The 133753-nt window shown below is 40.1% G+C and overlaps 2 protein-coding genes across 2 annotated transcripts; one reads left to right on the plus strand and one right to left on the minus strand.

Annotated features, from left to right (window-relative positions):
- Positions 1–712: 712 nt before the first annotated feature.
- Positions 713–62889, plus strand: LOC132828147 (guanine nucleotide-binding protein G(t) subunit alpha-2). Its single transcript, XM_060845071.1, has 8 exons — positions 713–830; positions 29467–29509; positions 32510–32651; positions 34950–35107; positions 42904–43032; positions 44393–44522; positions 57137–57290; positions 62699–62889. The coding sequence occupies exons 1-8, from the start codon at positions 713–715 to the stop codon at positions 62887–62889; spliced, it is 1065 nt and encodes a 354-aa protein (XP_060701054.1).
- Positions 62890–65876: 2987 nt separating this feature from the next.
- LOC132828337 (guanine nucleotide-binding protein G(i) subunit alpha-3) lies at positions 65877–98900 on the minus strand. Its single transcript, XM_060845356.1, has 9 exons — positions 98424–98900; positions 85626–85668; positions 84025–84166; positions 83075–83232; positions 81404–81532; positions 73574–73703; positions 69137–69290; positions 68457–68672; positions 65877–68185 (listed from the first exon to the last, which is right to left on the minus strand). Exons 1-8 carry the CDS (start codon positions 98539–98541, stop codon positions 68482–68484), a joined length of 1065 nt encoding a protein of 354 aa, XP_060701339.1. The 5' UTR covers positions 98542–98900; the 3' UTR covers positions 65877–68185; positions 68457–68481.
- Between the last annotated feature and the right edge of the window lie 34853 nt (positions 98901–133753).

The raw sequence follows: 133753 nt of genomic DNA on the forward strand, positions 1-133753 counted from the left end.
GTTGCGCTTCGGCGGGTCGGTGTGGGCTTGTTGGGCCAAAGGGCCTGTTTCCACACTGTAAGTCTAATCTAATCTAATCTACACTGGGGAAAGTGTTGGATAAAGTTGGGTTAAGTGGCTTTCCTTACACAAGATTTGGAGATGCGGGTGTTGGACTGGGATGTACAAAGTTAAAAATCACACAACACCAGGTTAAAGTCCAACATGTTTAATTGGAACACACTAGCTTTCGGAGGGTCGCTCTTTCATCAGGTGGTAGTGGAGACCTCAATCCTAATTGAGCCCTCCACAATCACCTGATGAAGGAGCGACACTCTGAAAGCTAGTGTGTTCCAATTAAACCTGTTGGACTATGACCTGGTGTTGTGTGATTTTTAACTTCCTTATGCATGTTTATCTTGCAAATACTTATTGTTCACAGTGAATTTAAAAATTTGACCACATCACATATATAACCTTTCTGTGTCCTTTGTTGTAATTGGATTTTTTTTCATTTATGCGGCTGATCAAATTCTATAATCTCAATGAAGAGATTAGGTTAGAGGAAGGATGATTAGGACAGAAGAGTGAACAGGAAAGCTCCAACTGTGCCTGGGGATTCGGTGACTCATTGTCTCTTTGCCCTGAAGGCCAATTCCAGCACAATCATTCACAGCAAATTAACTTTCTTTATTCACCTACAACAGCAGCAACAATAGCAGCAGGTTCACGGATGGGGAGTGGAGCGAGTGCAGAAGACAAGGAATTAGCGAAAAGGTCAAAACAGCTGGAAAAGAAACTCCAGGAAGATGCGGAGAAGGAGGCCAGAACTGTAAAGCTGTTGCTTCTCGGTAATGCAGCTGGGATACAGATTTAACAGGGGAAACAAAGATAAAGGTTAAACCTTTCCGTTTCTGTAGATAGTTCACTTTAATTATATAATGGTAAGTTAGTTTTCTAAACTTTCTGTTAGCAATTTTAAAATTAAGATATCACCAGATGACTGCTTAAATTGAACTTTTAAAGGAAGTTGAACAAATATGTGGTGGAGGAAATCACGTATATGTTAGTATTTGTGTCAATATCCAAGTAGCAATTCTAGCAGCATGTTTTACCAGTTGGCTATCCTGTTTATTCTTATAAAAGGGTGTCTGATAACATATATTGTACATAACATATACATAACAATCACCTGCAACTCAATATACCCCAATCGTGAAAGTGCTTTGTTTATTAATGTATGTTGTAGAACCACCCAAGTATTGGAAATAAGTATTAAACTCAAAAAAGAAACTGTAACTTCTGAGTTAAAGAAGACTTGCATTAATATCCCTCATGACCTCATCATGTACAAAGTGCCCTACACTCAGATAAGTCCTTTTGGAGTGTTGTCATTGTTGTAATCTTAGAAATCAAATGTGCTTTCATATATGGCACACTCCCACAAATAGCAAGGAGATAATAACCAGATTCCCAGTTTATAGTATACTCAGCTGGCTGGGCACTAAATACAATGTGGAGGTGCCAGTGTGGATAAAGTTAAAATTCACACAACACCAGGTTATAGTCCAACAGGTTTATTTGGAAGTACTAGCTTTCAGAGCACTGCTCCTTCATCAGGTAGCTAGCTGACAACGGAGCAGAACTCTGAAAGCGTGTACTTCCAAATAAATCTGAAGTTGAGTGATTTTTACCGTTGTGCAATACATGTTAGTAATCTTTAGAAAAAGGCCACAGGACATTTTATATTCACCAAAGAGGACTGGCTAAGCCTTGAAATACAGCACTACCTCAGGACTGAACTGGAGTGCGATCTTGGATTTTGTTCTCAAGGTGCTGAAATGGGACCTGAAACTGCACAACCTGTTGTTTCAAATGAGATGAAGACAACTGAGCCTTGGCTGAGCATCAAAACATTGTGGTTTAAGACTCCATGTTGGTTAGGTGCTATATAAACATATGTTCTTTCTAGTCACTACTTTTAGTTAATATGTTTGCATTAAATTCTATCTGTTATTTGCCACTAACATTTTTACAGTATCCATCCAAAGGCTCTCGGATCAGTAAGTGTGACTGCTCATTATTAGCAACCTCAGTTGTAGTTATTGAACTGTTGGCAATCAAATTGTGTTTCTCCCATGACAGATAACATCCATTCTGTTATATCCAAGGGTGATATTGTTATTCTAAGTACCTAAGTGCAGGCGGTTTCTTCTCTGTGGTCTTTGTGGACAATAACTTCCTTTGTCTTTACTTTGTGGTTTAATTACAAGGGAGGGACCTGCTATCTTTCATTATGGATTTGCATCAACTCCAAAAGGTCAGGGTAATCATGAGACAAAGGCATAGTATGCCATTTGATAATGTTGTCCTATGCTTCTGCATTGGCTCTGACGAGCAGAACCCATTACAGTTTAATTCAATTCCAAATTAGAAGCTAGCATTTTGAGATAGTGTATGAGACATGATGTATAGTGTGACGATTCTTATGGTTTATTTTGTCTTTTTCTTTAAGAAAGGTTGAGAGAGAAGTGCTACTCCAAGCCAATAAAGTAAACAGTTTTTGAGGCCTTGTTTTCTTTTAAAAATGTTGAAACAATAGAAGCAGTCTGAATGGGTGGGATCAAGCTCCCACAGAACCAGGACTGTTAGTCTTAGTTGCTGCTGCAGTGTTGAAGCTGAGTGTGGAAGCTGTTATCCCTCTGCCTGTTACAGTTAAAAGCTGGAGTTCCCTTCCTGCTGTTAGACTTGCATGTGAGACAATCTATTTTACTGAAATTGCCTTTGCCAAGAATGTGTTTTGTGTGATGTTGTTACATTGGAAACTGCTACTGTCTGGTAGCTAAATAATCCAATATTCTGTCAAGTTTTCCAATAGAGTTTAATTATTCCAAATTATTTCTTTTGTTGTCTTTTAACTATAGTTTATAATTAAAGAGTGTTTGTTTGGTTTCAAGGCTGGTAGTTTGACCAATCAAATTGCATCTGAAATGCAATGCCTGGCACTTGCCTTTAAAATAAGAAAAAGTTAGGATCTCAGCTATCTTCTTGAGGGGGTTTGATCTGGTCCATAACAAACTGGGGTCTCTATACTGGATCAAAATCTCTAATTCCAGGTTGGGGTTTAGGATTACTGGCCTCAAAGGCAGTGTTGATGTTCTTTTTTTAGAGGCACGGGTAGCATTGAGGAGGTGGGGAGGCTGTAGAAAGATTTGGACAGGTTCAGAGAGTGACCAAAGAACTGGCAGATGGAGGACAACATGGGAAACTGAGTGGCCATGTGCCTTGGTAGTAAACATAGAGGCATGGACTATTTTCTAAATGGGGAGAAAATTCAGAAGTCTGTAGTGCAAAGAGATTTGGGAGTTCTAGTTCAGGATTCTCTCAAGGTAAACTTGCAAGTTGAGTCAATATTTAGGAAGGCAAATGCAATGATGGCATTTATTTCGAGAGGACTTGAATATAAAAGCAAGAATGTACTTCTGAAGCTCTATAAGGCTCTGGGCAGACCACATTTAGGGTATTGTGTGCAGTTTTGGGCCCCATATCTCAGGAAGGATGTGCTGGCCCTGGAGCATGTTCAGAGGAGATTCACAAGAATAGTCCCAGTAATGAACAGCCTAATATATAAGGAACGTTTGAGGACTCTGGGTCTATAACTTGATGGAGTTTAGAAGGATGAAGGAGGATGTAATTGAAACTGAATGGCCTGGACAGAGTGGATGTTGGAAGATGTTTCCATTTGTAGGAGAGACTGGGACCCGAGAGCACAGACTTAGAGTAAAGTGAAGATGTTTTAGCATGGAGGTAAAGAGAAACTTCTTCAGCCAGAGAGTGGTGAATCTGTGGAACTCATTGCCACAGAAGGCTTTGGAGGCCAGGTCATTGAGTATATTGAAGACTGAGATGGATAGGCTCTTGAGTATGAAGGGGATCAAGGGTTATGGGGAGAAAATGGAAGAATGAGGTTGAGAAACTTATCAAAGCAGAAAATGTGTTGCTGGAAAAGCGCAGCAGGTCAGGCAGCATCCAAGGAGCAGGAGAGTCGATGTTTTGGGCATGACCCTTTATTCAGGAGCCCTTCTCCTGCTCCTTGGATGCTGCCTGACCTGCTGCGCTTTTCCAGCAATGCATTTTCAGCTCTGATCTCCAGCATCTGCAGTCCTCACTTTCTCTGAGAAACTTATCAGCCAGGATTGAATGGTGGAACAGACTCGATGGGCTGCTCCCGTGTCTAATGGTCTAAGTTGGGTGCGCTTGTGCACTAATGGCTCTTTCAGTCACTAAGAGTTTCCTGGGGTGGAAGAAGTCACTTTTATAGAAAGTCAGCAAGGCAAAGCTTTCGGAATTGGAAAACACTGGAGTTGGGGTTACTTGTGTCTGTGAGGAAAGGGGAGATAATTGTGGCATTTACAATTGCCTGGAATGCCAATTTGGAAATGGCTACAATTCAATTGAAAATGAACTGGCTTGAATTAGATGCAAAAGAAAAAGAAAGAAAGTTTGAATTGCCATTTAAATTAGAGAGAGAAAAAAAGAAAAAGGAGAGGAAGGCCTTAGCAGAAGTAAGGGAAAATAAGAGAGTTTTTGAACTTCAGAGGCTGGAACCGAAAACTCAAACTCGATTTAAAATGGCAGAGGTAGAGGTGAAAGGTAGGAGTAGTGATGAAGACACTGATGGAGAACAATCCCTTCGTAGCCAAAGGCCTAGTGGGGACCTGTTTAAATATGTCCTAGCATTGCCATAGTTCAGTGAGAGGAAGATGAAAGATTTTTTAAAATTTCATTTAAGAAAGTGGCTAAACAAATGAAATGGCCGGTGACTATGTGGGTATTGTTGATCAAAATGAAGTCGGTAAGTAGAGCGAGTTAAGTATTTGCATGACTATCACAGGAGGTATCTGGGGAGTGAAAATGCCATCGTAAGTGCATGTGAGCTGATGCTGGAAGCCTAGAGACGTTTTAGGAATCTAAGGAGGGAACATGGTCAAACATACATTGAGTTTGAAAGGTTCAAACAAAGTAATTTTGATCGATGGATAAGGGGATTGAAAATAGATGAGACATGTGTCACTCTTAGAGAGATGATTATTTTAGAGGCGTTCACAAATTCACTTCCTGAAGTCGTGAGAATTTGTGCAGAAGAGTAGAGAGGTAAGGTTACAAGATTAGCAGCAAAACTGGTTGATGATTGGTCGATGTCTGGTTGGTTCATAAATCAAAAATTGACTTTCGACTTCAATTTCAATCCATGAGGGATAGAAATTGGGGAAAAGAGAAATCCTCAGGTGGTAAGGAAAAAGGAGATCTCATGGAGATGATAGCAAAGGCAATTTACCACTGGGTAAAAAGGAAACCTGAGGGGGAAAGAGAAATAAAAAAGCTAACTGCAACAAGACCAAATGAAGTCGTAGTGTTAGTGGTCTAGAAAAAGTATTAGAAAGATGGATGCAGGAAAATCAGATTTTTTTTTAGATTCCCTACAGTGTGGAAACAGGCCCTTTGGCCCAACCAGTCCCTCCAAAGAGCAACCCACCCAGACCCATTTCCCTCTGACTAATGCACCTAACACTATGGGCAATTTAGCATGGCCAATTCACCTGAGCTGCATATCTTTGGACTGTGGGAGGAAACCCACACAGACATGGGGAGAATGTGCAAACTCACTCAGTTAGTCACCCAAGGCTGGAATCAAACCTGGGACCCTGGTGCTGTGAGGCAGCAGTGCTAACCACTGAGCCACCATGCTGCCCCAGGATAAGGCAGTGAGTTTTGTTGAAGTGATAAAGGAAGGCACAGTGGAAGCTAAAAAGCTGCAAAAGAATGTAAAACCTGGTGAGGGGTTGGTTGAGAAGAAGGCATTGGATATCTTCAAATACTTTACTTGTTGGGTCAGGTGTACTCATGTATGCCAGGAGGGGTAGGTAAAGAAATTAAGATTTTAAGAGATACTGGAGTAAGTCAATATTTGACAGTGAGAAATGAGGAGATATATAATTTAGAAGGAGTATTGTCAGAGAAGGTGTTAATATGTGGAATTCCTAGTGAGAAGAGCAGTTTTCCATTACATAAAGTAAGGTTGGAGAGTCTGGTGGAAGGGGGTGAAGTGGTTATGGGAGTAATAGAGAAATTTTCAGTTCCAGAAAAACAGTTCATGCTTGATAATGATATAGCTGGATCACAGGTAAGAGTGATGCCCACTGTGGCTGTAAAGTCTGTGGAAAATCAGGCAACTGAGGTATTACAGGAAGTATATCCTTGGAGTTTTCCTGACTGTGCGCTAACAAGGTCACAAAGCCACAGGTTGAAGTCAGAGGAGAAATCAAAGAATAATGATAAGGAAGTTGAAGTTCAACTATCAGAGACTATTCTTGATCAAATAGTTCAGAAAAAAAAACAAGAACAGGTGGAGGACAAAATAGATATTTTTAGTTCAGAGGAAAGAGCTGAGTTCCAACAGAAGGCATTTGACAGCCTGAAAGCTGTGTTAACCACTGTCCCAGTGTGACCCATCCCTAATTATGCACAGCCATTCAAGGTGACTATCGTTGCAAGTGATGTGGATGTCAGTGCTGTACTTTTGCAAGGAGATGATGAGGAGATAGAAAGACCTATTGGGAATTTCTCCAGATAATTGAATATTCATCAACAGAAAAATTCCACAATTGAGAAGGAGACCTTGAGCTTGGTGTGGGCGTTACAATATTTATATTGCCCGTATTGTGTCTGGAACAATTGTATATACTGATCATAATCACTTAAAGCTTCTGGAAAAAATGAAGGATAAAAATTCCGTACTGTTTAGATGGAGCTTATTACTGCAGACAGTCATTTTGAAAATTATATGCATGGCAGAATGAGAGAACATAACTGCTATTGGGTTGTTGCAATTTTGATGAAGGATATGTTTATGGAACATTACTAAATTGGAACATGCTACTGTTTGGTAGTTAAATAATCTATTACTCTTTTAAGTTTTACAGTAGAGTTAAGTTATTCCAAATTCTTTCTTTTGTTGTCTTTTAACTATAGTGTACGAATGAAGTGTGTTTGGCTTCATGACAGGTAAACTGACTGTTCGAATTGCAATAAAAAAAATGCCAGGATTTATCTTTAAAATAAGAAAAGGTAGAGCCTAGGTTATCTTCTTAATTTATTTTGAGGTTTTGCTCTGGTCCAGAGCAATTGTAAGTGAAATGGGCTGAGAGGCAGTGAATAAAATTAATATGCATAAATGCGAGAATTTCATAATTGACTTCCCATTTCTTAATTGAATTTTTCACTTACGATTCATTTAATTTTAGATGTCATTAACAAATTTGAGCCAACTAACCGTCCTGCATTTGTTTGCATACAATTTCCATAAAGGTTCAAATATGATAAGACTTGTACATAATTCATAGTTTTGTACAATTACACATGGATGCATGTTATAGGATAGATAATCATTAACAGGCCATTCAGCCCTTTAAGCCTGTCCTGACATTCAATGACACCATGTATATGTTGTACCTTTCTAAAAACATCTCTAAGCATTTCATGTCCAATTACAATAACCTTGGAAAGACTGTTGTATTATTGACTGTTGTAATATTGATGAACACGGCAGGTATTTTGTTCATGATATAATAATACAGACCATAACAAATGGAAACAGGAGCCCATTTGGCTATCAGGCCTGTTCCATCATTCAGTAGGATCCTGGTGGATCCAGCAATCTTCGTGTCCACTTTCTTGCCATTTCCTCAAAACTCTTGATTCCCCTACTGATCAAAAACATCTCTCTCTCTCTCTCTCAACCTTAAATGTGTACAACTCTGCCCCAATAGCTGTCTGTGGCAAGGAGTTCCAAAGACTCTCAACTCTGAGAGAAGAAATTCCTTCTCGTCTCCATCTTAAATTGGTCACATTATATAATAGAGTAATTATAATTACAATAATCCCACAGACTGTAATAAGATGCCAGTAACTAGTCTGTTGTTGGTGGTGTTTAGTAGAGGAATATTGGTCCAAGCACCCTGCCCTTTATCAAGCAGTACCTTCGGAACAAAATCAGGAATTACTGGAAAACTCAGCAGGTCTGGCAGCATCTGTGGAGAGAAAGCAAAAGTAATGTTTTGGGTCCAGTGACCCTTGTTCAGAACTATGTATTTTCAGCACTTGTTTGATTTTGTTTCCGATTTCCAGCATCTGCTGTTCTTTTGGTATTTTACCTCTAGTGCCTTAGTGCTTTATTTTTCACTTAAACAGAGAGACAAGACCTAGAATTAATGCTCGATCAGAAGATATCACCTCTAGCAAGGCAGTACTCCCTCTGTAAGGCTAGGATAAACTCTCCAGTCTTCATAGCAAGGATTGAAATGTACTTAATTGCTGGCATTTCAAAACAAAAGCCTTTCACAAAAGTAGAATAAAAGACTATTTTGGAAAATAAATACCTCAATTAAATAGCACTTAAACATTTGTTCATGCTGATTATAATGTTGTAACTTTTGACTGCGACTTTCAGGCTGAATTATTGTTGTTGCTTTATATTTTCTTATGCTTTAACACATCCACATCTGTTTTTACATCAATAAGTTACAAACCCTAAGCCAAACACTACTTAATAGCGTGAAGAATGAGAAAATAATCTCCACTAAAACTATAAAGACTCGACAGGGGCTGGCACAGTAAGATGATCCGCTGTTAATACTAAATCTATTCCCAACCATTATGGGAGAGATGCTGCAAACATGCTCCTGAACTAGAAGAAGCAATTGCTTCCATGTAGTTAAAAGTATGGCATCACCAGACAGCACAAACTCAATTCCCAGCAAGATGTTTGAAAAAATGAATAAAGTTCAGAAATAAAATCTGGCAGGAAGGAGCTTGGATTAGTGGAGGTTACCATGGATTACTGGCATTGTTATCTTTAAAAAATGGTGTACTAGTACCCTTGAGTGAAGGAAACACACTATCCTTATTAAGTCTGACCATTATTTGACTTCTGCCCCATACCAAATTAAATGTGGATGAAATAGCAAGTTCTTCAATTATCGATGGTAATTAGGTATGGCATAAATGCTGGCCTTGCTCATATCCTAAGATTTCTTTTAAATGACTATGCTGGCTATCTTTAGTATCACCCGAAGACTGCCCAATGCTGAGTTCCTGATGCCACATCTTCTGAATTTGCTACTACTAAGTAAAATCTGAACCAGTTCTGAGGAAGGATCACCAGACCCAAAACATTAACTTTGATATCTCTTCACAGATGCTGTCAGAGCTGCTGAGATTTTCCAGCAACTTTTGTTGCTTCTACTTAGAATGTATTAACCTAAAATGGAAATGACTGATCATCTGTATCATTAGTCATTGGAATGTCAAGCATTGCCTGGATTACAGTGTCCCTAAATCTGTAACGTGCTGACTATGCTGCGATAGCCCAGTAGATTCTTTGTTATCGAAAGCTGTATATATTTGGTTAGTATTATCGAGAGCAGAATGTTTCCAAGTGGTATAATGTGACCTGGTACTTTTATATAATGGCAGTCTCTCAGATGAGTTAGGAGGTTGTGTGTTCACAGTTCATACCTAGACTTGGAAACGTAATAAGCTGACAAATGAAATACCAATCAAGTGATGCATTGTGGGAAGTGCTATCCTTTACCTAAGATGTTAAAGTCTTCTTCAGATGGACATAAAAAGGATCAATGATATGGAATGCAGTTGAAACATATGCTGCCTGCTAATGATAGTTGTCATTTGCTGACAAGAATATCTTACAGTTACTTTAAGGTTATCAGGCTACATTATCTCAAAGTCCCCTTCCAGTTAGTACAGTGTCAGGTACATATTGTATCTCACAGTAGTTTAAGTGGCATTCACAACTAGTGCCTCCCGTTATAAGAAATAAATCTTTCCTGTTCACAGGATGTTCCAAAACACTTCACAGTCAAAGAAGCATATTTTTCTGAAATGTTGGGATGTGGCAGTCAATTTGTATGCACCATAGCCCCACAAATAAAGCTGAAATAAATTACTGATAATTTTGATAATGTTGGTTAAGGGACAGCATTACTCTGAACAGTGGAAGATCCCTTTTTTTTGAATGGTGACTTGGGATCTTATCAACTGAGCGGACATAACAGAACCTTGGTTTAACATCTCACCTGAAAGGCCTCCAATATCGTAGCACTCCTTCAGCATTGCAGAGTCAAGAAAAAAGGATGAAAACCCTTGAGTAGGTACTGTAACATCCATATATTGTATGTCACCATGATTGCAATCATTACAATGTTAGCCTGTTTACAGTTTACAATTGGACACTGCAGCATTTTATCTGCTGTTATGACTTGGTTAGGGAATAGTTACTCTTAAGTTAATATAGATAATCTGAAATTCCCAGATCTTGTCAAAGAAGTTAATGCCATGGTTTTTAAAAATCAGAAAAAACTGAAGAATTTTTATTGCACCAAGTGTATTTCCTTTCTTCAACACCCAGAATTACCATAAGTTATATATGAATAAAACAAAAAACTATAGTCAAACATTATAAATTGCCCATTAAATGAACCTACTAAACCTGCTGAAAACCAGGTGTGAGGCCTTCAGATCAAGAGACGCACTCAAATATAAGGAATCCAAGTATGACCTTCACAGAGCCATGTAAGACAGCCAAGGACCAATACTGATTCAGACTTTGACAGACATCCGGCGACTATGGCAAGGACTGAATGATACCACAGGTTCTAAAAAGAGACAGTGCAAGATAGCAGACAATGACACATCCCTCCCAGATCACCTCAACTCCTTCTATGCCCACTTTGAGCAGAATTTTGGCGGATAGATAACGCCTATTCCAACGAGTCCTGATGGAACCTATTCCAACAGTCCCTGTATCAGAGATCAGATCAGTTTTTCTTTGTGTGAATCCAAGGAAAGCGATTGGACCAGACGGAGTATCAGGCTGTGTACTCGGAGCATGCGCAGATCAACTGGCAGAGGTCTTCTCAGACATCTTCAACCTCTCTCTGCAGCAGGCCACTGTCCCTGCCTGCTTCAAGAGGGCCAACATCACCCCTGTGCCGAAGAAGGCTCATACAGCATGTCTCAATGACTTCCGCCCAGTGGCCCTAACTTCGGTGGTCATGAAGTGCTTTGAAAGGCTGGTCATAGCATTAATCAACTCTAGCTTCCCCACTACTCTTGACCCACTCCAATTTGCCTATCAGACCAACAGATCCACGTCAGATGCCATATCACTTGTCCTTCACTCTTCCCTAGAACATCTTGACACAAAGAACAGCTAAGCAATAATCCTATTCATTGACTACAGTTCAGCCTTCAACATTATCATCCCCTCGAGACTGATTATTAAACTTAGTGATCTCGGACTAAGCCCCACTCTCTGCAGCTGGATCCTCAGTTTCCTGACCCACAGGCCACTATCAGTGAAGATTGGGAATAATATTTCATTCTCACTAACACTCAACATTGGAGCCCCCGGGGTGTATACTCAGCCCCCTACTGTATTCACTGTATCCATGACAGCATCGCCAAATACCACCCCCCCCCCCTCCCCCCCATCTATAGAATCCATCTACCAGGCCCACCAAGGAAAGGCCTGTCAAGGAAAGGCCGCCAGCATTCTCAAAGATCCATTCCACCCTGGCAATGTTTTTCTATAACCTTTACCATCAGGAAGACGGTACAGAAACCTGAACACACGCACCAGCCAGTTTCAAAACAGTTTCTACCCTACTGTTGTTAGAATACTGAATGGACTCAGAAACTCTTAGAATTCTTAAAGTTGCCCCTTAGATCCCTTTTATATCTTTCCTCTCTCAACCTAAACCTATGCCCTCTAGTTCTGGACTCCCCCACTCCAGGGAAATGACCTTGTCTATTTATCCTATCCATGCTTCTATAAGATCAACCCTCAGCCTCCAACCCTCCAAGGAAAACAGCCCCAGCCTTATAGTTCAAATCCTCCAACCCCAGCAACATCATAGCTTTTGTGTTTAAAATGCAAACTGGTATATTGGTCTGAGCTATAAAGAATCACATCAGAAATAAAGTCCTTCCTGTTCTCCTTAGAGATGTGATTGTATTTTTAAGCATATAAGATGTCTGCTGACTTCACAGAAGCCATCCCAACCTGTAATCATTTATATTGTAGCTTTTAGAATATACCTTTAAAGATTTATCATTACACTACTCTTGGCACGTCAGAAAGCATGTGGTTGTGTTCTGGTGAAGGCATCAATGAATGGGTGTAGTGTAATCGTGTGGGTAATACACTAGTGAAGGTCCTTTGTTCGACCTTTAGTATTTGCCTTACGCTTAGAAGGGCACAAAAATACAGAAATTTGATCCTGCAATTTGAATGAGATTTTCTGTCTCTATAATTCTTGATTTTTGGCCAGTAAGGGAATCAATGGGGAAAATGCAGGAAAGTGGACCTAAGGAATGTCAGATGAGCCCTTATTCATTTAAATGGTGCAGCAGAGTTGAGGGGCCAGATGGACTCCTCATTGTCTTCCTTCTTATGATCATATGATCTTATAAGGTATATGGAAATGGATATTTATTTCTCTAAAGGTCTATAGTATAAACTGTCTTCAAAATATTATGTCTATTTATTCTAATTCAGGCTGCTATGCCTATATGAGTGAAATTATGACTGATGAATGTTTAGTCATGTTGCGTTTGATGTTCCTATTCAATTCTTGGATTGTACATTGAATACAGGATTAAGTGGATTACATCTAGCCACATGGGCAAGCCCTAACAGTAACCCTATCATAATGAATTAAATCCCAGTACCTGACACTAAAACAGTAATTTCATGAAGTCTTTTCACCATTGTGACAGGAAACAGCCTGAGGTGGCGAAGGAGGAGATTCAAGGAGGAACTAAGTGGATCTGGTTCAGTTCAAGTACTTCCACAAGAAGTTATTGTGTCACTGTGCTATTTTTGCCTCATTCTTAGTCAATTAAGTGCTGCAGGCGTAAAAGGTTGCATAGTATACATAGAACTGCATGGAAATGAAAACTGTGTATTCAAAATGGTGAGAGCCACATTTTTGAAATGTTACAGTTCGTGTGGGTGTATGTACACCTACAGTGCTATTAATTAGTTAAAGTTGTAATTCTTTCCATGCTTGAGAAGGAAGTAGGGGCGTGTGTTGAATAAAAGATTCAAAGGAAGAGTTACTTTTTTTTCATAAAAAAGAGATATATATATAAAAAAAAACCTGAAACTTGTCCCTGTGCCTTCATCAGCACAAATGCAGGAAAGCTAACTTTCAAATAATCACAACAGCTTGTGCAATAATGTCCCTCTTTTATTTATATTTTAACACACTAAAATGTTTACTGGTCATTCAGAAACTGTACGGAGTTACGAATGGACTTTGAGGAGTGTGCTAAAATATAAATAAAAGAGAGACATTATTGTACTAGGTGTTGTGATTATTTGAAATTTAGCTTTTCTGCATTGTGCTGATAAAGGCACAGGGACACACTATCTCTCTTTTCAGCAAAATTCAACTTCTGTATTACCAAACAACTGAAAATGAAAAAGAATAACAGACTCAAAGTACAGTGAATAATTACAGGCCGATGCAAAATAACCTTATTTTTTGGAATAATGGAATAGATAGAACCAAACAAATTAGAATTATAAGGAGAAAACAAATGATAAGGAGTGTATAGTATTCAAAATGGCCACTGTTTTGGTTACTGTGCATTAATTATGTTGTAAATACATTGAAGTAGATTTTGCCTGCCATGACAGTATACTGTACACAAAATGCAGGACCAATCCACCCTGGCCAATTACTGCCCCATCTGTCTACTCTTGATCATTAGTAAAGTGCTAGAAGGTCAAGCAGCACTCGCTTAGCAATAACTTCCTCATTGATATTTAGTTGAGGCTCTACTCGGGCCATTCAGCTCCTGACCTCATTATGACCTTAGTTCAAACATGGACAAAAGAGCTGAATTCTAGAGGTGTGTTGAGAGTGTCCATACTTGACATTAGACCTCATTTGACCAAATGTAGTATCAAGGACCCCAAGCAAGTGTAGAGTCAATTGCAATTAGGGGAAGTTTCCTGCTGGTTGGAATCATATCTGGCACAAAGGAAGATATTTGTGGTGGTTGGAAGTCAATCATCTCAAATCCAGGTCATTTTGCAGGAAATTCTCAGGATCATGTTCTCAGCCCAAATATCATCAGCTGCTTCATCAATGACCTTCTTTCCATCATAAGGTCAGAAGTGGGGATGTTCATCAATAATTGCCCAATATTCAGAACTATTTTGTGACTTCTCAGATGCTGAATTAGTCCATGTTCAAATGCAACAAGATCTGGACAATATTCAGGCTTGGGCTGACAAATGGCAAGTAGCGGTCAAAACACACAAATGCTAGATAATGACGATCTCCAACAAGAAAGAATCTAACCATTGCCCCTTGAAATTGAATGGAATTACCATCATTGAATGATTGAATCCACTCCCCTAGCCTCCTCCCAACACCTCCACCACCACCACCACTATGAACATCCTGGGAATACCATTGAACAGAAACTGAACTTGATTGGCAATAGGATTTGAAGGAAAATCTTTTCACCCAGAGGGTGGTGACAATCTGGAATACACTGCCTTGGAGGTTAGTAGGGATGGGAATCCTCAAAATCTTTGAAAAATATGTGGATAAGTATTTGAAATGTCACAGCATTCAAGCCAATGCTTCAAGTGCTGGAAAGTGAGATTAGTGCAGGTAGATCGGTGCAGAATCAATAGGCCAAAGAGTCTCTTCTGTGCTGTATGACTTTTGGAAGTTCTGTGACTACAACAGCAGGTCAGAGGCTAGAAATCCTGTGGCAACTAACTCACCTCTTAACTACCCAAAGGCTGCCCACCATTAACAAGACACAAGTCAGGAGCGTGATAGAATATTTCCAACTTGCCAGGGACAGTGCAGAGCCAGCAGCTCTCAAGAAGCTTGACACCATCCAGGACAAAACAGCTTGCTTGATTGGCACCACACTTATTTCTGAACCGCATCCACAAACATCCACTCATTTCAGCACCCACACTCAATGACAGCAGTGTGTACCATATACAATGTGCACTACATACATTCACCAAAGGTCCTTAGACAGCAACTTCCAAAACTATAATCATTTAAATCATGCAGTGTAAGGCCAAGTAGATACATGGGAATACCAGCAACTGCAAGATCCCTTCCAAGCGATTCACCATCCTGACTTGGAAATCACTGCCACTAGGTCAAAATCCTGGAATCCTCTATCTAACAGAATTGTGGGTCTATCTACAGCGCAAGGACTGCACCTTAATTTACTTCAATTTGCACCATCACTTTATCTATCTTACTCTGAAAGCTTCATGCATTAAAGTAAAAAAGCTTTGATATTTGTTTTATTATTGAGTTTCTCTACACTTTTATGGTTCCTTGGCACAATATGACATTCATATATTCTGTCCCTTTCTTGGTTTTTTTTGGTAACAATCAACCTCATTATTAACCTCCACCTTTACCTTTGATTTTATAATTTTCCTTGCATCTAAACACAATACCCCACTCTATATATATATATATTTAACCCCTATCCACAAACTTATTGCTAAATTTCTGCTCTATTCCCCCCATACCTTGACACATTATTTAATCCAAATAACCATCCAATACCCTTTTTAATGCCTGGATTAAATTTTGGTAAACCAATAGCTATCTTGTAGTTCAATGGAATGGTTATTTTAAATATTTGAAAGCAATATCCTTTAAAAATGGAATTCATTTTACTTTAAGTAGAATACATCATAAAAAATGATGAAAAATTTAAAGGCCAAGACTAACATTTAAGTATTTTGAGCACATTGATTAGAAACAGACAGAGATGAGAAGTGTACATGGATAATGATTACTTGACCCTGGGAAATAGTATTTAAGAAAATTCTAAATGGTTTAATGTACAGTTTCATCCTCCACAACACCCTTTCCTCTTGGAAAATAATAGACAGTGGCATGTCAGTAAATTACAGGCCAGTGTTTCAATTGTTGGTAGCATGCTATTATCTATAATACAGGGGAAAAAAGTCTAAACAGTTGAATAGACAGGAATTGATCAAAAACAGAAAACAACAGGAATTTTTAGACTCAGGCTAGTTAACATTTTGAGTGCAGCAAAATCAAGGCTGAAACATAAGGTGGTCAGGCATATCAATAATGAGTTACTAATTATACAGTTATTAATATCATTGTCAATAATGATATCAATATATCTGGATAAACACAAATTCAAGGATGAATACAAATATATAGTAATAATGTATCAATGTCAATGTAATTGAACTAATGATTAGAAAATTATGACATTACAAAAAGCAAAGGAGGCTTGAATAGCAAAGTAAGTGGAAACAAATCTGAAGAGATTTGTGATGTTGACCTGGAAATGTTGGGAGGAATTGATGGACAGTTGGTTTATCTGTCCTGTTTAGATGAAATGTTGCTGGGGAACAAACATCAGAAATAAACTTTCAATTTACTTTGCTATTATACTCTCTTTATCTCTAATCCCTTATCACACCAACATATTACATATGTTGTCAATCACATCATATCACTCATGAGTACATGTTTATATCTTGTGACGCAGTGGTACCACCTTGGGGCCAGGAAGTCTGGGTTCAACTCCCAATTTCCCTGAATGTAGGTACAGCCTGTATCTTGAATGTTCATCTGTCAGTTCTATGCTGACCGAATGAGCTGTGAAAAGTTTTTGGAATGTGTTTTGTTTCAGTCTGCATAATTTTGTTTCCCAGGTGATTAATCAGAACCTGTCAACACAGATTTCAGAAAGCAAGGATATTCTTGAACAAAATTGGGTTATCACTTTAGACAATTCTGTCATGACATTAGATAAAAGATATCCACTGCTTGTCTTATATCTGGATTTCCAAGAAGCATCTGATAAGATGTTGTGTCGGAGTCTTGTTTTAGATGTCGTGACATGGAAGATTGACAGAAGGTTCACGATGGAGGAATAATGGATAAGGGATTTCTCAGAATTGCAAGTTACAACAAGCCTTCTATAAGCCTGCTACTACACTTATTTACACTCAAAATTAATAATTTGGTTGAAATAAGACCATTCAGCCCATCAAATGTATGGAAAGAGCAAAATATTTGGACACATACCCCAATCCTATTTTACACCACTATATGTTTTTCATTTTCAAATATTTATGTGGAACAGGCTTAAGGGACTGAATTGTCTATTTCTGCTCCTCGGTCTTATGTTCTTAAATATTCCTTGGAAGAAAAGTATTGAATATACTTCCATTATCTTTGTATCAGTCTCTGTAAAAGAAAACATTCTCCTCTCTGGGTCTTTCATCAATTATCTTAAAGTACAATTAATATATAAAGGTGAAGAAATAATATTTATGCATGTTCAGTGATTATACCGATTACTTAGATTAGATTACTTACAGTGTGGAAACAGGCCCTTCGGCCCAACAAGTCCACACCGACCCGCCGAAGCGCAACCCACCCATACCCCTACATTTACCCCTTACCTAAGACTACGGGCAATTTAGCATGGCCAATTCACCTGACCCGCACATCTTTGGACTGTGGGAGGAAACCGGAGCACCCGGAGGAAACCCACGCTGACACGGGGAGAACGTGCAAACTCCACACAGTCAGTCGCCTGAGTCGGGAATTGAACCCGGGTTTCAGGCGCTGTGAGGCAGCAGTGCTAACCACTGTGCCACCGGCACCGAGGTCAGTGTCAATGAATTGTGATGCTGGAAAAAGCACAGCGGGCCAGGCAGCATCTGCGGAGTGAGAGAGTCTATGTTTCAGGTTTAACCCTTCATTAGGTCTGGGGAGGGGGAAGGGGGCTGAGAAATAGATGGGTGGGGCTGGGGTAAAGATAGTTGAGATGGCAATACATGGGCAAAGATGATTGTGTTTGGTCAGTGGAAAGTGTGGAGCAGATAGGTGGGAAGGAAGATGGAGAGGTAGGTCAGGTCAAGAGGGCAGAGTTGAGTCAGAGAGTTGGATCTGGGATGAAGGGGGAGGCGAGAAGAGGAGATTTGGAAACTGAGAGTTCAATGTTGAGGCCATGTTGTTGTGGGCTCCCGCGGCAGAAGGTGAGGTGTTCCTCTTCTAGTTTGCGGGTGGCCTTGTTTAGGCAGTGAAGGAGGCCCAGACATGTTGAGGTCACCTGGAGTGACCTCAATAGAATATGAGTTCCCTGATTGGGGCTGTTAACCTGGTTTAGTGAGGGAGCTCTGGCTGGTGGTTAAGAATAAGAATATCCCAACACCCTGTTCCACCAGAGTAGATTCTGAGGGAGTTAGATCAGTGTCAAGGACACTCCGCGTGTAAATAAGGGGTGACTTGGTGACAGGATAATAGACTCCGTAGAGTTTTAGCATTCAAGGCCATCACAAGGTGACATTTGAAGTGTGGTGTGCAGTTTTAGACATCCGATTATCGAACGTATGTAACAGCAATGGAGCAATTGCAGGTCCATTGTACTAACAGAATTATACCCTTCTTCTTTAGTTCTGTGCTGAAGGCATCTTAACCCATTGAGCTGTGAACTCCGCTATGGGTGGTGAACAGAGGCAGGTCCCAAACGACTCCACCTGGAAAAAAAATGGAATCCCATGTTGTTGACGCCAATTTGATCTGTGCCTGCCATCTAGCTGACTAATTCCCTAAGGAGTCCCATTTACTGTGGCCACTTACACACTAGTACATTGTATTCGGGAACTATCACATGGCTGATCAAGAATCTCTCCCACTCTTATTGTCTTTCATTGGTATATGTTGGAAGGACTTACAAATGAATATTGACTCTGTTTGGTCATGTTATGAGTGTACCTTCCATGGCCATCAATTTCTGAGGTGGGACTTGAACCCAGTGCCTCTGTTTCAGAGGCAGGGAAGCACTCCACCTTGCCACAAGACACCATCCCAGACTTATAAAACATCTTTAAAACAGTAAAATGTCCCAAACCCTTCACGGACATATTTTCAAATAAATTTCACACTGAAACATCGATACTCCAAAGCACTTTGCCCACATCCCTATCCTGTCCAAGAACCTCTGCAGCCTCCCCACTTTCACAACACTACCTACCCCTCCACCTATCTTTGTGTCATCTGCAAACTTAGCAGCAAAGCCTCCAGTTCCTTAGTCCACATCATCAATGCATAACGTGAATACTTGTAGTCCCAACATTGACACCTGCAAAACTCCACTAGTCACTGACTGCCATCTTATAAAAGATCCCTCTGTCTCTACACTCTGCCATCTGCCAGTCTGTCAATCCTCTATCCATGCCAGTATCTTGCTCCTAACACCATAGGCTCTTATCATATTTAGCAGCCTCATGTACAGTACCTTGTCAAAGGCCTCCTAGAAATCCAGATCGATTCCATCCACCAGCTCTCCTTTGTTGAACTTACTCATTACCTTCTCAAAGAACTCTAACAGGTTTGTCAGCCATGATCTCCCCTTGACAAAGCCATGCTGATTCAGCCCGATTTTACCATGCACTTCCAAGTGGTCCACAATAATGGACTCTAAAATCTTACCAGATTAGATTATAATTCCCTGTCTTAAACCATCCTTTCTTCTTAAGCACAGGTGTTACATGAGCCATTTTCCAGTCTTCTGGCTCCCTCTCTGACTCCAGTGATCCCTGAATGATCACTGTCAATGCCTCCACAATCTCCTCAGCTCTCTCCTAAAGAACCTTGGGGTGAAGTCTGAGTGATTTACCCACATTTAGACATTTCACCTTCCCCAGCACCTTCACCTAAGCGATGGCCACTACATTCACATTTGACCCTGACTTGCTTGAAGTTCTGGCATGCTGCTGGTGTTTTCCACTGTGAACACAGATGCAAAGTATCTGTTCAATTCCTCTGCCATTTCTTTGCTCTCCATTTCTACTTCTCCAACCTCATTTTTCAGCAGTCCAATGCCCAGTCTTGCCACTCTCTTACCAGGTAGTGATTCTTGCAATCTTCTTTTATATTATTGTCTAGCTTACTCTTATATTCTATCTTCTCCTCCCTTTTGCAATGATTTTGTGCTGAAATGTCTGCAAATGCATTTCTACTGATCCATTAAATAATCTATTTTTCAGTTCACTTTAGCCAGCTCCATCCTCATATTTTTTAATTGCTTTATTTAAGTTTAAAACATTAGTCAAGCCCCCATCCATCTTTGAGTAAAAAGTGAGGTCTGCAGATGCTGGAGATCAGAGCTGAAAATGTGTTGCTGGTTAAAGCACAGCAGGTTAGGCAGCATCCAAGGAACAGGAAATTCGACGTTTCGGGCCAGAGCCCTTCATCAGAGCCCTTCCTCATTCCTGATGAAGGGCTCTGGCCTGAAACGTCGAATTTCCTGTTCCTTGGATGCTGCCTAACCTGCTGTGCTTTAACCAGCAACACATTTTCAGCCCATCCATCTTTGCCTAACACTGGATGAAAATTTCAATTATGTTATGATCACACCTTGGAAACCTTTACTAAGCAATCATTAGTTAGTCCTGCATGATTGATTATTTTTGGATCTAGAATAGTGCGCTGTCTGAGTAGTCACGTAATGCAGTGGTAGTGTCTCTACCTCAGGGCCAGGGGGCCTGGATTCAATCCCATCTGCTCTATTTCTGAACAAGTTTATGAACAAATACAATCTGGTTAACTCTATAATGTGTTGTTCTAGGGAACTGCCCTGAAAGCAATATATAATCTCATTTTCTAGGCTACCTTTGTTAACCTGATTCATCCAATTTATATGTAGATTAAACCACGTGAGATTACTTTCTCACAGGCTCTCAATTTAGCCCTTCATTGCTCATACTTGCTGTGCACAATCTTTTTTTCTCAACCTACCTACATCATTATACTCTATGTGGACTATAATAATTACACTTAGTCCCTGCAACTGCATGCTCCTCTCTGGCCCTGAGGAGATAGCTATGAGCAATGGGCAAGCAATAAAGTCTTCTGGGCTCTCCTTCTTATCTGCAGAGAGCTGTGCCTATCCCACTGACTGTACTGTCCCTTATTGCTCCCACATTCCAGTTTAATCTTCCCTGTTTGCATTGCTTCTTTGACCATGGTCCCATGATCAGTTTGCTCATCCGTCATCCTTTCTGCAAGCTTTGTTCCAATAATTTGATGATAATGGCTATCTCTTTAAGGCTTATAATATTTCTTCGGAACTTGATACAACTCCAGGTCTGTAATGGCAGACATGCCACCACCAAAGAAACCTTGTCAGGCAGACATTGGCTTGCTCAAATAATGATTCCACTGTCAGGATGAGTTCGGCAGCACATTGCAGTAGTGTTTAGCTGTCTATACAGGCTGCTCCATATCATTGGCATCATGAGTTTTTATCCTTTGCCAGCTGTTACAACCACCTGGGCAATGGATGTAGAGTTGCTCACTAGTACGTGGGAGCTACCAAGGCTCTGACAGAGAGTTCCTCCTGAACCATCCCTGCCACCTTTAGGACACCAGCAGTCCAGCAAGCCTTACCATCAGTCTCACCAACTGATTCTCTTCCAGTCCCATTGCTTCACAAAAACCATAAAGACCAAAACCAGTCAAAAGACAACTATAGGAACTCAACTCCATCTGTATCTGATAATTAACGTAATTAGTTTAACTCCTGGATCACACCCATAATCTCCAAAGGGGCTAACAATAACCTTGAAAAACACAATTTATTTAAGTGCATTAATTAGACTTATTTAACTAAAGGTTTCCACCTCTAGCAATGATAACTCCACCTTAACCTACTGATACTCTTGGCCATATAATTTCCTTCAATTAAAATGGAACTCTACCTTACGGGTGGCTCACAACGCCAGGAACCCGAGTTCAATTCCAGCCTTGGTGATTGTCTGTGTGGGAATTCTCCCACAGTTTGAAGATGTGCAGATTAGGTGGATTGGCCATGCTAAATTGCCCAAAGTACCTAAGGGTATGCAGGTTAGGTCGATTAGCCATAGGAAATGCAGGGTCACAGGGACAGATTAAGGGGAATGGGAATGGGTCTGGGTGGGATGTTCTTTGAAGGATTGGTCTGGACCCAATGGGCTGTATGGCCGGCTCCACACTGTAAGATTCTATGAGAACAGTTGTTGTAAAAGAGGTCATGCAGTAATAAGTTTTGATTATCCCATCATAAATTCATTATTGTTATGTGAAGATATTGTGAAGTTGGGAATTAAAGTTTTTGGAGTGAACAATAAATGTTAAATACATTTTCACAGAGTCTACACTGATATGACTGTTCGAGATTATGATTGGTTAAAGGTGTTTTAGTAGAACTAAACAAAGGAGATGTTGCAGAACACCTACGTTCTGTCCAGAAGAATGATCCTGAGCTTTCAGTTGCCTGCCACTTTAACATGCCACCCGGTTCCCTGGCCAACATCTGTGTCTCTGGCTTGCTGTAGATTAGACTTACAGTGTGGAAACAGGTCCTTCGGCCCAACAAGTCCACACTGACCCGCCAAAGCGCAACCCACCCATACCCCTACATAACACTACGGGCAATTTAGCATGGCCAATTCACCTGACACGCACATCTTTGGACTGTGGGAGGAAACCGGAGCACCCAGAGGGTGCTCACGCAGACACGGGGAGAATGTGCAAACTCCACACAGTCAGTCGCCTGAGTCGGGATTTGAACCCGGGTCTCAGGCGCTGTGAGGCAGCAGTGCTAACCACTGTGCCACCGTGCCGCCCATACTGCTCCAGTGAAGCACAGTGTAAGCTGGAAGAATAGCACTTCATTTTCCACTCTGGAAATCTGCAACGTTTTAGAATCAATATCGAGTTCAATAATTTTAGGGCCTGAGCACTTTCTCCCACGTCTTTACCGCAGACCTTATCATCACATGGGCTACTACCAAACACACCCATTGTCAGCTACTAATAGTTCCCATTAGCAGCTATTCATTCTCCCAGGCTGACCTTTACTCACTCCTTTGTCTATCCAATTGTTTTTCTCTTTCTTTGGGCTCTACCTCCCCCCTATGGTTTACACCTCTCCCCTCCTCCCACCCCCCCCTGCTGCATAAATGCCAACTTTTTCCTCGCTACCATCAGTTCTGAGGAAGGGTCACTGGACCTGAAATGATAACTCTGCTTTCTCTCCCCAGATGCAGCCAGACCTGCTGTGTTTGTCCAGTAATTTCTGTTTCTGTAAACAAAGGAGATGACTACACTTTTGGATTTGATATTCCCAGTATTTTTGAAAAAACCCAGCATTTATATTTGCAATAGATAACAGGTATAACAGCAATACATGCCCAGAAGGAAGAAAAAAACTTCTTGAAAAAAGATCTTGTCTTAGTTCACCCGTCACTGACGCTCTCATGCAGATCCTTGTTACATTGAGACAAAGCCCAGAGCAACCCACTCCTGACTGGTCTCCAACATTCTATCTTACATAAAGTTGATGTTAGCCAAAACTCAGTTTCTCATATAAATGTGCATCAGATCCATCATCACCTCTCACTGACTTATATTGGCACCAGGTCAAGCAATCTTTTGATTTTAAAATTGTTATCCTTATTTTCAAATCCCTCCATGCCCTTCCCCTACACTCTCAAGAGTGTAGTACTAGAAAAGCCCAGCAGGTCAGGCAGCATCTGAGGAGCAGGAGAATCAACGTTTCGGGCAAAAGCCCTTCATTTGTCATTTCTCATGAAAGGCTTATGCCTGAAACATCAATTCTCGTGCTCGTCAGATGCTGTCTGACCTCCTGGACTTTTTCAGCACTACACTGATCTCCAGCATCTGCAGTCCTCACCTTCCCCTACTCTCTCCCAAACCCCAATAATAACCCGCACCTTCCCTCCCCCCACCACAAACTTCACCTCTCACCTCTCATTTCTCCTCCAATCCCACAACCCTCAGAGATCTCTGTACTCCTCTCAATTTGGCCTCTTGTGTAACTCCAGTTTTAATCACTCCTCTATTGCCAGCTGTGTATTCAGTGGCCCAGGGCTCCACATTCTGGAATACCTGATCTACACCTCTCAGTCTTTCTACCGTGTTTTCTCCCTTTAGGCACTCCTTAAAACCTACTTCGTTAATCAAGTGTTTAGTCTTCTGACCTAGTATCTTCTCATGTGGCTCAGTGCATATTTTGCTTTGTGTTTCTGTGAAAGATGTTTTATTACATTAGAGGTGCTAGTTAATTAATGATAAATTGTTGTCATTTAGGCTTGATACAGCAACAAAGGATAAAAGCAAGTACAGACTGTGTCATCGAAATTAATGTACATTATTTAGGAGTTTTTGCTTCTTATATAACAACTGACAAAACATTTCTGTTGTTTGAGTATCCTGAGAAGCAAGTGAGATCTCGGTAAAACTAACACATGTAACTAGCTCACTTCAAGTGGCCTGACAAGTCATTCCAATTAGTAATGTGTTATTGACCCATTTTATGATGGTTGATCTCAACTGAAGACGATTTTCCCAGAGGCAGTAAACGATTTCTCAGGTCGTTTGGAAAAGACAAGAGCTATACCGGGAGAGCTGGTGTTGGCATCATGACTTTGCTAGATTAGCATTTTATCCACTCAATGGATTACTGCTCAGAATGAAGGGATTAATCTGGAAGCTCAAAACTGAAGTAAACATTTAATCAGCACTTACAGCAGGAATCCACAGCAGCCTAAAGAAGGGTTTGCACTCTCGCATAATTTGTAGTTTGTCTTTCTCTCAAATTCACTTCTACCCCCACCCCCAGTTATGTTGTTAAAGAAAACTGACACTTCCTGTCCAGGACCACCAAGAATTAAGAATAGAATCTGTCCCGTGATTAAACACCTCTCAACAGGCCAATATCTTCAATTGGATCACCAGGGCTTTGGTCTCTCTCCTCTTCGCTTGCCCAGCATGTGATTTGAATCCACCACTTAGAAGGTAAGAGGAGGAGAAGTAGGCTACTCTGCCCCTCAAGCTTGTCCTGTCATTCTTCAAGGTTATGGCTGATCTGCCATAGTCCTTAAACTCCTCTTTCATGCCCGCTCTCGACTCTTTGTTATCTCAAAACTCTTACCACAGTATCTGTTCAGTTTAATTTCTAAAGGAAAGGTGTTAGATTACACCTAGCCTGTCCAGAGTCTCAGCCAGGTTGCTATAGTTAGATTGATATGGATCACAGTTACTTCGAGCTTTGAAATTACTGTTGGTTTCAAGGGGAGTGTTTAGATGACACTGCTCTTATCCAAATGAGTTTGTTGCCAATAGATTAAAAGTCTCATTGAAATAGTAAAGCAGCGCAAGACAATTTTGTGATGCCCTGCAGTTTTCACAAAGGAGACACATCACTATCTTTCAAGTGCAGTCAAGGATAGAAAATAAATCATCGAATTATAGATCACTTATGGCATCAAAAGAGGCCACTGGGTCTATTGTGACTGCATTGAGCTGGCAAACCTAACCAGTGATGCTCATAGAGTCATTGAGTCATAGAGATGTACAGCATGGATATAGACCCTTCGGTCCAACTCTACATGCTGACCAGGTATCCCAACCTAATCCAGTCCCGCTTGCCAGTGCCCGGCCCATATCCTTCCAAATCCCTCCTATTCATATACCCATTCAGATGCCTTTTAAATGTTGCAATTGTACCAACCTCCACCACTTCCTCTGGCAGCTCATTCCATACATGTATCACCCTCTGCGTAAAAAAGTTGCCCCTTAGGTCTGTTTTACATCTTTACCCTCTCACCCTAAACCTATGCTCTCTAGTTCTGGACTCCCCTAACCCAGGGAAAAGATTTTGTCTGTTTATCCTATCCTTGCCCCTCATGATTTTATAAACTGCATATAAGGTCACCCCTCAGCCTCCAATGGTCCAGGAAAAACAGCCCCAGCCTGTTCAGCCTCTCCCTATAGTTCAAATCCTCCAACCCTGACAACATCCTTGTCAATCGTTTCTGAACCCTTTCAAGTTTCACAACATCCTTCCGATAGGAAGGATACCAGAATTGCATGCAATATTCCATGCATATCCTGTCATTTAAAAATAATACTCATATCTCCAAGCCATTTCTTGTGATAAGAATAATTTCATGTCTAGATAGGCATTGATTGTGAAATAATAGAAATGTAAGCACAGGGGAAGCCAGTTTGCTCATTCTGCATGCTTTGGTGAACAGATTAAATGGCAATGGAACCCAAACACAATCCACATGAGTTAGAATTTGTTACATTGTACATTCAGAACATGTACGCTGACATTGGGCATGAAGATGATAGAAATCTTTGGCCAAACAGAAGACTTCAGATGTAAGCAAATACCTTTTGAACATCAAAGAGGTTTGATTAACTTGAAGGAATTTTGTTAAATCATGGATCCAATAAAAAATACACAGCATAGTTTGCAAATGTAGTGCAGCATCTCCAATGAAGAAGGATAATCATAAAAAATCAAGACCTTTCTAGAAACCCCATATATTCCTCAATGCCATTACTTTCTAAAGTAGTTATTCAGATGCAGATCGTGGTATGCAAATATGGGATGAATAGGATAATAAATGAGTAATGCTTTGACGTTGATAAGGGTAATATCTGGGACTGTGTAAATGGCACCTCCCATAATGATATCAGAGAGCACATGACTGGGTGACCTGGTGGGAGAATGACTCTTGTAAGTCACTGTAAGACTTGGTTGCGTAGAGCTGTATATAGTTCCTTAATATATAATAAAGTGTTATTGTTGAGCACACCAATGATTCAGAAGGTACATTGAAACAACATACAACCTGAAAGGGCAAAGAAATTTGGGGATAGGATTGCAGGATTTCAAGTCTAGATATGCCATCATGATGGGAGTTACCGACTGGCTATTTTAATGCATTGCAATAGTTTTTAATACATTTAAGTTAAAGTTAGATCTTTATAGGATGGTTTCTTAATTTTATTGTTATTTTTCATTGCTATATAATTTTTTAACTGAATGAAATAAATTTCCATGTGGACAATGAAGTGAAATTAAATGCTTTTACATTAATTAGAGGAACATACAGAGATGGGAGAGACAAGGCCATGGAGGCATTTGATAAGATCGATGAAAGTTTTAAAATCGGGTTGGGGCAGGCACAGAAGTCAATGTTGGCTTGTGAGCTGGATGAACAACATTTAAAATGTTATTATAGAAGCGTCAGAGTTTTGGAGTTTTTATATGCTACGGAAATATATACAGCACTACATGTACAAGAGCTCATGTTTGTGGAATGTCTCACTGATGTGCCCAAGGCACCCGAGCAATATTTTACTCCCAACATCTATCCCTCAGTAATATTTTTGTTCACTAAACTATATTACAAAGTGGTATTCTGACTATTGAGAGTGCGAACTGATCATAAACACCAAGTACACCAGCTATTGCCTCTGCAATAATACCTGTCTCCAAACTTATACCTTTCAAGTAGACTGCAGACTGTCAGGAACGCACAGTAAACCTTGTGCATTTAATCACTAACAAACCTTTTCTGACAAAATCTTTCATCGTCATTATATTTTAATTCTATTCCACAACTTGAACAACAAGAAATGGAATCTCACAATTGCGTGCCAAGGTTAATGAATCAGCTTTCTTCACCAAAAAGAAGGGAAATATCCTATTATTGTTTTACTGAAATGGCCTGTATATGAGTAAGAATGTCTTCCATCTCAGTTTGGATAGGTGGTGAGGAGATCAGGTTTCCTTTAAAGAAACTTCCCTGCAGTTTGAAAATTGACTGCTGTGTTTACCCAAATTTCACCTACATTTCAAATAGTTAAGTCAATGTAAAACAAACTGGGATAATTATTAAAGGAGGGGTGGAAATGTAGAGAGGTGAAGAAACTTAAGGAGAATATTCCAGAGGTTAGCGAGCAGGCAGCCAATCCTTAAATTATAACTGGAGGTGTGCAGACTCCTTGGAGGAATATAGGATGGAGGAAATTACAGACTCAAGGGATGCATATTGAAATTTGTGAAAAACACCAGCTATTCATGCAGTGCCAAATAGGTTTATACGGAATATCAGCTACTTCTCCCTTTGGTGAACAGAAAATGCTCCTCTGATCAGACCTGCAATGCCCTCATAAAAATCCAAATTTTGTTAGTAAAGTTTTGAAATTGGCACATGGAGCTTGTACTTGGATTCATAAGGGGCATCGATAAAAGAAGGGTAATCGAAGAGAAACTGCCCCATTGATCCAATCCTGACATTATGCAGCTTCTGAATACCATCAACCACTTCCTCCCCGTGTGCCTTGCTCCCACACTTCGGTCCACCCTGCACCGCCAAGCAGCCTCTTGCAACACAACAGCAGGAGTAGTGGTAGCCATTGGAATCCAGTGTCATCTCAGACATATAATAGCTAGCTGTAGAATCAAACATCCTCTTTCTGTTCCCCAATAAGGTGCCTCTTCGCACCAACCTCAAAGAATGAGGAACATTTATTAAGAACATAGAACATTACAGTGCAATACAGGCCCTTCAGCCTTCGATGTAGCGCTGAACTGTGAAATCAATCTGAAGCCCATCTATCCTACACTATTCCACTTTCATCCATGTGTTTATCAATGACCATTTAATTGCCCTTAAAGTTGGCGAGTCCACTACTGTTGCAGGTAGGGCATTCCACGCCCCTGCTTCTCTGAGTAAAGAAACTACCTCTGACATCTGTCCTCCCAGCCCTTTTTTTATAGTCTATTTACAGACGTGAGAAAAGCTGATTAGACCTGTATTTATTGCTCATCAGTCCAGATCCTCAAGTTCCCCTCCCTGACAACGTCCTTGGTCCAGCCAACAATGCCCATGTTCCGTGAATAAATTTTAAAAAGCTGTCTTTTTGAACCACTGCAGTCCTTGAGGTGTAGAGACACCCACAATGCTGTTAAGAAGCAAGTTCCAGAATTTTGACCCAGTAAAATTGGAAAAATAGTTCCAGATCAGGATGGCTGGTGGCTTGGAAGGGATCTCCTTCTCAGGTACTTTTCCACTGCATTAATGATATCTTGCTCTTGATGTTTCTGTCACCTGCAACGTTTTGCAATTGTCTTGAGAGACCCTCCCCTTCTGTATCAGTGTGACTCTCCTTTCCACATCTTTCAGCCCACAGCCTGAGTCAACATTCCCTTTTGAATGAAAATTAAGCTTATAGTTTCTTGCTGTGGGAGGAGATCCAATTAACACTGAATAAACAAAATTCACATTGGAATTCACTCCAATAGTCATCAAACTGAATAGATTTTGTCACATTCTTCAGGATTGAGAACTAAAGGGCCAATGTCAAAACTACAGCACTTTAAGTTCCCTTAAACTCTTACACCCCATGTGTAATCTGTATATCTTTCCCACATTAACCCACATTTCCTCTTTTTGTGATTAACTGTTGCTTTTCCATGTTTTAGGTGCTGGAGAATCAGGCAAAAGCACCATTGTCAAACAAATGAAGTAAGTTTTGACTACTTCTGCATTTCAGTTTTTTTTTGTTTGAGAAGATACACTGCACTTCTGCAAGCCTGTTCATTGCAAAACTGCACTTCAATATTAAAATGACTCACAGGCAATCAAGTCTGGCACAAGCGTGTACCATTGATTTCTATTTGCTGCAGAGACAGCATTCCCATCCACACTACCAACACATTCACACTTGATTTGCAGTGAACTGTAAGTGCACATTTCTTCCCACATGTACGGAATTCAAATTACCAATTCAACAGTTACACAGAGTCTCATACAGCTTCACTCTCAGTTAGATTTAACTATTAACTGTACAGAGATTTGAACTACCAGTTAAAAATGTTATTGAAACATAGAACATAGAAATGTAGGTACGATTGGGCCATTCAATCCTCAAGTTTGCTCTATCGTTCTAGATCATGGCCGATCTATCAACATCAATGCCCTTTTCCTGTGTTATCACACGTACTTTAATGCCATTAGTATTCAGAAATCTATCAACCTCTTGCTTGAATATGCCAAATTACTAAGATTCTACAGTGCTAGAGAATTCCAAAGATTCACTATTACAACCATAGAGTCACAGAGATGTACAGTACAGAAACAAACCCTTCAGTGCAACTCATCCATTCTGACCAGGTAAATTAATCTAGTCCCATTTGCCAGCATTGGGCCCATATCCCTCTAAACCCTTACAATTCATATACCCATCCAGATGCCACTTAAATGTAACTATTATTCTCCTCATCTTCGCTTGATGGCTTGCCTTCATTCCATAGATGTTTCCAGTGGCCTTCCCAAAATGCATCAGGAGAAACATCCATTTTGGATCCACCTTTTAAGAATTTTTAAAAGTTCAATGAATGTGCCATTCATTCTTTGAAGCTATAGAGAATAAAAGTAAGAATACGCACAAACATCTCTGTACATAAAAATCATTTCAGTCCAAGATATATCCTGATACAAATATTGATAAGTAGGCCTGGCAACAGTGGAATAAAAGTACATTTAATAATTGCTTTGCAGTGAAAATTATTAATGGAATATCTCTGTTCATGAGAGTTTCAACTTTGCTTGCAGATGAATACCTGTGTTGTCAAATTAATGTGAAATGTTAAGATTTAGGCCTTAGGATTTCAGGGAGGTGGTGATGTATTGATAAAATCATTGGACTAGTAATTCAGTGACCTAGGCTCTTGGGACACAGGTGCAAAAACCACCAAGGCAACTGGTGGAGTTTAAATTCAGTCAATAAATCAGGAAGATAAAGCTAGTCTCAGGAGTGATGTCATGAAGCTAACATAGATTGTCGTGAAAAACCCACCTGCTCCACTAGTGTTCTTTGGGCAAGCATATGTGCCATTCTTACCTGGTCTGCCCTACGTGTGACTCCAGATCAACAGCAATGTAGTTTAATTTTAACTGCCCTCTGAAATGGCCTGCAAGGTCATTCAGTTCAGGGGCAATTAGGAATGAGAGACGAATGGAAAAACAAAGAAAGTAAATGACAATGTTAATTTGCATAACTTCTTTATTTTCTGGCTCTATACATCAATCATCTTTGAACTAAAATACCATTAGAATTATTTTTAGAATTTGAATTATGTTTTATTGTCACGTGTACTCAAGTAAAAGAGTACAGGAGGTCAGTAAAAAGTTTGCAATGTGGCCATTCACAGCGTTATCTGAGATACAAGGAACCTAGCTACAAAATCTTAGGTAAAGCTTAGAAAAACAATGAAATAAATTAAAAGTTCAACTTTACAGTTTTTGCCAGTATAAAGTAGTAAATACAAAATAAAGTTAAGAGTTCCAAACTACAATCCTTCTTTAGCCAAGGCTATCTTTACAGAAAAAAAAACACAATTCAGGTCGATATAGAGAATGAAGCAAATTTCTCGAATAAAAGCAAAATGCTTTAATGCTTTATATTTGAAACAAGTGCAGATAGTGCTGGAGAAACTCAGCAGGTCTGGGAGCAGAAACCCAACAGTGGAGAGAGGAACAGAGCTAATGCTTCGAGTCCAATACCCAACATAACCATGACGGTTATATTCAAAAGCTGATTTACATAGAAAAATACAGTGCAGTACAAGCCCTTTGGCCCTCGATGTTGCGCCGACCCAAGCCTACCTAACCTACACTAGCCCACTTTCCTCCATATGCCTATCCAATGCCCGTTTAAATGCCAAAAAGAGGGAGAGTCCACCACTGCTACTGGCAGGGCATTCCATGAACTCACGACTTGCTGAGTAAAGAATCTACTCCTAACATCAGTCCTATACCTACCACCCCTTAATTTAAAGCTATGCCCCCTCGTAATAGCTGATTCCATACGTGGAAAAAGGTTCTCATGGTCAACCCTATTTAAACCCTTAATCATCTTATACACCTCTATCAAGTCACCCCTAAACCTTCTTTTCTCCAATGAAAACAGCCCCAAGTGCCTCAGCCTTTCCTCATATGATCTTTCTACCATACCAGGCAACATCCTGGTAAACCTCCTCTGCACCCGTTCCAGTGCCTCCACATCCTTCCTATAGTATGGCGACCAAAACTGCACACAATACTCCAGATGTGGCCGCACCAGAGTCTTATTTGATAGATTTCTGAAAACCAAGGAGATTGAGGGACCTAGGTTGAGGTGGGAGATCAGTCATTGAATGGTGGAACATGCTCGAAGGCCTAATTATTATGTTTTTAGGTGCTGTATAAGGGAAGAAAGAATGCAGGCTGCAAGTAAGAAGGCAGATTGTGAAATCAACATAGATTATGATGCAGGGTCTCCGCTCCAAAGAAAGTATCATAGTTCCAAAACGTATTGACTGTGGAGAAGCATTGATTATATTGATGAGAATTCACATGGACAGAACCATTGATCAAACAGATCTCATTAGATCATAAGCTTAGCACGAGGAGCTCAAAACAGGAAGCTGAAATAACCGTACCTTTGCTCAATAAATTCACAGAGCATGTTGGCTTTTCTTGTAGAATCATTCATCAGGATGGTTATACCAAGGAAGAATGTTTAGCCTTTATTTCTGTCATCAATGGCAACATTCTGCAGTCTATCCTGGCTATCATTCGTGCCATGTCCACCATAGGAATCGATTATGGGGACTCTGCAAATGCGGTGAGTATATATTCTTGTTCAAATATTTTATAGAGAAGAACCTTGAAGACTACAGTGCCCTAAGTAATGTTCTATTGTAAGTGGCAAGAATTGTCCAATATATTTAACATCATATAGCATTTTTACAAAATTTACAGAAGGCACGATGTAGCTTTATATAAATACAGGCCTTTATGATGCACATGAACGTTGAACATTGTGGTCATGATGTTTCTGCTTTTGGACCACATCTGAAAACCAGAGAGTTTGAGGGTGGGAACAACTATCACCTCCCTCCCCCACTCCTAGCTTCCCTTTCTCAGGGAACCAACTGGACTAAACCAGACAGCTGATTGGCTGTTGTTAGGTTTTTTGCCAGAATTATGAAGCTGGAATGAGAAGTCACATCCTGTCTGGAACTACTGAGCAATCATAGTTTGACACATCCAGACTTCAGCACATTGAGACCATGTCTGCAACTAGGACATGACCCCCTGCAGCCTCAGATGGGGGACCAGAGATGAGAAAGCTTGGTTTGGGAGTAGTTTTGGGTTTCAAGTTAAAGTTCAAGTACGGTTGGCTCTCCAACCTCCCCTAGACAGTGTTGCTGTTTTTTTCTTGAATTCACTTTAATAGTATTTATTACCCGGGAACTGAAAGGCTTACCAGGCCATTTAAGAGTCAAATACGTTGTTGTAGTCCTGGAATCACATGTAGGTTAGACCAGGTAAACTCAGCAGAATAGGATATTAGTTAGATTGTTTTTTAAAGCAATCAGCAGTGGTCTGCATTAAGCTAGTGTTTAATTCCAGAATTTTATTAAATACAAATTTCACCATCTAGCAGGGTGGGATCTGATCTTACATTCCTAGTGCATTAGTCTGAGTTTCTGGTTATTAGTCCAGTGACATTACTACAATGCTAACTACTTCTCTTAAATTGGTACAAATTGAGGGACTCCCTAACTATAAACAGACAGCTTGCCCACACATGTTTCTCATTTAGCTCTTCCTCACCCTGCCTGGACCTGAACTAAATGCAGTGCAAGTCTGATGAGGCCCTAAATAGTCATTAACCTGTGCCAGGGTGTCTGAGCCAACTATGGGCCTTTCCATCCAGACATTAATTGCTAAGGTGATGGGAAAAGGGTGGTATCCCACTTATCGTATTTCCCATTATTTTCCCAGTGCTTTGCAGGAAGGGAAAAATCCCAGTCTGTGTGTTCGTGCCTCAACTCTCACAGTCAGAAAGTGCACTGCTCTGATTTCCCCAGTCACTCCTTTCGGCATTGTGTGGAAGAAAATGCACATTTTGCTCTACCTTTCCAATCTGTTTCTGAATATCTTAGCACTGGACAGGATACACTTAAATTTCACGCAGGTGCTAGCTTTGGAATGTTACCACAGCACTTAAGCTTAATGTCTGACTGGATAATGCTGAACATGGTCCAAGTACACATGATGCTAATAGATCAATAGTGACAATTAGCATGCAACCACTTTCTTATAATGTTGACACATATTGAATTTGTAACTCTTTCTGGAGCCAGTACAGACATGATGGGCTGAATGCATACTGTAAAGTTCTATGATTCTATTCCACATTCATATTGACTAGTCCTAGTTATAAGAAACTCCAAAGAATTAAGAAACACTTCACACAATTGAACTGAGCACAGACCCCTAAGGGCATGTTTAAATTAGATTACTTACCATGTCGAAACAGGCCCTTTGGCCCAACGAGTCCACACTGACCCGCCGAAGCGCAACCCACCCATACCCCTACATTTGCCCCTTACCTAACACTACGGGCAATTTAGCATGGCCAATTCACCTGACCCGCACATCTTTGGACTGTGGGAGGAAACCAGAGCACCCGGAGGAAACCCACTCATGTCTTCAATTTGAGAGATCAAATAAGGTTGAGGATTTTTAGCAACTACAGTTGGAAAAGCCTCTGGCTATATTTTCTCAAGTAGTCAGTGTTGAATTCCTCTGGTCGCAAGGGCCAGTTTAGACAGTGAAGTAGCCTATGATTTGTTTGCGTAACCCAAAAGGCATGTTAATGACTTCAGGTTGGAAAGGACCATCTTACAATATATGATCCTTCTGGATATCAACAGCGCTAGGAATGATACATTTTTGTTTTGAATGAACCTGTTTAGAGATGTAATTACACACTTCTGGAGCAGCATGGACTTGAATCCCGGTCTCCTGGCTCAGAGATAGGGACATTACCACTGTGACTCTTGAGCTGGAAATGGCCATTTACATTCTCCAATTTTCTAACTCATGATGTTGTTCTCATTTTTGTTGCCAGGAAGCTGGGAGGCAGCTTTTTAATCTTGTGGATTCTGTTGAAGAGGGAACTATGCCGAAGGAACTGGTGGATGTTATAAAGAAGTTGTGGACAGACTCTGGAGTTCAGGCCTGTTTCGAGAGGGCAGCTGAGTATCAGCTCAATGACTCAGCCTCCTAGTATGTCCCAACACAATGGCAATGTCTGCCAAATGTTTTCTTTTTCTTACATTGTAACAGGAATTTACTCAGAATGGATAACTGTGAATTCAACAGAAAGCAATTGGCGATGCCTTACCCTTCCATTATTACTGGAACAGCTAATGGCCCAATACCCCAGCTGTACACAACTCAAAATTGGCTTTTGTTTTTCCATGACAAGTAGTAACAGACGTAGAGAGGCTGTTTCCTGTTATGGGGGAATGTAGAACTAAGGGTTACTGTTTAAACATCAGGGCCACACATTGAAAACAAAGATTATGTAGTTTCTTTCTCTATCAGAGGGAACTAAACTTCGAAACTATTTGTGCAAAGGGAGTGGAAGGAGAGTATTTGAATATTTTTAAAGTCAGAGGTGGATAAGTTCTTAGACTCATAGAGTCATAGAGACGTACAGCATGAAAACAGACCCTTCGGTCCAACTCGTCCATGCCGACCAGATATCCTAACCTTATCTAGTCGCATTTGCCAGCACTTGGCTCAAATTCCTTTAAACCCTTCCTATTCATATACCATCCAGATGCCTTATAAATGCTGTAATTGTACCATGTCCACCACTTCCTCTGGCAGCTCATTCTATACACACACTACCCTCTGCTTAAAAAAGTTACCCCTTAGGTCCCTTTTATATCTTTCACCTCTCACCTAAACCTATGCCTTCTAGTTCTGGACCTTGTTTACTTATCCTATCCTTGCCCCTCATGATTTTATAAACCTCTATAACATCACTCCTTAGCCTCCAATGCTCCAGGGAAAACAGCCCCAGCTTATTCAGCTTCTCTCTATAGCTCAAACCCTCCAACTCTGACAACATCCTTGTAAACCTTTTCTGAACTGTTTCAAGGAAGGAAACCAGAATTGCATGCAATATTCCAAAAGCGGCCAAATCAATGTCCTGTACAGCTGCGACATGACCTCCCAACTCCAAGGTCTCTTTTTTCAGCAACACTCCCTAGGACCTTACCATTAAATGTAGAAGTCCTGCTCTGGTTTGCTTTTCCAAAATGTAGCACCTCATATTTATCTAAATTAAATTCCATCTGCCACTCCTCAGCCCATTGGGCCATCTGATCATTGTACTCTGAGATAATCTTCTTTGCTGTCCACTACATCTCCAATTTTAGTATCATCTGCAAACTTACTAACAATACCTCCTACATTCATATCCAAAGAATTTATAGAAATGATGAAAAGCAATGGACCCAGCACAAAACCTTGTGGCATACCACTGGTCACAGGCCTCCAGTCTGAAAAGCAACCCTCCACCACCACCTTCCATCTTCTACCTTTTAGCCAGTTCTATATCCATATGGATAGTTCTCCCTGTATCCCTTGAGATCTAACCTTGCTATCCAATCTCCCATGTGGAACCTTTTTGTAGACATTACTGAAGTCCATATAGATCACGTCTACCTTGTTGCCCTCATCAATCCTCTTGGTTACTTCTTCGAAAAACTCAATCAAATTCCTGTGACATGTTTCACCAAGCACAAAGGCATTGTGACTATCCATAATCAATCCTTGCCTTCTCTGTATTAAACTCCACCTGCCACTTCTCAGCCCATTGGCCCATCTGGTCCAGATCCTGTTGTAATCTGAGGTAACCCTCTTCACTGCCCACTACACCTCCAGTTTTGGTGTCATCTGCAAACTTATTAACTGTACCTCTTATGCTCGCATCCAAATCATTTAAGTAAATGACAAAAAGTAAAGGGCCCAGACCCGATCCTTTTGGCACTCCACTGGTCACAGGCCTCCAGACTGAAAAACAACCCTCCACCACCACTCTCTGTCTTCTACCTTTGAGCCAGTTCTGTATCCAAATGGCTGGTTCTCCCTGTATTCCATGAGATCTAACATTGCTAATCAGTCTCCCATGGGGAACCTTGTCGAATGCGTTACTGAAGTCCATATAGATCACATCTACTGCTCTGCCCTCATCAATCTTCTTTGTTACTTCATCAAAAAACTCAATCAAGTTTGTGAGATATGATTTCCCATGCACAAAGCCATGTTGACTATCCCTAATCAGTCCTTGCCTTTCCAAATACATGTACATCCTGTCCTTCAGGATTCCCTCCAACAACTTGCCCACCACCAATGTCAAGCTCACCGGTCTATAGTTCCCTGGCTTTTCCTTGCCACATTTCTTAAATAGAGGCACCATGTTAGCCAACCTCCAGTCTTCCTGCACTTCACCTGTGACGATCAATGATACAAATATCTCAGCAAGGGACCCAGCAATCCTCTTGCCTAACTTCCTACAGAGTTCTTGTTAAGCAAGATACTGGAATTGGGATGGCCAGGTGAAATCACTGCACATAGACCAATATCCCATCACCAAATCGCTGTTTATTTACATGTGGACTGTGACCAGCTAGCTCAGATTCTCTTCAGTGAAGAGAATCCTGTTTATATCTGTCAGCCAAGGCTTCCTGATTGGCCCAAGTTAACAGCCCCAGTCAGGGAACTAATACTCACTGAGATCCATCTGGCTGACTTCATTTCAATCACTACACCAGGAATGTGGATTTGAGGTTAGAATCAGATCAGCCGTAGTCTTACGGAATGTTGGAGCAGGCTCGAGGGGCTGAATGGCCTACTCCTTGTTTGTGAGGACTCTCACATCGTACATTTTATCTGATTGTGCAAGAGGTAGAGCTCAGCCTTATAAACCAACTCAATTGCTTGGGAAGGCATAGCTGATCCCAACTTTGGGAGGTACATTGGATTTGCCAGGATAGTATGGAATAAGTTGAATCCAACCTGACTGAACCATTTTGATTAGCCACATTACACTTAGCATTTCTAAATCTATATTTGAGATATAAATGTAAGCATTTCAGATGTTTGAAGGATAGCAGAATGTATTCATTCATCGTTTCATAAAAGAGTCATAGAAATGTACAGCATGGAAACAGAGCCTTCGGTCCAAACCATTCATGCCGAGCAGATATCCCAACTCAATCTAGTCCCACCTGCCAGCACCCGGCCCATATCCATCCAAACCCTTCCTATTCATATACCCATCCAAATGGCTCTTCAATGTTGCAATTGTACCAGCCTCCACCGCATCCTTGGGAAGCTTATATCATATAGTACCAGCCTCTGTGCAAAAAAGTTGCCCCTTAGGTCTCTTTTATATCTTTCCCCTCTCACCCTAAACCTATGCCCTCGAGTCCTGGACTCCCCAACCCCAGGGAAAAGATTTTGCCTATTTATCCTATCCATGCTCCTCATAATTTTGTAAACCTCTTTAAGGTCATCCCTCAGCCTCCGATGCTCCAGGGAAAACAGTCCCAGCCTGTTCAGTCTCTCCCTGTAGCTCAGATCCTCCAACCCTGGCAACATCCTTGTAAATCTTCTCTGAACCCTTTCAAGTTTCATAACATCTTTCCCATAGGAAGGAGACCAGAATTGCAGGCAATATTCCAACAGTGGCCTAACCAATGTCCTGTACAGCCACAACATGACCTCCCAACTCCTGTACTCAATACTCTGACCAATAAAGGAAAGCATACCAAACGCCTTCTTCACTATCCTATCTACCTGCGACTCCACTTTCAAAGAGCTATGAACCTGCACTCCAAGGTCTCTTTGTTCAGCAACCCTCCCTAGGACCTTACCATTAAGTGTATAAGTCCTGCTAAGATTTGCTTTCCCAAAATGCAGCACTTCGCATTTCTCTGTATTAAACTCCACCTGCCACTTCTCAGCCCATTGGCCCATCTGGTCCAGATCCTGTTGTAATCTGAGGTAACCCTCTTCACTGCCCACTACACCTCCAATTTTGGTGTCATCTGCAAACTTATTAACTGTACCTCTTATGCTCGCATCCAAATCATTTAAGTAAATGACAAAAAGTAAAGGGCCCAGACCCGATCCTTTTGGCACTCCACTGGTCACAGGCCTCCAGACTGAAAAACAACCCTCCACCACCACCCTCTGTCTTCTACCTTTGAGCCAGTTCTGTATCCAAATGGCTGGTTCTCCCTGTATTCCATGAGACCTAACATTGCTAATCAGTCTCCCATGGGGAACCTTGTCGAATGCGTTACTGAAGTCCATATAGATCACATCTACTGCTCTGCCCTCATCAATCTTCTTTGTTACTTCATCAAAAAACTCAATCAAGTTTGTGAGATATGATTTCCCATGCACAAAGCCATGTTGACTATCCCTAATCAGTCCTTGCTTTTCCAAATATATGTACATCCTGTCCTTCAGGATTCCCTCCAACAACTTGCCCACCACCAAGGTCAGGCTGGTCTATAGTTCCCTGGCTTGTCCTTACCACCCTTCTTAAACAGTGGCACCACGTTTGCCAACCTCCAGTCTTCCAGCACCTCACCTGTGACTATCAATGATACAAATATCTCAGCAAGAGGCCCAGCAATCACTTCTCTAGCTTCCCACAGAGTTCTCAGGTACACCTGATCAGGTCCTGGGGATTTATCCACCTTTAACCGTTTCAAGGTATCCCACACTTCCTCCTCTGTAATCTGGACATTTTGCAAGATGTCACCATTTATTTCCCTACAGTCTATATCTTCCATATCCTTTTCCACAGTAAATACTGATGCAAAATAGTCATTTAGTATCTCCCCCATTTTCTGTGGCTCCACGCAAAGGCCACCTTGCTGAACTTTGAGGGCCCTATTCTCTCCCTAGTTACCCTTTTGTCCTTAATATATTTGTAAAAACCCTTTGGATTCTCCTTAATTCTATTTGCCAAAGCAATCTCATGTCCCCTTTTTGCCCTCCTGATTTCCCTCTTAAGTATACTCCTTCTGCCTTTATACTCTTCTAAGGATTCACTCAATCTATCCTGTCTATACCTTACATATGCTTCTTTCTTTTTCTTAACCAAACCCTCAATTTCTTTAGTCATCCAGCATTCCCTTTCACCCTGACAGGAATATACTTTCTCTGGATTCTTATTATCTCATTTCTGAAGGCTTCCCATTTTCCAGCCGTCCCTTTACCTGCGAACATCTGCCTCCAATCAGCTCTTGAAAGTTGATTGGCATTGTTTTGGAAATTCTTTTCAGACTAAGTTTTTTTATTCCATAGTGACAGGATCAGGTCACTGATCATAATGACTTTTGCAGTAGCACAGCTAAATGTCTGAAGTGCAATACCTCTCCTAATAGCAGTGTGCTGCAATATGCACTTAGGCGTTGCTTACTTAAGCAAGTGAACCCAAATGCATAGCACCCAAGGGACGATGTTGTAAGCACATAAGGCTTAATTGAGCATGAGTTGTGTAAACATCATTTCATAGTCGGAACTCATGTGGTTTCCTTTTTACAGTGTAACAATATTGAGGATGTACTCACGTCAGAGTAGGAAATAGACTGCCAGTTAGTGTTATTGTACGCAATGTGACTTTTTCTTGTTAATGTAACCTTTTCTCTCAAATTTATGTCTTAAAGTTATAAGATCTTTGCTTAAGTGGAATGATTCTCTTTGTTTTTAGCACCTGTTATTACGTTTAACTGTGGAATCATAAGTTTTTATTGATCGCTCATGAGATGCGGACATCACTGGTTAAGCTTCAATTATTGCCCAGCTCTAATTGCCTTTGAGAAGTTTGACGAATACATTTATTTCATGATCTGGAAGATGACATTCAGCACAAAAGCACCAGGCCCTTTTTCATTAAAGAGTGGTATTAGCCACCTCCTTCAATCTTTCAATCCTTTCTGATTCTTCAATATATCTGATAATTCATGAACATAATGAAAACTATCTCCTTCAATTGCCTTATTGGAAACTGAGTTTGCAACTACTTTCTTCTTTGAAAACATTCTTTTTGACTGCTGTATCTAATTCTTACTTCCTTATTTTAACATACGTCACATGGTTTTGGAAACATTCAACAGTTACAAATTTAGATTAATTTTGTCAATGTTCTTCTTAACTTTAAAAACATTTTTGTTTTTACATTGAAGTATCCTCCTGATCTTGGTTCAACTAATCATGCTCTCCCCCATATCTAATATCTGGAATCATCTTCTTGCGATGATATAATTCACTTGAGGATAACGTATATACTCTAATGAGCTCAGGTTTAATCACTTCCTTTAAATTACTTCTAATTGTTCACCTTTTTAAATTTTAACAATTTTTTTTCACAATATTTCACTCATGTGCTGGTAGTAATAATATAATCACTTTTGAATGATGTTAACTTAAAAGATAATTAGTTTCAATTCCCAAACTGGAGGTGTTTTACATTTCTGTGCTTTGGGAAAATTCATTCTGTCAGAGAATTAAAATAGGTTATTGTGCATTAAGAAAGAACATTGATTGCCATACTACGTTTCATAACCTCAAGTATATCCATCATCTATCGGGCACAAGTCAGAAGTGTGATAGAATACTCCCTTTTGTTAGAATGTGGGCAGCTCCAGCAATACTCCAGCAGTTTGACATCATCCAGGACAAAGCAGCCCGCTTGATTGGCACAAACATCCACTCCCTCCACCATTGACACTCAGCAGCAATGTGTACCATCTACAAGATACACTGCAGAAATTCACTGTAAGACTTTAGACAGCACCTTCCAAACACACAACTACTACCATTTAGAGGGATAAGGGCAGTAGATGTATGAGGACATCACCAACTCTAAGTTCCTTTCCAAACCACTCACCATCCTAATGTGGAAATGCATCTCTGTTCCTGCGCTGTCGCTGGGTGAAAATCCTGGAATTCCCTCCATCAGGATATTATGGGGCTTACATGAAACATGTGGACTTCAGTGATTTAAGTAGGTACCTCATCACACCTTCTCAAGGGCAACAAGGGGCAGGCAATAAATGCTGGCCCAACCAATAATCTCCATCTCCCACAAGTAAATTAAAATAAACCTTAAGATGTCCCAAAGCACTTTACAGCCACTTAAATACTTCTGAAACAGCGTAACTGTTCTGATACAAGAAAATATTGCAGTGAATTTGTTCACAATATGGTTCCACAAACAGCAATGTGAGATAAATAGTCAGATAATCTTTTTCTTTTCTGATGCTAGTTGAAGGATCGACATTAGCAGGAATGCTAGGAGAACCAACCCCTTGTTAGGTATGTTTTACATTAACCTGTAAAGATGGAATAGCACTTGAATTCTCACCCAGAAGGTCGTGCTGGCAGCTATACTGCTTCACTACAATACTGGAGTCTCAGTCTACAGTGGGTGCTCCAGTCACTGAAGTTCAGGTTTCTGATTCTGGATAAGAATGCTGACACTGCAATGCAGTTGACCTTTGAGCAACGTTCACGAAAAAGTGACATAAAAGCATAGGATGTAGAAGAGTAAGGCAATACAACCAACTCTTCTGTTAGTCATATCCCATGCCCACCATTTTACAGGACGTGATGTGCTGAAATCAGCGGAAATCTATCACACTGAGTCCCCATCGCATTTGAAGATGACGATATTTCTCAACAGGTTTTGCACCAGTTGTTACACCTTCAGAATCAGGAGTGGTATTGTTAGAGCAAACATAGGGTCTCAGCAGGCCTAACAGCATCTCTGAAGAAGTCATGCCAGTTAGAAAAATTAACTGTTTTCTCTCCGTACATGCTGCCAGGCCTGTTGAGTTTCTCCAATGTTGTTTGTGTTTGTTTCAGTTTTCCAACATCTGCTGTATTTTGCCTTTATTTGATTATTATTAAAGCATTTGGTTTTAACTATACAGTGAGCAGTTATGAATCGAGATTGTATAGGAATGTGATTCTGTTCTCTCTGTCAGCTACTTGAATAACCTGGACAGAATCACTGCTGCTGGTTACATTCCAAATGAGCAAGATGTCTTGAGGTCCAGAGTTAAGACCACAGGTATTATTGAAGAGCAGTTTTCCTGTCAGGACCTGCACTTCAGGTAAACAGCTGCATTGTCTTAGAATTTAGCCTACATCTCCTGTAATGTGATTGCAATTGTGAGTTGTAGTACCACGCCCACCAAGCAATGTTGCCCAGACTCATTAAATCAACTGAGACCTTTATTGAGTTTAAGCATTCTACCGTGGCTCATTGTTTCATATCTTATGGCTTCCTAAATTTGTAGGATTTTGTAAAAAAATTCAGAAATTAGAATTATTTGCATAACTCTCCTTGCTCTGTGTATTTAATTTAAACACAAAATTAGACTTACACTTTATAAAATATTTTTGGATGGTGTGAATCTTGAAAGCCTATGGGGTTCATTGTCTGGATAGCTGTATAAGATGTACACTTTAAAAACAATTTATTTTCATCAAGTTGAAGGGTGCTAGTGCCAGAGAATTGAAATGTATCTGCAGCTGGAACCTCATGCTAGCAGTAAGCAACCCCATGCCTGCTGTAACACAGTAACACAGTAAGCCTCCCCACAAGTGATGTCCAACAAACCTCAGCTTAAATAAGACAAACACTTGATTTGATCCTTTTCATGTTGACCATTCTATGGCCCCTCCTGAATGTGATTGTCAATGAGGATACTACTAAGTTCAGACTCATTTAGGTACCAAACTGATGTAACCAAAACAATTTCACCTAAGGCCCTTATGGTGAGTGTACAAGACATCAGTCTCATCAATCTGGACTGGGTTGATGCCAAGGTCCCAAATGAGAACATCTAATGGCTAACATCTGACCTACAGTTTCACTAATTTGACAAGGATCCCAAAAAAGGGCCAAAAGTTTTCTTTTATACAAAACATTCAATTAAAGTTTAAGAAAAATAAACAACTACAAGGGCAGCATGGTGGCTGAGGTTAGCACTGCCACCTCAGAGCACTGTGGACTTGGATTGGATTCCTACCATGGGTGACTGTCCATGTAAGTTCCATACATTCTCCCCGTGCCTGTGTGGATTTCTACCAGGTCCTCTGGTTTCCTCCCACAGTCCACAGATGTACAGGGTAGGTGGATTGGCCATGCTAAATTGCCCATAGTTTCCAGGAATGTGCAAGCTAGGTGAATTAGCCATGGGAAATGTAGGGTCACACGGATAAGGGGATGGGTGGCTTGCTCTTTGGAGGATTAGTGTGGATTTGATGGGCTGAATGGCATGCTTCCACAACACAATGAGTCTGTACTTTAACTGAAACAAAATATTTTGTTGGGTAATATCAAAAAAGTACATTTCCATTCCGCGGGTTCAATTCCATGCAGGTTCAGCACAATTATGAAGTGACATTCCTTCTTAGGCTCTTAAAACGGTGAAGCGGCTAATGTATTAATTTCTGCTCAAACCTCAGAATGTTCGATGTTGGTGGACAGAGGTCAGAGCGGAAGAAATGGATCCACTGTTTTGAAGGAGTTACCTGCATTATTTTCTGTGGTGCTCTTAGTGCATATGACATGGTGCTGGTCGAGGACGATGAAGTGGTATGTAATTGTCAAAATCAATCCCATGGGATAGTTTAAAACAAAAATAGGAGGATTTAAAATCTCTCGTGTAGTACCCTAACATTTTGAAATCCTCATAAGAGAAGCCGAGAAGTCTCAGGTGGATTTATTGGGCAAAAGAACTGGCAAAATATCTTTCTTCCATCAGAAGGTCAGAAATGGGGACGTTTGCCAAGATATTACAATTCAAAGTTTATGAGAAGATTTGTAGCTTGGGTGCTCGTTGTTGTGGTTCTGTTCACTGAGCTGGGAATTTGTGTTGCAGACGTTTCATCCCCTAACCGGAAACGTGCTGCTTCCGGTTGTCAGTTCCAGCTGTCCGTTGCAGTGGTCGATATATTGGGTCCAGGTCGATGTGCTTATTGATTGAATCTGTGGATGAGTGCCATGCCTCTAGGAATTCCCTGGCTGTTTCTGTTTGACTTGTCCTATAATAGTAGTATTGTCCCAGTCAAATTCATGTTGCTTGTCATCTGCGTGTGTGGCTACTAAGGATAGCTGGTCGTGTCGTTTCGTGGCTAGTTGGTGTTCATGGATGCGGATTGTTAGCTGTCTTCCTGTTTGTCCTATGTCCTACATCAAGAGTATTCTGAACTGACAGCCAGACTGCTGTGACCACTAGGACTCATAACAGCACACAAACCAACAACCACTCTCAGACAACAACTCACCAGAACGAAGGACCCGATACCCAGCATGAACAAAACCAATGTAGTGTACAAAATCCTATGCAAGGACTGCACAAAACACTTCATAGGACAAACAGGAAGACAGCTAATGATCCGCATCCATGAACACCAACTAGCCACGAAACGACACGACCAGCTATCCTTGGTAGCCATACACGCAGATGACAAGCAACTTGAATTCGACTGGGACAATACTACTATTATAGGACAAGCCAAACAGAGAACAGCCAGGGAATTCCTAGAGGCATGGCACTCATCCACAGATTCAATCAATAAGCACATCGACCTGGACCCAATATACCAGCCACTGCAGCGGACAGCTGGAACTGACAACCGGAAGCGGCAGATTCAAACCACTACAAATGGTGGACGAAAGATCACAGAAGCGCTTCACGCTCGGCGAACAGAATCACCACAAGATATTACAATGCTCAGCACCATTCATGACTCCTCAGATACTGATGTAGTCCATGCTCAAATACAACAAGACCTGGATAATACTCAGACTTGGACTGACAGGTAATAAGTAACATTCGCATCACAATTACAAGGCATCTCCAATTAAAGACAATCTAAACACCATCCTTTGATATTCAATGGTGTTATCATCATTGAATGCCCCCACTATGAACATGCGTGGCTATGATTCAGCAGAAACTGACCTAGACTTGCTGTATAGATATAATGACAACCAGCCAGAGGCTAGGAATATTGCAGGGAATAACTCACCTCCTTACCCCAAAATCTGGCCACCATCCAAAATCTACAAGTCGGGAGTGTGATGGAATACTCCCCACTTGCCTGGATGGGTGCAGCTCCAACAACATTCAGAAGCTTGACATCATCCAGGACAAAGCAGCCCACTTGACTGACACAGCATCCACAAGCATCCACTCCCTCCATCACCAATGCTCAGTAGCAGCAGTGTGCAATATCTATAAGATGCACTGTGGAAATTCACCAATGTTCCTTAGACAGGACTTCCAAATCCATGAGAACCTCCACCCTGAAGGACATGTGCAGTAGATTCATGGGAACACCATGACCTGCAGGTTCTTCTCCAAGCCACTCCCCATCCTGACTTGGAAATATATCACTGTTCCTTCACTGCCACTGGGTCAAAATCCTGGAATTCCTTCCCTAAGGGCATTGTATGTCAACCTATAGCACATGGACTGCAGCGGTTCAAGAAGCATCTCAAAACCATCCTCTCAAGGGCAACTGGGGACAGGCAATAAATTCTGTCAGCCAGCAACATTCACATCTCGCAAGAGAATACAAAAAGCTATAGCCACTTTCTGTGCTATAAGATTCTAAAATTCAGATCATTTTAACAAATGACAGCATATTGAAATACAAGAAAGGATATATTTGCAAGGACATGCATTTTCTAGAGAATGTACCACATAATACTCAAGTAGCAGTCCAATTTTTCAGACTACTTTTTAAGGTTAAATTTATGGGGTCAACTATTACATGGATACTACTTTTGAGAGGCTGAAATTCATACCTGATAAACGTCATACCGTATCATTCTCAGAAGCCCAATTGATCTCTAAACAAATAAAGGAAAAAAAAGCACAACAAATTATGGTAATCACAGGATAAAGACAACAGAAACAAAAAAAAAGTGGTAAGCTTCTATTTATATATACAAAAAGTGAAATACAAGTATAATATGGCTTTAAATCACAATTACTGGTATATGTTACATCTTAAATTAAACATCAGGTACAAAAGTTCATTCAACTCCTGCAAAATCACACTGTTCAACATCTTCAGCACTGGAAAAAGCTTCATAATCATCAGGAAGAATGATATCTTCATATGGATCATCTTCATCTTCACTGTCTGTAGTTAAACGTAGCACATCATTCACTTCTTCTTCTTCATCTATGTTATCCGTAGATAATCGGCTTCTGTACCGTCCAATGCATTTGAAATTCCACATTTCAGGAATGTTTTGAAAATAGTGTCAGCTTCTATTTCCTTTCATGAATTAACAATCCATTCACAGACCATGGCAGTGATGGAACTCACATACTGCCTCCATTTGTTATGCTTTTTTCTCCATCATGCATCCAGTTGTTCCACTTCATTCTCATCATATCCTTAAATGGTTGATCAATACCAACATCTGCTGGTTGCAAAATACTTGGAAGTCTGCAGGGAATTACAGCTACGCTGCTGTTATTTGATCGGATGTTAGCAATAACATTCTTCATTCGATGTGATGTAAACTTGTTCCAGACGAGCAAACTTTACCTTGTGTAGTCCTCCAAGTTGTAAGTTCCAAACTTCCTTTATCCATTTTCTATACCCACCTTCACCCATCCAGCTTTGTGGATGTATATGGACAACAATTCCTTTTGAAATTTCTCCTTTGGCAAAGCTTTTCTTTTAAAAACAGCCATTGATTTTAACTTAGTGCCATCAGCCATGCAAGAAAGAACTAAAGCAAACCTACTTTTCTCATAGCCAGTGGTTCTCACCAATACTGTTTATTTTTTGCCTTTTCGTTCACAGTTGGATTCTCTGGTATGACTAAAATAATAAGCATTTCGTCCATGTTTCCAGTGCAAGATAACTTGTAGCCTTCCTTCTGCTGATTTTTGATTACAAACTGGTGAAACAGTAATATCTTATCTTCTGTTTGAGCAGGCAGCTTTTGTGTAATCTTAGTTCTCTGCCAAAGTACTAAGAAGTTTTATGAAACTTGTGCCCCATCCAGCACATCTTAAAATCCAAAATTCCATCCTTCTTTGACTCTTTTTGTGCATGGACTCAGGTGGCTTCATGACTAACACATTTTCCATTGTGACAATTTTCAACTGTCATTTTCAATTGTGGCCGCATGCTAAGTTTATCTCTGTTGGCAGACTTTCGTTTTGGCATTGTCTAAAGTTGGTTCCATGTCTTTCTCCAGTCTCTCAAAAGTTTCTCCGAAACACAAAATTCTTTTGCTGCTACAAAGTTATTTGTCTTCTCTGCAACTTCAATACCTTTCAGTTTAAACACTGCTATATATTCTTTGTTTTTTTCTGGAGGGCATTTTTACACAAAATGATGAAGAAATTTCAAAACCTCACCTGACTCTTGTATTGAATTGGTGTGAACTGGACATCAAACCACATAATAGCACAAAAAAAACTTAATTTCGTCATTGTAACATTTATGTACAGGATATTACCTAGACTCACAAATATTGACCTGTTATCTGTGAAGACCTAGTGTCGACTTTTACATAAGATATATGGAAAATTCCAGATTTTTTGGCCAAAAATGGGGGGGGGGGGTGCAGGTGGCTGACTTTTACATGAGATCACCTAGGTAAAAACAAGGACTGCAGATGCTGGAAACCCGAGTCTGGATTAGAGTGGTGCTAGAGAAGCACAGCAGGTCAGGCTGCTCCCTCCTCCTTGGATGCTGCCTGACCTGCTGTGCTTTTCCAGCACCACTCTAATCCAGACTTTTACATGAGATCGACTATTACTCGAGTATAGACAATAATTGAATGAGATGAGGTTCAGTGAGACCAAAGTGGATACTAATTGAGTGATGTCAGTTCAAAGCGGGTCCCCTGAGCTATTTTCATTAGTGCCTTTCTGCCTATGACTGAAATGTGCTGAATTTAATGTAATGTAATGTCAAATAAATGGCTATATCTCAGGTTCATTCGGTGCAATGTCATGAAGCATCTATGTCTCAGGTACAATCATTGCTGTGTTAATTGTTTGAGCTTCATCTAGAAGAACTGTGAGTAGAATGTGCAAGGATTAGTTCAGAGTTTATTTTATTCCATCAGACATTCAATCAAATTACAATCACTCTGTCACTGTGCTAAATTTCAGTATAGGTGAAAGCCACTGATGTACCAAGGACAGATGTCTCATAAAATTGGCCCTGCTGATTACTGAGCAGTTATTAAGAAAACCTACTCAAAATAAATGTGACAGGCACAAAAACAAAGCATGGGGAATATTCAATGACAGCAACATGCATTCAGGCATTTAGTATCTGTACGTTTTTGGCTTGGCAGAAATTGCTTTCATGTCAAATTGCAAATTAATGTTCTATTAAAAGCTGGTCCAACATGTATTATTTGAATTTTGATTAAACATCTGTGGAAAGCTTTATCTCAGTTCATGACCTACACCACTGATGAATAATTAACATTCCGAGGAATTTCCTGCTGAATATTAGGAGAATAAATTGAAGAACGATGAAATACAAACCACTGAAAGAAACAAACACAAAGATTGCTGGAGAGATTCAGCTGGTCTGGCAGCATCGGTGGAGAGAAAGTAGAGTCAACTGTTCAAGTCCACTCATCCATCTTCTTTGAGTTCTGAAAAAGAGTCACTGGACTCCAAACATTAACTCTGTTTCTCTCTCCACCGATGCTGCCAGAATTTCTCCAGCAAATTTTGTTTTTATTTGACTTATCTTGAGAGAACTGACTCACACATATGTTCAGAATTCTCTCCCCTCCTGGTGGTGAAGCTCCCAAACTAGCTCTCAATTCCCAATTATTTTTATTATTTTATTGTTGGCTGCACAGCTTTCAGTTGCCTGGGTCCCACATTCAGCAATTCAAAACCTCTCTCATTCCCAAACCTCCCAATTCTCTGCCTCCTCCCCAAGACATTCCTTTAAAGTTTGATTGAGCTGTTTTCACCTGTTGTATATCTCCTTATATGGCTCATGTTTCATTTTGTTCAATTTACTTTTCCCCAAAATACTTTAAAGACATGATACAAATGCAAGTTGTTGCTGCACCTCTCTGTCATTTGGAGATTTAATCTAATTTGAGGCAAATTGGGTCCCAGTAAAGTTGTTGATGTCAAAGTCAAATCACATGTAGAAGACATCTTTACGTTGGATTGCAGATGTATTCAACTCAAAGAAGATACGTTTAATAATTAGCAGCAAATCCATGAGAATTAAAACCACAGAGTACCTAATGCAGAAATGGAGGAGAAATTGTGTGATTAATTGGGAACTGATTTTCCTGTTATGATTCAGACTCTACCTTCTCTGATGTCTGGGGCGTATCTTTTGAAAGTGTCACGGGATGTGGGTGTTACTGGCTAAGCCAGGACATTTCTAATTGCTCTTGAGGAAGTGGTGCAGGGCTGCCATCTTGAACTACTGCTGTCCATTTGGTGTAAGGGTACCCACTGTGCTGTTAGGGAGAGAGCCCGACGTGAATGAGGCAGTGAGAAAGAAGGAATGGCAATAAAGGTCTAAGTCAGGTTGTGTGTGACTTGGGGGGACACTTACAAGGAGTGGTGCTCCCATGCATCTGCTGCCTTTGTTCTTCTCCATCACAGAGGTCAGAGGTTTTGCAGAGGCTCTCAAAGAAGCCTCAATAGCTTGTTTTAGTGCACCTTGTAAATGGATGCAAACTGCTGCCAACATGTGTCAGTGATGAAGGGAGTGAGTGTTGAAGGAAGTGAATGTCATCCCATTCAAGCATGCTGTTTTGTGAATGAATTCAAAGCTGCATGCACCCAGGCACGTGGGGAGATGGAAGGTGAGTTGCTGAGCTTAAGAGCTCTTAACCTCTGGCATCTCTTATAGCCACAGTACTTTCATGGCTGGTCCAGTTCTGTTTCTAGTCAATGGTAATTCTCAGGATGTTAATACTGCAAGGACTCAACAATGATAATGTCATTGACTGTCAAGTAGATAATAATCAATACTTTTACATTGCAGAAAGAGCTGCGTTCCTTCAATACCCTAAGCAACAATTAATCCCAATGATATCTATTTTAAACTCCCTCACTTCGAGTTTCCCTGCCTATTAATTCTTAATAGAATCATAGAGTCATAGAGATGTACAGCACAGAAACAGACACTTCAATCCAACTCGTCCATGCCGATCAGATATCCTAACCTAGTCTAGTCCCATTTGCCAGCACTTGCCCCATATCCCTCTAAACCCATCCTATTCATATACCCATCCAGATGCCTTTTAAATGCTGTAATTGTATATCTTCCACCACTTTCTTGGCAACTCATTCCATACATGCAACACCCTCTGCATGAAAAGGTTGCCTCTTAGGTCCCTTTTATATGATTCTCCTCTCACCCTGAACCTATGCCCTTTAGTTCTGGATTCCCAACACAGGGAAAATACCTTGTCTGTTTATCCTATCCATGCCCCTCATGATTTTATGAACCTATATGAGGTCACCCCTCAGCCTCTGACGCTCCAGGGAAAACAAACCCATCTTATTGAGCCTCTCCTTATAGCTCAAATCCTCCAACCCTGGCAACACCCTTGTAGATCTTTCATGAACCCTTTCAAGTTCCACAACATCCTTCCAATAGGAAGGAGACCAGAAGTGCATGCAATCGGCCAAAACTGACCAAACCAACGTCCTATACAGCTGCAACATGACATCCCAACTCCTGTACACAATACTCTGACCAGTAAAGGAAAGCATACCAAATGCCTTCTTCACTATCCTATCTACCTGCGATTCTACTGTCAAGGAACACTGAACCTATACTCCGATGTTTCTTTGTTCAGCAACATTTCCTAGGATCTTACCATTAAGTGTAGAAGTCTGCTCTGACTTGCTTTTTCAAAATGCAGCACCTCACATTTAACTAAATTAAACTCCATCTGCACTCTTCAGACTACTGGTCCATCTGACCAAGATCCTGTTGTACTCTGAGGTAACCTTCTTCGCTGTCCACTACACCTCCAATTTTGGTGTCATCGACAAACTTACTAACTGTACCTCTTATGTTCACATCCAAATTGTTCGACCTATCATGTGTTTTGACTCCTGAATTCCAAACCCTACCTCATGGCAAAGGTCCTGAAGAATTCTTGATTTCATATAGGAGTCAGAAAGGAACTTGGCTAAACTTCATCCAGTGATCCCCAGCATCAAAGATGCCAATTTGATTCACTCCATGTGATATCAAGAAACGGTTGGAGGCACTAGAAACTGCAAAGGCTATGCAACATTCCGGCAATAATATTGAAGACTTGTGCTCCAAACCTTGCTACATTCCCTAGCAAAGCTGTTTCAGCACAGCTATAGCACAGGCATTTACCTGACGATACAGAAAACTGTCCAGGAAAATTTCCCAGTCCACTCTTGACCATCAATAAAGTGATGGAAAGTATTCATCAACAGTGCTATCAAGCAGCACCTGCAGAGCAATAACCTGCTCACTAATGCCCTTTTTGGGTTCCACCAGGGCCACTCAGCTCCTGCTCCCATGACAACCCTGGTTCAAATATGGACAAAAGATTTGAATTTCAGTGGGGAGGTGAGAGTGAAAGCCCTTGACATCAAGGCTGCCTTCGACTAAGTGTGGCATTAAGGAGCCTTAGTAAAACTGGAATCAGTGGGCAAATTGTCCGTTGGTTTGAATGATATCTGGCACACAGGGAGATGGTTGTGATTGTTGGAGTTCAGTCATCTCAGTTCCAAAATATTTCTTCAGGAGTGGCTCAGGGTAGAGTCCTAGATCCAATCATCTTCAGCTGCTTCATCAATGACATTCGGTCCATTATAAAGTCAGAAGTGGGGATGCTCACCGATGTTCACACAATGTTCTGCACCATTTGTGACTCCTCAGATACTGAAGCAGTCCATATTCGAATGCAACATCACCTGGGCAATATCCAGGTTTGGGCTGACAAATGGAAAGTAAAGTTTGCACCATGCAAATGCCAGATAATATCCATCTCCAAAAAGAGACAAAATAACCACCCCTTGACATTTAATGGTGTTATCATCACTAAATCTCCCACTATCAATGTCCAGGGGCATTATCATTGACTAGAAACTCAACTGCAATGTATGCAAAAAACACACATACACACACACACACAGTGGCTACAAGAGCAGGTCAGAGTCTCAGAATACTGCAGCAAGTAACTGACCTCCTGACTCCACAAAGACTGTCCACTACTTACAAGGCACAAGTCAGGGGTGTGATGAACTACTCCCCATTTATCTAGGTAAGCACGGTTCCAACAATACTCCAGAAGCTTGACATCATCTAGGCAGAGAAGAGGACATGTAATAGAATTAAATGTATTTAACTCTATCAAAGAATTGGATTTCCTTACCAGTGACGAAATACATAGATTTAAGGATGTAGGTTTGCTCGCTGAGCTGGAAGGTTCATGTTCAGACGTTTCATCACTATACTAGGTAACATCTTCAGTGGGCCTCTGGACGAAGCATTGCTGATGATTCCTGCTTTCTATTTATATGTTTGGGTTTCTTTGGGTTGGTGATGTCATTTCCTGTGGTGATGTCATTTCCTATTCTTTTTCTTAGTGGGTGGTAAATCATGTCCAAGTCAATGTATTTGTTGATAGAGTTCCAGATGGAATGCCATGCTTCCAAGAATTCTCGTGTGTGTCTCTGCTTGGCTTGTCCTAAGATAGATGTGTTGTCCCAGTCGAAGTGGTGTCCTTCCTCATCTGGATATTCCTACATCCAGAACCTCAACCTGAGCTACAAATCTTCTCAAACTCGCTAATATAGATTTAAAATGCAGGACATATAAACAGATGGGTTGCTCAGTCATCCCCTCATACCTGCTTCTCCTTTCAATAAGATCTCAGCTGATCTGATTATTCCACATGTCAACCTACTCTTGATAATGTTTAACCCCTTTTTTTTAAATCAAGGATCAATCTAATGAAAACAAAATACTGCAGATGCTGGATATCAGAAACAAAGTGAATGCAGAATCACAACCTATTCCACCAACTTTTGAAGAAGAGAGTTCCAAAGAGAAACCATTTCCTGTCAGAAATATCCAATCACCAGCTTATAATTGTAAACATTGACTGGCAAGGCAGCTTGGAAATAATGTTGTTTTTTAAATGTCATGAATTATGACCGGGAATACATTCGCATCCTGGAGAGATGATGGAAATAAATTCATTAATAACCTTTATAAGAGATTTGAATATGAAGTTTGTTTGTAAGTTTAAATGTCCACTGTGTGGATAAAGCAATGACGTCAATCTAAATCAATAGCTTTTTCAAGAATTTCTCTTAAGCACGGCAGACCAAATTGCTTGCTACTTGATAGTCAATGACTCCAGTTACTACCTTTAAAGTTGAACAAACACTTTCCCAAAAATGGATCAGAAAATGCTTAATTTTGGAAGATGTAAAATGGGAAGCCTTGAGAAATGAGATAAGAATTCAGGGAAAGTATATTCCTGTCAGGGTGAAAGGGAAGGCTGGTAGCTATTGGGAATACCAGATGACTAAAAATTGAGGGTTTGGTTAAGAAAAAGAAGGAAGCATATGTCAGGTATAGACAGGATAGATTGAGTGAATCCTTAGAAGAGTAGAAAGGAAGTAGGAGTATACTTAAGAGGGAAATCAGGAGGGCAAAAAGGGGACACGAGATAGCATTGGCAAATAGAATTAAGGAGAATCCAAAGGGCTTTCACAAATATATTAAGGACAAAAGGGTAACTAGGGAGAGAATAGGGCCCCTCAAAGATCAGCAAGGCGGCCTTTGTGTGGAGCCACAGAAAATGGGAGAGATACTAAATGAATATTTTGCATCAGTATTTACTGTGGAAAAAGATATGGAATATATAGACTGTAGGGAAATAGATGGCGACATCTTGCGACATGTCCAGATTACAGAGGAGGAAGTCCTGGATGTCTTGAAATGATTAAAGGTGGATAAATTCCCAGGACCTGATCAGGTGTATCCGAGAATTCTGTGGGAAGCTAGAGAAGTGGTTGCTGGGCCTCTTGCTGAGATATTTTATCATCGATAGTCACAGGTGAGGTGCTGGAAGACTGGAGGTTGGCTGACGTGGTGCCACTGTTTAAGAAGGGCGGTAAAGACAAGCCAGGGAACTATAGACCTATGAGCCTGAACTCAGCGGTGGGCAAGTTGTTGGAGGGATTCCTGAGGGACAGGATGTACATGTATTTGGAAAGGCAAAGACTGATTGGGGAAGTCAACATGGCTTTATGCGTGGGAAATCATGTCTTTCAAACTTGATTGAGTTTTTGGAAGAAGTAACAAAGAGGATTGATGAGGGCAGAGTAGTAGATGTGATCTATATGGATTTCAGTAAGGCGTTCGACAAGGTTCCCCATGGGAGACTGATTAGCAAGTTAAGATCTCATGGAATACAGGGAGAACTAGCCATTTGGATACAGAACTGGCTCAGATAGAGGGTGGGGTGGAGGGTTGTTTTTCAGACTGGAGACCTGTGACCAGTGGAGTGTCACAAGGATCGATGCTGGGCCCTCTACTTTTTGTCATTTACATAAACGATTTGGATGCGAGCATAAGAGGTACAGTTAGTAAGTTTGCAGATGACACCAAAATTGGAGGTGTAATGGACAGCGAAGAGGGTTACCTCAGATTACAACAGGATCATAGCTAGATGGGCCAATGAGCTGAGAAGTGGCAAATGGAGTTTAATTCAGATAAATGCGAGGAGCTGCATTTTGGGAAAGAAAATCTTAGCAGGACTTATACACTTAATGGTAAGGTCCTAGGGAGTGTTAATGAACAAAGAGACCTTGGAGTGCAGATTCATAGCTCCTTGAAAGTGGATTCGCAGGTAGATAGGATAGTGAAGAAGGCGTTTGGTATGCTTTCCTTCATTGGCCAGAGTATTGAGTACAGGAGTTGGGAGGTCATGTTGCGGCTATACAGGACATTGGTTCGGCCACTGCTGGAAGATTGCATGCAATTCTGGTCTCCTTCCTATCGGAAAGATGTTGTGAAATTTGAAAGGCTTCAGAAAAAATTTACAAGGATGTTGCCAGGGTTGGAGGATCTGAGCTACAGGGAGAGGCTGAACAGGCTGGGATTGTTTTTCCTGTCGGAAGCTGAGGGGTGACCTTATAGAGGTTTACAAAATTATGAGGAGCATGGATAGGATTAAATAGGCAAAGTCTTTTCCCTGGGGTTGGGGAGTCCAGAACTAGAGGGCATAGGTTTAGGGTTAGAGGGGAAAGATATAAAAGAGACCTAAGGGACAAATTTCCACGCAGAGGGTGGTACTTTTATGGAATGAGCTGCCAGAGGATGTGGTGGAGGCTGGTACAATTGCAACATATAAGAGGCATTTGGATGGGTATATGAATAGGAAGGGTTTGAAGGGATATGGGCCGGGTGCTGGCAGGTGGGACTAGATTGGGTTGGGATATCTGGTTGGCATGGACAGGTAGGACTGAAGGGTCTGTTTCCATGCTGTACATCTCTATGACTCCATGTAAAGAAATCAGCCAAAATCATTCAGACAAGTTAGAAAGATCCTGGACTGAAAAAATTGTGGGGCAAAATATAGACTTTTATTTTACATAAAATATACAACACAAAAACAGCTAATTGGTCAAAACCTACTCTACCTACTAATATACTCTTCTGGCACTTTCTCCCTAATCTACTTATTTCACCTAAAGAAAAGTTCTGAAAGCTTGTGATTTCAAATCAACCTGGTTGACTACAACCTGGTGTTGTGAGACTTCTGACTTCCCGGTCCAACACCGGCATCTATTTATTTAGCAGCTCCTTAAACACCTCTAGTCTAACTTCTTGTGATATCTACAGAATAGGGGGGTTACGTCTGTGTGATATACAAGTGAGACACAGTGTACATCATCACTGGGAGGGATGCAATGACAAATAATTTTGCTCTTTCTTGCAGTCCCATAGCAAGATAAAGCCACAAGAAGATGTTCCTTAAATAAAATTATCTTAACAGACTTTATCAGTATTCTTTCGCTGCTTGAAACCAAGATTATTGCATTATAACCATTCTGTGCATCAAGATTTTTCTCCAGAATTCCCAATTTTCTCATTTACATTTTCCTTCCCCAGTACAGTAAAACAATAACATGATTTCTGTCTGTCTCTTATTCCCACCAGAACCGAATGCATGAGAGTCTCCATCTCTTCAACAGTATTTGCAACCACAGGTACTTTGCAGCCACCTCCATTGTGCTGTTTCTGAATAAGAAGGATCTTTTTGAAGAAAAAATCAAAAAAGTTCATCTGAGCATCTGCTTCCCGGATTATGATGGTACTTCTGATTTTTCTTTCCTCCCAATTTCTTGGAGAAAGTATGATTAGTAGGTTCAGATAGATAACATAGACTATTTACCACTCAGATCAAATTATTTATTATATGACCTTCAAATGTCCTCCGTTATTTTTAAAGTGTTACTGTTGTGGTGAGGTCATTTGGCTATTGTGCTGCCAGTTACCTGATTGAATTTGTTACTGAAATTCCAAATTCAGATGGACTGTGACAATACTGCTCCTTTAACAAGGTTATGCTGTTCTTGGCTTTTGCTTCAGAGAAGACATCATAGAGTTGTAGAGATGTACAGCACGGAAACAGACCCTTCGGTCCAACCCGTCCATGCCGACCAGATATCCCAACCCAATCTAGTTCCACCTGCCAGCACCCACTCCGTATCCCTCCAAACCCTTCCTATTCATATACCCATCCAAATGCCTCTTAAATGTTGCAATTGTACCAGCCTCCACCACATCCTCTGGCAGCTCATTCCAAAAACGTACTATCCTCTGCGTGAAAAAGTTGCCCCTTAGGTCTCTTTTATATCTTTCCCCTCTCACCCTAAACCTATGCCCTCTAGTTCTGGACTCCCGACCCCAGGGAAAAGACTTTGCCTATTTACCCTATCCATGCCCCTCATAATTTTGTAAACCTCTATAAGGTCACCCCTCAGCCTCCGACACTCCAGGGAAAACAGCCCTAGCCTGTTCAGCCTCTCCGTGTAGCTCAGATCCTCCAACCCTGGCAACATCCTTGTAATTTTTTTCTGAACCCTTTCAAGTTTCACAACATCTTTCTGATAGGAAGACCAGAATTGCACGCAATATTCCAACAATGGCCTAACCATAATCTCCCAACATGATCTCCCAACTCCTGTACTCAATACTCTGACCAATAAAAGAAAGCATACCAAATGCCTTCTTCACTATTCTATCTACCTGCACCCCAAGGTTTCTTTGTTCAGCAACACTCCCTAGGACCTTACCATTAAGTGTATAAGCCCTGCTAAGATTTGCTTTCCCAAAATGCAGCATCTCGCATTTATCTGAATTAAACTCCATCTGCCACTTATCGGCCCATTGGCCCATCTGGTCCAGATCCTGTTATAATCTGAGGTAAACCTCTTCGCTGATCACTACACCTCCAATTTTGGTGTCATCTGTAAACTTATTAACTGTACCTCTTACACTTGTATCCAAATCATTTATGTAAGTGACAAAAAGTAGAGGGCCCAGCACCGATCCTTGTGGCATTTCACTGGTCACAGGTCTCCAGACTGAAAAACAACCCTCCACCACCACCCTCTGTCTTCTACCTTTCAGCCAGTTCTGTATCCAAATGTCTATTCTCCCTGGATTCCATGAGATCTAACCTTGCTAATCAGTCTCCCATGGGTAACCTTGTCGAACACCTTACTGAAGTCCATAGAGATCACATCTACTGCTCTGCCCTCATCAATCCTCTTTGTTACTTTTTCCAAAAACTCAATCAAGTTTGAAAGACATGATTTCCCACGCATAAAGCCATGTTGACTATCCCTAATCAGTCCTTGCCTTTCCAAATACATGTACATCCTGTCCCTCAGGATTCCCTCCAACAACTTGCCCACCACCGAGGTCAGGCTCACTGGTCTATAGTCCCCTGGCTTGTCTTTACCGCCCTTCTTAACAGTGGCATCACATTTGCCAACCTCCAGTCTCCCGGCACCTCACCTGTGACTATCGATGATACAAATATCTCAGCAAGAGGCCCAGCAATCACTTCTCTAGTTTCCCACAGAGTTCTCGGGTACACCTGATCAGGTCCTGGGGATTTATCCACTTTTAACCGTTTCAAGACATCCAGCACTTCCTCCTCTGTAATCTGGACATTTTGCAAGATGTCACCACCTATTTCCCTGCAGTCTATATATTCCATATCCTTTTCCACAGTAAATACTGATGCAAAACGTTCATTTAGTATCTCCCTCATTTTCTGTGGCTCCACACAAAGGCCGCTTTGCTAATCTTTGAGGGGTCTTATTCTCTCCCGTTACCCTTTTGTCCTTAATATATTTGTAAAAATCCTTTGGATTCTCCTTAATTCTATTTGCCAAAACAATCTCATGTCCCCGTCTTGTCCTCCTGATTTCCCTCTTAAGTATACTCCTTCTGCCTTTATACTCTTCTATGGATTCACTCAATCTATCCTGTCTATACCTGACATATGCTTCCTTCTTTTTCTTACCAAACCCTCAAATTTCTCTAGTCATCCAGCATTCCCAATCCTTACCAGCCTTCCCTTTCACCCTGACAGGAATATACTCTCTCTGGATTCTTGTTATCTCTTTTCTGAAGGCTTCCCATTTTTCAGCCGTCCCTTTACCTGCGAACATTTGCCTCCAATTAGCTTTTGAAAGTTCTTGCCTAATACCGTCAAAATTGGCTTTTCTCCAATTTAGTAAAACCAGTGATTCTGAAAACTATACTTGAGAATCCTTTCAATGTACAATGAAAGAGGAGTGGCCAGTTTTCCCAGTTCATCTTTACTCTGGCTTGGTATTAGCAGTTGAACTGTTCATTGAAAGCAGGAGAAAGTAAGGGATGGAAATGCTAGAGATCAAAGTCAAGAGTGTGGTGCTGGAAAAGCACAGCAGGTCAGGCAGCATCCGAGGAGCAAAAGAATTGACATTTCAGGCAAAAGCCCTTCATTAGGAATGAGGCTTGTGAGCCAAGGGGATAGAGAGAAAAACGGGAGGGGTGGGGGTTGGGGCTGGGAAGAAAGTAACTGAAAGTGTGATAGGGAGATGAAGGTGGGGGTAATGCTGATAGGTCAGAGAAGTGGGTGGAGCGGATAAGTATGAAGGAAGATGGACAGGTAGGACAGGTAAGACAGGTCATGACGGCGGTGCCAAGTTGGAAGGTTGGATCTGAGATAAGGTGGTGGTGGTGGGGGGTTGGGGAAATGAGGAAATTGGTGAAATCTACATTGATCCTGTGCGGTTGGAGGGTCCTCAGGTGAAAGATGAGGCACTCTTCCTCCAGGCATTGGGTAGTTAAGGTTTGGTGATGTAGGGGGCCTAGGACCTGTATGTCCTTGTCGAGTGGGAGGGGGAATTGAAGTGTTCAGCCACAGGGCAGTGGGGTTGGTTGGTGCAGGTTTCCCAGAGATATTCTCTGAAGCATTCTGCAAGTCAGCGTCCTATCTCCCCAATGTAGAGGAGACTGCATTGGGAGCAATGAATACAGTAAATGACGTGGAAGTGCAGGTAAAATTCTGATGGATTGGAAGGCTCCATTGGCGCCTTGGACGGAGGTGGGGGAGGTGTGGGCACAGGTTTTGCAATTCTTGTAGTGGCAGAGGAAGGTGCCAGGAGGAGAGAGTGGGTTGGTGGTGGTGTGTGGACCTGACAAGAGTCATGGAAGAAATGGTCTTTATGGAACATAGATAGGGGTGAGGAAGGAAATGTATCTCTGCTTTGAGATCTGTTTGTAGGTGGTGGAAATGGCGGAGGATGATGCGATGTATATGGTGGAAGCTAAGGACCGGGCGAGGGGGTGTGGTGGTGGGGTCCAGTCCTTGTTGCAGTTGGAGGGATGAGGTTCGAAGGCAAAGGTGCAGGAAGTGGATGAGATGCACTGGAGGGCATCATCAACCACATAAGAGGCAAAATTGCAGTCTTTGAAGGAGGCCATCTGGTGTGTTTTGTGGTGGAACAGGTCCTCCTACGCGCAGATGCGGTGGAGGTGGAGGAATTGGGAATAAGAGATAGCATTTTTAGAGAAGGCAGGGTGGGAGGAGGTGTAGTCCAGGTAGCTGTGGGAGTCGGTGGGTTTATAAAAGATATCTGTGTTGTGTAGGTCACCGTGCTCCGTAACAGTACACCCACACCAACCAACCCCATGGCTGACTTCAACTTCCCCACTCCACCAAGGACGTGCAGGTCCTGGGCCTCCTCCATTACCAAACCCTAACCTTCTGCTTTGGGACCGTCCAACCACATGGGATCAATGTGGATTTCACCAGTTTCATCTTCTCTCCCCCGATCTCATCCCAGATCCAACCTTCCAACTCGGCATTGCCCTTATGATCTGTCCTACATTTCCATCTTTCTTCCCATCTATCTGCTCTACCCTCCCCTGACCTATCAACATGACCCCCACCTTCAGCTCCCTATCGCACTCTCAGCTACCTTCCCCCCAGCCCTATCGCCTCCCATTTATCCCTCCACCTCCTTGGCTCACAAGACTCATTCCTGATGAAAGGATTTTGCCCAAAATGCCGATTTTCCTGCTCCTCCAATGCTGCCTGACCAGCACCGCACTCTCGACTGAAAGCAGCCAGCCAGTTTTAAGGCTGCTGGTACAAGAAACAGCTACATGGAAGGTGTTCCAAGCTGAATCTTTCTGCCATCTCTCTCTCTCTCCTATAAGACCCTGTGTTTGATTTTACCTTTTGTGCCAAGGGGTGTTTGTGGGGGTTGTTGCAAAAACTTAGAACAGCATTATTAAGTTGGGATAATCAGTTGGGTTTTTGGATAGGTTAACTTATTCTATATTCTGTTCTCTTTTGTTTGTGTTTCACTTGTTAATCTTGCAAAAAAACTCCATTTTGTTTAAAACTATGTAGTTGGGCCAGCTGCATCACTCCTGGAATATCCACTGTACACCTGCTTAAAACTACTAGCAAAGGTAGGGTCCAGGCTACTTTCTTGACATGGGTCAGACAGGGCTACCTCAAACCATAACAGTTTTATCAAATATACTGTTAGCAACATGAATTGTTGCTAATCCTTTATTAGGCAGAATCAGCTGTCAGTGCTATGTTGGAATACTTTACAAACTTAGGAGTAGGCCATTCAGTCTGATAAACCTACTTTGACATCTGATCACTTATCTCAATGCCATTTTCCAGCACTGCTTTCACCTCCATTGTTGACATTAGTCTTCAGAAATCTATTGACTTTGGTCATGAATGTTTTTGCTTATTAAGCTTCCATAATCCTCTGAGATAGAGAATTACAAAGATTCAACACCCTCTGAGTGGTTTACTCACTATTCCTAGATTAGTTGGTTCTAAACTCACTGGTTAGAGGAATCATTCTATTTCAACTGTCACATCCAGTAAGAATTCTAAAAGTTTCAATAGGACCACTTCTCAATGTTAGAAACTGTAAGAAATATAGGTCCTATTTCCTCTCTTTCTCCTTATAAGCCATCATCCCAAGGATTGTTCCAGTGAATCTAAGGATAGATAAAGCATTCTCATCTTATTTATTGAGGAAAATAATAATGGTTTTTCTGATGGCAGGTGATTTCTGAGTTCAATGACTCCTTTATCCATTACATCAGGAATGCATGTTTACTCAGACCATATAACAAAACATTCATTCGAACAGATTGACCAACTGCTTTGGGTTCTATCTTTAGGTCCCAACACATATGACGATGCTAGCAATTACATCAAGAGCCAATTCCTGGATCTCAACATGCGAAAAGATGTCAAGGAGATCTATGCACACATGACATGTGCTACTGACACACAAAACGTCAAGTTTGTGTTTGATGCTGTGAAAGACATAATCATTAAAGAAAATCTCAAAGACTGTGGTCTTTTCTGAACATTTGGGCTTCAGTCTTTATCAGGTATTGAAGAACTTATTGTAAAAGTACTTGTTTGTAACCACTTTCATGATAAATATTGATGTTTATGGAATCAGAATCATAACATTACAGAAAGACACCATTGGGTTTCAAGCTTATGTTAATTGCTTGTTGAATAGTGCTGCCAGTTCCGTCTGTCTGCCCCTATCACCCCACACCTACAGCACTGAGGATTTGGAGTTCCTACCCTTTAAGAGGCAATCCAACTTGCTTTTAAAAGACATTAATCACTTCCGATTCCATCACCCTTGCAGGTAGCTAGTTTCAAGTCATTATCACTAATTGTATTGTAAAAGTTCATCCTCACAACCACCCTGCATTGATTCCAGTCCTCCAATTGCTTATCTTCCTAACCAGATGCAGTACTTGAAGTCCTGTGAACTATAAAAAACATTGTGCAAACCTATTACTCAATATATGAATAAGTCAGGACTGCAGAGTCAGTCAAAAGCTGGAAAAAAGCACAGCAGGTCAGGCAGCATTGGGGAGCAGAGTAGTCAACATTTTGGGCATAAACCCTTCATCATAAGCCCTGACTTATACTGCTCTTCAGATGCTGCCTGACTTGCTGTTCTTTTCCAACACATTTCTTGACTCTTATCTCAAGCATCTTCAGGCCTCACTTTTTCCTAATCGTTATAACCTTATTGTGAAGCCTCTTCCAAGGATGCCTACTCCCTCCACAAGGATCTCAGCGAATGTCTCTCACTGCATTCTCTAGGTTGTCCCCAAGCCCTAGCACACACCCCCCACCCCACTCCTATTTATCTCTCAGCCCCCATGACAACCCCCACCCCCATTCCATATGAACATAAGCTATCATATTTCAGACACATAACAAACATCAAAACTTCAGACAGTCAAACCACATAGTTCCATTTCATCACCTTGAGCTGCTGCAGCCCTTCTCTATGATAGTGTAAAATGAAAAATTCCAGGAGTCACAAATGTGGAAAGTTGTAAAGATGACAAATGGGTACAATGGGATAAAGACAGGTTAGGCAAGTGGGAAGAGATCTGGGAAATGTAATATGACAGAAAATGCAAGATGATACTTTGTGGCAGGAGGTGTATGAAAATCATAATATTTAAAGTGAGACAGATAGCAGAGGAACTCCTAGACAATGCAAGTACACCAAACATTAGGAATGATTAGAAACAACAGATTACTGGAGTAACTCAGTGGATCTAGCAGCATCTGTGGAAAGAAAGCAGTCAACATTTCACGTCCATTACACTCTGAACAATTGGAATTTCTCTACCATGTTTCTTTCAGATCTTAAAGATTGGCAGTTGCTTCATATATGAATAAAATGCTGTTTGAGGGGAATTAAATTGAAAATAGAGAGGTTATGCTTCAGATACATGGTGCATTGGTGAGATCACATCTGGGAGGACTGTGGATGTCGATTCCTTATTTATGCAAGGATGCAAATAAATGGAAGCAATTCAGAGGTTTACTGGGCTAATAATTGGAATGCATAGGCTATTTTAGGAAATTGGACAACTTTAGACACTATTAATAAAGTGCCTACTTTAGATGGCGTATCTTCCTATTAATTTAACAGTCTTGAAATCTTCTTTTTCTGCCCTCAGGCCCTTCAGGCTCTAGTCTTTCCAGCTTTCGCATGAAGTGTGTTCCATTACCAAGTTTGAATTGACATGACCAGCTTCTCCAACCCCATGTTTAATTGACTTCATTATTCTCACCAGCAAGATAAGCAGAAAAATAAATATGGTATGATGCGTCATGCCTACTGTATTGCTTTCCAGGTCTCAAACATTTCATTAATAAAAGCAACACTAAATTGAGAGGGATAGTTGACCTAAAATGGTGACTAATCCTCCAATGCCTGTGATTTTGAGAAAATTCTTGCGAAGCTTTACTTCAAAAATGCACCACTTTTTGTTTAAAAATAAGTTCAAAGACTTTTGCCAAACAATGCAAGGTAAAGATAAAATAAGCTTTCTTTTCTAAAACAATTGATCTGATTTAATAGCGGGTATAACTAGTTTGGTTTACAATCAGTTCTGATACATGATAGTTCTGTTCTTGTGAAATCTTGTGTTAAGAAAATCACGCAGTAACCGTGCAGTTTAAACTAATGGGGCAGGAATCACATTATAACTAATTTGGGTAAGGAAAGTTCTCATTCAACAAATAAATGCTTCAATTGTGCTAAAGCCAATTCACATTGAAGAAACACATGTTATAGAAGAATTGACTACATTCATATCTTTATCAGTTTTTATTTTTCATGCATGAACTAATTTCACTGGACATGGAAATTACTAGTTTCATTCCAGCTGTTATCATCAGGATGTTTCTAGTGAAAATATCAATTTCCTCTTGGGATATAATATATACATATTGCTACGCAAGTGTGAAGTGGATTTGTTTGTATGTCTCTCTTTACAGGCTCCAGAAATGTTTACAATGCCTGATTATATCTTTTTGAGCCTTTGGATATATTTTTATGGCAGTCATGGAGAATGTTTAAGTAGTGAATGTGACTCCTGGCAATGAGTAGGAGGCTATAAATGCTGGAGAAACTCCATGTCTGGTAGCATCTGTGAAGAGAGAAACAGAGTTAATGTTTTGAGTGCAATCACTTAAAGGGGACTTTTAAACATGCACATATTCCTGTTGCAGACAAACCATGCTCTCCTTTAATGCTCTATCCTCAGACTCAACATAATTAGCTGTGTTTTATATTATTCCTCCTGTAGTCCATCACTAACTACTACATGTTCAAAGCACAGGTGAAATCAGAAATCCTACACCGAGATGTTACCTGGGTTTTCTTTGCTGCAAGTTAGATTACTTTCCTGATTACCAATTAAAAGGCTTTGAATACTTTGAAATGAAGAAAACTTGTATAGCTAAAAGGTTGAAGACAAACACCAATCACTTTGAAGTGAAAGAAAATCAAACCAGTCCAGATTCAAAAGTACAACAGGCAACTGCCTTTATTCTTAAAATGCATGGCAATATCTACAGAGATCAACACTGTCTTAGAGAATGCATTGATTACTTTTCCCACTGAATTCTTTTATTTGACATTTAATCATGAATAAATACATATTGGATAATTTTTCTCCAAAGATGTCTCAGAGATAAAATCTGCAATCACGGAAAAGGATAATGAAGGTCACCAAGTTTTTGTTTAGCTTGTACTACATGCAACTCATCGACTGTCCACTTAATCTCCTTCCCAACCTCCCACATGAGATTCCATAAGCCACAAATCAATGCCTGCAAAAAGGACTGCTGTCCAGACGCACAAATCAAAACTGAACAGAAGAAGCCCTTATTCGACATGTATATGCCAGTCTATTTGGGTCCAAGCATCCAACTTCCCATTCCCTTAAAATTCTGTTACCAAATATGTATCAAAGTCCCTTGTAAATAGTAATGAATGTGACATCACAGGTTATGTACAGAAAATTCTTCAAAGTACAATGCCAATCCCAGCAGAGTGACAGGTCACAGAAGGAATTCCACCCCAGCCTCAGATATAAGAATAATAGAAAAACAAACAAAATTGTTCATTCAGGAGGGGCAACGAATGAAAAAAAAACTTGCTGTGCTAAAAGTATATCTTTAATACAACAATAATGTACATGACCATTTAGAAATGCAATCACCATGGGACTTAAAGCCAGGCTTCACCTTCATTTTAATTGAGTCACTTAAAAATGCCAATTTAAAAATCATAATTTGTTCCATCATTCACAACCATCATTTCTCTAGAACTGTGTTTGCATAACATAGGTTTGAGGCCCTAGAGCAAGAACAGTAGCAAATCATGTAGGAAAAAAATCTGTTAACAAAGATACCAATTCTTGACAATAAATATATATAATCTAATGATTATAAAAATGGATTGGAATGGAAAATGTACTTGCTTGATGAACTTTCAGAGCTATCTTTTAAAAAAAGTGACTCGTCATCTTCAATGTAACTCAAACGTGACAACTATTTTAAATGTGCAATGGTACGGGAACGACAGAACCTGTAAGCAAACCAACCATGATGTTATGAACAACTGTGGCGGAGGTTGTTTGTATGCTTGGGGTACATAGCTTTTTTTCAGAGGATAAAGAGTTCCAACAGAACTATCAAGTCTTTAAAATATATATACTGGTTAGGTTTATAATTATTGTTTTATTTCTTGTAGTCTATATGGCAGTGCTATATTATAAAAATAATCTAGTGAGAGAAGTACAATCCTACTTCACAGTACATAACTATGATATCCAAAATTCTTTTTAGGTCATTGTTATTTTTATTAACATTCTGATATGAACAGGAAGCATGAACTCAGTTTAATCGAGTACCAGACCAAAATTACTGAGTTTAAAACAAAATCAACAGATTTCGAATCAGAAATAAAAGTAGGTAAAATACAGCAAACAATGGGTGATTCATTAGAAAAAAGGTTTGGTTTGATTTTAAATGACTAATTTTAAGTCATGTATTGTTTTTTATATTTGGCAAACGTTGAACAATAGATGGCACTTGAAATTTCAATGGTAGCACAGTTTTTACGACAGCTGGAGGGTAATACTAAATTGCTAAATCAGTTTACAAGTCACTATGTTCTGTGGATCTTTATATTGCTTTCTAAATGGATAAATACACTTGAAATAATTTGCATTGGTTTTGGTCTACAGAAAAATGTTACGTTCTCTTCTTGCTGGACTAATCAGTACTACTATCAATGTCACAGAGCATAATTTTGTACATGTTAAAAAGAAATACAATTTAATACAATCCTTGAATTTCATATTGGTCCAAATGTCATTTAGAATGAATGAAAGCACTGATGATCAGTTATAACAAAACTTCCAATAATTCTCTCTACAAAATTTAGCTATAGTTTGCATTACAGATCAAAAACAATGAAACACTATCCAAAAAGTAACAACGATCATCGATTGCGTTACCTTTTGATCATTCAATACAATTGCATATTAACATATCAAAGACAAAAAGAACTGGAAACAAAAGCAGCAAAATGTTTTTTTCAAACACAATGCTGAATCAGTAACAGTACATTATGTACATTACTCATTTCAGACTAAAGCACAATTTTTAAAAAAGTGTTCATAATACATAGTTAGTATTGAATATCTTGCATGCAGCCTCCCTCATGACGTCAGTCATTTTGTTTCTAACTTCTGCCAGGCAGCATAACCAGGGAATACAATGGTCCACCTACAGGCTTCTTTTTATTAACAAAAACAAACCTAAAAGAAAAGTAAATTCAGATGTTTTCAAAAACTGCATTAAGGAAAATACAGCTTATAAAAAAGCAAGCTTTTCATTCAGCAAGTTACAATAATCCTAAAAATTCCATGCTTAATGTCTGCTTTGTTAATGGAAGTTTTATTAACATCTAGTAACTTTCAATTCTTTATATTCCCACAGCCTCTGCAAAGTCAGCACAGTATTACAGGGCGCGAAGAAAACATATAATATGTACTATAACAAGTCTGTAGTTAGCTTGCAATCCCTCACCTGGGTCAGCTCTTGATAACAAGCCTCAGTATAATCCACATTCCTTCAAGTTATTTTTGATGATGACATCTGTCACTGCATCAAAAACAAACTGCACATTCTTGGTATCTGTGGCACATGTGAAATGAGTGTAGATTTCTTTGGTTTCTTTTCGTCTATTCAGATCTTCAAAGTGACACTGGATGTATGCTGCGGCTTCCTCGTACGTGTTGGATCCTGGTCAAAAGCAAAATTAGTTTGGATTAGACAAGATGGGACAAGGAACCACACTGCACATAAAATCCTGTATCATTTTACAAAGGTGACAGCATTAGTAAATACTGTCAACAGAACTTAGCTCTGCAACTGACTTGACAAAGTGATAAACATTTCTATAGAATATATTGAACTACAGTACGACTAGATATAATGAATTCAAAATTTCTGAAGGTCTACAGTGTTAAAAGAAGCTGTATTTATAGCATTACTGTTTTGAGTGCTTCAAGCCTGTAATACATTTCTCACCATTTACCAATCTATGCAGCTTAGGTGCAATATAATTGCTTGACTTAGTAATGCATTACATTCACTGCTATTTGATACTTCTGAAAAATTAAGAACGCAGATCACTAAATCCAATTATTGTTAATTGAGTTCATGTTAAAAGTGCAAACATTTCACGACATGTAGCAAATCATTACCTGTATATTCTGGGTAACAAATTGTTAGAGGACTTCTCTTAATCTTCTCTTCAAACAGATCTTTTTTATTTAGGAACAGAATAATGGATGTGTCTGTAAACCACTTGTTGTTGCAAATGCTATCAAAAAGTTTCATACTTTCATGCATACGGTTCTGGGAAGACAAGATTTGATCATACTTGTGAAACAAGATTATCAGCTTAATCCTTGTCTCAAATAATCATGCAATTTGCTTGTGCAGCAAAGGAAAATCACCAAATAACAATAAGAAATGTTAATACATAGAGCCATAGAGATGTACAGTACAGAACAGACCCGTCGGTCCAACTGCCCATTCAGACCAGATATCGTAACCCAATCTAGTCCCACCCGTCAGCACCTGGCCCAAATCCCTTCAAACCCTTCCTATTCATATAGCCATCCCCTCAGCCTCTGACGCCCCAGGGAAAACAGCCCCCGCCTGTTCAGCCTCTCCCTATAGCTCAAATCCTCCAAACCTGGCAACATCCTTGTAAATCTTTTCTGAACCTTTTCAAGTTTCACAACATTGTTCCGATAGGAAGGAGACCAGAATTGCAAGCAATATTCCAAGAGTGGCCTAACCAATGTCCGCAATATGACTTCCCAACTCCTGTACTCAAAACTCTGACCAGTAAAGAAAAGCATACCAAACGCCTTCTTCACTATCTTACCTACCTGCAACTCCACTTTCAAGGAAATATGAACCTGCACCCCAAGGTCTCTGTTCAGCAACACTCCCTAGGACCTTACCATTAAGTATATAAGTCCTGGTAAGATTTGCTAACACCTCACATTTATCTAAATTAAACTCCATCTGAGACTCCTCAGCCCATTGGCCTATGTGATCAAGATCCTGTTGTAATCAGAGGTAACCTTCTTCGCTGTCCACTACACCTCCAATTTTGGTGTCATCTGCAAACTTACTAACTCTTATGTTCACATCCAAATCATTTATATAAATGATGAAAAATAGTGGACCTAGCACAAATCCTTGTGGCACACCACTGGTCACAGGGTCCCAGTCTAAAAAAACCCTCCGCCACCACCTTCTCTCTTCTACCTTTGAGCCAGATCTGTATCCAAATGGCTAGTTCTCCCTCTATCCCATTAGATCTAAACTTGCTAACCAGTCTCCCATGGGGAACCTTGTTGAATGACTGAAGTCCACATAGATCGCACCCACCACGCTGCCCTCATCAATGCTCTTTGTTACTTCTTCAAAAAACGTAATCAAGTTTGTGAGACATGATTTCCCAAGCACAAAGCCATGTTGACGATCCCTAATCAGTTCTTGCCTTTCCAAATACATGTACATCCTATCCCTCAGGATTCCCTCCAACAACTTGCCCACCACAGATGTCAGTATCACTGTTCTATAGTTCCCTGGCTTGTCCTTACCACCTTTCTTAAACAGTGGCACCATGTTAGCCAACCTCCAGTCTTTCGGCACCTCACTTGTGACTACTGATGATACAAATATCTCAGTAAGAGACCCACCAATCATTTCCTAGTTCCCCGCAGAGTTCTAGGTTACACCCGATCAGATTCTGGGGATTTATTCACTTTTATGAGTTTCAAGACATCCAGCGCTTCTTTCTCTGTAATATGGACATTTTTGCAAGATGACACCACCTATTTCCCTACAGTCTACATCTTCCATGGCCTTTTCCACAGTAAACACTGATGCAAAATGCTCGGTTAGTATCTGCCCCATCTCCTGCGTCTCCCCACAAAGGCTGCCTTGCTGATCTTTGAGGGGCCCTATTCTCTCCTTAGTTACCCTTTTGTCCTTAAGGTATTTGTAAAAACCCTTTGGATTCTCCTTAATTCTATTTGCCAAAGCTATCTAGTATCCCCTTTTTACCCTCCTGATTTCTCTCAAGTATACTCCAACTGCCTTTAGTCGAAAAGATTCACTCCATCTATCCTGTCTATGCCTGACATGTGCTTCCTTCTTTTTCTCAGATAAAACCTCAATTTCTTTAGTCATCCTGCATTTCCTATACCTACCAGCCTTTCCTTCCACCATAACAGGAATATACTATCTCTGGACTTCTGTTATTTCATTTCTGAAGGCTTCCCATTTTCCAGTTGTCCCTTTATCGGCGAACATTTGCACCCAATCAGCTTTTGAAAGTTCTTGCCTAATATTGTCAAAATTGACCTTTCTCCAATTTAGAACTTCAATGTTTACATCTTTTTGGGTGCCATCCTGCTCTTTGGCCGGTCTTCCATCTGGGGCCTTTGGCCCGTCTTCCATCTGGGGTATTAGCCCCACCCTCTTTCTGCCCAGCTCTCTGACCCCACCCCCTCCCTTGCACTCTGACTTGCTCTTTCTGCCCCTCATTTCTATCTGGCCCCATCCACTACTTCTCTCTGTGCAATCCCCCTTCTCTGACCCCTCTGCAACCTCGTCAAAAGACTTTTACATAAAAAGTCACACAGTAAAGCTACAGCAAGTGCTATTTCACATTGTGTGTGTCATGACCATCATACCCTATAACTTTAGGGAGTTTTTTAAAATCACCATTTGGAGGTGCCAGTGTTGGACTTGGGTGGACAAATTTAAAAATTACGACATCAGGTTGTAGGCCAACAAGTTTATTTGGAAGCACTAGCTGTTGAAGCGCTTCGCCTTCATCAGATGGTTGTGCAGATTCAACCACCTGATGAAGGAGCAGGGCTCACAAAGTTAGTGCTTCCAAATAAGCCTGTTGGACCACAACCTGGCGTTAAAGTGATTTTTAACTTTTCAAATCTGAATTCTCGCTCAAGATTAGAGTGGTCTCCTTATAAATCTACGGTCATGCACCGATGGGAAGAGAAGGGGTGATATGTGGTGGGGCCAGATAGAAATTGGGGGGCAGAAAGACAGCACATGAGAGCGCGAGCAAGTAAGTGAGAGCGTGAGGGGAGTGGGGGCAAAGAGATGGTCAGGGTTGGGTGGGCAGAAAGAGGGCAGGGCTAAGGTGCCAGAAGGAAGGCGGGCCAGAGAAAGGGTGGAGAGACAGAGAAAGAAGAAAACATATACATTTTCTAAAGAGGTGCCATAAATGCTTGATTAAATTATTCAGCCACAATGTCATTAATGACATGCCTATCCAAGCCTGAAACAAAACTATAAAAGATGATCTACTAAAAAGATTATTTCCTTCTTTTAAATAGTATTGTCAAAACACAATCACCATGTTTATTGCGAGTTCAGTTCTTACCACTGACTGAGCAATTTAAATAATTCCAAAATTATAATAATTTAATTCTGCACACTTCACCTAGTATGAAATGCTCTTAAAACCAATATGTACATATTAATAATGTCCCCGTAACTACATGCAGTATTTATAAGAAACAACAAACCCTAAAGTACCAAAATGTGTGTTTCCTATAAACGCTTTCCGCAGAATATTTATTTTGGATTTCTCTGTTACAGAAGACAATGGAAGAGGGATCAAGATGTTTCTCTTATAGATGTAGATTTTCGTTAGGCAGTTGCATCAGAGGTTATTGGGTAGATGGGAATGTGGTATTCAAAATACAAACCCTGCATGTGGCGTTAAATGGAAGAGCAAGCTCAAAAGAGCTGAGTAGCCTATTTCTGCTCCTAATTACATGTTGCTCATGTAAACACTAAGGGCTAAACTAGTAATGTAACTTGTGAAAAATTCACTTAGTTTGCAGTTTGGATCACTGAGTGAAACTCAAGCATACCTATCCTGTTAACTACGCCAGAAATTTACTTACAACACTTGTGTAAAAGCTGAAGTAATCCCTACTAAATCCTGACTGTACCCCTCACATTTGAACTTCTCCTTCAACCAAACAACATTTCTCTTCCATATATATTGCTGATTTGAGACACAGAAACAGCCTGCAAATGGAATAGGTCCTTACAGAATCTTTCAACTCAATTTATTGTTGGTTGAATCGGTCTACACTTTAGAAGAAATTAAGCATTTTCTTTCCTGACCTACAAAGTTGTACTCCAGTTTAATCTAGATTTTTCCAGTTATATTATGTACAGTTCCAATAAAATGTTTTTAAAGTTTTGCAACGTTACATATTTTTAAACAAGGTATAGTTCCATTGGTCGCTGATATAAATTACTCAGCTTTATGTTTAGTATTGAGTTGGTAACTGTTCCAGTTTGGTTGTATTTTTATATTTACTCCTACTCATCAGCTGGAGTAAATACAAAAAGAAAATATAAACTTTTTTGACACTGTGGTTTTAAATACTCATTACTTATAATTATGATCAATTTCATTCCTCTTGAAATATGACAACTCTTGCAAAACAAATTGTGAAACTGCAACAAAGAACATCATTTCAACAGGCAGTTTATGAAATGCTGTAAAGGCATCAATTGGCCCAGTTACTCGCCAGATGAACGTAAACCGTATGATGAAATGTACACACCATTTCCTCATCTTCAGCAAGCACAAGATCGTAATCACTCAGAGCCACACAGAAAATTATTGCAGTTACACCTTCAAAGCAATGTATCCACTTCTTCCGCTCTGATCTCTGACCGCCTACATCAAACATCCTAAAATTTTAAAAAAAGCCAAATAAATTAATTTCAAACCATTACCAGTCTTCTGCATAATTAGACACATGCACAAAGTGTGATACAGTAACATCTTGCACAGATTTCATGATAAGCTATTTTATACAGATATATGTATTATCATGTAGAATCTGAGCAATGAATTTTTAAAGTTCTATACACAAGCTTCTACAGATAATCAAATTTCTGTCCAATATACTATCTACAAGTTACAGTAATATTGAATTCAATACAGCCACAAAGGAATATAGCCTAAAAATGGCTGGTAGGACTCCAAGAGCTCATTTATCAACTTTTGAAATCTTTTTTACTGTAACTGCTTACATAATGGAAGTGTTCATTTATCATTTGTATTAAAATGGTATTAAAGTATATCTGGCATATTATGATGATTCCAACTGGTGGCACTACTGGATAAATCAAATCTCCAATGAAACCCGGCTTGACAGATCATTAAAAAAAACATAGTTAATGTGATGGTCGTTCGTAGAAACAGAGCCACAAGTAGCTTCAGAGATTCTTCAACAACAAAATACAAGTTTAGTACAGCAAAGACAAGCTAAATATAGAACACTAAGAAAATCTTAAAACACTCAGCAAAACAAAGTTTCATTGACCTCCAATGACACCACTTTTCAGTGACAAATGCAGAGAAATTACACCTCTATCAAACGTGTTAATTAGAATAAACTGACTCCCCCAGTTTTTTGTCCTACGAACTAAAGTCTTATGCAAATATTCACAAACTGAATACCTAGACCTTCTCAGTTTCTACTGACCAGCAGATTTCTAACTAAACACACTTAGTCTGGAGGATATACAAACTGCGTGCCGAGATAATTAAGCTATTTAACGGAGCTGGAAAATTTCTTTACTTGCTTCTGAACTCAGTTTTTACAGTCATAAAAAACTTTCAATCTCTAGATTACCTCAAGCCAATCTTTGACTATTCTGAAAAAAAAACAAACAAGTTGTGCATCAACCACCTTACCTTTATGTGTTTTATGCTACCCTAGTATAAATATATTCATAACACTCAAGGGGCTCCTTGTTGTCTGATGCATACTGTATCAGTTTACTTTTCCAGAAGAATTGAATGAATTAGCTGATTTTTTAAGGAATGAGTCGTTGGAAGTAACCAACACCCATATACCACCATTTTAAAATTTAAATCCTAAACTTTTAATATAAAAATCTCACATCTTTCATCTCAACATATTGTATAGTATAATTAGATTTTTTTCAACACATCAAATAAATTAGGTTTTAAAAAGAGAACTCTAAAATATTAGACAAGGGAATACTTTCCAAACCAAACAAAGACGCTAAAAATACTCAGCCAACCTGCCAGGATGTGCAGAAAGAGAAAGAGTTAATATTTCAAATTGTACACCTGTAAAAATTAAATAATTGATGAACTAACTTGGAGAATAATGAAAAGATTTCATATTGCTTGGTGCAAAAGCAATATTACACTTCTTTCCACATTCATCCAAATCCAAGTACATTATCAGGGAATGACTCAGCCATCCATCTTGCTGTTTAGCATTATAAATGCAACTTCACAGACAAAATGCTGGCAGACAGAATTCAAATCAGATCCTAGTCCTTAACTAACACACCTTTCTTCTCAATTTATACACAAGTATGCCAGGTGCCAACTCAGCTTTCTACACATAAAAAGTTTACTAAACGTGAAAATGTTTCAAAGTTAACATAAAGCCTTAAAACTGGATGTAAACATATGAAGCAACATTGAAGAATGAAAACAGCTGCTCTCCATTGTGAATTTCAAATAAACCTGCACTGGCTCAATTTGTTTAGTGCCGGAAAGCAACAGTTTTCAGATAGCAAAAACTGTTTCGATACAAATGCAAATCAGATTTAATTCAGAAAATTTTTCTGACATTGCACAAACTTAAATTTGGTAGATTTAAAATTAAACTCAATATTTATAAAAAAGGGGTGACTTATGGTTTCTGTAGCTCTCCATGCATTGGGTTTTTCCTCATGTATGCTGTAGGCTAGTTGAGATGCTACTATGAATAATAACTATTATCACTGTACCGTTTTTTTAAACTAGGTGGCAGGAAGTGAGTTAGAACAGTCCTGGCTTTGTGCTGTATTACAATTCTTTTGTTTCAATGAAAGTGGTTCTACTGTTCCTTAGAATGACAGATATGGCAGCTGCTTTGATAGTCCACAAGGAGGTGCCTTACCATGCAGTCATTTAGTAGTAAAAAGTGAGGTGTGCAGATGCTGGAGATCAGAGCTGAAAATGTGTTGCTGGTTAAAGCACAGCAGGTCAGGCAGCATCCAAGGAACAGGAAATTCGACGTTTCGGGCCAGAGCCCTTCAGATTCCTGATGAAGGGCTCTGGCCCGAAACGTCGAATTTCCTGTTCCTTGGATGCTTGCTGTGCTTTAACCAGCAACACATTTTCAGCTCATAAAGTCATTTAGCTTGAGAACGGAGAACAACTATGAAAGGCAACATGGTTACAATGCCCTTGTAAAATTGTCTAGAATATGAGCAATACATGTTAGGCCAATTTTTACTGCCTGACCACCATGGAGGTGTTGTTTTCTTAAACTGCTTCAGTCTTTGAAGTGTAGGGACACATAGTACTATTGGGAAGGGAGTTCAAGATTTTTGACTCAGTGAGTGAAGGAACAGCAGAATGTTTCCAAGAGTGATGAGGGCAGAGCGGTAGATGTGATTATATAGACTTCAGTAAGGCATTCGACAAGGTTCCCCATGGGAGACTGATTAGCAAGGTTAGATCTCATGGAATACAGGGAGAACTAGACATTTGGATACAGAACTTGCTCAACGGTAGAAGACATAGGGTGGTGGTGGAGGGTTGTTTTTCAGACTGGAGACCTGTGACCAGTGGAATGCCACAAGGATGTGTGCTTGGCCCTCTACTTTTTGTCATTTACATAAATGATTTGGATGCGAGCATAAGAGGTACACAGTTAGTAAGTTTGTAGATGACACCAATATTGGAGTGTAGTGGACAGTGAAGAGGGTTACCTCAGATTACAACAGGATCATGACCGGAATGGCCAAATGGGGTTTAATTCAGATAAATGCGAGGTGCTGCATTTTGGGAAAGCAAATTAGATTAGATTAGATTACTTAGTGTGGAAACAGGCCCTGCGGCCCAACAAGTCCACACCGACCCGCCGAAGTGCAATCCACCCATACCCCTACATTTACCCCTTACCTTACACTACGGGCAATTTAGCATGGCCAATTCACCTGACCCGCACATCTTTGGACTGTGGGAGGAAACCCACGCAGACACGGGGAGAACAGAGGTTCTGTCAGTCGCCTGAGGCGGGAATTGAACCCGGGTCTCTGGTGCTGTGAGGCAGCAGTGCTAGCCACTGTGCCGCCGAAAATCTTAGCAGGACTTATACACTTAGTGGGGAGGTCCTAGGGAATGTTGCTGAACAAAGAGACCTTGGAGTACAGGTTCATAACTCCTTGAAAGTGGATTCGCAGGTAGATAGGATTGTGAAGAAGGCATTTGGTATGCTTTCCTTTACTGGTCAGAGTATCAAGTACAGGAGTTGGGAGGATATGTTGCAGCTGTACAGGACATTGGTTAGGCCACTGTTGGAATATTGCATGCAATTCTGGTCTCCTCCTTATCGCAAAGGTGTTGTGAAACTTGAAAGGATTCAGAAGAGATTTACAAGGATGTTGCCAGGGTTGGAAGATCTGAGCTACAGGGAGAGGCTGAGCAGGCTGGGGCTGTTTTCCCTGGAGCGTTGGAGCCTGAGTGGTGACCTTATAGAGGTTTACAAAATTATGAGGGGTATGGATAGGGAAAATAGACAAAGTCTTTTCCCTGGAGTCAGGGAGTCCAGAACTAGAGGCCATAGATTTAGGGTGAGGGGGGAAAGATATAAAAGAGACCTAAGGGGCACAGAGGGTGGTATGGATATGGAATGAGCTGCCAGAGGAAGTGGTGGAGGCTGGTACAATTGCAACATTTAAGAGGCATTTGGATGAATATATGAATAAGAAGGGTTTGGATGGATATGGGCTGGGTGCTGGCAGGTGGGAACTAGATTGGGTGGGATATCTGGTCGGCATAGACGGGTTGAACCGAGATGCTGTACATCTCTATCACTCTGAATGGATAGTGAGAAACCAGAAGAAATTGTTGCAGGTGGCAGTGCGCCCATTCATATGCTGCTCCCATCCTTCTGAGTGCAAGGGGTCCTAAGTTTGGTAGGTGCCTTCACAGAAGCCTTGGTGAATAACTACAGTGCATTATATGGATGGAACACATAGCTGTCACTGTGTAGTGGTGAGGGAAGTACATTTTGAAGGGAGTGAATGAAGGATCAATAGAAGATCCTTTGGTCTGAATAGCGGTGAGCTTCAATGTTGTTGGAATTACACTCATCCAGGCAACCAGAACAGATTCCATCACACTGCTGAGTTTTGTCTTGTAGATGGTGGTGAACAGGTAATTGGGGAGACAGGAGACCGATTAATCACAGAGAATTCCTAGTATGCAACCTGCTGACATAACCATAGCATTTATATGGTTGGTCCAGTTCAGTTTCTGGTTAATACGGATTCCATAATTGAATTCTCCCCACTATTAACATTATGTTATTGTCATTTAAATATCAAGGGGCTACGGTTAGATTCTGTCCTGTTGTATGTGGTATTGCCTGGTAATTATTTAGCACAACTTTAATCTGCAACTTATCAGCCCGAGCCTGGATGTTGTCCAAGTCTTGCTACAAATGGCACAGATTGCCTCAGTGATTAAAATGTCACAAATGACGCTGAACATGGACAGGCCTAGGACACTATCCAGAAGAACTTCTGAAGCGATGGACTGCGTCTAACATAGTTGACCCTCAACAGTCTCAACCATCTTTCTTATCATAGGTAGGACTCCAACCAACAGAATTTTTCCTTATTCCCATCCTTCCATTTTGTTGGGGCTCTTTGATGCTCCATGTGGTTGAATGCCACCTTGGAGGTAATCATTCTTATCTCCCCTGGAGTACAGCATTTTTCATCAGCTTTAGACAATCACCACTAATAATTGCACAATTCCCTGTATCATTGCAACACTCCATTGACTGAAGCAATATAAGTGCCATTTGCAGCAAGACTTGGACAACATCTAGGCTTGGGTTGATAAATCACAGGTAAAGTTAATGCCAAATAATTGCTAGGCAGCGACTATGTGAAAGGGGACAGAATGAACTCAGGAGTTGACTGATTCTGATGGAAGCCAAACTGAACAGCATGAGCAGGTTATTCCTTTGCAAATGCCTCTTCAAAGTCAAGGTCAGCAACTCCTGCCATTATTTTGCTGAGAATTGAGGCAACGCAGCTAAGGTGGCAACTGGTCAGATTGGATTTACCTTTTACGTGCACATGACAGAGTTGGGCAATTTCCCAACTTGTCCAGAGATCCCCGTATTGCAGCTGTACTGAAATAACTTGGTCAAAATGCAACTAGTGTGTTGCAGCACAAGTCTACAGTTTTTTTTCTGGCCAGGTTGTATGTCAGGGCTCAGAGGCTTTGCAGTGATTTTGAATTGGTGAAGACTGGCACCTGAAATGCTGGTGATGAAGGAGGCAGCAGACTGATCATTCACTTGGTACTTCTGGTTGAAGGTGGAAATAAGAATTTCAGCCAGGTCTTTTAAACTGATCTGCTGGCTTTGCCCACTGAGGATGGGAATACTTATGGAGTTTCGTGTATTGTTTAATTATCTACTACCATTCACCACTATGTGGGGTGTACTGTACAGCTTAGATCAGATTCATTAACTATGAGATCACTTAGCATAATCTATAGCATGCTGTTTTTGCTGTTTGACACAAAAGTACTATGTTGTCGTTTTCCCAAGTTGACAGCTTACTTTTAGTTAAGCTTATTTCTGCTCTGGCATGCCTTCTGGCACTCTATTAAACTGGAGTTGACCGCCCAAACATGATGGCAAGAGTGGATCATTAGGTTACTGATTGTGACAAAGGCAATCCTGTTACTGCTGGTTGCCCACATCACCTCATAGATGCCCAGTTTTGGGTTGCTAGATTTGTTCTGTGTTCCATTTAGCCCAATAGTAATGCACCACATATTGGATCATATCCTCAATGTACATGACACAACTTCAGTTTCACAAAGACTTCTACCAGAATCATTATGGCTGGACAACTGCAGCAGGTGCACTGGCAAGAATGAAGCCAAGTAGATTTTTCTTTTCTATTGGTTCATTTGTAACATAATTAGGGCATAGCAACTATGTCCTTTAAGGCTCAATCATATAGGTGCTATCGAGTCATATTGTTGATGAAATTGAAGTCCTTCATCCAAGATACATTTTGTCCCCTGCCATCTTCAGTGTTTCCTTTAAGTGGGATTCAACATGTAGGACTGAGTCACCAGCCAAGATGGAGGTAATGGGGAACAGTAGGTTACAATCAGAAGGTTTTCTTATTCTCTAATGCCATGACATTTTGCAGGATCTGGTCTTCCACTGTGGCAACACCTTCAGTGGTCTTCTTGCCAAGGTGGCAGTATATAGCCAGGTGATGGTGGTGTGTGGCACATTGTAACAAAATATTGAAAGTATGACTATTTCAGGCTGTTGGCTAATCTGTGGGACAGTTCTTCATTTTAGCATGGAGAATTTTGGAAGGTTGATAGGGCTGAGTTTTCATGGTAATTTCCAGTGCCTAGTCGATGACAGTTGACTTATCCAATTTCATTTCTTTCCATTCTTTAGGCTTTGTAGTGGTTTGATACAACCAAATGGCTCGCTTGGCTGTTTCAACCATACTGCTGTGGGTCGATTCATATTTAGATGAAAACAGATAGAAATGACAGGTGTCCTTCCTTCAAAGGACATTACTGAAGCGGTTTGTTTTTATTTAAAAAAATAATAGACTATGATTACATGCGCACCATGAGGTTGTTTTTTTCTCTCCAGATTTTTGTGAAATTTCAATTCAACATGTGCCATAGTGGAGCTTGATCTTATGACCCAGAATATTAGCTTGGGATTCTAGATTACTTGTCAAGTGACATTATATCACTGACTTCCCTCCTGATGCTCATTGTTTTCACCAATACTTCTTTTAAACTTTTTCTTTAACAAACAAAAATACTGCAGATGTTGGGGAATCTGAAACAGACAAAACATTGAACAGAAAACACACAGATTTGAATCCAATATCACCTCTCTCTCCACTGGTGCCTCTAGACCTGCTGGGTTTTCCCCAGTACTTCATTTTTATTTACTTTTTCTTAAATGCTACCTTTCTGCCCTTTAATATGTTTTTAATAAATTCAGCTTATTTCCTTCTGTATCAAATCAAGATTGTTTTTTCTGTCAACTCATTGCCTTAATTAGTTAAGACGGACCATTGTGCATTCATGTATGGAGTCAGATGACCACTTCAACAACATACACAACAAATACATGCGACTGATTAATCTCATTTGCTTAAGTTATGTCATAACAATTTATGGTCATTTTACATAGATTAAAGTTTTTCAAAACTGACATTTAATCCAAAAATGATCACAATTTTCCATAACTTGTGTTGCTGGCAATGATGTTTATTTATATTATGAAATGATTCATTACAAATAGTACATACTTGGGTGAAACAGAATTACTACTTACTTGAAATACAAATCTTTGAAGGTGAAGTGTGTCTCCACTATGCCTGTAGTTTTCACTCTGGTCCTCAAAACATCTTGTTGAGTTGGGATGTATCCTTGTAAGGAAATTCTATCCAAATCATTCAAATAACTAAAGAAAATGATTTAGAATTGACAAATTTAGTGAAAATATACTATTAAATCTAACCCAATTAATTTTCCAAGAGATAGGCCAATGGTCACTACTTTTAATCACTACATGCAATAATTTAAGTATTGTTGATTGAAGAGTAACTGATAGAATCTAATGAGAATGGGTTAGATGAGCTAGAGCTCAAGCTCCAATTTCACACTGACTTGTCAGAGCAAATCAATGTGTTAGTTTTTGTGAAAATTACATAAATTACTTAAGGTACACACTTCTTTGATTAGAGATCTGACACCTCAAGATGCTGCATAAATGCAAATTATCCATCTGGTACCATTATGCTACTATTGTGCACCTCTAGGCTATTCAACTTTTAGAAAGTAATTTTACATTTCGGTCATAAAACAATTTTATGCACAATATCTTGTGAGCTTTACCCTAGTTTTTTGGTGTAGTGACAGTTTCTAATATTTGAGCACCAGTGCACTTCTACACAAAAGTAGGTGCATGCTATTAATTTTCCATTTTGGGGAGAATGCTCAGTTGTTTGGTACAGTCAATGTAAAAAGGCAGGCTGGGGGTGGGGTTACAGGAGAAACAGTGTCAGTCAACATCTAGTTTGGATAACATTTTATGCAGTTAATGACAATGATAGTCTGATAAGTTAATGATAATCTGGTAAGCAATCACCATGTTGATCAGGAAAAGAAAACAAAATGCATGATGCCATACCATCTTTGTCAAAGTATCATCAATCCATGAAAACAAAAGACTCACAATGACAGCGTTTTACGTAAAGCTATTTTTGATAAAAATAGATCTGTCCGAGCTGTGTATGTTCTACTTCTACATCAGTAAATAAACATCAGACTTTTATAATTAAAATTATGATCATGTCCACCTCTCTGGCTGACTATCTTCCTTTAGGGTTGAAGATGATCAATAAAGGTTAAGTACTTGGCACAAATAAAATTCACCTGCCAGATCATCTCTGCTAATTTTATTGGTGCTATCTATATGAAGACACAATTATTAAATTGTCTTTGTTACAAGCTATAATAATGTCTTGTTCAATGTTATAAGTGTCATTAGGGGGAACAACAAAGTATTCCCCATCAACACTTATAGATCCTTGGTATTCCTAATCTCTATCTTATGATTTTAAAATCCTGATTTTCCAAACCAAGATCCTTCCTCACAAACATCCTTATGTCAGCTTTTATCAGGGTGATACCCCTTATTTGCCTTTTTGACTTTCTTTTAGACATGTTACGTAACCATAGACTATTTATTTCAAAACCTAGCGAACATGTCTCTGTGAAGGCAATTAGATATAAACCATGTAACTATTTGTGCATTAGTTCATTCATTGTTTTGAGGAAACTTTTTGCATTTAGATATGGTGAATTTACTTTTGTTGTTTACTACCATTTGTTGCATGGACCTTAGTCAGGTACACTATGACCATGAAACTTTCTGGCCTAAACAGGTGTTTGTTATTTGCATTAATAAAATAACTTTGGCACTAAAAAAAACAATACTTACTATGATGCAGAGTCATTCAGCTGATATTCTCTGGATCTACCAAAACAAGCCTGAACACCACCATCTTGCCACAATCGTTTGATAACTCCTGCAAGCTCTGTTGTCATGATCCCTTCCTCTGTAGTTCCTGCGAGGACAAACAACTGGCGGGCATCATCCTACATACAAACAGAGTACTTTAAAGGTCAGAAACTACCTTAAACAGGATGGTACTGTGCATTTAAACAAGTGAAGAGGCTTTACTTTGCACAATTAACACAAATGTTTCATATCACAACTGCCTAGAAAAATATTGTTTCTAAATTGAAAAGAAGAATAGCTGCAAGTCAAGAATTAAAAAATAGATTTGAAATTAAAAGTTTAGCAACAGAAACTACTATAAATATAATCCAATACAGCACTGCTCCAATATTTTAATCTGTCTGTTAATTCCATTACTTTTAACCTTCATTCATTTTCATATACAACTTCAAAATTTAAATCTGATCAAATCTTCAAAAAGGAAAAAAAAGTCTTTAATTTTGCTATGACCACAACCACAAAATTAATTTTGTTCTCAAAAGTCAGTGATACCCACATTAGGCAGTAGAACATTTCTAGCAATTATAAGTACAAGAACAATGTAGATTAAATGGGGCCTCATTCTCCCCCGTACCCTCAACACAGACATTTTTTAAAAACCTTGTCATTTTTAAAAAAATGTCTGAAGAGAAATCTCAAATCATAACGCAAACTTAAAATTAAACAAATTAATTGGTCTTTAAAATGATGGCCAATCAGAAAATAGATTTTCCAACTCAACTCTGAACTGCTAATGAATAGAAATACATATTATCTGCTGTTTCCTAAGTTAAGAGTCTCTTCTACTCAACCCTCTTCTGTAAGATTTCAGCTCAACCGTAACCAAAGGATTGCATCTGTATATTTAAATATCAATGATGTGTACTCACTGCTCTTGTTGGGTCTCCAAAATCAACCTTCAAACGTCCCATGGCCCTGATTATAGCAATGATAGACTGAATTGTATTGCTATAAACCACTGCTTTATACTGTTTGCACTCCTCCTCAGAGTACCCATCCTCATGAATGATTCTACAAGGATAAATGCAAAAAAAAGCTGATCTGCAGAACGCAAATTTTAAATAAACGCAAGTTTAGGACTAAAGACAACTCACTTAATGTGAAACCATGAACCACCACCATATAAAAATTGTTAAATGAGAAACTCAAAAGGAAATATACTGTTAAACTTTTCTTTTTTTAAAAAAATGATTCGCTCATCATAATTGAAGGTTCTTTAAAGTTTATCAGAAGCAAAAAAGAGCTTTCAACATCAAGAACTATTTCTAGTGAGTAATGTGGAAACATGGTTACTTTCCACAATGAGCAGCTATCTTGAATCTCCTCACTCAATAATGTCGGCTCCAACAATATCAGCAAATAGTTCCACCAAACAAAGCACTGAATTGACTTCCTTGACAACTCAGTCGTGACAGGTATAAACATGCACTGTAATGGTGAGAGTAAGTGAAATTCTATTGGATCTTTCATGCAAAACCAATAATATCTGCATTTCATAAAGGATTTCATCTGTAGCTAGAAATTATGAAGTAGCTGGTCTCTGAAAAGGTCCTAATCCCAATCAAAGTAACCTCCCTCTCTCAAGGAGTAGCTTTTTGATTAAAGTTGAAGAGGTTGACATTGTCATTCAATAGTTAGACCCAAAGTCTCTTTCAAGTACCAAACTAGGTTTTTAAATATCAAACTTGTTGTAAATGCTGTCCCCTAAAGTTGCAACAGGAAGATGCACTTTGCTCAATCAAATCTAGTTATTCATCAATGCCTTTTAAACCAAGAGAAATGGCCAAGATGTTTGTCTAGAAATCTAATTACACACACAAAAGCAGGCAAAACCAGTTAACAGGATCAGAAACAAAAGATTTTATGGATTATTGTGTATCTTTGTTGATAGTAACTACACTGGTCATCAAATCTGAAAGTCTTCTTGAAGCATGGAGGTGTAATTTTTTTCAGCTTATCAACAGTGATAAGTAAAAGCTAATTTCAAATTTTGTTAAGGGTCACCTTGTATTGATGTCTGATGACATCTGCGAGGCCAAAGGGCAATACATGGACACTGATTGTAGTGTTACATACCCTTTATACACAATGAGCAACTTACAATTACAACGATTAAAAATTGATTAGTAGCATGAAACGTTACAAATAATAAACAGATGTTACTGTATTCTGTTAAGTTTACGCATTAAGACTAACGCATCTGTTCACATTGTGTAACTATATTCAATACCACTCTCTTCCAGTTTGAGATATGAAAAATGTAGAGAGAACACAAAGCTTCCTAATAACATGAAGGAAAGCATTAGGCATAACTGACTGAAGTTACTACAGTTCTACTTAATCTAAATATACACAGTACTATTCATTTTGGTATTTCAAAGATCTACACTGAAGTGTGCACTTCATTTTAAAACTTTGAAACATAAAATTCAATAAATTATCAAAGATGTATAAACTGTTTCAGACTCACTTCATTTGTTTTACAATTGTACTTTTCCCAGATTCTCCTGCACCTGCAAAAGAAAAATATAACTGTCACATCTAATCACCTTCACATAACTTTACATTGCAACAAACATACTTAATAGTCACAACTAAACATACAACCCTGACTATTGTGCAACATTAACCACAAATGTGAAAACGGTTTCCAAATACTGTATTCCTACTCGTTCTATGAACATGCTGGGGATATATCAAAAGCAGAAACAGTGGAAGCAATTAACAGTTTAAAAAATTAAATATCAATAAAACATCAGTGGTGTACTCAGCATGTAAATTCAAGAAACAATATCTTATTTAAATACAAAGAATTTGACATGTATTTGAATGTTGGTTGACCAAAGAAAGACATGTAACTGTCAATGAAAAGTCATACTTTCCCTCAAAGTTGTTGTAGTCTGTGATACATTGTATAATGTCGTAACTAATATAGAAAGCAGAATAAAGGGCACCAGTTAGTTCTTACAGGCTTGTGCTTTGGGAAGTGTTTCAGCTAACAGGACATTTGGGATGCTTGGACAAGACAAGTACACCTCAACTACAATGAAGGACATAAATGAGTAGCATAAGTATCAAACTGGAAGTGTCATTTAAATTAAATCATACAATATCAAATAAGATAAAGAAAGCTAAATCATGATTGAAAAGGAAGGCTGGATAAAGAGCAGCGAATGACATATCAAAAGCGCCAATTATAATATAAAGGAATGCACTCAACACTTCAGTTAGCTTACAGCGACAGACAAATGTAGTAACTTGGCCATAACTGAGGAGTTATAAGTAGCTCAAAGACTGGTGTGAGAGAAAAGAGCACAAATTCAGGGGACCTTGGCACAAGTACTGGGAATGGAGGAAGCTGTTCTGATGGGATAGACTTCACTTGAATCATGCTGGGACCAGAGTCCTGACAAACAGCAAAGGGCTTTAAACTAAATAGTGGGGGAACAAATTTAGTTGCATGGAAAATAATGAAAAAGGTGGGGAGGACCAGCAGAGGTTTTTAAAAGTAGAACAAGTAATAAGACAGATTATGGAAAGAGTTCAGCGATATACAAATTAATTGCTTATTTTGGTTCACATCTGCATTTTTTTAGAATTTTCTGGTTTTATCCCAGGCTACAAGAGGTCCCAAGACATTATTTGATTTTAAAAAAAAGAGTTCATTCTAGTGACCTGCATAACAATTATCCCTCCTTCAACATCCCTTAAAAATATTATCAGGATATTTTTGTACTGTTTGTGGAACTTTGCTTTGTCATGCAAATAGAGCAGCAAAATTTATAATACAGTCAGTAAACATCTAAAGTATTGCTTTGGCTTTAGGAACGGCTGATTGATTGCCTTTCCCTTAAAATATACAACCTTGACCAAACATTGGCCAATACTTCAATATCTCTTTTCACAGTTGGCTGTCAAATTTTGTTTGATAATGCTCAGAAGTATGTTGGGACATGTTACTGCTACAAAAGCACTACATTGTTGTACTTTCTTGAGGTATAGTCAGAACCAACAATTACTAGTCAATGCTGCATCATTTACATTACCAGTTTGTTACACATTTTAGCTATTGTTAATTGCAAAATGACATCTAATAGGCAGAATATCTAGGCTGTTCAGGTATAGTTGGCAAAACTGGAAAACAATCACAGCCTTACCAGTCCTACGGAGGCTGTAATCTGCTCTATTACTATGTCAAATCTCAAAGTCTATAACTACATTCTGTGTACTGTAACTTTCACCATCGAAACTTGGGGCTGTAAACATTAATTTTCAGAACTCACTGACCAGCCCATGTATGTATTTATTTTTGTTGTTATACTCCAGGCATAGAATTTATGTTCCTATGGGCAGTTTCTGAAGATTAATGCATGAAATAACAATCGTCACCAACCTACTTCCACAGCTCCCAATGCTGCCTGTTAACAAATTGCAATGCTGTTTTTCAAAATCGAAACAGAATTGGATCCAAAACAAAGATTTGTCTCATAGTTTTCATAATAAACAATTACCTTGTTTGGTTCATTCCCAACAGATTATGTTACCATATTTTAGGCTATTTCCATATAGGAGACCTAAATGTCAATCTTCCAAAAGTTCTTTTCATTAGCCTTGAATCTAGGTAGATTTCAAAATTCTTTCCATGATGATAATCTTATTTATCTGGTTAATGAAATTGCAACTGCACCATAAATCCATGGTAAGCAACATGAGATCTCATTTCGAGTATAGACAAAAACAAACTTATTTCACTACGTTAATAGAATCTGGCCCAGGCAGAGTGGGAGCAGTACTTGCAGGAAAATCTACAGGGCACTGGGAGTCATTCAAAAACTACACATTCCTGTAGAGATGATGGGGAGGAAGTGGAGAAAAAAGCTTATGAGCAACACCAAAGACTAAAAACAGCAATAGCCACGGAATAGAAGAAAGAATACAGGGGGTTACTTTTAAAAAAAAAGTTAGCAGAGTAATGAAGGGTTATGAATAAAGGAACATTGGTGGTAAAATAAAGAATAATCTTAAGGACTCTAACAAGTATGTCAGAGGCAAGATGATAACCAGGGACAGTATAGTCTATTAGTTCCATGTGTGTGAAACTGGAAAACACAAGTGAGCTTTTAAGTGATTATCATGTGCCTGAATTCACTATTAACAAGAATTATTTAGGTATTAAATCAGGGAGGGCAACTGTGATAAAGCAGAACAAATCAACATTGAAGGGACGACTCATTAGTGAGCTTAAAATTGGATAAATCCTCAGTCTCAGATGAGGATGTATCCTGGGCTGTTGCGAGAGGGTAACATCAGAAATTACAGAGGCCTAGACCGTCATTTAAAATCCACTCTGAACACTGGAGACGTGTTAAGGATTGGAAGAGTTATGTGGTATAGTATTCAAGGATAACAGAGACAAAGAAGGGAACTATAGGTCAGCAAGTCTAATATCAGTGGTAAGGAATTTTCTTGAAAGACTTGAGGGACAGAATTTATCGTCACTTGAAGAGACAAGGAAAATCAGCATGGTTTTGTCAGAGGAGATCACGCTTAAATTTCATTGAATTTTCATTAGGTGGTGACTTAGTATGTGGTTGAAGGTACTGCAGTTGACAGACTTCAAGATTTTTGACAAGGAGTCACAGGGGAGGGTGGACAAGGTAAAATACCATTTGATCCAGGGTTATTTTGTAAATTGGATCCAAAATTGGCTTAGTAAGGGTGCTGGTTGAAAGTTGCTTGTGTTACTAGAAACTGGTGTACAGTGGCAAACCACAGGATTTGGTACTGGGTCCCTTGCTGTTTGCAGCATACGTTAATAATTTGAACACAAATATAGGGGGGACAGCTGTTCCTTGGATGCTGCCTGAACTGCTGTGCTCTTCCAGCACCACTAATCCAGAATCTGGTTTCCAGCATCTGCAGTCATTGTTTATACTACAAATATAGAGGACTTGATTGGTAAGTTTGCAGGTGACAAAAAAAAGTTGTCATATGGCAAATAGCAAGGAGGAAAGCTGTAGAATACAGGAAATTAGAGAAAATCTGGTCAGATAGGCAGAACGATGGCAGATGGACCTTAATTCTGAAAGTATGAAATAATGCATTTGGTAAGACTAATGCATTTGGTAAGCAATAACAAAAGCATTGAGGATTAGGAGACCCTCAGTTTTCACATACCTAGATTCTTGAAGGCAACAGTACATTTGGATGGGATGTTCGTGGTGGCATACTAGATACTTATCTTTTACTAGGAGAAAGTGAGGACTGCAGATGCTGAAGATCAAAGCTGAAAATGTGTTGCTGGAAAAGCGCAGCAGGTCAGGCAGCATCCAAGGAGCAGGAGAATCGATGTTTTGGGCATGAGCCCTTCTATTTTCTGAACACATTTTCAGTACTTATCTTTTACTAGTCTAGGCAATTTAAAATTTGTATAGTTATAATGGAGCTGTAAAGGCCACACTGAATTCTGGATTCAATTCTAGTCACACTATTGGAAGGACATGATTGCACTGGAGATTTCCATAAAGGTTGCCCAGACAGCATTTCACTTATGAAGAGACACTAGATTGGTGAGGGTTTACGTTACAATAGAGATGTCTGAGAGAGGGCCTGATTGAGGTCAACAAAATTATCAAGGGCATAGATAGGGTTTTTGGGAATAAACTTTTTCCTTTTAGTGGAAGGGTCATTAGCAGGGATATAGATTTAAGCTAACGTGAAGGTGGTCTCGAGGAATTAATGAGAACTTTTTATTACCATACATGTTGTGGATATTTAGAACTCAACTGCCTGAAAGAGTGGTAGAGGCAGGAACCATTACAAAATGTCAGAAGTTGTTAAAATGTATACTTCAAATCCCATAGCATACAAAACTGTGGGATGAGTGCTGGAAAATGAAGGGAAAGCAGATTCAACATTTTGGGTCCAGCGACCCTTCTTCACTTAATTGACTCTGCTTTCTCCCTGCAGATGATACCAGACCTGAGCTTCTCCAGCAATTTCTACTTATTTTTTAGATTTCCATCATCCATGGTTCTTTATTTTTTGCCATAAAATAGAATGAGAGTAGATAGGTGCGCGTTGACTGGTGGACAGGAATGGCTGGAGGACAGTTGCAGTACTCTGTTATAAGTTAAATAATTTATTTGTTCCAAGGGTTAGAAGCTGGTCAAGTTAGTCATACTGCATCCAAGAGATTTAGTAAATCTCAAAACTTTGTCAGACAAATGCTAGCTGTGAACACAGTAAACTTCTTTCTTTTGAGCCGTTGCCGCCACCACCATCATCTTCATTCAGGCCAAATCACTTTGATATCTCCCACAGATGAAGTCACAACGAACAAGTAAAGCACAACTCCTTGTTTTCAAGAGTATTAAGATTTATCAAAAAATGTTAACAGTTATTTTGCAACTGTCTGAAGCTACTTTTACATTGCAGTAAGACCTGATTTAGTAGTGCTGACTCCTGATACTTTAGTCTTGCAAAGCTAGCTGTAACATGAACGTAAATTTTAAATGACAACAGGAAAAAAATTTAATTGAGTATTAGCAGATTATACTAAATTATTTCAGACTATAGCTGGCAGAATGAGACAGAAATCAGGAGTTAATATTACTGTCACAGATACTATCACATGTCAGAAGGGAGTTTTAGTTACCAGCAGTGATACCACATAACAAAAATGTATTTCAGTGTCCAAAGTTGGAAAGTTAAACCAGTAATATAGAAAGTAATCATTGGGAGGCTGCCCCATGTCATACAATTTTGGAGCTTTAATCCCACAAAAACTGGAGGGAAGGCTAGAAAGATGACTTCAGAATTTAAAATTCATGCACTGCAATAACATAATAAGCTTCCAATTATTTGATCAGCTGATACGGAGGTAGTCACTCTCTCTAAGATACCTACCAATAGCAATTAGAAAGTAACAATTACATGTGAATCCTTTGCTAAGATGTTTCCCAGCCTGGAAGCTTTAGCGCAGATGAGCAACATTTTCACAGCTGTGATGTGGTCTCTCCAACTGACTTGTGATGAAACACATCCAATTAGTCCTAATAGCACCCATTTTTATCTATTCACTCACGGAACATGGAGTCACTATCCATCCATTGCACTTCAAAAAGTATGCCTCTTGTACTATTGCAGATTGTGAAGGTACCCCAAAAGTCGCTCGTTAGGGAGTGAACTGCATGATTGGAATGATTACTGGAGTAATTCAAACATGGAAATGAAAGTTTTTAGCTAAACTGCTTATTTAGCAGTTTTCTCTCCTCGCAGTTGCTACCAGACCTGCATTTTTGTTTTATTTCAGATTTTCAGCATTTGTAGTATTTTGCTTGTGTATACTTACTTCTTAGAAGTACTGATTCAGTGGATTATGTAGGTATATGATCTTTTCTCTGAACTGGTTTGCTTACTGCTATGTTTCTCAAAACTTTCAGTTTTCTTTGCAGGAAATCAGCAGTTACGTGGTTAAATGTACATTTCACAAATAACTTTAGTATTTATGACTTGGATTCTAATCATGATACTGCCAAACACTATCCTGGCTGAGGCAAGCTAATTCAACATAGACATAGAATAAAATTCACTGACTGGATATACTGCCGAATGAAATTAGTTTTGCCTCTTGAGCTTATCATCAGACAACTAATCACAATAATATGCAACATATTAGGGGAATCAAACTTGACATTTATAGTAAACATCTACACAATCAACTCTCATACAGAGACAAAAACATTCCCATCATCAATCAGCAAACCATATTAAAAAGCAACTAGGTAAAAATACAGGTAAGTGTAATTTTCACTAAACATGTTTGATACATTTTTATAAAAGCCTATTCTCCTATTATCTGGTAAAATACATCCTTAAGTATTTCATTTTGCATTTAGGGCTGCCCAAACTGAACTTTTATATTGTTGCTTCAAGACCAGCCCATATTATAGCTCACTGGAATGGTGTTGTGTAACTAGAGAACCAAAAGTGCTGGCCTCAAAAGTGGGTGGTTACATAGATGTAAGCACTTTCACAATGCGTCACATATTTAAGTTTTTTTTTCATTGAATATGGAGCAGAGACACATTGATGTGTCAGTCAAAAATCAGACAGCTTAAAAAGAATTAATTTCCACCTGTTTATGTCGGGCAAGGGGACATGAAAAATAAATGTATACTTTGTTTCTATCGGGAAATTTATTCCTCAGCATACGAACTTACCTGTGTGATTGATCATTGCACTTTCTGACAGTCGAAAGGAGAACAATCTAAACATGTTGCAACCGAATGGAAGCCTTGCATATACAGTGGCTTAAAATGGTTGTAAACTGTGAAACAGGTTGTAACATATTTTTACATAGCAAAAAGCTAGTGTTTCAATGATCTAAAAAGTAGGATCAGTAAGCTGATGCTGTTTTCAACATACCAATAACAAAAAAGTGAACAAAGAATGCAAAATGAAGATGATTAAGCAGAGACGATGTTATAAATAGACTCTGCTGTCCAATGTAACAGTCTCTGCAATTTAATCTTTCAGCAAGGCCATTTCAGTAACGAAATTTAGTCACAAAAAGCATTGGTGCGACACTCAGCATTCTATCCTAGACCTTCATAATCAGTACTTAACCTGAAAGAAAGATAAAACCTACATAATTAATTTCCTTTGCCAATTCAAATTAGTAAGACAAGCTAGGTATCAGAATACAGTAGTAGCACTAGAATTCTCAGGCATTAATGACACCTTTGGCAAAGTTTAGTTTTATTCAAAAGGTCAACATGTTACAAAAGATTAAATCAACAGAAGCTAGTTATTTTAATCAAGAATTTAAATATTGTTGGAGAGAGAGAGTTGCTGCCAACCTTGTGTATCCTGGGAAGCACAGAACTTCCAACTGCTTTTTCTATGGTAATGTCCTAGCCAGAATCAATTTACCAAACACAGTTGATAAAATGTGGCACTGGAAAAAGCACAGCAGATCAAGCAAGAGAGCAGGAGGAGAAAGAGAGTTGATGTTTTGGGCTTAATCCTTCATTAGCAATCTTTCTTCATGTAGAATATTGTGATAATTTGAAATTTGATGAAAAGTATCAGTAATGTCTCTCTCTTTCAGCAAAATTCAAAAGCTTCAAGTAACCAGTGTATCCTTAGTGATAAACCAGTCAGACTCCTACAACATTTCTAAACAGAGGGGACTAATAACAAATATATTTACATCGTGACACCTTGAAAATCAGAAAATGACAGTGCAGGTGGTGACTATTTGGCTATCATGTCTGAGCAAACCTCACTTTCTGACTCTTGGTCTGTAGCCCTCTTGATCACATCTTTCCAAGTGCATTTCGAAACATTTTTTCAATGCTCCCATGTTTTCAGGCAGTGAGCTCCAGACATCTGTTAACTTCTGGGTGAAAATATTACTTAACTCCCTCTCTCCCCACCCTGCTCCGTTTGATCCTTCTGATAATGAATTTAAATTCTTCTGTCAATTAATTTAGATCTGTCTCCTAGTTACTAAGCAAAATATGTCCTTTCTTTTCACTCCATGCATGTCCAAAGTATTATATGCCTCAAATTAATTTTCCCTTCTGACTCTTCTGCTCCGAGGGACCAGCTCATCCAAGCTTTTCTGTGCCACTTCTAGATAAATGCTCATAAATATCCTCCTGTATCCTCTCCAGTATGATCATATCCCTCCAGTATGATCATATCCCTCCAGTAATGCAGTGAGCAGAGCTGCAATAGTCAAGCTTTAGCCTAAGTTGTGTTTTAGACCGTTCGACTGTAGCGTCCCCACTCTATGAATCATAGACTCCTTATACTGCGGAAACAGGCCCTCTGGCCTCAAATCTACACCGATCTTCTGAAGAGCAGCCCACAGAGATGGATTCCCATACCCTATTATCCTATATTTACCCGTGACTAATGCACCTAATCTACACATCCCTGAACACTGTGGGCAGGTTAGCATGGCCAATTCACCTAGCCTGCACAATTTTGGATTGTTTGAGGAAACCGGAGCACCCAGAGGAAATCTATGCAGACACAATGACAGCGAGCAAACTCCACACAGACAGTTGCTAGAGGTTGGAATGCCACAGCTAATAAAGTGTTTTCTTATCTTCTTGAACTAAAGCTTCTTCTTGAACTAAAGCTAATATGAATCTGTGATTTGGAGATGCCAGTGTTGGACTGGCGTATACAAAGTTAAAAATCATAACACCAGGTGATAGTCCAACAGGTTTAATTGGAATGAATCTGTGGATACACTGATTCCTCTGCTCCTCTACAATTCCCCTTATTGTGCCATTTACTTCTTGTGTATTGCCTTGTCTTGGTTTACTTCTCCAAATACAGACCAAATGGATTTAAATTTGCAACTTTCTTCCAGATGTGTGCAGCCAAGTGATATCCTCCTGGAGTGTGTAATTCTTTGTCCCTCTCACTATTAAACGCATGGGCAATTTTTATATCTGCGACTACCATTACAAGCATTAAGACTACATAGATGCACATAAGGATCCAAAATGTCAGACCCCATGCTGAGTCCTAAGTGCATTGCATTCATTCAAATCCACATAGTCCAACCGTTGTCTGCAATTCTACAATACATAATAGGACCCATTACATGAAAAACATATGGGTAGATAGGAGAAATAAACATCTGCTCAGCCAAACCTAAAGATGATAAATAACTTGAGGCAGGCATAGCCCAATCATGAAGAGAGTCTGTAGTAAGAGCTACTGAGAACTATAGGTGGTGAAGAGTCAGCGTTGATAGAGCGGAGCTGGAAAAAGTACAGCAGGTCAAGCAGCGGAGTAGAAGGGAACTCTACGTTTTGGGTTGGAACCTTTCATCTGGAAAGGGCAGGAGTATGAAAAATAAATAGAGGGAGGGGTGGGACTGGGGGAAAAGATGGGTGGGATGGCGAAAGGTGGATGCCAGTAGGAGGTCCTGTGATTGGTTAGTAGGAAGGGTTGGTGTGGATAGGTGGGAAGGAAGAGAGACAGGTAAAGGGAGTGGGATGGAGAGGGAGGGCTGGGCCTGGGGTGACATGGGGTTTCGCAAGATTTGTAAGCTGGTGTATTCTCAACTAAGGGTTTATGGTTGTAAGGTCCTGAGGCGGAAGAGGAAGTATTCTTCCTCCGGTCTCTAGTCAAAACATAAATTGCTCTCTTTTTCATGCTAGCAGATCTGCATATTTCCAAAGTATTTTAGAACTTGTGTCTTTGCTATAACATATCTTCTTTACTGCACAGGTACCACTTGCACATGCAATTATGTACAATTAGCTTTTGAGCAAATCTTGCAACAAAATTACTCAAACAGTTGCAAACTTGACCTCATGAGTTTAACACACATTGCCTAGATGGTAGTGGACCCCATGTCACACAATGGTAACGTTGACATTGTATACTAAGGAGTGCTTAGCTGAGATCAAATCTACTGTACTTGCATTTGGAACAGCGGAGTGCATTAGGTGAAAAATTATCCACATCCACATACTGACATGAGATCATCATCCACAACCAGTGACACTCACCTAGAACAAATATTAATTTGAAAGATTCTTGCTACAAATAGATGGCCATTTCAAATCTTGAAGTCACGGACTGATGTCTTGAAGGCTACTGAGGTATTTTAACTTTTGCATTTGAGTACCCCATAAGATAACAACAAATTTGAAAATAAAACATTTACGTAGAATCCTTATTGGTCAAGAAGAGTGGCATTTCTCTGTTAAAGGATAGTTACATTTTAACTTCCCCTGCTTCTACCACAGCAACAGTTTTTTTTACTTTCACCATTTCAGTGGGTCCTCAGCAGTGAGAAAATATCCCAAGACAATGTTTCACTCCCACCCACTAACAGTGATGTCATTTCAACTAATTTGGGTGGGAATCAATTCTGTGATATTCAACTGAGGCCAAGAACAAAAATCTTCTAGGTTTGTCATCTGGATGACAACTGTATTGCCTCCTTACCCCTCAAATGATGCATATCAAAATCAAAAATTAAGAGCTATCTATAAATGGCTCTAGAAACAGAAATGGTTAGGCAATTTTTATTTTAGTCACAAAGCATCATAATTAGGATTGGTTCAAACATGTCACAAAAAAAAACCAACGCTAGTTACTGCTTCCAGCTTTTAAAATAGCTCTGTTACTCCAACTCCTAATTTAAAATTTTCTCAGCAAGACATCCACTTAAGTCAGTGCCCTGACCCATGAATTTCCTTGTTACTGAAACTTACTCATTTTATCCGGTTTTTAAAATTTCATCTATACTTCTAATGTTAACTGACAAAGACTGCCAAGTTGGTGTAGGTAACAGTGGCATCTATAATTTGCAGCTGGACCTGGCCTCATAAATATTCTTGAAGGAGGGCTCATGCCCGAAATGTAGATTCTCCTGCTCCTTGGATGCTGCCTGACCTGCTGCGCTTTTCCAGCAACACATTTTCAGCTCTGATCTCCAGCATCTGCAGTCCTCACTTTCTCCTCATAAAGAGCATAACTGAAGTAAACCATCAGGCTCATCTAGCTATTCTGCCATTCAGTAAAATCATGGCTGAGTTTTTTTTATGGACACAGCTCCAGTCCCCTTCACTCACTGTAACCCTTAATTCCTTTGCTGTTGAAAAATCTATCTTTGCCTTAAAACATTCAATGAGGTAGCCTCAACTGCTTCACTAAGCATGGCATTCCACAGATTCACAACCCTTTACGTGAAGTTCTTCCTAACTCAGCCTCAAAATAAGGGGGCGCCGGATTTTGGACCATACCTCCAGTTCTAGTTTCATCCAATAGTGGAAACAACGTCTCTGCTTCTATTTTAATCGATTTCCTTGATAATATGCTTCTGTAACATCTCCTCTCACTCTTCTAAATTCCAAGGAGTATAGCCCCAGTCTACTCAATCTTTCCTCATTAGCCAACCTTCTTAATTCTGGAATCAATGCAGTGAACTTCTCTCTGCACCCCCTCCAGTGCCAGTTCATCCATTCTCAAGTAATACGACCAAAACTGAATCCTGTGCGCCAGGTGTACAACACCAACACCCTATACAACTGCAGCATAACCTCCTTATTTTTAAACTCCATCCTCTAGCAATGAAGGACAAAATTCTATTTGTCTCAGTATGGTGGGATGGAAGCTTATGTATTCAGTGGGCTAACAAGGGTTAAGTTAAATCTTAGAATTCTTGCTCGTAATACCTAAACAAACACACCAACATCCACCCAAATGCCTTTGAAACATATTCCAGCCACAGCATTGCCTCACCACATTTTATAGTCTTTGCCAGGTCACATCCCTGAAATCACAAGTCTGCAACATATTGGCACTTCCCCAATCAGCAACCATTAAAACTTCCTCACCAGCCAATCTCCCACACCAGGGTGGAAGCACCATCCCAAGAGAGCGGGTGACCTGACCACAGATAGTGCATGAGTAAAGTCAGCCATCCCCAACCATACATCAGGGTTGGTGAATGATCTCAACCCCATCTCAGTGGGTAAGGGATAAATAATCCCACTCCCTGCAGACCCTCGCCTCAGGGAGGTGGGCAAAACCCCCTGCAGACCCTCGCCTCAGGGAGGTGGGCAAAACCCCCTGCAGACCCTCGCCTCAGGGGGGGTGGGCAAAACCCCCTGCAGACCCTCGCCTCAGGGGGGGTGGGCAAAACCCCCTGCAAACCCTCGCCTCAGGGGGGGTGGGCAAAACCCCCTGCAAACCCTCGCCTCAGGGGGGGTGGGCAAAACCCCCTGCAAACCCTCGCCTCAGGGGGGGTGGGCAAAACCCCCTGCAAACCCTCGCCTCAGGGGGGGTGGGCAAAACCCCCTGCAAACCCTCGCCTCAGGGGGGGTGGGCAAAACCCCCTGCAAACCCTCGCCTCAGGGGGGGTGGGCAAAACCCCCTGCAGACCCTCGCCTCAGGGGGGGTGGGCAAAACCCCCTGCAGACCCTCGCCTCAGGGGGGGTGGGCAAAACCCCCTGCAGACCCTCGCCTCAGGAGGGTGGGCAAAACGCCTTGCAAACCCTCGCCGCTACGGGTTCACATCCAAATCAAACCTCAAAGCCCAAAGACAAACCATATATACCTTGCCCTTCTTCCAAAAACTCCAATCCTTTCTTCTGCCAGGGTTGGCTGTTAGGCTGAGGTTTAAAGAGTCAAAGCCAGCCCCTGGTGACCCCAGTGAAACCTACAACTATACAATTGTTAAAAATCGCTTTGCTGTTGCCGTTCTTTGACAATGATTGATTACCCAGCAGCAGAAGTTTGACCTCCCGGGATGACTTCTCGCCGTCTTCCTTCAGGTTGCGGTCGATCATTTTGCTCCTGGCCATCGCCGCCTTGTCCTCGGCGCTCATGGTGCAGCCCATCCCGGCAGCCGGACAGGGGACCCGGAATCCGGGGCCGAAAGGAGGGAAGAAAGAGGAGGAGGAGGAGGCTTTAGGAAAATCCCCTCAACACCGGGGAAGGAAGGAGGGGGGAAAGGCCGCGAAAAAAAAAGCACAAACTCCCTTCGCAGACGGTGAGGGAATTTATCTATTTCTTTTCTTCTTTCACAAAGGTTAATTCTTTCACAGAGACGGAAAGAAATATGCGCGTAAATCGCTCCGAAAAGGGAGAGGATCAATTGAAAGTAAAGTTTTAACCGGGGACCGTTAACAATTCAAAAGCCGCGAACGCTCGAGGGCGGCCGGCGCGAGCCGCGACGGTTAGACTGAGAAACCGGAAACCCGCCCAACCGGAAACCGTCGCCGCACCAAGCACGGCGGGAGTTGTAGTTCGCCTGCCGGTACACCTGGGCACAAGCCACAGGGAGACCGCCGCCACGTAAGGCATCATGGGAGTTGTAGTTCAGTTGCTGACACTCCGAGGTCCAAGCAGTGGGAGGGTAGAGATGTGGTTGGTTGTATTAGAACAACAACTCGTGCCTTTCTTTAGTTCCTATTCTTCCTGCTGCTCAAGGAGGATACTCGAACGAAAGGAGAACAAAGGGAGTCTTGCAAAGCCTCCCTGAAGGCTTCCCTCAAGAAATGTCTAGCTATCACCATTGTTAACAGCTCACCTGAGAATGCAACTTTTTAAAAAAAGGGTTTTGTGATTTACACATGAAAGTGAAACTATCAAAGTATTCTAACAGATGAAAGGCTTGACAGACAATCAATTTTTCAATGCATAATTTCAGTTACATCACACTGTAAATCTTTACTATAAATTCTGTGTTAGGATTGAGCCCTCCACTATCACCTGATGAAGGAGCTTTGCTCCAAAAGCTAGTGTGCTTCCAATTAAACCTGTTGGACTATAACTTTATATATATATTTAACTCAAGAAATGCAACATTTATTTCAGACGAAACTGACCTGGAGGGATGTCCTGTGTGGAGGTGTACAATGTTTGAGAACACCTGTTATCAAAAGGATGCGCAGAAAAGGAACTGGAGAAGGGATTACTCACCTTCTAAGGCCTGGCACCCATTTTCACCTACCTACCAAATGTATGGTTGGAAAAGTGACTTTAGCATCAGTCTCATCATCACAGAAGGATCAACAGAACTCATGACCAGTGATATGGAATTTTGAAGGTCGAAAATCGTATTCAATAGTGAGTGATTGCCAACAGTGAGGTATGAGAGAATTTAAAGTTCTCCTACCCCCACAAAAAGTCATCTGAGGGCGAACATTTTATGTCCATCTCTCTATATATAGTTAAAAATCATGCAACACCAGGCTATAGTCCAACAGGTTTATTTGGAAGCACTAGCTTTTGGAGCTCTGCTGCTTCATTAGGTGGACAACCAGCTGATGAAGGAGTAGTGCTTCCAAATAAGCCTGTTGGACTATAACCTGGTGTTGTATGATTTTTAACTTTGTACACCCTCAGTCCAACACCAGCATCTCCAAATCATCTTTCTATAGAGACATATTACCCCGTTCCCTTCTATATTTGTTTGAGGAGGTGTAGAACTTTGTTCAAAAGAAAGAAATGTTGCTGAAGTGTTGCTTCTTACACTTAGCGGGACGATTGTAAGAAAGCCAAACTTCAAATGACCCAACAGTTTGGACTATGCATTTCTGCTTTTATCCTGATGCAAGTTGGAAAACTTTGTCATTCACCAAGATTTTGTTTGTTCCTGGGATGTGAGGGTCAGGGACAAGGCAATTCACTGCCCATTTCCCTGGAACAAGTGGTGTTGAATCACCAATTCTAATATTGCTTTATGATGGACATAATTTAATATATCAGTTTACATACTGTTATGAAGATGCTTCTTTATTTCACATTAAAGGCTGTTGGACTTTGTTGTTCATTGGATATCTAATTTATTTTTTAATAGTCACATAAACGTACTCGGGACTTATTTTTAAAGGCACTTCATGAAAGAGCCTCCAATCAGGTATAAACTTAAAAACTTGATTGGTAACCATGGAGAAAGTCACAAATAACATTCAACCCTAACCTTAGCCAATATCAAACCATAAGCAGTTTTCCAACATGAGCGAATTTTCATTTCTTTTGTTCAATTTTTCATGTGATCTGGATGTCACCGACAAGGCCAGCATTTGTTGTCCATCCCTGATATCCCTTGAACTGTGTGGCTTTCTAGGTCAGTTCAGGGGGCAGTTAAGCATTAACTATATTGCTGCGAGTTTGGAGTCACCTGTAAGAATGGCAGATTTCCTTCTCTAAACGGTGTTAATGAACCCGATGGGATTTTATGACAATTAATGGTAGCAACTAACTTTCAATTCCAGAATCAATTGCATTTATATTCCACTAGTTTGGGAAACTTTCTGGTTGTAATGTTTATTTCCACATTGGTCAGCAAATGAAAACCAACAAAAAACACATCTTTTAGCAAACTTCTCCAAACTCCATTTTAGTCACACTTCAATATTATTTTAAGAAGTTTGAAAAAAGGCACTTTTGAAACCCAAATCACCACAGATCATAGTATTACCGCTACATTGACTTGCATATTTAACAATTTGAATATATAAAATATCATAAAATGAGAGGCTTGCATTTATGTAACATCTTTCATGTAACCAGGATGTCTTCAAATGTTTTATTGTCACTTAAGCACTTTCGAAGTTTTGTCACTGTTGTAATGCCAGACACACAGCGATCAATTTCTTAATCAGTCAGAAGTAGGTTAGGGTGCAGATGCTGAGCTGTAGCAATTAAAACAAATTGCAATTTACATATTTTCCTAATGGAATCTCTATGTAATGTGAAAAATAAAATGTAACTACTATGTGCATATTTTGTATGCATCATGTGACTTTTTATCATATTGTGTGTCAACAGTTTCCATTCTAAACTTTTAAGTATGCATTTATCATGGGAAGTGCGTATGTATTGTTTCACTCTGATTGTGACATCTGACTGCCACGTTCCAATAATTCTTTCAAATTGCTTTCGACAAAAGCTTTCACATTTCTATGCCTACTATGTGTCAAGCATTCAACTTTCAAAATTCCTCCATCAAGAGGTCAATCAAAATTTTAAATAAGCTTTCCCAATATAACGCAGAAACTTAGCAAATGAATAATCCTTTATGCTTTTCAATGTCAGTTAAAAGTTCCATGTGAACACTCAGGCTGCATTAGTGATTCTCATTGCAGAAATGTGGATGTTGGTGGGGGTGGTGGTGCAGTAGCAGTGTGGAGGTGGGAACTGGGTGCTGGATGGGGGCATGGGCAAGATGTGGCAGAGGCTTCAAAGTGTTTAACAAGACTTCCCCAGGTGAGTAATGACACCCTGTTTCACCTTGGAGACAGCTCACACTGTCATCAGTGTCTCCTGGAATCTATCCAGCCAGAACTCTAAGGAAAAAAATATAACTTTACAACTGTCATCTGTTGACCAAAGCTGATTGCAGTAAGGCCAGACAGACAATTACATCCAGTAAACTCTTGCTTATGTAAAAACAAACAATTGGAGATGCTAGAAATCTGAAATAAAACCAGAGTGTTGGAGAAACTCAGCTTGGCAGCATCCGTGGATAGAGAAAAGCAAAGTTAACATTTTTAAAATATAGAATCCCTACAGCCATTCAGCCCAACAAGTCCAAACCAACCCTCTGAAGAGTATCCCACCCAGACCCATTCCCCTACCCTTTCCCTGCATTTACCATGGCTAATGCACCTAACCTATACGTCTCTGAACACTATGGGCAATTTAACATGGCCAATCCAGCTAATTTTCATACCTTTAGATTATGGGAGGAAGCCAAAGCACCTGGCAGAAACCCATGCAGACGCAGAGAGAATGTACAAACTCCAGACAGACAGTTGTCAGAGGATAAAATTGAACCCAGTCCCATTGAGGCAGCAGTACAAACCACTGAGTCAGGAATGACTTTTCTATAGAACTCATGAAATGTAACATGATAAAAGTGAATATTACTGTTTAAGTCAAGAAATTCTACCTGCTTAGTTCTTTATCATTCACACATAAACAGATAACAATTCACCGACTGGCAAATGCATCCTTTATGAATTTAAGGCTTCTGTTTCAAACAAAGCTGCAGGGGTTAAAGAAAGGGAACCCTTGAACCTCTTTTCACTTGATCGCAATGTTTTTTTCTTATTCATTCACAGAATGTGGGCATTGCTAGCCAGACCAGCACTTGCTGCCCATCCCTAATTGCATACATTGCTGTTGGTCTGGAGTTACATGTAGGCCAAACCAGGTAAGGATGGCAGTTTTCCCTCTCTAAAGGACATTAACGAATGAGGTGGGTTTTTACAATGATCAGCAATAGATTCATGGTCATCATTGGACTTTTAATTCCAGACTTTTATTGAGTCCACAATTCTGGAACATTACCGGGGTCTCAGGAGTAACAATTCAGTAATAATACTACTAGGCTATTCCCTTCCTCCCCAATGTATTACTGCATTTTCAACTGCTGAACAGCCAGCAGATGTTCAGTTATATTGGAATTATGAATCATCTAATAAAGACACCACTGTGAGAATTAGGCATTCTATCACAATTCACAAGACAAGAAAAAATATACATATTGATATGCATTGAGCTGTGATTAGTCAGTCTTGTCTTTTTTTTACTGCGGGTCTTGTGTTGCTTCTATAGAACCCCATTGCTAATGTGTAGCTAGAACTGCCATTGGCAAACAATCTGTCTTTTGTCATGGTGGGCAATTATAAGCAACCACTTCAACTCCCTGCTTGTTCAGTCTGTGCCACTTTAGGTTTGAGCAGTTCAGACACATATTGTTGTGGCTGCAACATAATCAAGTCTAATTACTAAATGAGATAAATTAGCTCAGCTGTGAAGAAATTATCTCGGTAGTATTATAAATTTTCATCTTTGCTGCCTTGACCATAATCTTGGAAGAGTTTCTTGACCTCAAATAACCCCAGCCAACAGAGGGGGTGGTGGTGTTTTTGGAGTTTCTGGGTGTGGAGAGTGATTGACAGCTTCTTCTCAGGCATACTTCACATCTCACCTTCACCTGGTCCACCTCTGACTTCTCCATTCCCTCTTTAACATTGTTATTTTCAAAGTTTGTGCGAAGATTTGTAGCTCGGGTGCTTGTTGTAGTGGTTCTGTTCGCCGAGCTGGAAGTTTTTGTTGCAAACGTTTCGTCCCCTGGCTAGGAGACATCATCAGTGCTGTGGAGCCTCCTGCGAAGCGCTTCTTTGATGTTTCTTCTGGCATTTATAGTGGTCTGTCCTTGCCGCTTCCGGGTGTCAGTTTCAGCTGTCCGCTGTAGTGATTGGTATATTGAGTCCAGGTCGATGTGTCTGTTGATGGAATTTGTGGATGAATGCCATGCCTCTAGGAATTCCCTGGCTGTTCTCTGTCTGGCTTGCCCTATGATAGTGGTGTTTTCCCAGTCGAATTCATGTTGCTTGTTGTCTGAGTGTGTGGCTACTAGGGATAGCTGGTCGTGTCGTTTCGTGGCTAGTTAGTGTTCATGTATGCGGATTGTTAGCTGTCTTCCTGTTTGTCCTATATAGTGTTTTGTGCAGTCCTTGCATGGTATTTTATAAACTACATTAGTTTTGCTCATGTTGGGTATTGGCTCCTTTGTTCTAGTAAGTTGTTGTCTGAGCGTGGCTGTTGGTTTGTGTGCCGTTATGAGTCCTAGGGGTCGCAGTAGTCTGGCTGTCAGTTCTGAAACGCTCCTGATGTATGGTAGTGTGGCTAGTCCTTTTGGTTGTGGCATGTCCTCGTTCCGTGGTCTATCTCTTAGGCATCTGTTGATAAAGTTGCGTGGGTATCCGTTTTTGGTGAATACCTTGTATAGGTGTTCCTCTTCCTCTTTTTGCAGTTCTGGTGTGCTGCAGTGTGTTGTAGCTCTTTTGAATAGTGTCCTGATACAGCTTCGTTTGTGTGTGTTGGGGTGGTTACTTTCATAGTTTAGGACTTGGTCTGTGTGTGTTGTTTTTCTGTGTACCCTTGTGGTGAATTCTCCGTTCGGTTACTTCCTCTTGGTTACTTCTTCGAAAAACTCAATCAAATCACCGAGACATGTTTCACCAAGCACAAAGCCATTGTGACTATCCATAATCAATCCTTGCCTTCTCTGTATTAAACTCCACCTGCCACTTCTCAGCCCATTGGCCCATCTGGTCCAGATCCTGTTGTAATCTGAGGTAACCCTCTTCACTGCCCACTACACCTCCAATTTTGGTGTCATCTGCTAACTTTATAACAGTACTGCTTAAGCTTGCATCCAAATCATTTATGTAAATGACAAAAAGTAGAGGACCCAGTACCGAATCTTGTGGTACCCCACTGGTCACAGGTCTGCAGTCTGAAAAACAACCCTCCACCACCACCATATGTCTTCTACCTTTGAGCCAGTTCTGTATCCAAATGGCTGGTTCTCCCTGTATTCCATGAGATCTAACCTTGCTAATCAGTCTCCCAAGGGGAACCTTGTCAAATGCCTTACTGAAGTCCATTTGGATCACATCTACTGCTCTGCTCTTATGAATCCTCTTTGTTACTTCTTCAAAAAATTCAATCAAGATTGTGAGACAAGATTTCCCACGCACAAAGCCATATTGACTATCCCTAATCAGTCCTTGCCTTTCCAAATACATGTACATCCTGTCCCTCAAGATTGCCTCCAACAACTTGCCCACCACTGAGGTCAGGCTAATCGATCTATAGTTCCCTGGCTTGTCCTTACCATCCTTCTTAAACATTGGCACCACATTTGCCAACCTCCAGTCTTCCAGCACCTCACCTGTGACTATCAATGATACAAATATCTCAGCAAGAGGCCCAGCAATTACTTCTCTAGCTTCCCACAGAGTTCTCAGATACACCTGATCAGGTCCTGGGCATTTATCCCCCTTAACCGTTTCAAGACATCCAGTACTTCTTCATTTGTAATCTGGACAATTTGCAAGATGTCACCATCTATTTCCCTACAGTTGATATCTTCCATATCCTTTTCCACATTAAATACTGATGCAAAATATTCATTTAGTATCTCCCCCATATTCTGTGGCTCCACACAAAGGCCGCCTTGCTGATCTTTGAGGGGTCCTATTCTCTCCTTAGTTACCCTTTTGTCCTTAATATATTTGCAAAAACTCTTTGGATTCTCCTTAATTTGCCAAAGCTATCTCATGTCCCCTTTGTGCCCTCCTGATTTCCCTCTTAAATATACTCCTACTTTCTTTATACTCTTCTAAGGATTCACTTGATCTATCCTGTCTATACATGACAATATGCTTCCTTCTTTTTCTTAACCAAACCCTCAATTTCTTTAATCACTCAGCATTCCCTAAACCTACCAACCTTCCCTTTCACCCTGACAGGAATATACTTTCTCTGGATTCTTGTTATCTCATTTCTGAAGGCTTCCCATTTTCCAGCTGTCCCTTTACCTGCGAACATCTGCCTCCAATTAGCTTTCGAAAGTTCTTGCCTAATACCGTCAAAATTGGCCTTTCTCCAATTTAGAACTTCAACTTTTAGACCTGGTCTATCCTTTTCAATCACTATTTTAAAATGAATAGAATTCGTCCATGTTTGTGAGCTACTCCAACACACTGTTCTGCATGGGCTGCACCCAGTACAGCCAACATATTTTCAACTGTTCACACTTCCCGTTAGCACCCATTTAGCATTTAGTTCTCTTCTTTGTCTGGCTTTCTTTTTTCCCTCTATCTTTCTTTCTCTGGGCAACCTTTCTGTCTGTTTGACTTATTCCTTTCTCCCTGTCCTCCCCACTCCCCTGAACGCCACCCTCATTTCTCAGTTGCTTTCAGTTCTGTTGAAAGGTCACTGGACTCAAAATGTTAATTCTGTTTTTCTTTTCCCAGATGCTGTCAGAGATGCTGAGTTTCTATCACAATTTTTGATTTTATTTTTATTTCCTATCTCCAGCATCCAGTTATTTGTTTCGTTTCATTGTATTTCACTGTTGTTCTGTGAGGTAGAGATGGTCGGAGGATAAATGAAACTTGTGACTTTTAGGTTAAAATGCTGATGCAGATTAAATGTCAGTTTGAGTGGTAATACTCCTCTGAGACAGAATAAAGGAAGAAAAATGTCCTTTCAACCCATCCAGGTTCTAACAGATCAAGGCTGGTCATCTAATTAAAGCAAAGTACTGTTGATGCCGGGGATCTGAAATAAAATTAAAATCTGAAATAAAGTTGATGTCATCAGAGTATATGAGTTAGTGGAAGAAAGTGGCATTGAGGCAGATGAGCAACCATAATAAAAACAGCGAATGCAGGAGAAACTCAGCAGTCTGGCTGCATCTGTGGAAAAAGAAACAAAGATAATATTTTGAGTCCAATATGATGATATGAAATATTAACTCTGTTACTCTGTCCACAAATGCTGCCAGACCTGCTGAGTTTCTCTGGCACTCGCTGTTTTTATTATGGCTGTTCATCTACCTCAATGCCACTTTCTTCCACTATCTCCATATACTCTGATTTCATTAATCTCCAGAAATCTAATTATTTTGGTCTTGAACATACAATGATTGAGCTCCTACAGACCTGTTGGGCAGAAGATTCCAAAGAAGTACAAGCCTCTGAGTGAAGAAATTCCTTCTCATCTCAGTCTTAAATAACTTACCTTCATTCTGAGATTACATCCCCTGGTTCTAGGCTCACAAGTGAGCTGGATTATTATTTGACCCTAACAAAAACAGAAGTTGCTGGAAAAGTTCAGCAGGTCTGGCAGCATTTGTGAAGAGAAATCAGAGTTGATGTTTCGGGTCCGGTGACCCTTCCTCAGAAAACATTCTGAGGAATGATCAATGGACCTGAAATGTCAACTCTGATTTCTCTGCGCAGATGCTGCCATACTTGCAGAACTTTTCCAGCAACTTCTGTGTTTGTTTCTGATTTACAGCATCCACAGTTCTTTTGGTGATTATTTGACCCTGATGGACCTGTCAGAATTTTGAAAATTTGAATGAGATCACCTCATCATGGGGAAGCAATGGCCTAGACAATTAATCCAGAGACACAGGTAATGTCCTGGGGACTTGGGTTCAAATCTTGCCATTGAATTCAATTAGTCTAATGATAGCCATGAATCCATTGCAATTGTTGTAAAAACCCACCTAGTTCACGCATGACTTTTAGTGAAGGAAACTACCATCCTTACCTTGTCTGGCTTACATGTGACTCTAGGCCCACAACAATTAAGGATGGGCAATAATGTTGGCCAGTGATGACATCATCCCATGAATGATTTTAAAAGAAATCTTCAAAACTCTGGAGAATGCAGACTTAGTTTCATCAATTTTCCTCATAAGGCAATTGGACTATCCGGGGATTAGTCTGGTGACCCTCTGTTGCCCTCTCAATTGAAAGCGTATCCTTCCTTATGTGAGCAGACCAAAACTATACACAATACTCCAAGTCATGTATTCAAGCAGAACACCCAACAAGTGAGCATGTAACCCATGCTGACACTTCATTGCAACATTGAGGGAGCACTTTTGGATGTTAATCACTTTTAGGTGGGCATGAACGATCCCGTGGCAGTATTTTGAAGAAAAGCAGGATAGGGTCCATGTGCCCTGACCAATTTTTATCTCGATACCAATACCACTAAAACAGATTCTCTTATTATTATCAGATTATCTGCATTTGATTGCCACTTCACTCCTAACTGTGGGCTTTTACCCAAAATGGCGACTCTCCTGCTTTTCAGATGCTGCCTGACCTGCTGTGCTTTTCCAGTGTCACCCTTTTCAGCTCCTAACTTTTCATGTCGAGGAAGAGCTCCATTTTGTTGGCAGGGGTGATGATTCCTGAAAATGTGCATATTCTAAATCCAACAGAATAACACAGAATTGATCAGGGGAAAGCAAACCACACCCTTTTCCCCACATAGCTTTTTGTATTCTGTAACGTAACTGTGGAGCAACACAGCCATTTTGACTGCTCCTGTGAAAGGGTTATTACATAAGGTGACTGTGAGGTCAGGTTCCAAGGTGGGAAGGGTGCTAGACAAGTGACCAAATGTTTTGATATGTTGGAGTGGGCAAAAACAAAAGCTATTAATGTTTGTTCCAGCTCAACTAAACTGTATTTCGCAACATCTTCCAATTAAGTTAAAAATCACACAACACCAGGTTATAGTCCAACAGGTTTAATTGGAAGCACACTAGCTTTCGGAGCAACGCTCCTTCATCAGGTGATTCTTCAATCACCTGATGAAGTAGTGTCGCTCCGAAAGCTAGTGTGCTTCCAATTAAACCTGTTGGACTATAACCTGGTGTTTTGTGATTTTTAACTTTGTACACCCCAGTCCAACACCGGCATCTCCAAATCATATCTTCCAATTAAAGCAGCCTGGAACTGTGTCCCACTCATTGATGACAATTCATTTCTCAACTGACACCGATCCTCATCGTCAAGATAATAACTGCCTTTTCTTAGATACCTGAATTCAAATTGACTAACATAAAGATATTAATACCTGAAATATCAATATCTGAAAAATGACATTTAGTTATTAGTTTGTATTATTATCCCAAAGTTGATACACAAGCAAAAAGAAAAGGAAATCCTAGCCCTAATGTATTACACTTAAGAGTATTACATGCTCATTCGCACCAGAGCTCTTAATCCTTGATAATTGCACTAATTCTTTCAAAATCACAATTATTACAGTACAGAAGGAGATTATTTGGTCCATTGTGAAAGCGCCAGCTCTCTGAGCCAGCATCTCACCTAATACTATTCCAGCCTTCTCCCTGTGACCCTGCACATCATTCAGTTTCAAATAATAATCTAGTTCCCTTCTGAGTGTCATGTTTGAGTCTGCCTCCATCACAGTTCTTGGCAGTGCATTCCAGACCTTTAACACTCCCTCTATGAAAAATATTTAGCTTCCTTTATCAATTATCTTAAATCTGTGCCTCCTTCTTCTTGATCTTTTCACAAGTGGGAACGTTTACCCACATTTCCTCTGTTCAGACCCTTCATAATTTTGAATTTGGCTACCAAACTCCTTTCAGCCTTCTCCTCCAGGAAAACCAGCCAGCTTCTCTAACTTGAGTGAATGAATGAAGAATTAGCTTCGTTGTCACATGTACTCAGATGAGTATAGTGAAAAGCTTACAAATCGTCACTTACAGGGCCATCTTAGGTTCAAGGTACCTAGGTAGAGATTCTTCAGTATAAGTTCTCAGAAAAATAATTAGAAAAATAAAGAAATAAAATCTTGAGCATTATACATTGTAAGAGTCATTAGAAAATAGAGAAATAAAACATTCAGAACAACTGTCCTTCCAACCCAGTCCACACTGCCACTTAGCGTGCAGTCTGCACTGACCATTGACTCCAGTCAGCACTGGGCTTCACCTTGAAGTTCTTGAAGATGGGAAACCACTCTAGAATCACCTCAAGGCTGGAAGTCCATGCTGAGGCCACGCTGGGTCAAAAGACATCCACAGGCTGCTGAAAGACCACCACACCAGGCTAGGAGACCTCCACGCCAGCCAGTAGATCACCACACTAGGATAAGAGGACACATTGCCAGGTCCACTCTGAGGCCGGGAGGTCGGGACATTGCAGAGAAGAAAGATGAGTTTTAGAATCATAGAGCTGGATGTAGGTTTGCTCGCTGAGCTGGAAGGTTCATTTTCAGACATTTCATCACCATACTAGGTAACATCTTCAGTGAACCTCCGGATGAAGCACTGCTGGTGTTTTCTGCTTTCCATTTATATGTTTGGGTTTCCTTTGGTTGGTAATGTTATTTCCTGTGGTGGCATCATTTCCTATGATGATGTAATTTCCTATTCTTTTTCTCAGGGGGCGGTAAATGGGATCCAAGTCAATATGTTTGTTGATAGAGTTCTGTTTGGAATGCTATGCTTCTAGGAATTCTCGTGCATATCTCTGTTTGGCTTGTCCTATGATGGATGTGTTATCCCAGTCGAAGTGGTGTCCTTCCTTATCTGTATGTAAGGATACTAGTGAGAGAGGGTCATGTCGTTTTGTGGCTAGTTGATGTTCATGTATCCCGGTGGCTAGTTTTCTGCCTGTTTGTCCAATGTTGTTACAGTTCTTGCGAGGGGTTTTGGGAATGACATTAGTTATGCTTGTTGTCTGTATAGGGTCTTTCAAGTTCATTACCTGCTGTTTTAGTGTGTTGGGTGGGTTTGTGGGCTACCATGATGCCAAAGGGTCTGAGTAGTCTGGTAGTCATGTCCGAAATGTCTTTGATGTAGGGAAGAGTGGCTAGGGTGTCTGGATGCGTTTTGTCTGCTCGTTTGGGTTTGTTGCTGAGAAATCAGCCGTCTGTGTTCATTGGGTACGCATTCTTTTTGAATATGCTGCCTAGGTGATTTTCCTCTGCTCTGCGTAGTTCCTCTGTGCTGCAGTGTGTGGTGGCTCATTGAAATAATGTTCTGATGCAGCTTCCTTTGTGAATGTTAGGATAATTGATTCTGTAGTTCAATATTTAGTCCGTATATGTTGTTTTCCTGTCGATGCTGATTTGAAGTTTCCCCGTTGGCTGTTCGCTCTACTGTGACATCTAGGAACAGCAGTTTGTTGCTGTTTTCGTCCTTTTTTAGTAAATTTTATGCCAGTAAGGATCTTGAAGGTTTCCTCTAATTTGTTTCATTTAATGATGACAAATGTGTCAACAACGTGGCGGACCCAAAGTTTGGGTTGGATGGTTGGCAGAGCTGTTTGCTTGAGTCTCTGCATTACTGTCTCAGCTAAGAACCCTGATATTGGACATCCCACGGGTGTTCCGTTGGTTTGTCTGTAGGTTTTGTTGTTGAAGGTGAAGTGGGTGGTAAGGCATAGGTCCAGTAGCTTGACGATATTGTCCTTGCTGATGAACTTGGTGGTGTTTGGTATTTGTGTCTTGGGTCTTCAACCTGAGGTACAAATCATCTCAAAACTCGCTTATCATGGAGCTGTACAGCCTTCGGTCCAACTGATCCATGCTGACCAGATATCCTAAATTTACCTACTCACCTATATCCCTCTAAACTCTTCCTATTCATATACTCATCCAGATGTCTTTTAAATGTTGTAAGTGTACCAGCCTCCACCATTTCCTCTGGCGTTTATTCTATACACGCCCAACCCTGGGCACGAAAATGTTATCCCTTAGGTCCCTTTTAAACCTTTTCCCTCTTACTTTAAACCTATGCCCTCTAGTTTTGGACCACACAGACACAGGGAAAATGTGTAAACGCTACATAGACAGTCATCTGAGGCAGGAATTGAACCCTGGTGCTGTGAGGCAGCAGTACTAACCCCACTGCCCAGCACAATGCAACATGTATGCAGTATTCCAGATGAGAGAGAATCAGTATCTTATACAAGTTCACCTTGATCTTGTACTCTATGCCCCCATTAAAACAGCCTAGAGTACTGTATTTTTTATTAAGCACTCTCTCAACCTGTCATGCCACCATTAAACGTTTAAGTCAACATGCAGGTACTAATATAAATATACACACACAACCTTGCACATATCAAGACAAACAAAAATAAAATGCTAGAAATCTGAAATAAAAGCAGCATTTGAGGAAATTAAACATTTTTTTCTTCTCATAAGACTTGCTAAGTGTTTACAGAATGGTTTCATTTATTGTGAATGCCACTCTGTCGAGACTAAATGTCATTGAAGCATTGGAAGAAAATGGTGTTGCCAGAAATGTGAATAATGGAGTGGGGAGTAGGGAGGGAGAGAAGATCATACTCAATGTGAATAGGCACAAATCAAACACCCCGCCCACCTTGGTGATTGAAAAGGCTGCAGTGGCTAGAGAATCATAGAATCCCTACAGTGTGGAAACAGGCCATTTGACCCAACAAGTCCACACTAACCCTTGGAAGAGTATCCCACCCAAACCCAATCGCCTACATTTCCCCTGACTAAGGCATCTAACCCACACATCCCTAAATGCTTTGGGCAATTTAGCATGGCCAATTCACCTAATCTGCACATTTTTGGACTGTAGGAGGAAACCGGAGTACCCGGAGGAAACTCACACAAATGTAGGGAGAATGTGCAAACTCCACACAGACAGTTGACTGAGGGTGGAATTGAATCTGTGTCCCTGGTGCTGTGAGGCAGCGGTGCTAATTACTGAGCCACCCCATATTGCCCCTTAGAAGGGCACAACTCACACCCCATCACAATGTTCTGTCTCTCACCCACCCCTTCTCTAGCCTCTCCAACCCCTCATCAGCAGTGCGAACATTGATAAGGATGCCACTGTATATGGAACACAGGGCCATCATTGGCACATGTACAGGCATTTACTGCATCCTATCTCCTATGATAGCCAGTTTAGGCCATGCCTGTGCAAGTTTAGCAGCCATATTGCTATGTATACTCATTCTGTGCTGGAGAATTGAATAATTTTAAATGCTAGTTGCTGTAAGTTTAGATTTCTGGTTTTGAACTGGTATTAGAGTCATAGAGTCATAGAGATGTACGGCATGGAAACAGACCCTTCGGTCCAACCTGTCCATGCCGACCAGATATCCCAACCCAATCTAGTCCCACCCTCCAAACCCTTCCTATTCATATACCCATTAGTGTGGTTTTTTTTGCATCTGAATAATAATTCACTTGTTGGTATTTCTATAGTCATAGCACTTTCCTTTAAAAAGAGTTTTTGAAGCCTGGCTACGGAGTGAATGGATTTTGTGCACGAATGGACTTGTGTTTATTTTAGCTTGTTCATAATGTAGCATGTTAAATAATGGGGAGCCAAAAGTTTGTTAGTGATGTAAGTTAACCTTAATGGAAACAAATCGCATAGTTGAGGCAAACAGACTTTTAGTTTCACTTTTAATTTTAGGTTGTGTTAGTCCAGTGAAGATGTTGGAACATGATTGCTGTATAGAGCCAAGATCCTGGGAAGACAATGATAGACTATGAATTAGATTATCTTGGAATGAAGAGTTGTTATTAGTCTTAGACCAGAAATATTGTGATAAAAGCCCTGAAAAGGTTACGTCGAGTTCAGTGTCACTCAGGTGTGTGCCACTTCCAGAAAGAAGTTATCTGCCATTGAAGTTGCAACTGCTTTAAATCCACCAAAATATTAGGTACAGGCATTCTTCCATGTGTGTTATATGAGAACGTTCCTTTTGTAATAAACTTCCATCTGTTGTTAAATCAAAATCTGCAGCATTATGGGCTTATGTTTAAGTGAAAAACTACTTTGTTAAAATTGAATCAAATACAAATATGATCCATCAAGCCATTTCTTATCTTGGGTTTGACTTTTCCAGTAATAACATCAACAATAACGTCAGTTGCAGAATTTCAGACCAAGCACACCTGGTATCCATTGAGATTTGTGTCGCTATTTATTTTGTCACTGCCATCTGAAAGAACACTTTTAGAGAGAGAAATGAAATCAATGGAATTGAAATTATATGTTCTATAATGGATGGATGATTCATTCTGCCTAATTAGCACCCCAGGGAGTAAAGACAAACACTTACCAAAGTAAAAATATTTTCCCTTAGTTTTGAAAGTTGTGTTTGTCTTAGTCAGGCCCTTATAGTGACCGTACTAATTGCAACAGTTCCTCAGTGTAATGACTTAGATCCTACTATATTAATTTGCTTAATTGATGAACTTCGGTCTAGCATAAGGCTAGAACTGCTGATGATTGCACAGTTTAGTACTATTCATGATTTGACAGACGTTGAAGCATATGCAGCAAGATCTGAACAACATTGTACAATTACAATTTGGACAGAAATGTAGCAAATACCATTCTCACCACACAAGTTCCAGACAATGAACATTGCCATCAATTTAACAAACTGAGAATTTAACAAACTCACCTTGATATTTAATAACATTATTATTGTTGACCTTTACACCATCAATATCCTGTTGGTGGCAGATATTCAATCTTTAAAAGAAAACCACCTGTTGAGTTCAAGGTTAAACTTATTTTTCTTTTGAAAGAGTAATTGAAAGAACATCTCAAGGTTGTATTTAATGAGCAACTCTGTCTGTAAGGCTCCAGAGACAATTGTGCATCATTAATAACTTGACCACATGTGTCAGAATATCAGATGCTATGGAGCATTACATGGTTTACGTTTTTGCCTTCAAGAAATGACCAAAGCATTTTTTGTTCAGAAACGCTGCACAGAAATCTTTTTAAAAATCTCTTCCTGAAGAGCAAGAAAGTGTATGTGTGTTTCCATTTTTAAAAAAAATCATTCATAGGATGGTGTCGCTAGCCAGGCCAGCATTTATTGTCCATCCTTAACTGCTCAGAGAATAGCTAAGAGTTTATTATATTGCTGTGGGTCTGGATTCAAATGTTGGCTTGACCAGTTGAGAATGGTAGTTTCTGTGCTGTAAATCTCTATGATTCTATGACTGTGTACGCTAGTCATTCATTGTATCTTTATTGAATAAGTTTTCTTTTGACAACAATGCAATAACTGTCTATTAAGAAACCTTGTTGTTTGAAATCTGATACTGACAATTACACAATTGGCCATTTTGGTAGCTGAAAAATGTATTATTATTTTGTGACCTGTGCAATAATGGGGCTAGAATAACAGTGTACTGCTCCAGCTTCCGTTTTAATTCCATTTTGACTTGTAAATATCTATCCTTCACTGTTGCTGAGTGAAATTCCTAGAACTCCCTGTAGCTCTATATACACCTGATGGATGACAATGGCTCAAGGTGTCAGTTCACCATCACTTTCTCAAGGACAATTATAGAGTCATAGAGATGTACAGAATGGAAACAAACCCTTCGATCCAACCCGTCCATGCCGACTAGATATTCCAACCCAATCTAGTCCCACCTGCCAGCAGCTAACCAAGGCTCTCCAAACCCTTCCTATTCATATACCCATCCAGATGCCTTTTAAATGTTGCAATTGTACCATCCTCCACCACTTCCTCTGGCAGCTCATTCCATACATATACCACCCTCTGCGTGAAAAAGTTGCCCCTTAGGTCTCTTGTATCTTTCCCCTTTCACCCTAAACCTATATCATTTAGTTCTGGACTCTATCACCCCAGGGAAAAGACTTTGTCTACTTATCTTATCCATGCCCCTCATGATCTTATAACGCTATATAAGGACACCCCTCAGTCTCTGATGCCCCTGGGAAAACAACCCTAGTCTATTCAATCCTCCAACCTTGGCAACATCCTTGTAAATCTTTTCTGAACTCTTTCAAGTTTCACAAAATCTTTCTGAAGACGGGAAACCAGTGCTGGTTTTGCTGCTGACATCCCAGAAAGCATTCAGAATCATATGCAAGCTGAGGTTAGGAAAGCTTTCTTGACTATTTTCAAGTTCTCCTGGTCAGTTTCACATCCTCCATCCTTCAACCTCCATTAACTTCAACTCACTCTGACTCCAATCCCTGTATTTATCCAACCCCAAATTCCACATCCAGGTCATTCTGTTATAACGTGTGGTTCATCAATGCGAATTTGCTGTCACATGATAGATAAATCGGGACACTATTTCTAGAGCATGAACATTTAAAGTGTGTGTTGGCTGTAACGTGATTACATTGTCAACACCTTAAGTGCTGTTTCTAAAGTGTGATTTTTTTATAATGCAGCTTTGCACAAGAATGTGGGTGGCACGGTGGCACAGTGGTTAGCACTGCTGCCTCACAGCGCCTGAGACCCGGGTTCAATTCCCGACTCAGGCGACTGACTGTGTGGAGTTGGCACGTTCTCCCCGTGTCTGCGTGGGTTTCCTCTGGGTGCTCCGGTTTCCTCCCACAGTCCAAAGATGTGCGGGTCAGTGAATTGGCCATGCTAAATTGCCTGCAGTGTTAGGTAAGGGGTAAATGTAGGGGTATGGGTGGGTTGCGCTTCGGCGGGTCGGTGTGGACTTATTGGGCTGAAGGACCTGTTTCCACACTGCAAGTAATCTAATCTAAAAAAAAGAATGCAACCATTGCTTTATAGAAGAACTGACTGTACCCATTACCTCCCATCACTCATTGTGCTGCCTATTAAGTACTAGTCACCCAGCACCTCAAATTGTGAATTTTCATCCTTCTGTTCAAGTTCCTTCAATGCCTTACCTTTATCTCTAATATTCTTTAAATATATCACTCTCAAAGAAATCTTTGTTCTTCTACCTTTGGCCCATACATTTGACATCTTCATTGCTGGCAATGCCTTTTGCTGTATAGTTCAGGGTTTCCCAAAATGGGGGTTAGGACTCCAGGTGAGGTTGTCAGCTGTAATTTTGGTGTTGCATGCTCTGAGGCAGCAATGTTCACCTCGAACTATGTCAAAACAGTTGAGAAGTCAGTGCTGTCATTAATACGTATACCTCTTAAATACAGCATTGTTGATTCCTGAATCAGGCCACTCAAGACAGCTCCTGGTTTGTGCTGGTTAACAGATGCTATTTGCAGTTCTTATCCTATGCAAGTCCCATCAGCTGCATTGACACTCTAATGGCACTCCCACTCTCCCCCCCCCAACCCCCTCTCTCAAAGTTCTGCAAGAGGAGAATTGCGATAATTTTCAAACCTCAAGATTAAGTCAATGTGAGTAAAAGTTTGGGAAGCATTGGTCTATACCCTGAGCTTGAAATTCTCACCCGAAATCTATTATGGACTTGAACAAATCCGCTCAAAACATATTAAGGAGATAGCCGAGGCCCCAAATTTATCTTATTTAAAGGCAAGTGTAAGGCACTGTGTTCCAGATGAGATTCAATTGGTCAAACTACTAGGCTTTAAGCAAAGCAACACTTTATTCTTACACCACAGTTGAAGCACAAACTAAAAAAGAAAAATTAGTATAACTTTAATTCTTCAAAAATACTGAACAAAATAATGTATTATTAAACTACCACTCATCAGCTGTTCCAAATGTTAGCAGCATCCCATAAACACACCTTTGACAAAGACAAATTCAGCAAAACTGATTTCCCTCACTTGTTCTCTCTCCTCCAGTCCAGGAGAAGGAACAGCGACAGAATGAGTCTAGCAGCAGAGAGAGCAGTCAAGCTTTTTTCCAGCAGCAGCGAGAGAGAGAGCTGTATCTAACAACTTCAACTTCAGCAACTAAAAACAAAAGTAAAACTCTGGATCTGTGTGAGCCAGACTCCACCCTCTCATGCTTCTTCTAACTTCTAAAAAAAGCATCTAAAGTTATTGACTTTGCTTTCCACGGAGCAGATGGTTCTACACCAGGATTACAATGCTCCTCTTCAAGAGAAACAGGACAGAACAAATTACTCTTAAAGGCATATTTCATCACACCAACATCCTTCCTTTAATATTTCCTTTAAAATCCATCTCTCAGACTAAGGTTTCAGTTTCTTCTAATCTCCCCTTGTTTGGCCTGAAGTGGATGGTTGTCTTGTGACAAGTGAAATGTTTGGGGCATATATTTTTAATGTTAAAGGTACTATATAAATGCAAGTTGCTGTTTAAACACTGGCTTGAAATGTCTATATGATAAATTATCATCCCATTAATCTTGTTTGGATTTGAACCTAGATATAAGAGTCTAATGCTTAAATCACTACATTAATGAGCTTCCCTTCATTATCTTCAAACAATGGAATTAGTCTCTGAAAATGAATCCAGTAGTGGATTAATCTTTGAAATTTCAATTTGGATTATAGTATTAACTCTGAACACTGTTGAATCTCTGCGTATATAGTAACAAAATTAAAAGGGACGGAAAACAATTGTGCAAATTATTGATTTGAAATATTCAAATAGTAAACTTTATAAGCTTACAAACATTTAATGTGTAGATTTTGCAACTTCAGCTTTATTAAGAATTACAAATGTTTAGAAAACTGTTCTGTCACTTGTCAGATTTCAAATGAGGAATAGTTATGGGTCATCAATGCCCAGAGTGGCAGATACTGTAGTTGATGATGTCATACGTACAAAGAAGTTTAAGGTTATTGACCCTCTTGTGACAGTTATAAAAAGTCACTGCATACTTGAGGAATTTGCATTTACACTTCCCATGACATTGAGCTCTGACTCATCATAACCGAGTGGGCTTTCTGCATGGAAAATATACTCTCCTTTTCTCTATTAATTATTTGTATATAACCTCCTGTGTCATTTGGCATTCTATTTTCTATGTTTGCCCCCATTATTAGTTCCAACTGCAACCATTAGTTTTGCACATCATTTTAATTAACATCTGCTGAAATGACTCAAATTTCTGCCTCAGTTTGAATAAAAGCAACAGATCCCAAAAAGGACGTAATTAGCTCTGCAGCACTACTGCAATTACAGCCTCCAAATTAACTTCCTACACCTGTTTCAGAATAAATCATCATGCTTAGCACCTGCTAGGCAACAGGCTAAGCAGCAAACCTTCTATTTTCTTATATTAAGATATCAAACAATTGCTTTCGCTGATATTTATCCCTCAACTAAAATCATTATCAAAGTAGATCATCTGGACGTTATCAAATTGCTGTTTGTGTGTCTTGCAGTGCACAAATTGACAACCACATTGCAATTGTGATAACTCTACAAGCCTTTATTGGCAAGTGCTTGAAGTTGTGAATATTAATACAAGCCTTTTTTCCATGCATATTTGTAGAACTTTGTGTTCTACAAACTCTATGTGAAGTGGTGACAACACTGCAAAAAATGACGCCTAATTTTGAAAGCACTTTGAGAAATGCTGACATTTTAATGACCTTTTATTGAATTGTATCTATTTTTCTTTCCAGCAGACCCAAGAAAAGGGACAGTGCAATGTCAACATTGTAAAAAAGAGGGAACAAAATTCTGAGTTTCTATCCTAATGATTGGGGCAGCATGGTAGCTTCAGTGGTTAGCACTGCTGCCTCGCAGCAGCAGGGACAAGGGTTTGATTCCACTGTTGGGTGACTGTGTGGAGATTGTGCATTCTCCCTGAGTCAGCATGCATCTCCTCCAGGTTATCTGGTTCGCCCCCCACAGTCCAAAGATGTGCAGGTTAGCTGGATTGGCCATTCTAAATTGCCTGTGGTGTCCAGGCTATGTGGATTAGCCATGGGAAATGCAGAGATAGGGTGGGAAGCTCTTTGCAGGGTCACCGTGGGCTGAATAGCCTGCTTTCACATTGTAGGCATTCCATTCTATGAACTGATCTTTGAGTGGCATAAGTAAAATACGTGACATGCCACTGCTCTCTGGTAATGTCTAGGTCAGAGACTAAATTGTATGAATGTAGTGAATAAAGATTTCATTGAAATATTGTCTCTCCTAATTCTTTTTAACCCCTATAATTTGAAGTTTTTTATAGTGGAGTTAAAACATACACAAATGAACATTATATCAAATATGCAAAGAAAATACAGGGAAGCTGAATCAGCTTTTAAATTTGCAGGCATTTCCTCAGACTTTCCTGGTTAATCTGGTACTGATTTTTATTCATCAAGGTTTTTTTTTGTATATGTCCGCTATTTAACAATTTGGAAAATAAAGCTCCCTGTTATTGATAATGATGGGCTTCAGGATAATGTTGAGAGATAAAATAGTAATTTAAAGTGGACCATTGAAATGTTTGGAGTATCGGTGTTGATGGGCTCGATAAGGCATGCCAGGGAGGAAGGAGCATAGGGGTTTGGGGACCTGTCTCTTGATTATCACAGTAAGCCTGCAGGGCACTGTCAAGCCAGAACTATGTTGCCTTCCATATGCATGCAACTTAAAATGTACACTGGAAATCCAAAATGGTTGTGACTACACCCAAAGTGTATTTTTTCTGTCTGAGCATGGTAAGGATGGGGGATGGGGAGCCTATTTATGAGTGACATGAGACTCTTTAAGGTGCACTTACATTGATCAGGTACTTTCACAGAACAGGTTGAACTCAGCCGTATTCATATCATTATGCATATGAGATGCATGCACTATCTAACTGTGTGGGATGCAAATGCTCGTCACAAGCAATCTTGACCACATCATCGTGGATTGAAGATAGCCACCTTTGGAAGCAGGAGTAATCGAGGCAACTTCTATGTTTCTATGTTTCAAACTTAAAAGTAGCACCTGTAGTCAGCAATCCTTAAAGATAAATCAAGATCTTCTAGACTCCACATGGGCATGGAACTGATTTCCTCTCCCCTGAAATGATAAGTATTCACCAGCCTGCCTGAGTCTGTGTGTGCTCTATTTGCATGCCAAGGCTTATGCTGCTTTTTTCAGTAAAATTTCCCTATGCCATCGGTGGAGGCATTCCATGGCCCTCCTTATCAGAGTTCTCCATGTTCCACTACATGGAGGAGTAAACTAAACCACACTTTGTGAATGATGTGAATGCTGAATGCTCACATTACTAAGGACACATTCTGTTTCTTATATTTTCCAAAGAGGGTCGTAGAAGTGTGTCCCATAGGCCTAGTCACAGGAGGTTTTATTGACACTGTTGCTGCAGGGCTATGAAGGTGCAGAGAAATGGAGGACAAACAGTTGTGTCTGAAAGCTTATGGCATTGCTGTAGCCTTTAATAGTTTGACAGTAGTTTTGTTATGCAATGAAACTTGAAAAACAAGGATTATCAAGGACAGTAAAAGCACCTTAAAGACATTTAAAATTGGATATATATCTAAAAAATTCTTTGAATAATATTACTAAGTTAAGAATTTTTACATTAAATGAATGTCCATGGCTTTTGATGCAAAATTTTGTTAAATCTCTTTTTGAAGTCTTGGCATGTCATGTTTTACTGTCCCACTTTTCACTTAATGTTAACAAGAGGTAGTAAAAAGCGTGAATCATGTTCTGTTTTTATTGAAAAGCTGCAGTTAATTATTAAATTATTTATTCTGCAAAGTACAAAGTCATAGGAAAATCACCACCTGCAAGTTCCCTCCATGCCACTCGCCATTCTGATTCGGAAATATAATGCTGTTCCTTCAGTGTCGGTAGGTCAAACTCCTGTGACTCCCATCATAATGACATTGTGGGTCTATTTGCAGCAATTAGCTGCAGCTGTTTAAGAAAGGAGCTAACCACCATCCTCTCAAGAACAACTTGGGAAGGGCACTAAATGCTGACCCATTCAACAATGACGACATCCCATGAATGGAAAATTTAAACAAAATAATGTGGAGTTTGCGATTTCAATTTAATGTTCAAACTGAAGAAATGTATTATTTTCGGTGATTTTTCATATGATTGCCCATCTAAAGTCAGACGCAACCAGCATGCAGTAGTAAAATCTATGTTGTAGCTCATGTTTGTCCTTGGGTTTTCTGTTGTTTAGTATTAGTGTCTTGCTGATATGAGTGCTGAGGCACTATTATCAGTGTCAGTGGAAAAAGACAGCCAGCAGTGGTGGCATCTGCTGTCAACACATTTTTCTCTCCCCAGTAGGCAGAGCAACAGAAAGCTTCCCTCTGTGGCTGTCATTGAAAGAAAGTCAGTCCTGATTGCATCTCTACAGTATCTCAGCTTGAAGAAACAGCTACACACCTGATTAATTAACCGTATAAATGAGATTAATTTTACAGTTTAGACTGAATTCTGAATTTTCCAATTGGTTTCTCTTAATGCAAAGTGAATAGCCTACTGAGGAAATGGAGTCAAAAAGATCATTGTGTTCAAATTGTCTTGAAATAAGTAAAAGAAGACATTAATTAAGCACATTTTTCCCGTAAAGCAAACCTTCTTCAGAAAAGTTGTGAATTTATACTACGTAATGTCAAATCTGACGTGTTATATAATGTGTAATACATATTAGTTTCTTTCACTACAGCACGAGGTTCCTCACTTCATTTGTCAGAACAGATTGCAAGATTCAATACATATTTACATTTTATGTCAAACATTCTGTCATGCAGAAGGCTGAGGGGTTTGAATAATATTCCAGGGATCGTGGCTGTAGATCGTGGCTTTTTCCACTTGGGATGCTAGATGGTTATCTTCCAGTTTCAGTATGACCCTTGACAATAGTTTATGATCTTAGAGTGTACCAATCTGCAACACTTTGTCATCAACAGCTCTCTTCATGAGACTGACAAAATTTGGTTTAACCATCATGCATCATGCTTTACACATCTAAAGGACCAATGTGGGAGTAATATGGCCTGAGCTGATAGGTTCGCTAAAGATGCCTAGGCAGGTGCCTATCATTAAGGGATGAATGCATGTTAAAGTGCCCCTTTAACAAAGTGAGCCAAATAGGTTTCAAACCTACCTACTGAAGATTCCTCAGCAGTTTTATTGACCATCAACTGAAACAAAGTTTATAAAAAGTCATTTTGTAGTACAGAATTTGAGTATTGTTAAAAAGACATTGATGTGCAGCTTTTGCATTTGCACTCATCAGGACAATTAGCAAGAATTGTCAATATAACAGGAAAGCAAAATTAATCTATATGCTGGGGAAGAACACGGAGTGTTTGCAAGTCAGCTTTGATCAACAGAGGTGACACAATCAAAAATGCACTAGTTAATATCTTTCTGATCTCCTGATACCTGGTGCCTTGTTGGTTAAAGTCTAAAATGAACAAATTAATATTGGGATTTGAATTTAAATTATAAGATTGAGAATTTACACATCAGCAGCTTGCATTTGTACAATTCTTTTAATATAGTTGCAAGGCTCTTCTAAGAGTGTAAAAATCTTCGAGGAGAAAGTGAGGTCGGCAGATGCTGGAAATCAGAGTTCCTGAAGAAGGGCTTATGCCCGAAACGTCGTATCTCCTGTTCCCTGGATGCTGCCTGACCTGCTGTGCTTTTTCAGCAACTCATTTTCAGCGCATCTAAGAGTGTAATCAAATTAAGTTGACACTAAGTTGAAGAAGGATTTATTAGGTTACATGACCAATATCTTTGTCAAAGAGGCTGATCCTTTAGGAAGAGAGGGAGGTAGAACCATTCAGTGAGAGAATTCCAAAAGTTAGGGGCTTTGAGAACTGAACATGTGGTCACCAATGAACAAGAAGAAAGATCCCAGCTGGATGAATTCATGATTTGTGTCAGCTCGCAGAACTTCAGGAGTTGCAGATGCAGAGAGTATTGAGGACCTGGAGGAATTCTTACCTGATATGTATTGTGACAAAAAGAAATGATGCTTCACAAGAAAGTCCTAAATCTGTGAGCGCTGTGGAGTAACTTGAGATTCAGCGTTTGAGTGAAGAAGATTTGAGATTTGATACCTGGAGGGATACATTCCAAGACCTACCGCGGAACCTGAAACCACGCATAGGATCAAACTCATTCATTTAAATGGGAAATTTACCTTCCTGGCACTCTCCCACCCTCCTTGTACCTGGTTCTGGCAGATTCCCTATAACATATTCAGGTTGTGGTAAACCGTGGATAACTGAAACCATGGCAAATGATTTCGTGGATACCGGGGTCGCCCTGTACAGCTAATGTTTTATTAACTGGCACCTATGGGACCAGGAGGGTGCTGGTTGATCAAAAGGTCCACATAATCAATGTAAAAACACACAGAGAATAATAGAAACGCAATGCAAGAGGTATACACATCACTGTCATACTTTATTTACAGCAGTAATCATTTAAATAAGAATGCAACCTTGCATTAGATAAAGTTAAAAATCACACAACACCAGGTTATAGTCCAACAGGTTTAATTGGAAGCACTAGCTTTCGGAGCGCCGCCTGTCACAACCATATGACGAAGGAGTGTCGCTCCGAAAGCTAGTGCTTCCAAATAAACCTGTTGGACTATAATCTGGTGTTGTGTGATTTTTAATTTTGTACACCCCAGTCCAACACCGGCATCTCCAAATCTTGCCTTAGATAAAACTTACTGGCAGACAGCCTTCTCATTTGCACCCTCAACTGACTACTCAAACATCGTGGTAGAAATGAATCAAAATTGAATTATCTGTTAATATTTTGTGTGCCCATTCAAATGAACAACAAGTATATTTATATAAATAAATTAATTAAAATTATAAATAAATTGGACAGAATAATACAGTAAACATTCTGGTATTTGAGGGATATAGTTTTTGCCAGTTAATCAAGTTTGCTGTACTTTAATCCAATGGCTCCCCCTATTAAATGATGTAAGTATTGCAGTCAGAAAATCTAGATTCCAGAACAGAAACTGGTTTGGAGATACTGGTGTTGGACTGGGGTGTACAAAGTTAAAAATCACACAACACCAAGTTATAGTCCAACAGGTTTAATTGGAAGCACTAGCTTTCGGAGCGATGCTCCTTCATCAGGTGGTTGTGGAGTATAAAATCGTAAGACAAAATTTATAGCAAACGTTTACAGTGTGATGTAACTGAAATTCTATATTGAAAAAAACCTGGATTGTTTGTTAAGTCTCTCATCTTTTGGAATGAACATGTTGGTTTAAGTTCTTTCATATGTAAATCACAGAACATTTTTAAAGTTACATTCTCAAGTGAACTTTAACAATTGGTGTCATGTCAGCCCAGATAATGCATTTAAGGTGTGAGGTGCCCTGTGCCACAATGTTCAGACTGATTCTAATCTAAAAAACAGATTTACAGAATCTCACATGGATTCATGCAGTTTTTGGTAAAATTCGGCCCATAAACGTGTGTGTGTGTGTGTGTGTGTATTGGGGGTGGGGGGGGTGTTATGATTGCCTGTGAGATAGTGTTAGTATGCGTGTGAGTTTAAAAGGGTATAAGTCTGTGAGAGGGTGTGTGTGTGAGTGTGGGAGTGTATGTGTGAGCGTATGAGAGAGAGTCTGTATCAGTGTGCGTGTCTTTAGGAGTGTGTAAGTGTCTGTAGGAGTGTGTGTGTGTTTGTGTAGGTGTGTGTGTGTGTGATTGTGTAGATTTGTGTGTGTGTGTAGGAGTGTCTGTGTATCTGTCTGTGTGTGTCCGTCTGTCTGTGTGTGTGTATAGTGCAATGGGGTCACCTGTAGTATGACATGAACCCAAGGTCCCAGTTGAGGCCATCCCCATGGGTACTGAACTTGGCTATCAGCCTCTGGTCAGCCACTTTTCGTTGTTGCCTGTCCCAAAGTCCGCCTTGGAGGACGGTCACCCAAAGGTCCGAGATTGAATGTCCTGGACTGCTGACGTGTTCTCCAACTGTTGATTGTTGTGCGGTGTCCATTCATCCGTTGCCATAGCCTCTGCATGGTCTCGCCAATGTACCATTCCTCAGGGCATCCTTGCCTGCAGCCTATGAGGTAGACAATGCTGACTGAGTCACATGAGTACCTGCCATGTACATGGTGGGAAGTGTCCCCATGCATAATGGTGGTATCCGTGTCAACACTCTGACATATCTTGCAGCGTCTACTGTGACAAGGTTGGTGAGCTGAAGGCTGATTTCTTAAATTATGATTCACTGAATAATTAATAATCTCAGATTGGTTCCAATGATTTTATCATCAATCCATAAAAGTTTAAAAATGTTGTTTTATAATTGTTTTAAATCCATGCATGGCTGAACTCATGGGAAATATTTGTAAAATATTAACACATGTTTTCCTCCTTCTGTCCAAAATTTTCCAAAGTGTAATGAGATATTCGCGAGGGATCTGACAAGGCAAAGTTATCACAGTGGCGGCACAGTAGCTCAGTGGTTAGCATTGCTGCCTTGCAGTGCTAGGGACCCGGGTTCAATTCCAGCCTCAGGCGACTGTCTGCGTGGGTTTCCTCTGGGTGCTCCCGTTTCCTCCTACAGTCCAAAGATGTGTGGGTCAGGTGAATTGGCCATGTGCAGGTGAAACTTTGATGAATGTGGAAGGCTCAAGTTGGTGGTCATTGATGCTGATGGAGAGGTCTCAGGAAGAGGAGAGAGGTGTCAAAGATGGTCCAGGTGCAGTTAAGTTGAAAATGTGTTGCTGGTTAAACACAGCAGGTCAGGCAGCATCATCCTGATGAAGGGCTTATGCCCGAAACGTCGAATTTCCAATTCCTTGGATGCTGCCTGACCTGCTGTGCTTTAACCAGCAACACATTTTCAACTGTGATCTCCAGCATCTGCAGACCTCATTTTTTACCAGGTGCAATTAAGGTCAGGGCAGAATGTGTTGGTGAAGTTGATGAACTGCTCAACCTCCTGGCTTGCTGTGCCATTTGAGAGAACAGTTAAAAGTCAACCACGTTGTTATATCTCTGAAACCACATGGAGGCCAAACCAAATAATGATGGCAAATTTTCTTTCATAAAGGATTTGAGTGATCCACGTAGGTTTTTATTACAATCGACAATAATTTCGCAGTATTACTTTTGAGACTAGCTTCAAATTTTACCAGCAGTTGTGCTTAGACTTGAACCCACATATCCCTAACATTAGCCTGAATCACTGGAATGACATTATCCCGAGGACCACTGTCTCCTACAATTCATAATGCAGCGTATCCAGTGGTAACTTGTAGTTTTTTTGTTGAAGGAAGGAACTCCTTAGGAATTTTGCTACTGTCATCTTAGCCAATTAAAGGTTAGTCATACCACTGTGTCAGAGAACAGCTCTAGACTTTGACCATAATACATAAGATGTAGGATCAAAATTAGGCCATTTGACCCATTGAATCTGCTCACCATTTGATCATGTCCACATGTTCCACAACCTCATTCTCCTGCCTTCTCCCCGTATCCTTTGATTGAATGCAAGTGATGCTGACTGGACTCTCATAATGTATTGGCTGATTTGGGTGGCACGGTGGCTCAGTGGTTAGCACTGCTGCCTCACAATGCCAGGGACCCAGACTCAATTCCAACCTCGGGTGACTGTCTGTGTGGAGTTTGCATATGCTCCCCATGTCTGTGCAGGTTTCCTCTGGGTGCTCCGGTTTCCTCCCACAATCCAACGATGCACAGGTTAAGTGAATTGGCCAAGCTAAATTGCCTGTAGTGTTCAGAGATGTGCAGGCTACATGCATTAGTCAGGGGTAAATATAGGGTAAGGGAATGGGTAGGCGTTGGTTACTCTTGGAGCGTCAGTGTGGATTTGTTGAGCGAAGGGCCTCTCTCCACACCGTAGGGATTCTATGTATTAAAAAGGTCAAGAGCTGGCTTCCTTTGGTACAGTGGTAGTGTCATTACCTCTGAGCAATAAGGCCCACCTGCTCCAGAGGTGTGTCATAGCATCATAAATAGCTTGATTAGAAGAAATGTTTTGAAACTTATGTTCAGTGGCAGTGTCCATCTGGAGACAAGTCTCACCTGCTCCAGAACTGTATTATTGCATGTCTAAACAGATTGATTAAAAATATCCAGGACCCAACAGCTATTCATTCCTCGTCCAACTCCATTTTAATGTGGGCCTTTCCCTCTCTCTCACACACACTCTCTCTCTCTCACTCTCATTTTTTTTGTTGCACTGTTCCTGACAGTGCTTGTAAATTGCTCTCTTAACTAAAAACACAGGTGATTTGATGGTGACAAAAAAAATCTGTCTATTATCTATAGAGAGAGGTTGGTACCACAAGAGGTGAGGTTCATTATTTCCCCCATCCAGTCTGCACCAGCCCTCTGAGACTTCAAACAGATCCATCCCCTCTACCCTTTCCCCTTGGCCCTGCATTTTTCATGCCTAATTCTCCTAGCCTGCACATCTTTAGACTGTGGGAGGAAACTGGAGCACCTGGAGGAAACCCATGCAGAGAAAATGCAAACTCGATACTGTCACCTAAGGCTGGAATCAAATCCAAGTCTCTAGCGCTGTGAGGCAATGGTGCTAATCACTGAGCCACCACACTGTCTGCTAATGACAATAGTTTTGGTCTACCTCATGTCTTGTTGAACCTCCTGCTTCTTTAGTGTAACTAAATTACTTTGTGGTGAAAAAGAGACACAAAGAAATTCCAATATAAATTACTTCCTCTACTTGGGAGAACGAGCCACATATTTTTGTCAGACAATAGCAAACTGTTAGAGAACCTTCAAATTAAGTCTCTGAGTGGGAGAAGAATCAATCAATAGCTCTGTACAATTATCCAATTACCCTGACCATAAGTTAGATTTTGATTCAAGTTTTTCTAGATGCCAAATCCAGATCTTCATAATAATTACAAAGGCCTGCATCAATCAGTTTTGAGGAGGATCAGTAATTTCTACTTACAGGTAAGAAAATAAATAGTTGGCAGGCAGGAGGCTGGAAGAACATGGCAAGCCAGCAGGTCCTGAAGAAGGGTTACGTCTGAAACACTGACTTCTCCACCTCCTGATGCTGCCTGGCTTGCTGTGTTCTTGAAGCTTCCTGCTTGTCCACTTTGGATTCCAGCAGTTTTTTTGTCTCTGAGGAAATAAATAGAGCATTTCATTTGCGAAATACATATTTTACTTTGAAAGTAATTGCCCTCAGAAGGCGGTATCCATTGACTTCAAAGGCAATGAAAATGGAGCTCATGTAAAAGGAGCTGTTAAATTCCTTTAGTTTTAACTTTGCGATAGATACATTTTGTTAAGCCAGGGTATAAAGGGATATGGACTAACCGTACTTATATGGAGTTAAGCCACAGTATCTCAGTAAATGGTGCCAAAGGCTCAAGGGGCTGAATGGCTTACTTCAGCTCCTGTGTTGATTCTTTACTTCTACCCAAACTGAGTTTCACTTAAAGAGTAAGAGAATTGTACAGAAATATTTTATTGTAGCAGCATGTTTTGTGATGATCAACTCCATAGTTCCAAAGCTGATGTACTTTGAGAAAAACTGAATTGGAAGTGAAGTGGAAACTTTAGCCAACTCAAAAGAGTTAGTGATCCTTTAGGTTTCTAGAAACACAAAAACAAAAACTTCAGATTTCTGGGGAAACTGACATTGACTGAAACCAAGTAAAATGACACACTGTTGTTCAAATCCAGATTCTACTGTCACAGTACGCAGTCCAAAGAACTGGATCCAGTAAAAATACAGTTGCTGCAGTTGTTTCTGTTACTTGCTGGATCCATACTATCAAGAGATTTGTGACAGAGTTTGGCAGCTTCTAAAGAATTCTGCCATTTTGGTGAAGACCATACCTGTGGAATTCCGATTGGTTGGTTGAAGTTGCTGCTATTGGCTGAGGAAACGAGGCTAAATCCTTGAAGACAAGATTGTGCCTGTTTTAGTTGGTAATTAAAATTAATGTCATGTATGCTAAGTGAACTGCGCAGTAAATCTGTGAGTTCTATCTTTGCTGTCATTGCTGTAATTTACGGTTTATGTTAACTGTCTGTTAATTCATATTTAATTTATACTGATTTTCTGAGTATTAAAGAAATAGTTGTAATGAATGACATCTTGTCCAGTGGTTCCTTCGAAGTGGGATCATTCCGTTTTTTGGTCAATCTGAAGATCATAACAACCATAGTCTACATTCTTATTTGTTTGCTTAACAAAGTGTTCAGTTTGGGAATTACACCAAAAGACCATAAGACATAAGAGTAGAAATTAGGCCATTCAGCCCATCGAGTCTGTTCCAACATTTGATCATGCCTGATAAGTTTCTCAAACCCATTTTCCTGCTTTCTCCCCGTAACCTTTGATTCTCTTGGCAATCAAGAACTTAACTATCTCAGTTTTAAATGTACTCAATGACCTGGCCTTCACAGCCTTCTGTGACAATGAGCTCCACAGACTCCACACTCTCTGGCTAAAGAGGCTTCTCCTTATCTCCTTTCTGAAGGGTCTTCCCTTTATTCTAAAGCTGTGCGCTCGGGTCCTCGTCTCTTTTGCCAATAGAAACATTTTCCCAACATCCACTCTGTCAAGGCCATTCAGTATTCCGTAAGTTTCAATCAGATCTCCTCACCCCCATCCTTCTAACCTCCATCAAATATAGTCCCAGAATCCTCAAATATACCTAATATGTTAAGCCTTTCATCCAGGGATCATTTGCATGAACCTTCTCTGGCTCCAGGGCCAATACATCCTTCCTGAGGTGTGGGGCCCAAAATTGCTCATGATATTCTAAATGTGCTCTGACCAGAGCCTTATAAAGCCTCAGAATTACATCCCTGCTTTTATAATCAAATCCTCTGGAGATAAATGACAAGATTGTATTTGCCACTAACTCAACTTGCAAGTTTCCTTAAGAGAAACCTAGACCAGGGTTCCCAAGTCCATTTAGAAACTAGTCCATGTCTCTATTCTTCCTACCAAAGTGCATGACCTCACTTTCCCATGTTGTGTGTCATCTGCCACTTCTTAGCACACTCTCCTAACCTGTCTAAATCTTTCTACAGCCTCCCTCCTCCTCAATACTACCTTCCCCTCCACCTATCTTTGTATCATTTGCAAACTGAGCCAGAATGCCCCCAGTTCCTTCATCCAGATCATTAATGTATGAAGTGAAAAGTTAAGGTCCCAACACTGGCCCTTGTGGAACACCACTAGTCACTGGCTTCCATCCTGAAAACGACCCTTTTATCCCCATCCTCTGCCTTCTGCCAGACAGCCATTATTCCTGATGAAGGGCTTTTGCCCGAAACGTCGATTTTGCTGCTTGTTGGATGTTGCTTGAACTGCTGTGCTCTTCCAGCCCTACTAATCCAGAATCTTCAATCTATGCTAGTACCTTGCCATTAATGCCATAGGCCCTTATCTTACAAAGCAGCCCCCTGTGTGGCAACTTATCAAAGGCTTCCTAGAAGGCAAGATAGATAACATCTATTGGCTCTTGGTCTGACCTGTTCGGTACCTTCTCAAGGAATTGTAATAAATTTGTCATGCATGATCTCCCCTTTATGAAACCGTGCTGACTTTGTCCTAATTTACCATGCACTTCCAAGTATTCAGAAACCTCATTCTTCACAGTGGACTCTGAAATCTTACCAACGACTGAGGTCAGGCTAATTGGCCTATAATTCCCTGTCTATTGCCTTACTCTCTTCTTAAACAAGGTAGGGGGGAGGGATTTCATTCACAATTTACCAGTTCTCTGGGACCCCTCTTGACTCCAGTGATACCTGAAAGATCACTACTAAAGTCTCCACTATCTCTTCAGCTATCTGCTTCGGAACTCTGGGGTGTTGTCCATCTGGTCCAGGTGATTTATTCACCATCAGATCTTTTGGTTTTTGTAGCATCTCCTCCTTGGTGATGACCACCATATTCATCTCTGTGCCTCCGACTCTCTTGAATAACCGGGATAATACTCATGTCTTCCATCGTAAAGACTGATGCAAAGTACTTTTTCAGTTCCTCAGCCACACTGTTAGTGTAACATGCTTTAGCATTCTTTGCTGTTGTCTACATGTAAGGAGCATTTATCCTGGTCATTTAGGTGTCTTGGCCAATATTTGTCTTTCAATCATTATCACTGAAGAATCTGCACCTAAGTACCTTGTGCCTAAGATGGCGTCGTAAGTGGAGATTTGTAAATTTTTTGAGTACATGTGACAAGAAAGCTACTTCAATTCAATTTATTAAAAAGCAAGTTAACCAATCATTACCACATTGCTGCCTGAGACAGCATTTGCACCCAAATCGGCTGCCATTCTTTCCAAATTTATTACTGAATTTTAAGCACATAGGAACATGCAAGTCATTTGTTTTAGTTAACACGCTTCAAGTGTTAAGAACCATAAGAACCACGAATGCTATAATTCAAAGACAAAAATAGAAATTGCTGGAAAAGCTCAGCAGGTCTGTCAGCATCTGTGGAGCGAAATCAGTGTTAACATTTCAGGTCAAGTTGCCCTTCTTCAGAACTCAGTGACTGATCTGAGGAAGGGTCACTCCACCCGAAACATTAACTCTGATTTCTCTCCATGGATGCTGCCAGACCTGCTGAGCTTTTCCAGCAATTTTTATTTCTGCTATTCAAGTGTTAATATGAGTGAAAATGTTATGATTAGCATTTTTGGACATATTATGTGAAATCAGAATAATTAATACTCCTAAGACCTCATCCCTGAGATTCATATGTTTCTTGATAGCATGTTCTGAATTTACGATTTCCTAAAGTGTACAGCATAGTAAGAATTCTGAAAGCCTTTAGAGGGATAATAGATGTCAGGGCAACTTGTTTCTCTCTCAGCATTGTAACTGAGCAATTATATTATCAGAGAGCTACCCTTGTGAATATATTGTGGACTTCATGATTGGATTGTTTCACAGATGTATCTGAAAGGAGTAAAAATAAAATTGGGCTGAAGATAAAGGAAATAATTGTGTTTTTTAATTATAAAGTATGTCACTGTACCTTTCTGCAGTGTGGTACAATTATCATGTGAGTCTGTAACAGCTATAATTATAAATATTTTCAGCACCACAGCTGCTTGATGTAAGTTGGGAGATGGTTTTCATCCTCCTCTTGTATCATCTCCATAATGTGCCGAAACATTTGAATTTGGTAGATGAAGCTGGAAGAGTTGTTTTTAAAATGAAATATCCTTGGCTCTATGAAAGAAGACAGCATGTAGCTCAGTGGTTAGCACTGCTGCCTCACTGTAGCAGGGCCCTGGGTTCAATTCCATCCATAGGTTACTGTCTATGTGGAGTTTGCATATTCTCCGTGTGTCTATGTGGGTCTCCTCCCATAGTTCAAAATATGCAGGTTGACGGATTGGCCATGCTAAATTATCCAGAGTGTGGAGGGTAGGTGGATTAGCCATGGGAAGTATTGTGTGGAGGGCTGGTATGGACCAAATGATCTATGAAAAGTAAGGATGTTCTGCTAAATCTCTGTTGAAAAGCTTGTTGGGCCCAAACTGCATGGGATTTTATAAATCACATTAGCATGAAGGAAATACAGGGTATATTTATAGTTGTCACATTGCATTTCTTTTAAATGATATTCACTTTGAAATTGATATAGTTGTGCATATTTTTGTTACATCATTTTATTAATATTTGAGCATTTATCTTATAACATGCAACCAATACTGATGAACATATATAGATGTTACAGTAAAATATATATCAGTTTTAACTTCTGTCATGTAAATACACTAACGGTGCACACATTGAAGTCTGTGGAAATTTAGGACTGATGGAGGCAGTCTTAATTGAGACAAGAATTTTACAGCAACAATGATTTGAACAGCTCTTGTTGAGAGCACTGGCTGGAATATGCATAGATTACATGGAATAAACAACTAGTCTGTACTGATTATATAACATGAGTGTTCCTTCTATGCTATCTACTTGATCTCAGCCTTTCTGCATATCTTTCTATTTCCTTTTATTTGCTAATCTAATTTTCAGATAAGAATTTTTGCCTTAATCATTTGCTGTGG

This window comes from Hemiscyllium ocellatum, chromosome 26 (genome assembly GCF_020745735.1).
Source record: "Hemiscyllium ocellatum isolate sHemOce1 chromosome 26, sHemOce1.pat.X.cur, whole genome shotgun sequence".
Lineage (NCBI taxonomy): Eukaryota > Metazoa > Chordata > Chondrichthyes > Orectolobiformes > Hemiscylliidae > Hemiscyllium > Hemiscyllium ocellatum.

Coding starts and splice junctions, on each gene's coding strand:
- LOC132828147 (XM_060845071.1), top strand. CDS start 713: ATGGGGAGTGGAGCGAGTGCAGAAGACAAGGAATTAGCGAAAAGGTCA. Junction 43,033..44,392: donor TGTCAGGACCTGCACTTCAG/GTAAACAGCTGC, acceptor CTCAAACCTCAG/AATGTTCGATGTTGGTGGAC. Junction 44,523..57,136: donor TGGTCGAGGACGATGAAGTG/GTATGTAATTGT, acceptor TATTCCCACCAG/AACCGAATGCATGAGAGTCT.
- LOC132828337 (XM_060845356.1), bottom strand. CDS start 98,541: ATGGGCTGCACCATGAGCGCCGAGGACAAGGCGGCGATGGCCAGGAGC. Junction 83,233..84,024: donor TTGGAGACCCAACAAGAGCA/GTGAGTACACAT, acceptor GTTTGTATGTAG/GATGATGCCCGCCAGTTGTT. Junction 81,533..83,074: donor CTGAATGACTCTGCATCATA/GTAAGTATTGTT, acceptor CATTTTCTTTAG/TTATTTGAATGATTTGGATA.